Source organism: Oncorhynchus masou, chromosome 28, assembly GCF_036934945.1.
Source record: "Oncorhynchus masou masou isolate Uvic2021 chromosome 28, UVic_Omas_1.1, whole genome shotgun sequence".
Classification (NCBI taxonomy): domain Eukaryota; kingdom Metazoa; phylum Chordata; class Actinopteri; order Salmoniformes; family Salmonidae; genus Oncorhynchus; species Oncorhynchus masou.
The window spans coordinates 38,684,253-38,790,449 of record NC_088239.1 but is presented as its reverse complement, the minus strand read 5'-3'; the positions used below and the strand labels follow the sequence as shown (position 1 = coordinate 38,790,449).

Sequence of the window (106,197 nt, the reverse complement as noted above, 5' to 3'; positions counted from 1 at the left end):
TCTGACCCCTTGACTTTTTACACATTCCGTTACAGCCTTATTCTAAAATGGATTACATAGATTTTTTCCCTCAATGACAAAGCATAAACTTTCTGTTTTATTTTAGCAAATGTATTTAACTTATGCCATTTACATAAGTATTCAGACCCTTTACCACTTTGTTGAAGCACCTTTTGCAACGATACAGCCTTGAGTCTTGAGTATGACGCGACAAGCTTGGCACACCTGTATTTGGGGAGTTTCTCCCATTCTCTGAAGATCCTCTCAAGCTGTCAGGTTGGATGGAGAGTGTCGCTGCACAGCTATTTTCAGGTCTCCAGAGATGTTCGATCGGGTTCAAGTCCGGCCTCTGGTGGGCCACTCAAGGACATTGAGATTTGTCCCGAAGCCACTCCCTCCTTCACCCCAGTCTGAGGTCCTGAGTGCTCTGGAACAGATTTTCATCAATTGCCTCTGTACTTTGCTCTGTTCATCTTCAACCCATTCTTGACTAGTCTTCAAGGCCCTGCCACTGAAAAACATCCCCACCGCATGATGCTACCACCACCATGCTTTATCTTGTTAAGCCTATGGGTTCACCTACAGGAACTACACCCCCCTTTCAGCTGAAACGGTGGCGCAGAGAATGCAAAAATATTCTTAGAAATATTTAAGTCGCTCTGGATAAGAGCGTCTGCTAAATGACGTAAATGTAAATTTAACCTCCACACATTAACAAGTCCAATACCTCAAATGAAAGATAAACACCTTGTTCATCTACCCAGCGTGTCAGATTCTTAAAATGTTTTACGTCAAACACAGCATATATATATGTTAGACCACCACCAAAACAAAGAACAAACGTAGCCATTTTGTACCACAAAAGATAAAGTGACAAAAGCAGGATTAAAAAAATAATCAATCACTAACCTCTTGAAAATCTTCAGCAGATGACCGTCATATGACATGTCACACAGTACATTCATGTTTTGTTCGATAATATGCATTTTATATCCATAAATCTCGGTTTACATTGACGCCATGTTCAGAAAATTCTCCAAAATGTCCGGAGAAATTATAGAAAGCTACGCCAGATAACAGAAATATTCATCATAAACTTTGACTAAAGATACATGTTCTACATATAATTAAAAAGATACACTGGTTCTTAATGCAACCGCTGTGTCACGTTTTTTTTAACGTTACGGAAAAAGCCTAACATGGCAATAATCTGAGACGGCGCTCAAACGTAACAATATTTCTCCGCTATGTTGGAGTCAACAGAAATACAAAATTACAACATAAATATTCCCTTACCTTTGATCTTCCATCAGAATGTAGTGCAAGGAGTCCGAGTTCAACAATAAATCGTTTTGTTTCATAATGTTCAATTCTAGTGTCCATGTAGCAGCATTTGCTACCACTTTCAGCTCAAATGCCCGAAAAATTACTTCTGGTCCAGGATAATTTTGCATCAAAACTTCCAAATTACATATTACAGGTCGACGAAACTGGTCAAACTAAGTGCAGAATCAATCTTCAGGATGTTATAATCATACAAATCGAATAGCATTCCAACCGGGCCATCCATGTTCATCTGGGGCTGATTGGAACAGACGAAGCACTCCAACGCATACGCGCCTTCAAGCATCTGAATCTTTTGCGACACTTTTGCGGCACTTTCCTTCCCATTAGATCAAAGTTCACAGCAAATGCTCCATTACACTTTCTACTGAATGAGGACATCTAGTGGAAGACATAGGAAGTGTTTTCAGATCCATAACTTGTTGGGAAGGGAGGGGGCGATGACGTCAAAGTTGCCCCAACTTTCAGGATTTCAAAACTAGTTTGCAAGATTGCCTGCTCTGTGAGTTCTGTTATACTCACAGACATAATTCAAACGGTTTTAGAAACTTCAGAGTGTTTTCTATCCAATATTAATTATAATATGCATATATTAGCAATTTAGGACAGATTTTGATGCAGTTCACTATGGGCACGCAATTCATCCAATGGGGAAATACTGCCCCCTATCTCTATCTTAGGGATGGTGCCTTGTTTCCTCCAGATGTGACGCTTGGCATTCAGGCCAAAGAGTTCAATCTTGGTTTCGTCAGACTAGATGAATGGTCTGAGAGTCTTTACGTGCCTTTTGGCAAACTCCAAGCGGGCTTTCATGTATTTTTACTGAGTAGTGGCTTCCGTCTGACCACTCTGCCATAAAGGCCTGGTTTGGTGGAGTGCAGCAGAGATGGTTGTCCTTCTGGAAGGTTCTACCATCTCCACAGAGGACCTCTGGAGCTCTGTCAGAGTGACCATCGAGTTATTGGTCACCCTGACCAAGGCCCTTCTCACCCAATTGCTTAGTTTGGCCGGGAGGCCAGCTCTAGGAACAATCTTGGTGGTTCCAAACTTCTTCCATTTAAGAATGATGGAGGCCAATGTGTTTTTGGGGACCTTCCCCAGATCTGTACCTCGACACAATCTGGTCTACGGACAATTCCTTCGACCTCATGGCTTGGTTTTTTCTCTGACATGCACTGTCATCTGTGGGACGTTATATAGACAACTGTGTGCATTTCCAAATCATGTCCAATCAATTACATTTACCACAGGTGGACTCCAAGTTGTGAAAACATCTCAAGGATGATTAATGGAAACAGGATGCATCTGAGATCAATTTCTAAAAATCTGTTTTCATTATGGGGTATTTTGTGTAGATTGAGGATTATAAAACAATTTCCCCACAGGATGAAGCCAACCCTCTCCGCCCTTCTGGCGCGGAACGCCTTGACAAAGTCGTCAATAATTTACCAACCTTTGACCCCTTCCCGGGTCAGCCAAGTGACACAGACGTTCCTAGCTGACATAGAGGACGCATTGGATGGCTACCCGAACACTACAGGTTCTGACAGGGTTTACCTGTTGAAGCAAACGTCGAACAGACACGTGATGAGGTTAATTAAGAATAACAGTTACATGTAGTGGAGTTACAATCATTTTCTTTGGCAGAATCCATATATGTCACAGGAACACATGCTAAACGATTACGCTAAACTTGTCACAGCTTTGAAATTAGAATTCAATGGTACTGCGACTCAGAAACACGATAGCTCACTGGCTAACATTGTCAAACAAGCTTGGAATGAACACCCTCAAGCCGACTATCATAGGCTTCGTTCAACTTACTTTGGCCTACTCACTGAAACAGGAATGGAAGAGCTGTTACTAGTCAAACAAATGTTTGTCGAACATGTATCCCACCTTCATTACCTACTTGGGCCGTACAGCCCACGTTGGCTTGCCTATCTTACAACTCAGAGCTTGCAAGCACAGCTTTTGAGGCATCAAAATCTTGCAATGCTAAGAGCCCTGGCAATTCGATTTTGAAGTTTGACCAGCCCTGACCACTCACTCCAGTTAGAGGGTGTATTATCAGGTATTGGAGCGTTGAGAGATGACTCAGAAAAGGTTTCTTCCATGAAACCACGATTCCAATAACAACCGCGGTCGAAATAACTAAAGTATGTAGCCATTGAAACGACTATGGCTACAATCGACCTGTTCCATATGTTCCTTCACCCAACCCACACAGTGTCAGAGTAGGGTAACAAAGGACGATCAAAACGTAGACCAGTGTTCTCTAGAAGTTCCACTATGTCAAGAACTAAAGCAAGAAACATTTGAGAAAAGGGTAAAAGATAAGGACTAGACGGGGAATTGCCGGACACCAGGTCCGCAGGAATTAACACCCTTAGAAAGGACGTTGAAAATCAAATTTCTCTCACTCGAGACCCTATCCAGGCCCACTCGATCAAGAAACACGCCCATGGGCTTTGAATATAGACTGTTACAAAGGTTGCGAAGAAAAAGGTAAAAAGCTTCGCTAAAGCCCACTCAAAATCCGAAAAGTCTCTGCTTTCACCTTGAACAGAAATGGCACGTCCCATCATTGCGAATGACTACTCCACTTTGTGCGGAATATGTCCACTAAACGCTACTCTAAACGGCCATACCTGGAAATAGTCCTGGAGGACTGCTTAATTTGTCCTGTGCTAATTGATTCGTGCGCGACAATATCGCACATCTCTCAAACGTTGTTAGATGAACTCAAAAGGTTTTTGAAGCCAACTAAACGTTGGTTAAAAGTGGAACGATGCGACACTACACTTCAGGGGTTTCACTCAGACGACATTGTCTCTCACATTGAGAGTGATGCTGAAACTACACTTCCAGGACGTATCGCTTGTTCACCCTGTGTATGTTAACAGCCTCGAATCTGAGCCCCTGCTACTCGGAGCCGACTTGATGTACCGGTTATTCCCACTGAAGGATTGGAAAACCAACCATGTATTGTCACAGTGCCTTCTCCACTGGCCACACTGTCTACCCCTAACGCTAGCTGCAATGCAATCATTCTCAAGGGGTATTTGTCAAAAGCACCCCTTGGGAAAAAGAGGTTTCGAAACCTCTTGGTGCAGAATCCGATCCAAGGAGATATTACGATATCTTGACACATTCAATCAGCAAACCTGATTTGACCATTCTTTTCATGATTTTGAGCCAGCAGTCTGAATGAGCGACTTCCCTCCTCCTTGAAGTCGTGCAATACTGTAGTTGAGATGAACTTCTCTTGCCCTTCAGACACTTCCGCAAGCACTCTGCTTCCGATGATACATCTTCCTCTTTGTGGGGGACTGTCACCCCTTACAATGATGCTAATGGCATTAGTCCAGCAACTGACCCAATGACTGGTGAAACACCTTGCGATACCACAGACAGATATCCTTGTCTCAGTTCACAGGTACTGAAGAGGTTGCCACACGCGGACACTGTGGTGACTGACAGGCCTCGACATCCACTGAGCATTTTAAAGCACAAACACCAGGAGATTTGGTTGAAAGGTTACAGCCATTCTCATAACAATGTGGCCGCTGACAACTCGTACATGGGGTCCAACCTTTTCCTTGGTGCTTCGGATTCTGAACAGGTTGCAGCCTACCTGGATACTGGTTTCTTTCCCTTGGTATGTGCATTTGTGTAAGCACAAACACACACGTACAACAGAACTCAATGAGAATTTATTTATTGGATCACCTGAAGGGTCCGAACAAAATTCCAGCCTTAAAGTTGAAAATTGACTCTGAGACCTTTGACTCAACAGCTACATTACTCACAAGTCTCTCCACGTGGTCATCCCTGTAGACTGCCTGAAACTGGCTTAGAGCTGTAGATTATCATGTCGTTATCAATTTTTTGATAGTGCCCTAGGCAACACACCTCAATTTAGGAATGCCCTAGATATGACATTAGACAATGCCATGATAGGATCATTTTGCCAAGACCATGAACGTATATAGAATACAGTCCAATTAGATGATTATGGTGTGATAGCTATATTTTGTATATGTTTTTGTTTTCATTCCTTTTTGTTTAATTTCCCTTGACAAGTTCCCCATACAACCATCACTTAGTGCCACAACACCGCTCATTTGGGAAGAAATGTAATTATGTATTTCATGAGTGTGCGTTGTTAATATCTGCCTAAGTTACTGCCTAGATCCACCAGCCTGGATGACCAGACGACGGGTCCGGAAAGTCGATCCCAATCGGCATGCTCCATTTTCAGAAATCCTACCCGGGTTGACCACCAGAGGGGGACTGTAACGACGTTCATCAACTGGACATCCACTGGCCATCCTTGTGGTGGACGACTTCACTTTCAGAGAGCTTACCAAAGGAAACCACCAGAGGGGGACCGCAATGGCGATCATTAATCGTACATCCACTGCCCATTCTTGTGGTAAACTGCTCCACTCTGAGAGCCTACCAAGGTCGACCACCAGAGGCGGACTGCAACGCTGATCCACAACCAGGACTTCACATGGTCGTTATTTTTGTCGGTTTGCAACTTGCAGGATAATCACAAGATTGAACTCACCAGAGGGGGACTGTCACGATGTGGCCCTTTTGTGTGTATATTGTGGCTCCCCCCTCTCCCACCACAGGTTTTACAACGGTCATAAATTATTGGTAGAAACTCTCTTCGCTGCCATGGAATATGGAGCGAGAGAGCCTATGGAGAACAAATACATTTTTCTTGCCCAAAACTCTTAATCCCCAAAATTGGAGAATTAAACAATATTTCTATTTTTGAGAATGTGGGAATTGTCCGGGGGTATTTAAAGAACAATCCTGTTGAATTGGTTTCATTGTGTGACATACGGTAAGACAGTAGAACAATATATAACTGTGTCTTTGGTTGTGTACACTTCTCAATTATGGGGTTTGAATGTGATGGTTGTATAAAATACATGATTGAATATGAAACTATGTGTGAGAAGATGTAATGTGATGCTGGCCTTCTAAACAAGATACTTGTTTAGATATAACGTTTACTACTAGTCAGTGGCCACACCCCCGTGAGGCCAGACATTACATCAGGGGTCATAGAACTGCCCCTTCTTCCACAGAGTATAAAACCACCCTTGACAAAGTTCACATTAGACAAGAAAACATGGAGCTGTCACTACATGTTGAAATGGTTAAGCACTACAACTCTACCAAAGGACAAGACCAGAGAACGTGGAGATCATTCCCATGTTGAAATGGCTTAGAAATCTACAAAATAAAGAACAATTATTCAGACTTCAGCTGTTTAAATACTTTACTCTGGTAAACGCAACCATCCTAAGAACATTTCTGAATGGTACTCTGAAGTATCCATCCTAACAATCTATGGCTTTGATCTCTGGTGGACAAACCAGAGGCTCTCTGTTGACTGACTATCCAGCAGATGGACCGGCAATAGCAGAGGGACAACAAAGACACATACTTGTAAATATGTAAATTGCAATTTCAACTGAGTGGCTGTTCATGTTAAAAGTATTAGCAATTTCTATGAGTGTAGTTATCAACTGTATTACAGTACTGAGTTTCCCGCTCTTGAACTGTCCACACCCGTCTTATCAGCTTAGCCTACTAGGGACTTTATTTTTTATTTTTTTACCCCCTTTTCTCCCCAATTTCGTGGTATCCAATTGTTAGTAGTTACTATCTTGTCCCATTGCTACAACTCCCGTACGGGCTCGGGAGAGACGAAGGTCAAAAGCCATGCGTCCTCCGAAACACAACCCAACCAAGCCGCACTGCTTCTTAACACAGTGCACATCCAACCCGGATGCCAATGTGTCGGAGGAAACACTGCACCTGGCGACCTGGTTAGCGTGCACTGCGCCCAGCCCGCCACAGGAGTTGCTAGTGCATGATGCTAGTGCATAATTAGTGTAATCACGTAATTACACACAGATAATTGATTTGATAATATACACGCATTTAACAAACTCTACTTTAACAAATGCTACGACACAAGTTTTAAACGCGGCAACAGTTATTCTTGCTTTCATCAACCAATGGTTGTGTGCCACATCGACTGTCATCGCCTGACAAATTTCTATAACGTGGTTAGCTGATGCGTAAAATACTTTGTGTATTTACTTTGCATTGTAAGATCTGGCATGCGTCAGCAACTCCTGGGCAGAGGCACGCACCCTTTATGTGTAGGCCTAATTTTCCACCTGTATACTACCTTTAGATCTTGATGACATCTAGATTAGACAAGCCACTATTATAATACCACTGTAGCTTTTTATTTTCATATCTGATATGGCAACTGATTTAGACTATTTATCACATTAAAAAAAGTTTATAAACCACTCAGCAGCTCCATCCTCCACAGTGCTGTCCAGAATGAACGGAGGGTGGATGCTCACCCAATACCACGTCCACCGCCGAATAAAATGGGCATTGAATTCTCCCCTTCCCACTCCTGTTATTACAGTCCTTGACCTTTCAGTACAATGTTTCAAATATTTTATTTTGCGCTGGCATTGGCCAATTGTGCACCGCCCTATGGGACTCCCAATTACGGCCGGTTGTGATACAGCCTGGAATCGAACCAGGGCGTTTGTAGTGACGCCTTAAGCACTGAGATGCAGTGCCTTAGACCGCTGCGCTACTCCGGAGCCCCAAATATCTGTCTTAAATATCTTTATTTATATATGCGTTATCTAATTTAGATTGCACTGTGGCATCTGACCACAGTACCCGTAGGCATACCCATAAAACATAGCGGTCAAAACATGGAAATGGTTCCAATTGTTTTTCCACCATTAATTTACGCCATAGGGGATTTTAGAAAAACTTCAAATAAGGGGTGTTCAGTGTAGGCTTTCTCTGGCGTGCTAATTTGATAACCATGTAAATCTCTCTTGGACAAGGTGATTTTTATCCATATATTTGGCTCTATTTACTCTCTAATTTTAAAATGCTAATTAGCATCAAATAAGTTATCATGCAAAACTACAAATCACTGCATGCTCCTGCACGTCATCTCGAGCTGACACCTTTGCTAACAGGTATTGTCATTTTAAAACTTACACAAGACAGTTCACAGAATTGCCCATTTAAATAAATGTTGCCAATTTATTCATTACTACATTTAACTAACATTAGATAGTTAATCCAGAGATTCTTTGCCTCAATTCGTCAGTCTCGTCCAGATCATGACATTTGTAGTTATATTAGTAGCTAATTAGCATTTCCTTTTTGGGGGCGTCAATATAGGAAACTATATTGATAAGTCACCTTGTCCGAGAGTGGCTATTCCCTAACTGGGGTATGTGTACCCCCGTCGGGTGTATGCCAAATAAATGTGATTCACATTTTCAAACAGTCCATTTAGATTTTCCAACGGGGCTATACATTTGGCTGATGTTTTTCTCGCCTGAGTAGCCTTGTTTCACTGCCGAACAAAACATTAAACCATCTAGTGTAGAGCGAAATAACAACACAATGTCTAATACAGGTAGCCTAGTCAAATAATTAACATCCAACCGTTACCCTCTCGTGGGAATTTCACTAATGTAGCCAAACATAGCTGCTGCTAATTCCGTTTGCTCGAAAATGGATAAATCGTTTAAAAAAATGAGACACATACCAGCTGTACTGGTAGTACTGCTACTACCAGTAGTACGACACCGATCAACGACACAAGTTGTTTTGCCTCCATGAGCACGTCCAATGCTAGCATCAGTAATTCTACATTTGTTGCTAGCCCAGCTAGCATGGACACTGACAGTTGTGAATCTGATGCAGCCGAAGAGCTACTGCCCCCTTACCCGGGAAAGCACCGAACAGACCGGGACGTTGGACCATCGAAGAGGTGCAAATATGATGAGAACTACATTGATTTGGGGTTCAATTATATTCCTCAGCCACAGTGTTATATGTGCAAAAGTACTATCTCACAACTCGATGAAACCTTCACTCTTACGCAGACATTTAGAAACGAAGCATGCCAATTTGAAAAATAAGCATTCACAGGAGTGAAAAGCATTGGATACTATTAATAAGAGGCTAGAAGCATCTTATATGGTGAGATACCAAGTGGCTAGGACAGGCAAGCCCCATACTATTGTGGAGGACTTAATTCTTCCTGCTGCCGTGGATATGGCTGGGGTGAAAAGGCCATCAAAACTGTACAGACAATGCCTCCATCAAACAACACTGTTTCACGACACGTCAGTGACATGGCAGGAGATGTTTTGAAATAATTAGTAACTGAAAGGTTGCAAGTTCAAATCCCCGAGCTGACAAGGTACAAATCTGTCATTCTGCCCCTGAACAGGCAGTTAACCCACTGTTCCTAGGCCGTCATTGAAAATAAGAATTTGTTCTTAACTGACTTGCCTAGTTAAATAAAAGTGATGCTTGAACAATCTTTCTCCTATTTTTAATACTAAGGCATGATTTATTTCAATATAAAACACCTATCTTGGATCTTAGCGTCTTAGATTTTTTTATATGCGTTACGAAGGATCACTTGTCATCAACCCAGACACCCAGGTACTTATATTGAGAAACAAGCTCAATTTGGGCTCCATTTATAGCGCAAATATGCAGGTCCTCAGGGTCAACATTTTGTAACCTAGAGAACAGCATGAGCTGTTACTTTTATTTAGCACTACTTTTCTCTGTATATATCAACAATGTCGCTCTTGCTGCGGGTGATTCCCTGATCCACCTCCGCAGACGACACCATTCTGTATACATCTGGCCCTTCTTTGGACACTAACCTCCAAATGAGCTGCAATGCCATACAACACTCCTTCCGTGGCCTCCAACTTCTCATAAACACTAGTAAAACCAAATGCATGCTTTTCAATATGTGGACAACTACAAATACCTAAGTGTCTGGCAAGACTGTAAACTCTCCTTCCAGACTCATATTAAAACATCTCCAATCCAAAATAAAATCTAGAATCACTTTCCTATTTCTCAACAAAGCCTCCTTCACTCACGCCACCAAACATACCCTTGTAAAACTGACTATCCTACCAACACTCGACCTCTGTGATGTCATTTACAAAATAGATTCCAATACTATACTCAGCAAACTGGATGCAGTCTATCAAAGTGCGATCCATTTTGTCACCAAAGCCCCTTATACCACCCACGACTGCGACCTGTGTGCTCGTTGGCTGGCCCTCGCTACATATTCATCGCCAGACCCACTGGCTCCGGGTCATCTATAAGTCTATGCTAGGTAAAGCTCCGCCTTATCTCAGCTCACTGGTCACCATAGCAACACCCACCCATAGCACGTGCTCCAGCAGGTATATCTCACTGGTCATCCCCAAAGCCAACTCCTCCTTTGGCTGTCTTTTCTTCCAGTTCTCTGCTGCCAAAGACTGGAACGAATTGCAAAAATCACTGAAGCTGGAGACTTATATTTCCCTCACTAACTTTAAACATCAGCTATCTGAGCAACTAACGATCGCTGCAGCTGTACATAGCCCACCCAATCTACCTACCTCATCTCCATTTTGTTTTATTTACTTTTCTGCTCTTTTGCACACCAGTATTTCTACTTGCACATCACCACCACCATTAATTCACTACTATGGCCTATTTATTGCCTTACCTTCTCACACCGTTTGCACATACTGCATATAGACTTTTTTTCCTATTGTGTTATTGACTGTATGCTTGTTTATTCCATTTTTTTTTTTTTTATTTTACCTTTATTTAACCAGGCAAGTCAGTTAAGAACAAATTCAAAACCTTGTCAGCTCAGGGGTTTGAACTCACAACCTTCCAGTTACTAGTCCAACGCTCTAACCACTAGGCTACCCTGCCGCCCGAGACTTGTGGCGGCAGCCTCCATGTGTAACTCTGTGTTGTTGTTTGTGTCGCACTGCTTTATCTTGGCCAGGTTGCAGTTGTAAATGAGAACTTGTTCTCAACTAGCTTACCTGGTTAAATAAAGATGAACTAAAAAATTAAATAAAAATGGTATGATCTGTAAGTGATTTCTGAATTGAATCAAAGTCATGCTGAAGTTCACAAATGGCCTGCTGCACTGAGGTGGCACAGGAATACAAAATGATGTTATATGCATAGAGATGAATGCTGCAAGAATTAACAATGTTTCCTAGGTCATTAATATACAAAGTGAACAATAATGGACCCAAAATCGAACACTGAGGAACACCTTTTTAAATCTCAAGAAATTCTGATTTAGCCCCATTTATCAAGATGGCCTGAGGTCTGTCGCTAATATAATTTTGAAACCTTATACAGGCTGTATATCTCAGGCCTACTCTTGATAATGTCTTTAGCAAAAACAGAATGATTAACAGTGTCGAATGCCTTTGACAGATCAATAAACAAGGCAGCACAGCTCTTTTTAGCATCCAAGGCATTGACAAGATCATTAATAACAACTAGCATGGTTGCTGTGGTAGTACCATGCCCGGGCCTAAACCCTGATTGGTTTATATTAAGAATACAATTATCAGATAAAAAGGAACAAAGTTGTACATTAACCAAGGATTAAAGAATTTTAGCTAAACAGTAGTCTTGAAATGGGGCAATAGTTGTCAAGATCATTTGTTGCCCCACCCTTATGGAGTGGCAATCATTGGAAAATAAACTTGATGACCTACGATTACCCTACCAACGAGACATTAAGAACTGTAATATCTTTTGTTTCACCGAGTCGTGGCTGAACAACGACACGGATAATATAGAGCTGGAGGGATTTTCAATGCACCAGCAGAACAGAAATGCTCTGTCTGGTAAGATGAGGGGTGGGGGTGTCTGTCCTTTTGTCAATTACAGCTGGCATGTAATGTCTAATATTAAAGAAGTCTCGAGGTATTGATCGCCTGAGTTAGAGAACTTTATGATAAGCTGTAGACCACACTATCTACCAAGAGAGTTCTCATCTATATTATTCGTAGCTGTCTATTTACCACCACAGACCGATGCTTGCACTAAGACCGCACTCAACCAATTCAAAAAAGGCCATACGCAAACAAGAAAATGCTCACCCAGAAGCTGCGCTCCTAGTGGCCGGGGACTTCAATGCAGGCAAAGTTAAATCAGTTTTTACGTCACGTGCAACCAGAGGAAAAAAACCTCTGGACCACCTTTACTCCACACACAGAGATGCAAACAAAGCTCTCCACCACCATGGTTTACAGGCAACATGGGGCTAAATCAGAATTTCTTGAGATTTAAAAAGGTGTTCCTCAGTGTTCGATTTTAGCATGAGAAGAACTTACCAGTCCAAAACGATGTCCTCTCCGTTAAAAAAATATTCCTCCATTTGGGAATCAAAGCTATGCTAGCTAAATGAATCGTCCTCCAACAATCTGTCTCACTTTCCCGATCAATTTCTTCTAAAATTGTGTGTACATCTGTATATCTAGACTTAGATTTAGCTTTACCTGACTTAGTCGCTATACTGATTGATATATAAACAGCTGAAGATGCACTTTACCAAAAAAGTGTGTAACATGCGCGGCTCCTTCCAGTATGAATCCTCAATGGTGAATGACCCTCTTTACGCCAGAGTTTACTACATGGGTTGGTCTTCCAACACATAACCATTACATATTGCTGTTTGCCTCAGCTCATTGGCTATCGACCAAGCTAGATTTCAAGACGATCAGTGGTCAGTGGGTTAAAATACAGTCAATCAACGAAACAGTGGTCATATCATTGGTGCGCAATGATGTCATTACTTGTTGTCTTCAAATCGGTTTCTTTCAGTCAATACGTCCCGTGAAATGACCCATCACGTTTGGTTGTGTTACAAACAACCAGTTGATTGCAATGAAACCAAACATGACTGGAAAAGTCACGTTTAGTGTGTGCATTTACATCAAATGTGTTGGCGCAAATTGAATGAGACTGAATTCACGACACAAGCGGTTCACAAAATGTTTTGTGTTAGGCTATAAAAATGGATTTTATCAAACAAAACACCATTCATTGTGTAACAATGAGCATTGGGATTGCAAACAGAGGAAGAAACAATTTATTTTATTGCAAACCCTATTCTAGGCTTTCGAAACATGTGAGATACTTGTATTTCCATGAATGTTTAATATTATTATTTATGTAGCGATCACCGTATGTTGTCGAATTTAATGGAGAGTGTGATCACACAGTCATCCGGAAAAGCTGGTGCTCTCATGCATGGTTCAGTGTCACTTGCCTCGAAGCGAGCATAGAAGGCATTTATCTTGTCTGGTTGGCTCGTGTCACTGGGCAGCTCCGGCTGGGTTTCCATTTGTAATCCGTGCTAGTTTGCAAGCCTTGCCACATCCGACGAGCATCAGAGCCCATGTAGTAGGATTTGATCTTAGTCCTGTATTGATGCTTTGCTTGTTTGATGGTTCGTCGGAGGATGTTGGTCTATTTTCCAAATGTGCCCTGTATGATGCATTATAAAATACACATTAAACACAATACAGAGTACCAGTCAAAAGTTTGGACACACCTACTCATTGAAGGGTTTTTCTTTATTTCTACTATTTTCTACTTTATAGAATAATAGAGAAGACATCAAAACTATGAAATAACACATGGAATCATGTAGTAACCAAAAAAAGTGTTAAAACAAATCAAATTATATTTTATATATGAGATTCTTCAAAAGTAGCAACCTTTGCCTTGATGACAGCTTTGCACTATATTTGTGTTCTCTCAACCAGCATCATGAGGTAGTCACCTGGAATGCATTTCAATTAACAGGTGTGCCTTGTTAAAAGGAATTTCTTTCCTTCTTATTGCGTTTGAGTCATCAGTTGTGTTGGACAAGGTAGGGGTGGTATACAGTTATTTGGTAAAAGACCAAGTCCATATTTATTATGGCAAGAACAGCTCAAATAAGCAAAGAAAAATTACAGTCTATCATTACTTTAAGACATGAAGGTCAGTCAAAGCGAAACATTTCAAGAACTTTGAAAGTTTCTTTAAGTGCAGTCGCAAAAACCATCAAGTGCTATGATGAAACTGGCTCATATGAGGACTGCCACAAGAAAGGAAGACCCAGAGTTACCTCTGCTGCCGAGGATACGTTCACTAGAGTTACCAGCCTCAGAAATTGCATCCAAAATAAGTGCTTCACAGAGTTCAAGTAACAGACACATCTCAATATTAACTGTTCAGAGGAGACTGCGTGAATCAGGCCACCATGGTTGAATTTCTGCAAAGAAACCATTACTAAAGGACACCAATAATAAGAAGAGACTTGCTTAGGCCAAGAAACATGAGCAAGGGACATTAGACCGGTAAAACTCTGTCCATTGGTCTGAAGAGTCTAAAATTGTGATTTTTGGTTTCAACCGCAGTGTCTTTTTGAGACACAGAGTAGGTGAAGGGATGATCTCCGCATTCCCACCACAAAGCATGGAGGAGGAGGTATGATGGTATGGGTATGCTTTGTTTGTGACACTGTCTGTGATTTATTTAGAATTTGTTTTGCCCATAGTGTTAAATCAGCAAGGGATTACCTGTCGGCATTTTCTTCCTACGACAACTGAGAAACTCAGGTTAGAATAAATTTCACAACTGAAATATGCAAAACAAAGACACAGGGTTTGTGTGCCAAATATTCTAGCACACAAACTCTTTATGGACAAACACTCCAGTCTTATATCCAAATCTGAACAATTATTATGTAAGCTTCAAAGCTGCATTAATGTGATCTTTATCACACCATCTATCAATATTGCTCTCCTAGTGGCAGGCGAGGAGATCTGTGGCTAAGTGGTGAATGCAAAAATCTCTGTCTCAGTGTTAACTGAGTTCTTTACCCTTAGCCTCCTCTCTTGTAAATGACAAGGTTTGATGTGAGACAAGCAACTTGTCAAAGGTGGTGGAGACATGTAGGCATTTTCTGCCATGTGGCAGTGACATACCACTGAATATTGGGCCCATTAGGGGCTTATTAGTGGATAAATAACCAGGGGGCTCAGCCATGCGTGGAGATGGACAGAACCGGAGACCACTAATCAAGCCTGTCTGATAGCCTTATGTCAAATTGTCAGCCAACCGGTAACCCATGACAACAGAATGAAAAATTGCAATTCAATTTGACATCAGTGTGCTGTAAACAGCCTTACTTGCCTTGTGGTGCTCCAGAAGGAAAAGTGAGGATATGTCTATATACCAACAACTATGATTTTATGTATTTTTTTTATGTTGTCGTGTTTCAAATACAATTGTGGAAGCTAGGACTGGTTTCCATCCACACTTGAGTTTGTACTTTCAAATGACCTTTTTTTTAAGAGGACTCTAATAACCTGAAGAGCTCAATTGGCCCCTTTTGGCTGTACAAAAGCATTGATAGTTGCATCTAAAGCTACATTCTGGAATTCGAAAAACAACAAAATGGTAGCGCTGACATTTTTTTCATTTACTGAGGGATAGTGCTCGTTATCCCCTCTCAAATTCATAGACAGTTCTCTAGATGCAACAACTGACAGTTCATGACATCTAATCCACATGCTGGTTTTAAAAAGGAATACGACCTTTTACTAGGAAATCCATTTACAAAAAAATAAGGGTTCCTCAATGATTCTTTGGGAAGGGTGAAGGTTCTATGTGGAACCATAATGATTAAAAAAAACATTTGAGTTCTTCAATGGTTCTTTACATTTTGCTCTTTTTGTGGTAAATAAAATGTAGGGGAGTAGGCTTGATACAATATTCCAATATTATAGGGTGTGGTTTGCTTACAGCTCTTTTTGTGCAACCGTAAGTGAGAGCGTCATTCCAATTTATCTAATGTGTTGTGTTATGGGGGAATATATTATATATGACTATGACCAGTGACATTGTCTTGTGAAAGAGTCGCGTATGGCTTTGTGTCAATTGAGAAAGGTTAATAAATCAGTCAGTGGTTCTCAATTCTCTCATCAGGGACCTCCAGCTTTTAGTTAACTCACTTGATTCAACTTGTCACTTAACACAATAAATATTGGAATTTTAGCAATATAATATATACAGAATAACAAATCCTGTATGGTTCTTCAAAAGGATCTACAAAGAACCTTTCAGATTGAAATGTTCTTTATAGAACCATTTTCTATAAAGATTCTATAAAGAACAATAATAAAGGGTTCTACGTATATACACCTGTTCTGAAAGGCCCCAGAGTCTGCAACACCACCAAGCAAGAGGCACCACCAAGCAAGCAGCACCATGAAGACCAATGAGCTCTCCAAACAGGTCAGGGACAAAGTTGTGGAGAAGTACAGATCAGGGTTGACTTGTAAAAAAATATGCAGAACATCCCACAGAGCACCATTAAAACAATGATTAAAAAATGGAAAGAATATGGCACCACAACAAACCTGCCAAAGGGGCCAGCCCACCAAACTCATGGACCAGGCAAGGAGGGCATTAATCAGAGAGGCAAAGATAACCATGAAGGAGTTGCAAAGCTCCACAGCGGAGTTTGGAGTATCTGTCAATAGGACCACTTTAAGCCATGCACCCCAAAGAGCTGGGCGTTATGGAAGAGTGGCCAGAAAAAAGCCATTGCTTAAAGAAACAAATAAGCAAACACGTTTGGCCAAAAGGCATGTGCGAGACTCCCCAAGCATATGGAAGAAGGTACTCTGGTCAGATAAAATTGAGCTTTTTGTCCATCTACATCAACATGTCCTTGAAGACAAAGGCAGAGACCGTGTCTATGAACCAATCATTGCATGTCCATCCACCCCTGTCATTCCCTCGCATACCCAAGTACAGGCATGGACCCAGACACACACACGCACAGCTTTAGAGCTGCCAATCATGTTGAGGACAGATCTTTGAGGGAGGTAGGGCATGAAAATAGTAGTTTATAATTATTTCTCTCTCATCTCTTGGTCCATTCATTTCATGGACATGGATTTTCATTATGATTATTACGGTCATGTCACTCTTGTTATATACTTAGGCTACTGTAACGCGTTCAACCAATTAGCAAGTCAGAAATGTCAGTTTCGTAGTACCGACAAGCACTTGAATACAGTATTATGCTGGCTTCACATTCTCGCGGGAAATGGCAAAATGGGAAGTTGTGACTCCGACATGATTGTGTTCAAGTGCTTTTGAAGTCTGAACAATTCTTAAACCAATAAGATTGGTCACATAATTTTCATAATTTCCCACTTAATTCCTATTTGGAGGTTCATTCAAATGAAACTTCCCAGTCGGAACTAGGTATTCCCGAGAACTCAAATAGTATCTGAACGAGACATTTGTAATAGCGTCCTACATACAGTGGGCAAAAAAGTATTTAGTCAGCCACCAATTGTGCAAGTTCTCCCACTTAAAAAGATGAGGGAGGCCTGTAATTTTCATCATACGTACACTTCAACTATGACAGACAAAATTAGAGAAAAAATCCAGAAAATCACATTGTAGGATTTTTTATGAATTTATTTGCAAATTATGGTGGAAAATAAGTATTTGGTCAATAACAAAAGTTTATCTCAATACTTTGTTATATACCCTTTGTTGGCAACGACAGAGGTCAAACGTTTTCTGTAAGTCTTCACAAGGTTTTCACACACTGTTGCTGGTATTTTGGCCCATTCCTCCATGCAGATATCCTCTAGAGCAGTGATGTTTTGGGGCTGTTGCTGGGCAACACGGACACTCAACTCCCCCCAAAGATTTTCTATGGGGTTGAGATCTGGAGACTGGCTAGGCCACTCCAGGACCTTGAAATGTTTCTTACGAAGCCACTCCTTCGTTGCTCGGGCGGTGTGTTTGGGATCATTGTCATGCTGAAAGACCCAGCCATGTTTCATATTCAATGCCCTTGCTGATGGAAGGAGGTTTTCACAAAATCTCACGATACATGGCCCCATTCATTCTTTCCTTTACACGGATCAGTCGTCCTGGTCCCTTTGCAGAAAAACAGCCCCAAAGCATGATGTTTCCACCCCATGCTTCACAGTAGGTATGGTGTTCTTTGGATGCAACTCAGCATTCTTTGTCCTCCAAACACGACGAGTTGAGTTTTTACCAAAAAGTTATATTTTGGTTTCATCTGACCATATGACATTCTCCCAATCCTCTTCTGGATCATCCAAATGCTCTCTAGCAAACTTCAGACAGGCCTGGACATGTACTGGCTTAAGCAGGGGGACACGTCTGGCACTGCAGGATTTGAGCCCCTGGCGGCGTAGTGTGTTGCTGATAGTAGGCTTTGTTACTTTGGTCCCAGCTCTCTGCATGTCATTCACTAGGTCCCCCTGTGTGGTTCTGGGATTTTTGCTCACTGTTCTTGTGATCATTTTGACCCCACAGGGTGAGATCTTGCGTGGAGCCCCAGATCGAGGGAGGTTATCAGTGGTCTTGTATGTCTTTCATTTCCTAATAATTGCTCCCACAGTTGATTTCTTCAAACCAAGCTGCTTACCTATTGCAGATTCAGTCTTCCCTGCCTGGTGCAGTCTACAATTTTGTTTCTGGTGTCCTTTGACAGCTCTTTGGTCTTGGCCATAGTGGAGTTTGGAGTGTGACTGTTTGAGGTTGTGAACGGGTGTCTTTTATACTGATAACAAGTTCAAACAGGTGCCATTAATACAGGTAACGAGTGGAGGACAGAGGAGCCTCTTAAAGAAGAAGTTACAGGTCTGTGAGAGCCAGAAATCTTGCTTGTTTGTAGGTGACCAAATACTTATTTTCCACCATAATTTGCAAATAAATTCATTAAATATCCTACAATGTGATTTTCTGGAGAAAAAAATAGCGTCATTTTGTCTGTCATAGTTGAAGTGTACCTATGATGAAAATTACAGGCCTCTCTCATCTTTTTAAGAAGGAGAACTTGCACAATTGGTGGCTGACTAAATACTTTTTTGCCCCACTGTACATAGCCTACATCTGTCTTCAGATTTATTTTATGGGTGATTTTTCCATTGAAAGAAATGTATTTAATCCTCAACTCCACTCTTCCGATACATGTATTTGCTGCAGACAAGATGATATTCAACAGGTAGACACTTTGAAACAGTTTAGAGATTACTCCAAGTAATGGCACTCTTTGGGATCATTGCCAGGGAAATTTAAAAACATTATCAATGGCAAATACTATTTTCTATGCTTGATTTCACTTAATATTTTTGGGTGTCGCGCTCATTGCAGTCAGAAAACATATGTTGGCCGATCAAAACCCTTGCGGGTGATGTTGCTTTCTCTCCCCAAATCGTACGAGAAAATAACGGAAAACTGACCCAAGATCAGTACTGTACATATGCAAGGTCAACCCAATGTAATGCGGAGCGCGTTCCAACTCGTCAACACAATCGGCTGCAAGGGGAGGTTACTTTCTGTGTTGTTCAGTTTATATATGAATATTCAATTAATCTAAGAAACGCTTTTCCAGGCAGTTTGAATGTATATTCTTATTCTGTGCAGAATCTGTGTAATTTCACCTACAACACAAATGCGCATCATGACTTCAACAAAGAAGGCAACTTGGAACGTACCCGATCCTCCCTTGCGATCATTCTCTTTCCCAGTAAGTGAAGTATGCAAATAAACCGTGTGGTTGTAATCGCTAGTATGTAATGTTATGGAAATTGATGTATTGCTTTTTACGACATTTCTCAAACCACTATGCATTTTCACTTATCTGTCAAGGTTTTCAATCAAAATCTTAGCTATAAGCCTACTCAACAGTTTAAGCTAACTAGCTTTAGGTAGCTAGCGAGCTAGGCTACAGCCTATAGAGTTTCATGGTGAGCGCAGTGTTTTGTTCTGGGCAACATCTACACACATTATTAAACTAGTTTGAGAGGTTAAATACTTTAATCCACCTGTCAAACTCATACCATGGGAGTTCCGAGTGTCTGCAGGTGTTAGCTCCACCCTTGATTGATACATGAAGGTCACAAATGACCAAGGAACTCCCCTCACCTAGTTAGGTTGTCCAGGTGTTCATTGAAATTAAAAACCAGCAGACACTCGGCCCTCTGTGGAGTGAGTTTGACACCCCTGCCTAATAGAGCTAGTTCAACTTGTTTTTGCAAAGTTTTTCTAAATTAGACAGTTTTATATATTGTGGAGAAAACAATTCCAAACAATGGATGAATTGGGACCACCAGACAGCAATGCTCCCATCCACAGTGAATGTGTATCTATCCAATGGTCATCTTGTTATCCATCATTCATTTACATTTTTGTACACCACCTGTATTTTTTGTGATGTAATCCACTTAAAAATTAAGTACATTTTAATGCTCAGTTAATTATTTAAATTAAAATAAGTATCCTACATATACAGTGGTGAAATACAATTCTAAACTTGTTCTATTCTCTTTACTTTGCAGCTCCAAATAAAGACCCTTCACACCTACCACCCTTCTCTTCAGACCACTCAGACCTACACCTACCACCCTTCTCTTCAGACCACTCAGACCTACACCTACCACCCTTCTCTTCAGACCTACACCTACCACCCTTCTCTTCAGACCTACACCTAACACCCTTCTCTTCAGACCACTCAGACCTACACCGAACACCCTTCTCTTCAGACCACTCAGACCTACACCGACCACCCTTCTCTTCAGACCACTCAGACCTACACCTACCACCCTTCTCTTCAGACCTACACCTACCACCCTTCTCTTCAGACCACTCAGACCTACACCTACCACCCTTCTCTTCAGACCACTCAGACCTACACCTACCACCCTTCTCTTCAGACCACTCAGACATACACCGGCCGCCCTTCTCTTCAGACCACTCAGACCTACACCTACCACCCTTCTCTTCAGACCACTCAGACATACACCGGCCGCCCTTCTCTTCAGACCACTCAGACCTACACCTACCACCCTTCTCTTCAGACCACTAAGATCTACACCTACCACCCTTCTCTTCAGACCACTCAGACCTACACCTACCACCCTTCTCTTCAGACCTACACCTACCACCCTTCTCTTCAGACCACTCAGACCTACGGCTGACACCTTTAGTCTCTCTATCTCTCTCTTTCTTTCTATACATCCTCTTGATACAGATCTCTTGATCTATCCCCTGGCTCCATTTTAAGTAAGTGGAAACTTTTTCTCTTTTAATTCAGCTTTCTTCCCATTTCTTGTGTTTTCAAAAACATCCAGGTTGTAGTTTTAAAATGCAAACCAACTGGAGGACATTATTCAAAAATGGTATCTTACATTTACATTTACATTTAAGTCATTTAGCAGACGCTCTTATCCAGAGCGACTTACAAATTGTTAAAATAAGTAACCAAATCACACTGGCCCAGGTATTGTTTCATCTGTCAACTAATGACACTCATTGCACTGTGCACCTGAGGCTATGGCAGGTAGCCTACATCTAGGTTACAATAGTAGTCAACAGTTAGTATGACACATTACGTTACAGTGTGGCATTTTAAAGCCTCAGGCTTAGTTTTATTACTTGGCGAGGTCCATTATCAGATCTGACCCATATGATTGAGTCATTGAAACCCATGTCACCTTCAAACACACACATAGCACTTCTTTAATGGGTTTGAGAAGGGTGAGTGCTTGATGTTTAATGCAAACTCAACGTCAGCTCCTTAGTTGGCCAAACTCTTTATTAATTGCTATTGTTAGTATAGTTTTTATCTCACAATCTCTAGTTCTACTTGTCAATTCAAGCCCCATGCCACAGTGGACCTCCCTGGTGCATTCCATCAGTCAAAGTTGTGTATAGGGCTATTCTTTCTAACACTTTCATATCCACCTTTCATGCAGAATGGCTCCTGGCTCCAGCTGTAAGCTGTGTCCGAGTTGTAACACATTAATAGGAGTCGCATCAAAGAAGTGCAAGTTCTGTGGTGCAATAATCCAGCTAAAGGTCAAGTTAGAGGCCCAAAAAATGAAGGCAACAGATTAATGGTCAAATAAGACCATGAAACATGGAAGATATGCAACCTTGGTTAATGCAGCAAACAAGCTGGTAAGCTTTATTATGTTTTCATCTAAAAAGATTTCTGCATTTCTTGCTTAGGGAAATGATAGGCCCTATGCACTTATTTGTTGTTGTCTCATTGTGTCATTTAAGACTGTAAATCTAAATGTCATTTGACTGATATTTGATGTGTTTCTGGAAGTTATTTGGTCATTAATGATTCCAGGTACATAAGTTCCACAAGGTAGGAGTGTACCCCCTGCTACTCCTCAGCAAACTCACCAAGTTAATAACCCCCCTAAACCGAAATATGAAATTACCTCTTCCCCTAAACCGAAATATGAAATTACCTCTTCCCCTATCATTAAAGCGTGAGATACATTTTTAAAACCAGTGATTTAATTCAAAATATTTAGTACATACATTTTAACACATGTTATAATTCAAAATGTTTACTATTTCTTACAGATAAAGGGTCCGGTTAGCCCTGACCATTTCCGTTTCGAATTCACCAATGCAAAGACGCTTGCCCGCTCCATCAAAACTCCATAAGTTTTCCCTCCATGTGTAGATCAACCATCCTGCATGTAAATCCAGGGTATGCCCACATCATTCATTAATAAGATGTGTAGAAAACTGTTTAGCCATAAGTAAAGGCCTTTCATAAAGAGGCTGTCATGATAAACCTGAATCTGAAATTACCTTTAGGATCTTTTCTTTGGGGTTCTAATCTCCCCAGGTGTACATGCACTGAAAATCCTTAGGCTGGAGCCATCTGGAAGCTCTGTGCCTGTACATATAAAGAGAACTAAATAGGAAACTAGGCTGAGAAACATTATTTTGATGGCTGTTTAATTGTTGTTTAAAGCTTGAAATGGACACAATGCCAAGGGACCTTGTTTCTAACACACACACCCTCTAACACGTGACCACAGGAACAGGATGGCCTGGCCGGAGGCCCATATTTGGACATGTACACGTCATCATGGACACAGGGTCATCAATCAAAATTTTGACCCGTGCCGTCTACTTTATTCTCTCTAACCACATTTGGCCACCTTGTCAACCCAAGGCCCAAGCTCCAGAGTTTCAGTGACAGGGCCTTCTCCAGGGTTGCTCCTAGGCTCTGGAAGTCCATCATCATCTTTCAGTCCCGCCTAAAAACCCACCCCTTCACCATGGCCTACCCTTACCTCCCCCTCCACCATTCCCACACACCTCTTCACCATGGCCTACCCTTACCTCCCCCTCCACCATTCCCACACACCTCTTCACCATGGCCTACCCTTACCTCCCCCTCCACCATTCCCACACACCTCTTCACCATGGCCTACCCTTACCTCCCCCTCCACCATTCCCACACACACCTCTTCACCATGGCCTACCCTTATCTTCCCCTCCACCATTCCCACACACACCTCTTCACCATGGCCTACCCTTACCTCCCCCTCCACCATTCCCACACACCTCTTCACCATGGCCTACCCTTACCTTCCCCTCCACCATTCTCACACACACCTCTTCACCATGGCCTACCCTTACCTTCCCCTCCACCATTCCCACACACACCTCTTCACCATGGCCTACCCTTATCTTCCCCTCCACCATTCCCACACACACCTCTTCACCATGGCCTACCCTTACCTCCCCCTCCACCATTCCCACACACACCTCTTCACCATGGCCTACCCTTACCTCCCCCTCCACCATTCCCACACACACCTCTTCACCATGGCCTACCCTTACCTCCCCTCCACACATTCCCACACACACCTCTTCACCATGGCCTACCCTCCACCATTCCCACCTTCACCATGGCCTCCACCATTTCCCCACTATTCCCACACCTCTTCACCATGGCCTACCCTTACCTCCCCCTCCACCATTCCCACACACCTCTTGTTTCACACACTTGTACACACACTCACACATATGCACAACACCTGCTCGCTCACTCACCTGCTATCTCACTCTCACATACTCACACCCTTTCCTTGAGCCCTTCTTACCTCTATTTAGCCCCGTTTATACCTGGTTCTAACATGCATTATATGTCCTGATCTTGTCCACAGTCTGATTGTTCCCACATTTTCAGACAGGTGTAGACGATTAAAAGAAGCATTGTGATCAGATCTTCCTGACCACGTCTGGAGTTGACAGTAAAACCATTTAAATTATCCTGTCTTCTAAAATCATTGACAGGTGGCACCATTGACTTATGGAATATATACGTGTCTTCAAATAAATAAAATATCTGTCAAAGAATTAGCTTACAAGGCGGGACCAGTAAATTTGTTCACAATGCGGACACAGTGGACTGATAAGACCATGTGTAGACGCATTTCTAAAAATGTGGGCACAATCCGAATGTGGACAAGATAAGGACAAAGGAGTCATGTTTGCGCCAAAGTATTTTGTTTAATGCTTTCCTTCCTTTTGTTTAGTCTGCTGCTGTTTAGTAAGATTATTGATTGTTTGTTAGTTTCTACAATTGTAAAGCTATGTATGTTTCACGTATAATTATTGTTATTATTAAAGTAGAGGAGTAAGTTCAGGCAAGCAACATTTCAACACATTCTTTTCACATATCCTGTGTAGAAGTGTATATATAAACTGGGTGGTTCCAGCCCTGAATGCTGATTGTCTGAAAGCCTTGGTATATCAGACCGTATGACAAAACATTTATTTTTACTGCTCTAATTACATTGGTAAGCAGTTTGTAATAGAAATAAGGCACCTCGGGGGTTTGTGGTATATGGCCAATATATCACGGTTAAGGGCTGTATCCAGGCACTCTGCATTGCATCATGCATAATAACAGCCCTTAGCCGTGGTATATCCTTGTGCCTTATTGCTTAAATATACATGTTCACCTCTGCCAATTGGAAACTGTTGTCCACTTCTCTGTCCCATTTCCTTAATATGTTCTATTTCGCAGTGGCAATCAACACCCATACCCCCACACTACAACCCTCCCCCTATTGCTGCCCAAGAACTGTCTGATATAGTTGCCCCCCAGGAGACCAGCTACACCCTCATCCTCAACCAGGTTGAACCTCTGATAACCCCCAACGCCCAGGAGACCAGCTTCACCCCCATCCTCAACCAAGTTTAACCCCCAATATCCCCCACCACCCAGGAGACCAGCTACACCCTCATCCTCAACCAGGTTGAACCTCTGATAACCCCCAACGCCCAGGAGACCAGCTTCACCCCCATCCTCATGCAGGTTGAACCCCTGATATCCCCCACCACCCAGGAGACCAGCTTCACCCCCATCCTCATGCAGGTTGAACACCTGATATCCCCCACCACCCAGGAGACCAGCTTCGCCCCATCCTCAACCAGGTTTAACCCCCAATATCCCCCACCACCCAGGAGACCAGCTTCACCCTCATCCTCAACCAGGTTGAACCCCCGATATCCCCCACCACCCAGGAGACCAGCTTCACCTGGATCCCCAACCAGGTTAAACCCCCAATAACCCCCACCACCCAGGAGACAAGCTACACCCACACCAAACCGAAGAAGACGGGGAGAAAGTCCTGTCACCGTGTCGCCCTCAACAAACCCAACTCCTGACTGCTGAGCAGTCAACCCCATCAACCGTATCCAACCCCATGATACTCCATCCTACCCGATCCAACCCCATCCTACCCCATCCAACCCCGACCAAGGAAGAGGAAATATGACTACATGCAAAAAGGTAAATTAGTATCGAACTTATATTGTTTATTCATAAATGTTAATGATGTCAATAACTTCAATTATGATTTTAATAAATGTATAAAACAATTCCAGTGATTGATGGTCCCCTACATTTCAGAAGGCAGGCATACTGTACACTCTTAGAAAGAAGCGTTCCAAAAGGGTTCTTCAGCTATCCCCAAATGAGAACCCTTTTTGGTTCTAGGTAGAACTCTATTGGGTTTTACATGGAACCAAAAGGGTTCTACCCAGAACCAAAAAGTTCTTCTATGGTGACAGCCAAAGAACCATTTCTAAGAGTGTAGTCTAAGGCTAGGCATAGATGTAAAATGAATAATGCAATTGACTGTCCTGCTAACTTTATTAATGTTTTGGTGGGTGGTGATTAAATATATTAATGCATTTATTGTTTCAGAGTGTCCAGTGGATCTGGGGGCAAACGATTTTCCCTATTCTCAAGATTCTTGCCAATAGAATTTAAGAGGAGGTAAATCTGCAGAACATTGACATTCCTGTGACTGTATTTACAGGCTAATCCTAGTGCAACACCAATTGTAGTTAAAGTGGCAATATGTAACTTTCTGGGTGGCCTGACCAAATTCACATAGAAATGTTAGTTACAGATCATCATTCTACTTGAAAGCAAGTCTAAGAAGCGGTAGATCTGTTCTACAGTGTGTGTAATTTCTATCCCGTTCTTAAGTTTTGTTTTTGAGTCTTTTACTTTGGTTTTGTACAACAGCTTCAAACAGCTGATATTAGCTACCATGACATTGTGGAGCCATTTCTGCATAGTGCAGCTTTAAAATAAAACAGACATTTTTATTTGTTGCATAATAAAGGGGCAGGAGCAGAAAGTGAGGTGGAAGCCATGCTCTGGATGGTATGTTTACTTCAACTAATCTCCTAGAATGAATTGAGGATATACTGTACACTCAACACCATATGTATTTGGACAGTGAATTTAAAATGTACAATTTGAATCTAAACTCCAGGATATTGGATTTGAAATCAAATGTTTCATATGAGGCGATAGTACAGGTCACCTTTTCACAATTTAGAAAGTAAATCACTTTATGTATATAGTCCCCCAATTTGAAGAAGCCATAAGTATTTGGACAAATTTACTTAAAGTGTATTAAAGTTATAGTAAATTAAACGTTTTATTTAAAATCTTAAATTCTGGAGTTTAAGATCCAAATTTCACATTTTATCTTCACTCTCCAAATACATATGGTTTTGGCTGTACCTTGGTATTGGATGTTACAGTGCCCTGCAAAAGTAGTCAGACCCCTTGGAAACACCTTTTAACAGTGATTACAGCTGTGAGTCTTCTTGGGTAAGTCTTTTAGAGCTTAACACACCAGGATTGTGCAAAATTAGCCCATTATTATTTTTATAGTTCTTCAAGCTCTGTCAATATGTTGGGGATCATGTCTAAACAACAATTTAAAAGTCTTGCAATAGATTTCCAATCAGATTTAAGTCCAAACTTGAACTTGGCAACTCAGGAACATTTAATACATAATCCACACCATAATAATTAACTTGACCATGCTTAAAGAGATATGCAATGTCTGATTTGTTATTGTGACCCATCTACCAATCACTGCCCTTCTTTATGAGGCTTTCGAAAAGATCCCTAGTCTTTGTTGCTTGAAATTCAATACCTGACTGAGGGACCTTTGTCACGCCCTGGCCTTAGTATTTCTGTGTTTTCGTTATTATTTTGGTTAGGCCAGGGTGTGACATGGGGATTTATGTGGTTTGTTTTGTCTGGGGTTGTGTGTAGTTATGGGATTGTGGTTAGAGTAGTACTCTAGGTAAGTCTATGGTTGCCTAGAGTGGTTCTCAATTAGAGGCAGGTGTATCGTTGTCTCTGATTGGGAACCATATTTAGGCAGCCATATTCTTTAGGTCTCTTGTGGGTGATTGTTCTTGTCTTTGTGGCACAATATAGGACTGTTTTTTTTTTCTTTTTTTCGCCACATTTCTTATTTTGTAGATTGTTGTATTTTCATCTTTATTGAAGATGGACACAACTAACCACGCTGCATTTTGTCCGCCTCTCTTTCACCAGAAGAAAACCGTTACAACCTCTACGTATGGGGTACAGATGTATGGGTAGTTATTCAAAAATAATGTTAACCCCTATTGAGTCCATATAACATATTATGTGATTTGTTAAACCAAATTTAACTTGTGAACTAACTTGGGCATGCCTTTATAAAAAGTCTAAATCTTCTTCCACTTTGACATTAGAGTATTAATTTTGAGTTGCTTGTTGACAAAATAATATAAATTAAATCAATTTCAATCCAACATTGTAACACAATAAAATGTGGTGAAATCCAAGGAGTATGAATACTTTTGAAAGGTACTTTATGTAGTTGAAATATTATATTTGAGAGGAAGGCACTTGACCAATGTCAGATGAGGTTTAACCAAAAATCATAAAACCCTTTTCAAAGGAATAGGTGCAACCCTTGCTCACAATTACATATTGAATGATTTATGATCTATTTATGCTTAAAAACATGACATTCCTTATGTTTTCTTGTCTTACAGTGGCAAGAAATGGGACGATGACTGGATCAAGGCCGAGGACCGCGTTTCTCCAGTTTAACCTACTTTATGCACAAATGTATTCCTCACTCTCCCTCACATGTATCACTGTCAATCATAAATGTTTGGCCAAATTCACCATGATTTACCATTGAAACATTTATGGGGCATCAGCATGCCAACCATTTGATCTTAATCAGTTTCATGAGAATATGCATTTAGATATTCTTCATATAAAGTGAGCTACAAACGTATCGCAAGATCACATCCGTACACATGAATTGTATGTTCCTGCTGCCAGACAATTCCTTCTGCAAGAACAGTGGGTACGCAAATATCTCTCCACGCATCATGTTGAGGCTCCTTAGAAGTATTCCTTGGCGGCAGACGGCAACTTCGAGTCCCTCTTCATCAAGTTTGTTGTTTGTTTTCCTTGACGGCTCTTTAGCTGCTGTCCACTGGGATGCTCCACATACCCCTTTTCCATAACCCTAGACAAGGGAAGTAGAAGAGTATAGGTAGAAATAACGTTTTCGGGGGGGAAGTGTTAACGGGACAGTGGTTAGGTTTTTAAAATCTAGATGGGGCGCTGAGCTACTCCCTGTGTTCGCTACAATGGAGATCAGAAGTTGACTGTCAAAAAGAAGTACTTGTAAAGTGTATTGTATTTCTGAACAGAGGGAGTGGAGTAACGACCCTGGACTTGAAGAGAGAGGATTACCATCTCTCCAAATGATGTGTTTTTATTGGAATAGTGTATAACGAGTCTGCCTTTGAGTCAGATGGCCCGAGGCCAGTCCTATTTCACAGATTAGACGATACACAGGAAACGTACATGTTTAGTCTTTGTATGGCCATAGTTCACAAAGTCAGACATCCTCATCCTTGCAGATAAATACGCCATCAAAGAATCCCTTGTCATCACTCCTTGAAAGGATATGTGAAATACATTAAATATATGACATATGAAATAGCAATCAACCTCAGTAACTGATTGTGGGACACTTGACAGTGTTGATAATTCATTTCATCACAAACTCAAAACATTTAAGTTAAAAATGACCTCAACTGCATTTGAAAACGTTCACACTAGACAAAGAAAAGGCAAACGTTGTTTGGATTGTTTAAATGATATAGAGTACGGTGTTATTTGATAAATTATGAATAGTTTTACATACCCTTTTTTGAATTGATACAGCTTCTTGTTCCCATCCACAGACACTGCAAGCATGCTGGGTGCACAGGCTGGGCAGTCAAAGTACTGTATATCACAGACCTGATCAATTTCAGAGCGGCAGTAAGTCCACTCAAAGAAGCTTTTTTGAAAAGTGTCGCCACAGATCATTCTGTTCTGGTGAGGGAAAAATACATAAAGAAAATACTGTATATTCAATAACTCACAACAATAGTATAAACAAAACATGCTATAATTCACTATGGCTGACTGGATTTAAGTTAAAGTAGGGCCAGTACATAGTGTTGACAGCAAAGCAGGTGAAAGTCAATGCAAAAGTAAGACGAGTACTTATGTTGTAAACAGCATGAAATATTGGATGCAAGAGGGGTACAGATAAGGTGCATGGCAGGACAGTGGTGCAGGAGGCTAACACATACTGTAGCAAGAAACCTGAAGTTTAAACATAGTTATAGTACTGGAAATAAAGTTATGTTACACAAAGTTTTGTAACATAGTTAACCTGAAGTCATACATTGGTAAAGCTGAGTATAATTGATTGTTACCCTGCCAAAGTAGTCAGTACGCTGCTCCAAAATCCGCATAAACGCCAGACGGGACATTCCTGGGGCTGACACCTTCAGCTCTTCAAAAGAGCTGAACAGATCTACATGGTATATGGTGTCACAGTTGACAGTTGCAGGCCAGTACCCAGTGCTAAGACAAGTTGTGCAGGTCAGCACAGGCACTGTGACATTGTAGTGACTTTGAGGAGAAAAATGTAGTCTGAATTAATGTTGTTTTACATTGCATTGCTACATCACTGGTTCTTGTAGATATTGCACATACCATTTATTCCTACGAGTATTATACGTTTCCCAGGCCCAACATGGATGGTGCTTGTCAGACAACCACATATCACCTCTGGTACATCCAATGGTAAGAAACAATCAAGGACAATATTTATATACAACAATAAACAAGAATAGATTTGAACTTTGATATAACACATTAAGCCACTTTTTTTTAAACACCCTGTTCATGAAGTGCATATTTGCCATCACTGTGGAGAGATATGGCTGAAGTAGTCAGCTAGGAGGATGTTAATTTCTCTATGAAGTATTGCTTTTTTGAAAACACGAAAATGATTCAATTAATCTATTAAAACACACATAGGGCTGTAAGTAGGTGACAGCAGCTATAACTCTGCACAATCTATGGTGTGACAAGCCAAAAACCTCAGCGTTGATTCTACAGTAAATTCAATTACATGGCAGACCAAAATGTTGAGTAAAGTCTAAATTGGAATATCAAACAATATAACTTGATCCCATCATCGAATAGAAATTCTGAATGTTCTTAAAACAGCAACAACACACTGAGTACAAAACATTCTCTTTCCCTGACAGACTGACCAGGTGAAAGCTATGATCCCTTATTGATGTCACCTGTTAAATCCACCAGTGTAGATAAAGGGGAGGAGACAAGTTTAAGAAGGATGTTTAAGCGTTGAGACAATCTAGACATGGATTGTGTATGTGTGCCATTCAGAGGGTGACTGGGCAAGACAAAATATTTAAGTGCCTTTGCAATGGGTATGGTAGTAGGTGCCAGGTCCAATGGTTTCTGTCAAGAACTGCAATGCTACTGGGTTTTTCACGATCCACATTTACCCGTGTGTATCAAGAATGGTCCACCACCCAAAGGACATACAGCCAAATTTACACAACTGTGAGAAGCATTTGAGTCAACATGGGCCAGCATCCCTGTGGAATGCTTTCGACACCTTGTAGAGTACATGCCCTGACGAATTGAGGCTGTTCTGAGGGCAAAAGGGAGTGCAACTCAATATTAGGAATATTTTGTACACTCAGTGTATTTTGACTACAGAGTAAACTCTCCTCAAAGGCAAATGCTTCCAAGCTTTCACAATTACAGACAGTGGTTACAAAAGGAACCACTGTCTGTAATTGTGGATTTGAATGAATTCAACTAAGACTAATTCTATAATGTGGAATGGCAGATTGCTTCATACTAAAGGAAATGTGGAGGAAAACGCTCTGCCAGGATGTTGTTATTGCACTCTGGACAGTGATGCTAAAATGTTGAAATTGTCTCTGAACTCCAGCATTTTTATTTGCTTTGTCGAGAAGCTACCTGCAAGTAAGTATTTCGTTGGATCGTGTTACCATCAGTATCCTGTACATACGCCTAATAAAACTTGCAACTAGACATATAAAGTGCCTTCGATTCGAAACGGTAAATCAGAAAAGTCTAAATATAACCTGAAATAAAAGGTGACATTCTGTACTGTAACCTCATATCAAACATTTGATCTCAAATCTGAAATTCTGTAAACACATTTTAAAATGTTGCATCACTGTCAAAATAAAGATGTAGTGCAGTATAATTCAGTAACACCAAGACCAATTTTGAAAGTAAAACAATTTAAACATACCTATTTCTTCATCAATGTTTAAAACTGGAGTGGATTCCAATCTACTGGTCCTCATCTCTAAAGTAAGATATGCAAAAAAGGAAAGGATTAGACTTCAAGGGACATTCAGAAGTTGATAAAGCCATTTTGGGATTTATATTAATGCTATATGGTTAAACCTATTATTTTAATAACATTGATGGTAAGTTATTGCAATAATAGCTCTGTCAATAAATTGAAAGTGGTTTCGCCAACCCTTTACTCAGCTTTTAACCAAAACAGGGGAAGGGAGTGTGCTTTGTTATTGTTTCAACTACCAATTACAGGTTTAATAAAAATACAATAAATTAATTACAAGGCCACTGAATAACAAGGAATGGTATAGATTAATATATTCAATCGCTCATCAATACCTGATTCTTCCTCAGTGACTGGCCCAAAATGTTGTACTAGTCTGGCTCTTAATATACTGGCCCTTGGAGCTGAAAGAAATTGGTAATAAAAAAAGTTTTTAATTCAAAAGATTTGCTGGAATTCTGAGTCTCCTTTCGTTAAATATGTATTTTCATCAGAGACAGACAACAGTTAGAGACAGGGAAAGGTGGGATCAGACCTGCATGTAATGTATTATGTGCTGTGGGTAGATGGTACTAGACCGGCCTATGGCACGGCAACAAACGTTTGATATGCTATGATACAGTATGTTTGAAAGGAAGAAGTCAGATCAGGGATCAATGCAATTAAACACCTAGACAGGATGAAACTTACCAACAGAAGTGGATGTAGTTACCTTCCTGGTTTGAGAAACAATCTGTCCTCTCTCATCCCTTTGTCTCCATCTGAACCTAATCCCTGGAGGCTTGTTTGTCTTTTTCTTCTTCTTTTCCTAAAAAGTGCATTTCAATTATCATGGCTGGCCCACTAATAAAAGTCTCCCACAAGCATGGCTTGCTTGTGCACATATGGAGCACAAGCAATACTTTTATTTTCACATAAGGTGAAGTGATTTGTCAGCTGAGGAAAGGCACCTGCAGTAGACCCGGGTTCTGGCTCACTCACACTGCTAACATGTGTAGAGATTCACAGGGATGCTAACAAGTGCACCCTTGTGCCTCATGCTCAATGGGCAATATCATTGATGCCCGTGTTCAGGTCATATCACAGAGTCTACGTTTATATTCACATTTGTGGCATGTGGGGTCTACTTTGACAAACATAAAGCAATAATAAATCATAACGCTGTAGTGCTGGGGTTGTGTTGGGAATATTTTTGCACGTATGGGAGCTGTAGGGGTTGCATTACCAGTAATGTACGACTTGTTACATTACCCGTTCTGGGTTGAGCTCCTCAGCCAGTCTTTTTGCCTCGTTAATGGCCTCATCCAGTTGGGCTTGTGGGTCCTTCTCTTGGTTGAGCTCCTCAGCAAGGCGTTCTGCCTTTTTAACAGCCTCATCCAGTTGGTCTTGGGGGTCCTGAGAGGCCATACCATCTCAAAAGAAACATAAAAGAGAAAACTTCCAATCCTAACACATTCCTTCACATAGTAACCTCCCCCGTCTATGAGAAAAGCTGCATGTCATTGATAGCATGTGTGTTTTACTATGTCCTGCAGATCACTAACGGTCTTCATCCTCCTCCACACAGACTGACTGATCTACAAATCACTTTGCATAACAAATACATATCTATTATTACTTGCAGATCAGTCAGTCTGTAACCATTTACCAACAATGCACTATTAGTCTGTCACTTCCTTGTTCATGTTGTTCTATGGCATGTGTGCAACTCCTGTCCTTAAAGTCTACAGTGTCTACATGTTTTGATCAATGTATATCATTGACTAGTTAGGACCTCCTCTCATCTGATTGTCTGTCTTAACAAGATTTCATCAACTCCTTTACGTACCTCCTAGGGTGCCTCTCTCCTTCTTCCAAGGAGAAGTCACAATATGAATACAGATTAAATGGCAATGTGTATTTCTTTGAAGATGCAAAGAGGAAAAGGGGGAATATATAGCCTAATGTATAGGTAGCTAAAATAATAAGTGAGAATGATATCCAAATATACGCAAATAATGCAGATCTCTGAAGTGTACAGGGCGTTAGGGTTGAAGTTTCACATTGGGATTGGGTCAGTACAGCAGGAATGATACCTTGCCTAGCTGCCGCTACATAACATAGGCCTTACACAACAGATCCCTCTGCTGGACATGGATCATGTTACAACTGATCTGCTCTGAATAGTGAAAACCAAACTATAAATAAATCTTGTGGTTTTATCAATTTTTGTCAAATTCTAATAGACAAGAGAACATTTGAAAAGGATGGCACTGGCCATATATGAATACAGCAAAAGGCTAAAGAGCAGGAAAACTAGAATTAAAAATGATTATTGGGTTAAAACAAATATGTGGGGCAAAACTGATACATGCATTCCCAGAGAATTAGAAAATAGCATTTCAACATCATTGGTGAACACACACAAGTAGAAAGAACCCCTTTTGAGTTTGTCCTACTACCACCTTGAGTTTGAGTTTATTATCACTAGTAGCATGAGTAAAACATGTCACATTTTCATTAAAACGAATACAATAGATATTTGATTGATATATAGAAACATATATGGTTGATAGAAACAAAATTGAAAAGGCTGTCATTGTACTTTTTTCTTTCCAATGTTCCAACAAAGGTGTCAGGGAATGACGTCTGATGTCGTAAATCCCAACTACCGGGAATCTGAGTAAACATGGCTTCTGGCATGCGAAGTTGTTCCTCGGCGCTTCGAACTCTGCAGCCGGTAAATGAAGGGGAGGCAAATGGAGGTCTGCGCGGAAACATTTTAACAATCAATCTTCTATCTAAAGTCGTTTTGGATCCACACCATTTATGTGAAGACAGTTGTTTTGCACATATAATAATGTATGGATTCGCGGTTTCTTAATTTTTTGGGGAGAAATTCTCATTGACCTCAAGTTCATTTTTTAGAGAGAGAGAACCAGGTGACTCGTCTTTAGTTGATGATCAGTCAACACATTAAACCAATATGTACGCCTGTGCGAAGTTCATCACTACTCATGCACTGGTGAGTTGTGAAAGTAATGATAGCGTTACATATAAGTTGTCATAGTATAATGTTGATTAGGTACGTGGGCCTGCTGAACTTGTACTTATTTTTGACTTAGGAACTGCTGTAACGCAATTGTGCACACTGAATGGCAAGTAACGTGGTTGAAGTGTTTTGTTTTTTTTATTTTTTAAACCAGCTCTTGGAAAATAACTTTACCTTGAAGGCAGAAGTCAGTGTGTCAGAGTGAGCAATGAGCTGTTGCCCACTCGTAGCTATGATGTGGGCGTGCCCCAAGGGTCAATACTGGGCCCCCCCCTGTTCAGCCTGTACATTAATGATCTGCCTTCTGTCTGTACTGGGTCTGAAGTTCAAATGTATGCAGATGATACAGTGATATATGTGCATGCAAAGAGCAAACAACAAGCTGCACAAGAACTCACTACTGTAATGGTCCAGTTGACAAAGTGGCTCAGTGACTCGTGTTTGCATCTCAATGTGAAAAAAACTGTTTGCATGTTCTTCACAAAGAGGGCAACAGATGCTACTGAGCCAGATGTCTATGTGTCAGGGGAGAAGCTCCAGGTGGTATCCGATTTTAAGTACCTTGGCATCATACTTGATTCCAACCTCTCTTTTAAAAAGCATGTGAAAAAGGTAATTCAAATAACTAAATTCAACCTAGCTAATTTCCGATTTATACGAAATTGTTTGACTACAGAGGTAGCAAAACTGTACTTCAACTCTATGATACTCCCCCACTTAACATACTGCTTGACTAGTTGGGCCCAAGCTTGCTGTACAACATTAAAACCTATTCAGTCTGTCTACAAACAGGCTCTCAAAGTGCTTGATAGGAAGCCCAATAGCCATCATCATTGTCAAATCCTTAGAAAGCATGAGCTCTTGAGTTGGGAAAATCTTGTGCAATACACCGACGCATGTCTTGTATTCAAGATCCTTAATGGCCTGGCTCCCCCTCCACTCAATATTTTTGTTAAACAGAAAACCCAGACATATGGCAGCAGATCCACAAGGTCTGCCATGAGAGGTGACTGTATTGTTCCCCTAAAGAAAAGCACCTTTAATAAATCTGCATTCTCTGTGAGAGCTTCCCATGTCTGGAATACACTGCCATCAGACACACATAACTGCACCACATATCACACTTTCACAAAATGCTTGAAGACATGGCTAAAGGTCAATCAGATTTGTGAACATGGTCCCTAGCTGTGTGTTGCCGCTTTCCATGTTGTCTGTTGTCTGTAGCTTGTGAGGTGTGGAAACACTTTGTTGCTTTTATGAATTTTGTCTTGCTGCTTTTTGCTCTGTTGCTCTGTCTGTATGCTACGTCTTGCTTGTCCTATGTTGCTCTGTCTGTATGCTATGTCTTGCTTGTCCTATGTTGCTATGTCTTGCTTGTTCTATGTTGCTATTGTCTATATTGTAATTGTTTTTAATAACCTGCCCAGGGACTGCGGTTGAAAATTAGCCGGCTGGCTAAAACCGGCACTTTTACTGAAACGTTGATTAATGTGCACTGTCCCTGTAAAAATAAAAATAAACTCAAACTTGTCACCTAAGCTATGTAGCTAGTTTTAGCTATGCCAGCGCTCGTTAGCTAGCTAATGAGCTTTCTTTGTAATTTCAAGGCCATGCAGAAATAAAGTACCAAAGACTGTTTCTGAAATACGAAGGGCTTCATTTGGCTATGTGCATTGTGGTGGGTATAATTTGTGTATCGTTCCAGCAGGATCTTTTCCAAAAACTTCATAAATAACAAGGTTGCCAACAAACAACGCATAAAAAGTTATATAGCGGCCGAATTATAGGTCGGGAGTGGGCTATTTCATTAGGTTTTTCACTTACCATGCTTATTAAAAAAAACTAGTAAAAACTAGCTCTGTAACTAGTAGCTTGCTATGTACCATGTGGTACTGCCCACATCTACCTTGTAAAGTTGGTCAGTTGTGATGTATTTGTGATTGTCGTCCCCCTGCGAATCAATTAGCAAATGTTTTTTGGGGGAGGTGGTGTGTTAATAATCAAGTTGATGTTACTGTTTTTCAATGTACAGGTCCGTTCTGGATCCACTGCCTTATACAGACCCCTCTCTGCGTCTGTGCTTTCCCAACCGGATGTCAGAACAGGAGAGGTGAGTGTCTACTTGCGCATTTACCCTTTAGTTCCCTTACCTCCAGGAACAACAACTTATATGGTGCTACCTTTCTAGATTTTTTTCCTTAGGTAAAATGTTGCAGATAGAAATGTTACATAAGAAAACAACCCTCTGCCTCTCTTCTAAATGATACTGAACCCCTCTGCAATGATCTGAATGTTGTCTTAGATATTACAAACATGTAAGATTATCTTCAAGCTGTTTATGGTCAATTTGGTAATTTTAGTCCCCCAAAAAATATATTAAAAAAATATGATTTAAATTCAAAAAATATATTTAAAAATGATTTAAATTAAAAAATATATATTTTTTGCTCCCTGGTTAGTACTGCCCTTGTGCCACAGAGCACCTTTTTCCAGGTAGCACTGAGGGGTTTCCAGACTAGCGCCGTGAGCAGAGACATTGACACAGCAGCCAAGTCCATTGGTGCGAGAGCTGCCACAGTTGGAGTGGCCGGTTCTGGTGCTGGAATCGGGACTGTGTTCGGCAGCCTTATCATCGGATATGCAAGGTAAATATTGCCATTAGTAGATATGGTGCCCTACTATATACCCTCAACAATGTGCATCTTTGCTGATTTTTCTCATATGCTTTTTTGACATGTTTAGGAAAATGGTTAACAATTGAATGGCTGCAAGTCTCTCCCACAGCTTTGATTCATGGATCGAACAAACTTGTTTTTCTCCCCAGGAACCCCTCCCTAAAACAGCAGCTTTTCTCTTAAGCTATCCTGGGATTTGCCCTCTGAAGCCATGGGTCTGTTCTGCTTGATGGTTGCTTTCCTGATCCTGTTTGCAATGTAAATATGTCTTCTGCAGATGGTGATCATGATTTTGAAACTACAGCTGTGACTACCTATTTTACTCGAGCAACCAAAATTGTTCCGTGTTGGTCATGAAATTGTACATTTTCCAAGTTTTTGTTGAAGGATGACGAAACAGAAGGCATGTATTGTAAAGATGTTACCAATTACAGAATTAAAATTGCATGTATTTCACTATTTAAAATGTGAGTTATTTTGTATATTTCCTTGCAAAACACTTTCAAAGGAACACCAGATTTTGGATTAAGATGTATTTCTCTATAGTGTGTGCCCTTGAGCTCAAAACAAAGCATATAGTTATGTTAACTGCAGGTTGGTTGCAATCAAGTGAGTTTAAGTAAATTACAATACTTTTGGGTCAGTTTTGCATTAGGATTGGGGAAGTTGATCTGAAATCTTTATCTAGGGGAAAATTTATTCCGACGCCATACATTCCTCTCGATCTTGGAAAATATTTTAGATTTGAGATGAGATTTAGTTCAACTGTTGGATTGCATATGAATAGACAATTCCAATCTCTTTGTAGTGAGGTAGATCACAAACTTGCATTTTGAGATTATAAACTTCTTGAGCGCTATATTAAGCGCTATACTAAGTAAATTTCGGTTAGACCCTGTGCAGAGACATGAGCACTAGGCTTACTCCTTGTGACACAAGTGCCTGGGCTTTTGAATTGACCCCGTGTAGACGGTGCTATACTGCACCGCTGTAACTCTGCGTTGTGTATGGTTGATTGAGACTATAAACGTGGACTTTGGAGATCAGGTAGTTTTAATCAAACAGAACTCACACTCTGCATCCAAAAGGAAATAAAACATTTGTAGAGCACGTATGTTCTGAGAATCATCGCCTCTTTCTCTCAGTGCATCAATTATTTTTGAATACAAAAAATAATACTCATTATACATAACATATTTTACATAGATAAAACCACATACCTGCATCCAAAAGGAAATAAAATATTTGTAGAGCATGTATGTTCTGAGAATCGTCGCCTCTTTCTACAACAGATGCACAATAGGAGGGACTGGGATCATTCGAGGATGCTAAATACCTTAGCTAGCTATTAACCACATGTTGAATTCAGAATGTTGATATCATCCTAAAAAGTACAAGTGCATCTTAACAATACCATCCACTTATAAGTAACCTCTAAATATACCACATTATTCATGAACAAAACACTGTGTGTATGACTTTGTACTTAAAAGCATGAAACTTTTCTGAAGACAGAAAAAGCGTGCCTACCTCTCTCAGTGCATCAAAATTATTTGAGGATGCTGTAAGACAGGGAAGGGGAGAATAATGCAACTGGCTGTATGTGAGTGGACGGCGAGCTGTGCTGATAAATAGCTTTGGACCTGTCTGATCATGACCCCCCCCCCGTCATGACCATTATTCTTCAACTGCTCAGCCCATTCACACTTCCAAAAACGAACTGCTTCGGCTCCCATCCTGATTTTTAACTGTTTTTGTTTAATTACTTATATGCTTTGTATGTATTTCAGCTCTTAGCTGCCAACTACGGCCTACATGTGTAATAAAATGACTGCTATTATGGTATTATGGCACAAGGCCTGGGCTTTATCTGGCTATCCTGCTCATGATCCCACAAGATCGAGTTGGTAGCACACACCTTCCATAGGTATTTTGCATTTCTGTTAATCTCCCTGGGGTCCAGCAAAATGAAGGCAGTTATACAACTTTTTTTAAACATTACAATGCACACAACAGATTTCACGACATATTAAGTGTGTGCACCTCAGCCCGCTACTCTACCACATATCTACAACACAAAATCAATGTGTACGTGTGTATGACCGGTGGCACAGGAAGTAGTGCTCTTGCCTCCGCATTGCAGGATCTATGATTCGATAGCTCAAACATTGCCTGTACTAGGCAACATTGCACGCATTAAGCTTATGGATCCTCTCCTTCTCACATGGTGGAATTAACTGGATTGCTGCTGATGGTCCATGCTTTCCGGGATCCTTGGGACTTCCCAAATCTGACGTTACTCCGTTGAAGTTGAAATTTAAAATGGGTAGGGACATCCGAAGGATACCAGATAGAACTAACCCAGCCCCATCCTATTCTGAGCAGCGTCACATGGTACCCATGGTAACACTTTGGCCTGAAATTGAGTGTGATGGTCGCGTGATATCACAAGATGGCGACTTCGTTATAGATGGATACGGTGATGTGGTGTAAGTACAATGTGTTGGGCTCAACTATATTGTCTATATGCATCGGATAGAGTACATATTGGCTTTATCCCCAATGCAGATGAATTAATGTTTGCGATCTTTGTATTTGTTTATTTTTGCCATGAAGTCGGCGGCTCTAGCGTAGCGGTGACTCACAGTGTGAGCAAACGCGTTAACGTTAAGTAGTTAACGCTAGCTAGCCTGGACTGGCTCTGTTATTGTAGTAGGAACGGTTTATACAGTTTAACATTTTCTTGTTGCTATATGTTTTCTCGCAAATTAATATGTATTCACTGTATTCCCATTATCAGCTTTCTAAACTGCGGTGGAAATTGTCATCTATTGGGCATCAGTTAAAGCACCAAGAATGGCTCTAAATGTCTTTGGTAAGTTAAGTTAAGCGAGCAAACTGTTCGCTTCTGTCAGTTTGATACATTTCTAGTTCCAATACCAGCTCTAACGTCATCTTCCAAGTAATGCATGTGACAGATATGCAAATGTTATGCTATCGAAATGTGGTCAGTGTTTGGCTATCCAGCTACCCTTTTTGGCCATGTCGGGAGGCCTGTATAGAGTTCTTTCGCGCGAGATGAAAACGTATTTTGCGTCAGCAGATTTGTAGATACGATGTTGGCTGGCTAGCTAACTAACAGTTTAGTCATTATAAGCGTTACAGCCTTTTAGGTCATGTCAAAACCTCTTGATCACCAGAGGGCATCACAAGGTGTTGAATGACACACTTTGTCAGCCTGTCTGTGATGATTGGCAAAGGACCCTTTTCAAGAGCTGGAATAGTAGACTACAGGCTATTGCCGTGTTTTTTTGTTGTTGTTGCATCAAACAAAAACTATTGGCAATTTAGCAACAATGATAGGGGGATGCTATACAGGGGTAGGCATCGACATGTCTGTCACTTTTGGTCCGACTGGGAAAGGGAGAGAAAATGCATAAATAAGTTAGGGGACAGGAAATGTATTCCATTTCAAGTTTAAGATAGAGCTGACATCCAGGCTGTGGGGGATGAAACGGGAAGCTCTGTGCTTCCGACAGATCCAGTGTATTCTGTTGGAACACGCATGCCATAGTCCTTTCAGGATGTGGGTTGTGGTTAAAAGCAGTCTGCAGCAGTCTGTAGTGCATTCGTTTTTTGAAGGTCAGAACATCTTTGAAGTAGCCTAATTCAAATCTTTGGCAGTAGTAAGTAGTAGCTATCTTTTGAAGGTATCCTAGGCAATGGTATTTACCCAAACTGCATGTGGTACGGTTTAGTATAGAACAGTGGTATTTTTTTGTAAGGATGTGTTGCTATGAGTGGAGACAGAGCGACCATATCAACAATGCCAGACGTGTTAGAAGAGTTTTGTGTTCTGCCTCTTTTTTATGTTTATGCTTCCTACACTGCAATGTGGCTGAGGCATTAAAGGAGAGCATAACTGTCTCTTGAACTCTGCTCTACGAGTTAAATGACAAAAAAATGGTGCATTTACTGCCAGTCCACCACCAACATGGATGGATGTGCGGAGGCTATGTCATAACTCCATGGCCAGATACTGCGTCTTGGGGCCAGCTGCACCTCCTTTTTAGTGAGATGAGCTGCGCTGAAAAAAAGTGTAATATGAAAAGTCAATTCCATGCCCCCATAAAACAGTTTGGTTTGGCACCATGATGTATACATTTTTTAATGTATGCATGCTCTTACTTCTCTTGTACAATAAGTGTAAGCTAATATTAATGCTAGATTTATTGTGAATGTGCATAAAATACACTGCATTAGTTTGGTATTGTTGATTAGGCTAGTCTCAAAGTATCTTGCGTGTAGCCTAAAATGAGTAACCTATATTATTCTCAAAGGCAATTCAGATGTGCTAAAGGCCCGCTAGTGTAATAACATTTTTTTGTAAAAAATATGATGTCTTTTGTTACTGAATCTGTTCACTTGCTGTCGATGGAGCAAATCAAATTTGTCAGGTGGCTTAATCAGCACAGTTTAAGTGTAGTGTGATACAATGGCCACCTGGAGGCACTGTAAATCAGGGAACAAAGATTTTTGTTCGTCTGTCAATGTTGATTTAAAAAAAAAAAGAAAAAAAATATATTATGTTCTTCCTTCCTCAGACCATGATGAATACAGACCACCAGTGTGGAAATCTTATCGTGAGTATAAATGTATTCTAATGATTAAAATATTGTAGGGAGCACTGTAATCATGATGTTTTACTGACTGTGTTCTGTTTTTGCACCAGTGTATCAGCTCCAGCAGGAGGCACCACATCCACGGCGATTGACCTGCACCTGTGAGGTAAGCAAACAGATAGACACAATGGAGACACATTTCAGCTATTCGTAATAGATTCTCAACCTTAATATAATATTATTAAACAAAATGCTTCCAATATGACAATTTTATATGAACTGGAAACAATTTACTGCAACACTTGATGAACTGTGACAATATAGGTCTGCACAGGACTAATTTCTTCATCCTGCTCCTGCAGCTTTTTTATACCGCACCCACCACTTTCTCCTGTTTTTTTTGGTGAACTCCCACCTGCTCCTGCAACAACTGGTCCCACCCAACAGCAGTTCCAAAATGTTATTTTAGGCTTAGCTAACTTGGGAGCCCTGGTCCCAGCAATTTTGCCACCCTAGGCAATATCAAAATGCACAACAGCCAAATAAATAGGTTAAATGATCAGATATTCTCACATGGCCAATTTTTCATGTTAGGCTACCGGTAGGCTATTATTGGGCTACATATCAGCCAATAGGCAAGGGGTAATTTGAAAGAGATCCAGAGTTTGAGAGAAGTAGAATAGATTGGGTACTTGACTTGAGCTACATTTTGCATAATTTTTAGGAGCGGGACGATTTTCAGGCGGAGACGTGTTAATGTAGTAAACTACACTCACAGGCCAGTTAGCAGGTACACCCACCTAGTACTGGGTCGGACCCCCACCCTACTAGGTGTCGGAAACATTTCACAGGGATGTTGGTCCATGCTGACACAATGGCATCATGCAGTTGCTGCAGAATGGATGCCAGTACATTCATGCAGCAAACAACCCGTTCCATCTCATCCCAAAGATGCTCTATTGGGTCTGTGGAGTGCGCTGGCTACTCAAATAAACTGAACATGCTGTCATGTTCTAGGCGATTTTATTTTATTTATTTTAATTTTATTTTTTTACTCCTCAATTATCCAGTGTTGGTGATCGTGTGCCCACGAGCTGCTTCTTCTTATTTTTAGCTGATAGGAGTGGAACACTGTTCACACACCTCTTGTTGGGGAAGGTAAAATGTTGCAATTTTAACCAAATTTCGTGCAATTCAACACATTTTGCATGGGGCAGAGATTTTTTGTTGTTGCTGTTTCTTAAAGATCATTTTCTATAATTCTAAGGGTTCTTCCACATCTTTTGGGTGTTTATATGATACCAGGTAAGCCCGGTACGTATTGACCCCGTTATGGATCCGGTCCACAGTCCGCCAGTTGATTATGGAGGTCCGAGATAGACACTGTCATGCTTGAAAAACTCGGGAGGGTGGCAGTTTGGCCGGCAGCGACGATCATACCATGCTCCAAGTTGCTTAGGTCACTAGTTTTGCCCATTCTAATGTTCAATCAACAGTAACTGGATGCTTGTCTGCCTACTTTATATAGCAAGCCACAGCCACGTGACTCACTGTCTGTAGGTGCGATCCATTTTCATGACCTGGGTGGTGTACCTAATAAACTGTTTGGTGAGTGTTTTTACATTTGTCATTTAGCAGACTCTTATCCAGGGTGACTTACAGTTATAGCTCATATTTAGGACGTTTCAGAATCGCAGAACTAAATCGTATGTAATTGTGGCAGATGCTCAAATGTTCTAGGAGGAGACTAGGGCTTGTCGTATTTAAAGTTATATCTGTATGGTTTCACATACCAGTATAGATTTTTACAATATTGTCTATAATGGTATTTTAAAGGTGCAATATGCAGAAATCGCTCCACCATTTTCTGGTTGCTAAAATTCGAATAGTTCTCCTATTTTCAATTTGTGTGACAAAACAAGTGGACATTGTAGATCTAAACCACTGTGAAATATAGTATTTTCCATAACCAAAAATATTGTGTTTTGAAGATGGTGTAAAAGACACACAAACTAAACTTAAAAACATGAAGCATAGAAATAGTGCACCGAGAACAGAAATGGTGCCGGAGAGGAAGGCAGACGTTTTACATGTCCCCAACCGATTGTGTTTTTTTGTTTGTTTATTTGCCTTGTTTGTAACTCATTTTTAAAACTTATTTTGTACATAATGTTGCCGCTACCGTCTCTTATGACCGAAAATAACTTCTAGACCACAGGACTGCGAATACTCACCACGGACTAGCAGAATCCTTTTTTCCCTTTCACAAGTCTGACGAGCTCGATGCGAAGGATATACTGCTTTCTCGGGAGTCCCTGATCCCCGTGATTTGCGGAGAAAAAGGGGCTGAAGGGCGGGCTGCCTTCTGAGAATTCGTAGGTGATCGAATAAACCACTTGCAAATGTGAAATCTTTGGGGAATAAAATCGATGACCTATGCGGAAGATTAAACTACCAATGGGACATTTAAAACTGTATCTTATGCTTCATGGAGTCGTGGCTGAACGACGACACTTAACATACAGCTAGCTGGCTGGTTATACGCTGTATCAGCAGGATAGAACAGTGGCGTCTAGTAAGACGAGGGGCAGCGGACTATGTAAATAACAGCTGGTGCACGATATCTAAGGAAGTCTCGAGCTATTGCTCGCCTGAGGTATAGTATCTCATAAGCTGTAGACCACACTACCTACCTAGAGTTTCTGTATATTTCGTAGCGGTTTTTACATACCATCACAGTCAGAGGCTGGCACTAAGACAGCTTTGAATGAGCTGTATTCCGCCATAAGCAAACGCACACCCAGAGTCGGCACTACTAGTAGCCTGGGACTTCAATGCAGGGAAACTGAAATCCGTGTTTACCAAATTTCTGTCAGCATGTTAAATGTGCAACCAGAGGAAAACAAATTCTGGGCCACCTCTACTCCACACACAGAGACGCATACAAAGCTCTCCCCCGCCCTCCATTTGGCAAATCTGATTCCTGCTTACAAGTAACAATTAAAGTGTGAAGCACCAGTGACTAGATCAATTAAAAAGTGGTGAGATGAAGCCGATGCTAAGCTACAGGACTGTTTTGCCAGCACAGACTGGAATATGTTCCGGGATTCTTCCAATGGCATTGAGGAGTACACCACATCAGTCATTGGCTTCATCAGTAAGTGCATCGATGACGTTGACATCTCAGTGACCGTATGTACCCCAACCAGAAGCCATGGATTACAAGCAGCATCCGCACTGAGCTAAAGGGTAGAGCTGCCTCTTTCAAGGAGTGGGACTCCAACCTGGAAGCTTATAAGAAATCCAGCTATGCCCTCCGACGAACCATCAAACTGGTAAAGCGTCAATACAGGACAAAGATCGAGTTGTACTACACCTGCTCTGACTCTCGTCGGATGTGGCAGGGCTTGCAAACCATTACAGACTACAAAGGGAAGCACAGCCACGAGCTGCCCAGTGACACGAGCCTACCAAATGAGCTAAACTACTTCTATGCTCGTTTCGAGGCAAATAACACTGAAACATGCATGGGAGCACCAGCTGTTCCAAGAGACTGTGTAATCACGCTCTCCTCAGCCGATGTGAGTAAGACCTGTTAAACAGGTCAACATTCACAAGGCCCCAGGGCCAGACGGATAACCAAGACGTGTACTGCGACCATGCGCTGACCAACCTGCAAGTGTCTTCGCTGACATTTTCAATCTCTTCCTGTCCGAGTCTAATACCAACATGTTTTAAGCAGATCACCATAGTGCCTACGCCCAAGAACACTAAGGTGACCTTCCTAAATGACTACCGACCTGTAGCACTCACGTCTGTAGTCATGAAGTGCTTTGAAAGGCTGGTCATGGCTCACATCAACGCCATTATCCCAGAAATCTTACCCCCGCTCCAATTTGCATACCACCCCAACAGATCCACAGATGACTCAATGTCTATTGCACTCCACACTGCCCTTTCCCACCTGGACAAAAGCAACACCTATGTGAGAATGTTATTCATTGACTACAGCTCACCGTAGTAGCTAAGGACCCTGGGACGAAACACCTTACCTCTGCAACTGGATCCTGGACTTCCTGACTGGCTGCCCCCAGGTGGTAAGGGTAGGTAACAACACATCCGCCACACTGATCCTCAACACTGGGCCCCTCAGGGGTGCGTGCTCAGTCCCCTCCTGCACTCCCTGTTCACTCATGACTGCACGACACCAACACCATCATTAAATTTGTGATTGACACAAGTGGTAGGCCTGATCACGATGAGACAGCCTATAGGGAGGAGGTCAGAGACCTGGTTGTGCGGTGCCAGGACAACAACCTCTCCCTCAACGTGATCAAGACAAAGGGGCTGCAGTGGAGCAGGTTGAGAGCTTCAAATTCCTTGGTTTCCACATCCCCAACAAACTAACATGGTTCAAGCACAACAAGGCAGTCGTGAAGAGGGCATGACACCCTATTCCCCCTCAGGAGACTGAAAATATTTGGCATGGGTCCTCAGATCCTCAAAAGGTTCTACAGCTGCATCACTGCCTGGTATGGCAACTGCTCCGCCTCTGACAGCAAGGCACAACAGATTAGTGCGAACGGCCCAGTACATCACTGGGGCCAAGCTTCCTGCCATCCAGGGCCTCTAACAGGCGGTGTCAGAGGAAGGCCTAAATAATGTAAAAGACTCCAGCTACCCTAGTCATAGACTGTTCTCTCCACTACCTCACGGCAAGCGGTAACGGTGTGCTAAGTCTTGGTCCAAGAGGCTTCTAAACAGCTTCTACCCCATAGCCATAAGACTCCTGAACATCTAATCAAATGGCTACCCAGATTATTTGCATTGCCCCTTCTCCCCCTCTTTTACACTGCTGCTACTCTCATTTTTTTTATTTTACCTTTGTTTAAAACCTGTTGTGACTCTAGGGGCAGTATTTTAATTTTTGGGAAAAAACGTTCCCGTTTTAAATGGGATATTTTGTCAGGACAAGATGCTAGAATATGCATATAATTGAAAGGATAGAAAACACTCTAACGTTTCCAAAACTGTAAAGATATTGTCTGTGAGTATAACAGAACTGGTGTTGCAGGCGAAAGCCTGAGAAAAATCCAATCCGGAAGTGCCCCATATTTTGAAAGCGCTGCGTACCAATGAGTCCCCATTGAGCTGTGAATGTGCCATCAACCAGCTTACGCTTTGTACGTATTCCCCAAGGTGTCTACAGCATTGTGACGTAGTTTTACGCATTTATGTTGAAGAATACCCGTAGGGGGCTACATTGCTCAAGTGGTCACATGATGCTCCCGGAGAAAATCTTGCGTAAAGTACAGAGGTAGCCATTATTCCAATCGCTTTTACTGAGAAACCAATTGTCCCGGTTGATATATTATCGAATAGATATTTGAAAAACACCTTGAGGATTGATTCTAAACAACGCTTGCCATGTTTCTGTCGATATTATGGAGCTAATTTGGAATATTTCCGGTCGATTTCTCAGCCAAACGTGACTAACAAACGGAGCTATTTCACCTTCAAAAATAATATTTTGGGAAAAAATGAACTTTGGCTATCTACCTGGGAGTCTCGTGAGTGAAAACAACATCCGAAGTTCATCAAAGGTAAACGATTTAATTTGATTGCTTTTCTGATTTTCGTGACAAGGTTGCCTGCTGCTTGTGGTGAAGTAAATACAATATAGCAATTAAAAACACTGGAATTGTAGATTTGCAGTAGGTGAATGTGCAAAGTAGAAATACTGGGGTGCGAGGGAACTAAATAAATAAATACAGTTGGGTAGGAGGTAATTGTTTGGGCTATTTATAGATGGGCTATGTGCAGTGATCTGTGAGCTGCTCAGATAGCTGGTGAGGGAGATAAGCGCTTCCAGTTTCAGAGATTTTTGTAGGTCGTTCCAGTCATTGGCAGCAGAGAACTGGAAGGAGAAGCGGCCAAAGGAGGAATTGGCCCTGGGGGTGACCAGTGAAAATGGTGGGTGCTGCTATGGTGACCAGCGAGCTGAGATAAGGCGGGACTGCAGAAGTCAGGGCATTCTTATTTCTTGCCCTTTGCGGAGCAGCACAGAGCTGTCAAGCATAGCTGTTGTGAAGGTAGTGAGTTTGTGATTATACAGGACCTCCTGCCCCAAACTACCGTCAAACATTCATGTCAATGGGGAGCTATATGGTGCCCTCTGCATTGTTAAAAAATTTGAAAGGCGCACAGCGATGCTAAAGAGATCAATTTGGCCTATGTATGGATAAATTGGTTTTTAGTTCCCTCTACACCGACACAAACAGTATTCCACAGACACTAACACACACCGTTGTTCTCAGCCATATTTGTCTTGAATACTTTGGCCTTTAATTTTATTAGATAAAGAAGCCCAGATGGGATGATTTCTAAATAATTGAATTGCATGTGTATTATTTGGAATTGAAGGGGCTCAGTCACACAGGCCATTCTCTGACACAATTGTGCCATGACCCTCTATTGACATTCTGAGGAGATGGGGAGCCCATTTGCATGAGTTGTATCTCAGAAGCCAGTTTACTGGGTTTGGCGTGGGGGTTAATTATAAATAATGCAGTCTGAACAGTAGCTTTAGAATATAAAGTTGAGAGAGTGTTGATTTCAGGGGTTGCCATTTTATGCTTAGTCCACAAATCTTTAGGCTATTCCCTGGAGATGATGCCTTCCTCTGTCTGCTTTTTAACCTTCATAACCTTCAACTAACATTTATATAAGGTTACATGAGGTGAAACCAGGCAATTTAATAAGTAGAGCTGGGACTATAAACCCCAAATTATCATCATCAACCATACTGATCAGGCATTTTGCTGATATCGTTGGTTACGATAAGTAGCCTATATAGCAATGTGAAGTTTGAAATTAAATACATTTCCTAATATGGGTGATTGTTAATGGGACAATTTATGGCCACAACTATTCGACTAGTAGTTTTAAAGGATAAAAAAAACTTGCAGATTAATGTTCTAAACTTATTGTTCTATTTGTTATCATCTCAATTCAGGCAATTTATCACAATATAGATTTTTGTCCATATTGCCAAGCTCTAATAAGTAGTCTGCTCTTTTGCGCATACTGTATATAGCACTTTCTCTTGTCTAACACTACTGTATTTTAGTTTGTAATATGCTAAATGTTTTAATCGCAAATTATCATACATATGCCTATTGTAGTTTTGTCTATGTTGCTTGCTTCCAGATTGGAAGTGATGGAAAGATTCAGACTTTGTCTGGTTGTTTTCTGCTCATTGCTGTATGTCTGCCCGAAGGTAAATTGTTAGCTGACCTCTCCTGTGGTGTTTTGGAAATTTCCTTAATTACCAAATGATGAGAGAGCAAATCACACACCAGTCAGAGTTATGCTTAATATTCACCTTTTAATAATAATGAAGCTTTTTGACTTTGACAACCCATTCGTTTCTTCCTAGTTGGAATGGTGTTCATTAACTTCAATTACTCCTTGTCCGTGTCTCACAATCCCACCTTATGAACTCGCATTGTTAATCAGATATAATAAAACAGAGTATAAGTTTACTTAGTTACAATTCTATTTAAAATGGGGATATTGTTTATAAATTTATTCATAATAATTTTAACAGTTCCCCCTCAATCATCCCTTCACATGGTTTAAAAGATACGTTTACATATGAAGACAAACCTGACCTCTCCCCTCTCTGGGGCCCAAGTAACTGAGCCCTGACAGAGAAAGGATAACTGCAAACGGCTAACACTATAGTACAAAAAAATAGTATCTCACAAGCATATTATGAAAATAAGATGTTTTATCTATGTTACCCAACTAATTCTGATTCATCCCGAACAGTGGACATGCACTCTACTGGGAATGTAAACACTTGCTGGTGTAAGTGGAGGATTCAAGGCTGATTACCCTGCCTGTATCTAATAGCTTGTTCTGCCTGCACCAATAGAAATCATATGCCCTGGCAGCCAGCCATCAGCCCTGATCTCTGATGCAAACTACAACGTCCGTCTCTCCGCCCGCCCAGTACCGGTCAAAAGTTTGGACACATACTCATTCCAGGGTTTTTCTTTATTTTTGACTATTTTCTACCTTGCGTAATAGTGAAGACATCAAAACTATAAAATAACACACATTGATTCATGTAGTAACACAAAAAGTGTTTGAAGAATCTAAAATATATTTAGATTTTTTAAAGTAGCCACCCTTTGCCTTGACAGCTTTGCACACTCTTGGCATTCTCTCAACCAGCTTCACCTGGAATGATTTTCCAACAGTCTTGAAGGAGTTCCCACATATGCTGAGCACTTGTTGGCTCAATTGGGTTGAGGTCGAGTGATTGTGGAGGCCAGGTCATCTGATACAGCACTCCATCACTCTCCTTCTTGGTCAAGTAGCCCTTCCACAACTTGGAGGTGTGTTGTGTCATTGTCCTGTTGAAAAACAAATTATATTCTCACTAAGCGCAAACCAGATGGGGTGGCATATCGCTGCAGAATTCTGTGGTAGCCATGCTGGTTAAGTGAAGCTTGAATTCTAAATAAGTCAACAAAGCACCATCTCACCACCTCCATGCATCATGGTGGGAACCACACATGCAGAGATCATCCATTCACCTACTCTGCATCTCACAAAGACACGGCGGTTGGAACCAAAAATCTAATTTGGACTCATCAGACCAAAGGACAGATTTCCACCGATCTAATGTCCATTGCTCATGTTTCTTGGCCCAAGCAAGTCTCTTCTTATTGGTGTCCCTTAGCAGTGGTTTCTTTGCAGGCATTTCAACCATGAAGGCCTAATTAAACTCAGTCTCCTCTGAACAGTTGATGTTGATGTGTCTGTTACTTGAGCTCTGAAGCATTTATTTGGCTGCAATTTTGGAGACTGGTACCTCTAATGAACTTACCGTCTGCAGCAGCAGTTACTCTGGGTCTTCCTTTCCTGTAGCGGTCCACATGAGAGCCAGTTCCATCACAGTGCTTGATGGTTTTCGCGACTGCTCTTGAAGAAACTTTCAAAGTTCTTAATGTTCCTCATTGACTGACCTTCATGTCTTAAAGTAATGAAGGACTATTGTTTCTCTGCTTATTTGAGCTGTTCTTGCCATAATATGGACTTGGTTTTTTAACAAATAGGGCTATCTTCTGTATACCACCTCTACCTTCTCACAACTGATTGGCTCATGAAGTTGGTTGAGAGAACGTGCAAAGATGTCAGCAAGGCAAAGGTGCTACTAAAATTGTGTAACGCTTTTGGTTACTACATGATTCCATATGTGTTATTTTAAATAATTGATGTCTTTACTATTATTCTACAATGTAGAAAATAGTAAAAAAAAAAAAAAAAAAAAAACTTCAATGAGTAGGAAAGTATTCAGACCTATTTACGTTTTCCAGATTTTGTTACATAACAGCCTTATTCTAAAAATGGATTTAAAAAAAATCTAATTTTGCTATGAGACACAAAATTGAGCTCAGGTGCATCCTGTTTCCATTGCTCATCCTTGATGTTTCTGAAACTTGATTGGAGTCCACCTGTGGTAAATTCAATTGATTGGACGTCATTTGGAACTGCACACACCTGTCTAATATAAGGTCCCACAGTTGACAGTGCATGTCAGAGCAAAAACCAAACCATGAGGTCGAAGGGTAACAACAAATGTCTGCAGCATTGAACATTTCCAAGAACACAGTGGCCTCCATAATTCTTAAATGGAAGAACTTTGGAACAGCCAAGACTCTTCCTCAAGCTGGCGGCCCGGCCGAACTGAGCAATCGGGGAGAAGGGCCTTACAATTTTTAAAACATTACAATACATTCACACATTTCACAACACTGTGCACCCTCAGGCCCCTACTCCACCTCTACCACATATCTACAGTACAAAATCTGTGCGCAGAGTGCGTATGTTATCGTGTGTGTATGCATGCGTCTGTGTTGCTTCACAGTCCCCGCAGTTCAGTAAGGTGTATTTTAGTTTTTTAAATCTAATTTTACTGCTTTCATGATTTACTTGATGTTCAGTAGAGTTACATGTAGTCATGGCTCTATGTAGTACTTTGCGCCTGCCATAGATTTTTCTGGACTTGGGGACTGTGAAGAGACCTCTTGTGGGGTATGCATGAATGTGCGCCAGTAGTTCAAACAGACAGCTCTGTGCATTCAACATGTCAATACCGTTCATAAATACAAGTAGAGATTCAGTTAATCTCTCCTCCACTTTGAGCCAAGAGAGATTGACATGCATTTTAATAATATTAGCTCTGTGTACATCCAAGGGCCAGCTGTGCTGCCCTGTTCTGAGCCAATTGCAATTTTCCCAAGACCCTTTTTGTGGTACCTGACCACACGACTGAACAGTAGTCCAGGTGCGACACAACTAGGGTCTGTAGGACCTGCCTTATTGATAGTGCTGTTAAGCAGGTAGAGCTTTGCTTTATTATGGACAGACTTCTCCCCATCAAAGCTACTGTTGTATCAATATGTTTTGACCATGATCATATACAATCCAGGGTTACTCCAAGCAATTTAGTCATCTCAACTTGCTTGAAGTTGAAGTTTAGGGTTTAGTGAATGAGTTTTCCCAAATGTAATGCTTTTAGTTTGAGAAATATTTAGGACTAACTTATTCCTTGCCACTCACTCTGAAACTAACTGCATCTCTTTGTTAAGTGTTGCAGTAATTTCAGTTGCTGTAGTAGTCATGTATAATGTTGAGTTATCCGCATACATAGACACACTGGCTTTACTCAAAGCCAGTGGCATGTCATTAGTAAAGATTGAAAAAGTAATGAGTCTAGACAGCTGCCCTGGGGAATTCTCTATTCTACTTGGATTATGTTGTAGAGGCTTCCATTTATAGAACACCCTCTGTATTCTGTTAGACAGGTAACTCTTTATCCACAATATAGCAGGGGGGGGGGGGGGTGTAAAGCCATAACACACAAGCTTTTCCAGCCGCGAACTATGATCGATAATGTCAAAAGCCGCACGGAAGTCTAACAAGACAGCCCCCACAATCTTTTATCAGCAATTTCTCTCAGCCAGTCATTTGTGTAAGTGCTGTGCTTGTTGAATGTCCTGCCCTATAAGCATGCAGAAAGTTTGTCAATTTGTTTACTGTAAAATAGCATTGTATCTGGTCAAACACAATTTTTTCCAAATGTTTACCAAGGTTTGGTAACAGGCAGATTGTTCGGCTATTTGAGCCAGTAAAGGGGGCTTTACTATTCTTAGGTAGCATAATGACTTTTGCTTGCCGCCAGGCTTGGGGGCAAACACTTTCTAGTAGGCTGAAATTGAAAATTTGGTTATATCGTCCACTATTATCCTCAGTAATTTTCCATCCAAGTTGTGACCAGACAGAAGCCACTCCTCAGTTTTATTTATTTGATTTATTTTACCTTTATTTAACTAGGCAAGTCAGTTAAGAACTAATTCTTATTTTCAATGTTGGCCTAGAAACATTTGGTAACTGCCTTGTTCAGGGGCAGAATGACAGATTTGTACCTTGTCAGCTCGGGGATTAGAACTTGCAATTTTTTTGGTTACGAGTCCATTAGGATACCCTTCTGTAAAAGGCACACTAAAGACTCTGACCATGAGAAACAAGATTTTCTGGTCTGATGAAATCAAGATTGAACTCTTTGGCCTGAATGCCAAGCATCACATCTGGAGAAAATCTGGCACCATCCCTACGGGGTGCTATGGTGGTACCCACAGCATGATGCTGCTATGTTTTTCAGTGGCATGGACTGAGAGACTAGTCAGGATCAAGGGGAAAGATCAACAGAGCAAAGTACAGATATATCCTTGATAACCTGTTCCAGAGCACTCGGCACCACAGACTGGGGCCAAGGTTCACCTTCCAACAGAACAACGACCCTAAGCACATAGCCACGACAACGTAGGAGTGGCTTTGGGACAAGTCTCTGAATGTCCTTGAGTGCCACAGCCAGAGCCCGGACTTGAACCTGATCAAACATCTCTGGAGAGACCTGAAAATAGCTGTGCAGCAATGCTCCCCATCCAACCTGACAGTGCTTGAGAGGATCTGCAGAGAAGAATGGGAGAACTCTCCAAATCCAGGTGTGCCAAGCTTATAGTGTCATACCCAAGAAGACGTGAGGCTGTCATCGCTGCCAAATGTGCTTCAACAAAGTACTTAGTAAAGGGTCTGACTACTTATGTAAAGGTATTTAATAAGGTAAAATATATAAATTAGCAAAATGTCTGAACCTGTTTTTAGTTTGTCGTTATGGGGTATTGTGTAGATTGAAGGAAGAAAATAAAAATCTTAGAATAAGGCTGTAACCTAACAAAGTGTAAATAATAATAATATAATAATAATATATCCCATTTAGCAGACGCTTTTGTCCAAAGCGACTTACAAGTCGGCTGGGGCCAACTTTTACATATGGGTGGCCCCAGCGGGAATCGAACACGACGCTTGGCGTTGCAAGCGCCATGCTCTTGAGCCACACAGGCAAGGGGTCTGAATACTTTCCGAAGCACTGCAGTTTTATTTTTTTAATGTCCTGCCTTGTGTGCACATTCGGTAGTACTGTATATCCTGGTATGGTACAGAAACGTTCCGAAAATATGTATACCACCCAACTCTAATTGCAACACAATAGTAATACATTTTCAACACATTTTGATATGTGAATTTCAAGTAGGATAGGCCTAGACAACTGCACTCAATTCTCTGTGACGTTGAACAGAATGATAGTCACCTCAGACACTTCTCGCAAACACTATCATTAATGTGATGATGGCTGTTCATCAAATAATTACATACCAAATTCAATTACGCAATTAAATTAATCATAACAATTAAGTAATCATCTGTGGCACCATGGGAAATGTATTTAACGAGTTTCCGTTTCTCGAATTAACTCAAGAATATCAGAATATCTCTATACTATCCGTCATCATCAATCATTTGCTCCTATTTCCGTCTCATTCTGAACGTCGTGATATTCTATAAATCTACACAAACCCTGGTCTACATAATGACTCAGCGATACACAAATTGGCTTCGTTAATTTATTTACTAAATAATCACACAGAAATACTTTAACACACACACAGGAGATATTATACGTTGATTACTAACATAATGCAATGCAAAGTCCCTGGTGGACTTTCCCGAAATGACAGCTGGTTACACAATGAAAGGGGGGGGTGTAAGAAAGGGCGAGAGGAGAGACAAAGGAATTCAACTATCGTACATTGGATATTTTGCACCCTGACAATCGCTCATTCGGATTTAGAAATGCAATGTACATATTTACGTGTATGTCTTTGTCGTCTCTCTTTGTTGAAATCGCCAGGCCTATGTTATGGGGAGTCAGTCGACAGTCTTTGGTTGTCCACCAGAGGTCACCATGCTGTTTGTAGTCGTAACTTCTTGGTCTCGGAGTGTCTGTTAGAACCAATCCTCCAAAGGTGTACCACGCGGTGTTCAGAGATGCTTGTTAGAATAGATCCTTTTGAGGTATCTATGGTGGTGAAAGGAATTATATTACATATACAGCTGCTGACTGAATGTGTAGTTTAGTTTTCACTGCCACTCGTTGAGAGTTTGAGGGCTGTTGTGGAAATTTCCTGTATTTACCAAATCATGAGAGCAAACCACACACAAGTCAAGAGTTATCACAAAATCCATCTTTAATTATATGAGCTCCATCACAACCCTGTGACTCAGATCAATTCAGTGTCTATAAATGAATTCTCTGAGAGTCCCTTACACATTGCAACTGAGATCCTTTATAGCAAAGACACACATAGCCAGACAGCATTAGGCACAATTTATCGTTTAGCTTTGTCTCCTAAACTATGTTCTTTTCTCAAACTCAGAACCTAAACAAATCCTCCATATCAACAGGCATATATCAAATCCACCCTATCTTGACAAGATCACAGAGACACATTGACTGGCACACAGACATTGTGGAGCCAAGAGATACACGCTTGACCTCTCCCCTCTCTGCGGCCCAAATAACTTAGTCTTGACAAAGACCAGATAACTGCAAACACCGCCACAGTATTATACAAAAATAAACATTCTGATGAGAAGTAACTTACAAACATATGATGAATATAAAACATCTTACCTATGTTACCAACTAATTCTGATTATTCCCCAACAGGGCCTTACCATTTTCTGGTCTAGTAGTTTTAAACCATTTTACACACCAGTAGCAACCCGGCATGTTTTGGTCTGGTGGAGTCTAACCATTCATGACGTTTGGCTCCTCACCTTCCACCTGCTTGGTCTCTAGAGAGAGAACCATTTGTAACGTAACTGGTCCAAATGGTTGATTATTCAGGGTACAGCTAGAACCACTACACACCGGTAACAACCCGGCAGTTTTTGGTCTCTATTTAAATGGCAAGCATTTCAATGTGTAGCCACCGCTCCACGTTTTCTGGTGTCATGTAAATTTCATTAGGAGTCCTTTTTATAACCACTCTGGAAAAAGGGGTGTTCCATCCTTTTGGCATAATGTCCATGTCCGTGTGGTTACTGACATGGCTAAAATCCCATTTCATCTTCTCACATATAGTTTCATATTTAATCATAAATTTTACAACATTTAGATGTAACTCTGACATACATTGTGAAAGCTTGTAAAGTTACAATGTTTCCGTTATAACGTCTTTAATGATATCCCAAATGATATGACATAATCATTGTTTGGATCACCATTGACCATTCCCCACATTCTTTATGTTAGGAATATTGTTTCATTATCCATTTTTGGATGTTGAAGTTCTTTGGGCAAGAACCTCTGTAACCTCTGTAGAACCTCTCACATTCCATTCTTGGATACTGGGAGGCGGAGGGAGAAAGTTAGAAACCATTTGCGTCTCGTTAAGTCGTTATTCCTCGGGGGGGGCTACTGCGATCTTTGATCCTCACCCATGAGGGAAAGTCATGACAGTCTTGTCACTTTTCCATAGAAGCGCTGAAACCCCTCACAGATATTTATTTTACTTCATAGCCAGTTGAATATATATAAAAGCAAAGGCTTGCATGAGTGTGAGAAGCGATGCAAAATGTGTTCTGTTCTCGCCGCCACATTGAGTATTACATTCCGGCTTGGCCAGTCCCTAGATGGACACCTGTGCCTGCTAGCATTGTCTCTGACTATGGTGCTTGGCCAGTGACCTTCCTCTGAAACACTAGATGGGCTAGTGGGCATTAGATCCTGTTAAAGTTTGCTATACGTCTTCACAGTAGTCAAGTCGCACAGCATACGGTGGATAATTCTTTACTTTATCCTCCATGACGTTAAATAGTGCCCTACGGGAATGCTTCCCAGTGTTATAGCTGATGCAAGTAGAGTACTATTGGAATGACTTAGTTCTCATCTGGTTGTCTAACTTTGACTAGTTTTCGGATTGTCAGTCTATTTTTTACTTAACAATGGAATATTTATTTGCTTTCAGGTGGATAACCGGCCCAAATACTATGGGAGAGAGTAAGTTGGCTTATTTCCATTTGGAATGTGTATATACAAAACTAGTTTATCCAGTCAGTATCAGTATTTCCAATGTTCTGTCTTCTCCCCAGGTACCATGGGATGGTCTCCAGAGAGGAGGCTGACCAGCTGCTGAGTGTGGCAGAGGGCAGTTACCTCATCAGGGAGAGCCAGAGGCAGCCTGGGACCTACACACTGGCCCTACGGTTAGGCACACGCACATCCTTTCTACAGATTAACTTTCCAAAAAAGTGTGATTCATGACTTGTTTTTGGTTAGTTTTTAAACTTTTTTTTTGGGGGGGGGGGGGAGTTTCACCACTTTTTTCTCCCCAATTTTAAGGAGGTCCGCAGGGCCAATTTTGCAACGCCTCATGGGTGTCACGCCCACCTGTGAGAGAGCCTCGAATCCAGGTCTGAAGTAAATGCTTCAAGCACTGTGATGCAGTGCCTTAGACTTTTTTTTAACTCCCCAATTTTAAGGGAGGTTTTTGGCTCGGGTCAGGATGCAACCTTTCCAATGAGTCGAAGTGGTAGTGAACGTCCGTGACCGGCCAGTGCTGAAAGCGCGTAGTGCTTAAAAATAGTCTGTCCTCGGTTGCAACACTCACTACTGAGTTCCAAACTGCCTCTGGAAGCAACGTCCACATAATAACTGTTCGTCGGGAGCTTCATGAAATGGTTTTCCATGGCTGAGCAGCCGCACACAAGCCTAAGATCATCATGCGCAATGCCAAGCGTCGGCTGGAGTGCTGTGAAGTTCACCGCCATTGGACACCGGTGCAGTTGAAACGCGTTCTATGACGTGATGAATCACGATTCACCATCTGGCAGTCCAACAGACAAACACATAGTGCCAACTGTAAAGTTTGGTGGAGGAGGAATAATGGTCTGGGGCTTTATTTATTTATTTTTCGGTCTGATGCTTCTCTCAAACACTTTCCATCCCATATCTCCTTTGGTCACGCTAAAGCAGAGGTAATGAGTGTTTTGGGCTCTAAGTGTTTTTATATACTAGGGCAGTGTTTCAAATTCTCAAGCAATGAGGTTTTGAAATGCAAATAAACCGCTTTTCTTCCTCCTGGATATCTGATAGAAGAACAAGAAGGCGTTCTTTTCTCTCTGCTTAAGTGCCTCACCCTTGCTGATTCTCTGCTATAGTTGATTTCCATATATATATAATCACCTCCTGTGTAAGGGTGGGTGGAAAATGGTGCCCCACTATGGGCTGCCTTGGTTCTGAATTTGGAAAGGTTGTATTTTGGGTTAGGTAATAAACTTTGGGTCTGGTAAGGATTCTTAGCTAGTTCGTTTAGTCCCCTGAGTTATTTGAAGCATCTCCCCTTATTTCCCATTGACAGATGAGATTGAAATATTGGTCTCTGGCATCTACCCAATGATGAAGAATTCCTTGCATTGTTCTGGCTCATGTTGTGCACAGTGATGGGATTTACTGATTTGTTGTTTGGCTTTTGCGGCATGAGAGGCCTTTTTCCTGTGAGATGAGGATGTACTTATTTATTATTATTATATATTTTTTTGCATTCGCTATACACTTGCTGTATTGACCAGCTCTAATAAAGGTCTCCATTATTTATAACCACTAAATTCAGGGAAGAAATTATTTGATCTAGCTGTCATTAATGGATATAAAAACCTCTTAGAGCTTTTGTGAAAATTATTTCATTTTGTTTTCCACTGATCTAGGGTATGAGGAAACGGAGGCAGGCAAAGGGATTTTATTCCTTTAGGGTCGGCTCTTCTCAGGTGTGTGTGTGTGTGTGTGTGTAATCATCCAAAGATTTTCCTTTTTCCACCCAGCTGTACGGCCTCCTTATTCTCCCCGGCTAAGACAGCGTGTAAAAACGCTCTCCTACCCATGGAAACTGATTGTCACAGATTTTTTTCCTTTCTTTTTTGTCTTCCTCTTCCCCCCTTCTATCATGGATCCAGCTTTGGAAATCAAACCAAGAACTTCCGCCTCTACCATGATGGGAAGCACTTTGTCGGGGAGAAGCGCTTTGAGTCCATCCACGACCTTGTGACAGATGGGCTGATCACACTCTACATCGAGACCAAGGCAGCAGAGTACATCGCTAAGATGACCATTAACCCAATCTATGAGCACATTGGCTACACAACACTCAACAAGGAGCCCACGCTGAAGAAACACCTGCCCGTGTGCAAGGAGGTTCCCGATAGGCCTGCTCCACAGGGAGAGCGGGTTGACGAGGAGAAAGGGGTAAGGAACAATCTCACACTGTCCTGAAAATGTCAGTCTTTTACTGTACTAGAATAGGAAACAAATGGAGACGGACGATGCTGAAATGAATCCAATGTGAAAACCAGGCAGAAGTAAAAAATGTTCCATGTCAAGTAATTCCCAGCTCTACTATTCTAAAGTGCAGAAAGTTGGTAGCACTGCTCTTGTTGCTTACCGAAAAAAAGTAGACCCAACATTTGCTGGTGTGTGGTTGTGTGTATACAGTGCATTCTGAAAGTATTCATACACCTTGACTTTTTCCTCATTTTGTTATGTGACAGCCTTATTCAAAAATGTATTAAATAGTTTTTTTCCATCATCAATCTACACACAATACCCCATTATGATGAAGAAAAAACAAATGTATTAAAAATATAAGACTGAAATATACTATTTGCATAAGTTTTCAGGCCCTTTACTCAGTACTTTATTGAAGCATGTTTTGGCAGCAATTACAGCCTCAAGTCTTCTTGGGTATGACGCTTCAAGTTTAGCACACCTGTATTTGGGGAACCTCTCCCATACAGATCCTCTCAAGCTCTGTCGGCTTGGATGGGGAGTGACGCTGCAGAGTTATTTTCAGGTCTCTCCAGAGATGTTTGATTGGGTTCACGTCCAGTCTCTGGCTGGGCCACTCACGGACATTCAGAGACTTGTCCCGAAGCCACTCCTGCATTTTCTTGGCTGTGTGCTTAGGGTTGTTGTCCTGATAGAAGGTGAATCTTCACCCCAGTCTGAGGTCCTGAGCGCTCTGGAGCAGGTTTTTGTCAAGGATCTATCTGTACTTTGCTCCATTAATCTTTCCCTCGATCCTGACTAATCTCCCAGTCCCTGCCGCTGAAAATTATCCTCACAGCGTGATGCTGCCACCACCATCATTCACCGTAGGGATGGTGCCAGGTTTCCTCCAGATTTGGCATTCAGGCCAAATAGTTCAAACTTGGTTTCATCAAACCAGATAATCTTGTTTCTCATGGTCTGAGAGTCCTCTAGGTGCCTTTTGGCAAACTCTAAGTGGGCTGTCATGTGCCTTATTCAGATCCTTTGCTATGAGACTCGAAATTGAGCTCCGGTGCATCCTTTTTCCATTAAGCATCCTTGATGTTTCTACAACTTGATTGGAGTACACCTGTGGTAAATTCAATTGATTGGAAATTATTTGGAAAGACACACAGCTGTCTATATAAGGTCGCACAGTTGACCGTGCATGTCAGAGAAAAAACCAAGCCATGAGGTCAAAGGAATTGTCCTTAGAGCGCCGAGAAAGGATTGTGTCGAGGCACAGATCTGGGGAAGTGTACAAAAAATATTCTGCATAATTTGAAGGTCCCCAAGAACACAGTGGCCTCATTCTTAAATGGAAGTTTAGAACCACCAAAAGACTCTTCCTAGACCTGGCTACCTGGCCAAACTGAGCAATTGGGGGAGAAGGGCCTAGGTCAGGTGACCAAGAACCCGATGGTCACTCCGACAGAGCTCCAGAGTTCTTCTGTGGAGTTGGGAGAACCTTCAAGAAGGACAAACATCTCTGCAGCACTCCACCAATCAGGCCTTTATGGTAGAGTGGCCAGACGGACAGCTGCTTGGAGTTTGCCAAAAGGCACCTAAAGGACTCTCAGGCCATGAGAAACAAGTAATGGGACTGAATATTTATGTAAATGTAATAAGTCAGTTTATTTTTTTAAATTAGCAAACCGTAAGAACAGTGAGAACCTTATCAACGGTCAAGCATGGTGATGGTTTGGGGTTGCTTTGCTGCCTCAGGATTTGGACAACTTGCCTTAATAGAACAGAGCATAATTCATGATTATATATTGAGAATTCTACAGGAGAATGTCAGACCATCAGTCTGAACTGAAGCGCAGCAGGGTCAAAACACTATCAAGTCTACATGAAAATGGTTAGTTGCAGCACAAGCTGCAACTATATAATGATGATGCTTTTAATCAGCTTCTTGATATGCTAACCCATCCACGTGACGGGTTTATCTTGGCAAAAGAAAAAAATGCTCACTAACGAAGACGTAAACAAATCTGTGCACAAGATTTAAGAGAAATAAGCTTTTTGTGTTGAAAATTTTAACATTTAATGGAAGCATATCCAACAGAATCCAGGTAAGGAAGGTGGGTATCTGGCTTCACAGTCCAGAACAGACTATGGGAGGTAGACAGTACGACATAGAGCCATGACTACATGGAACTCTATTCTACAGCAAGTAACTCATGCAACTAGTCAAATTAGATTTTTAAAAAATGATAGAAATACACCTTATGGAACAGCAGGGACTGTGACGCAACACACGCATAGGCACAGACGCATGCATACAAACACAAGATAACATACTCGCTATACACATGGCTTTTGTGTTGTAATTATGTAGAGAAGGGGCCTGAGGGCACACACTTAATGTGTTGTGGAATGTATTGTATTGTTTTTAAATTGTATAACTGCCTTGATTTTGCTTGACCCCAGGAAGAGTGCAGCAGCTAATGGGAATTTATTATAAATACAAGTTCCTCCGCCCCAGAGGTGTGTGCTCAGCCCCCTGCTGTACTCCCTTGTCACCCATGACTGTGTGGCAACTCGATCATGAAGTTTGCTGAAGACACAACAGTTTGTAGGCCTGATTACTAACAATGACGACAGGGAGGAGGTTAGAGCCCTGGTGGAGTGGTGCTATGAAAATAACCTCTCCCTCAACAAAACAAAGGAGCTTATTGTGGAATACAGAAGACGAAAGAGGGAGCATGCCCCCAACAATGCCTCTAAAACCTCAGGTAGCTGAAGAAACTCTGCATGACCCTCACAAACTTCTAGAGGCTCAGCATTGAGAGCATTCTGTCAGGCGGCATCACCGCCTTGTCCAGCAACTGCTCCGCCCTCAACCGCATGGCTCTCCAAAGAGTAGGTGCGGACAGCCCAATGCGTCACCGGCGCCATGCTGCCTCCCCTCTAGGACTACAGCACCCGGTGTCAATGGAAGTACTTTTTGGAGTCGGAAAAAGTATGGGAGTAAAAAGTCCATATTTTCTTTCGGAATGTAGTAGAGTAAAAGTTCTCAAATATAAACATGAAGTACAAATGCCCTAAAAACGACTGAAGTAGGACTTTAAAGAATTTTTTACTTAAGTACTTTCCACCACTGTTCCAATATTAACAGAGATATTGAACCACTAGTCACTTCCCGTTTCACACTTAAAATACTGTATACCCAAACATAGCTTGTTCTAATATTACTACTAATGTACAGTTGTATTTTAGTTACACTGTTTAATTAAAACCTCTTACAGCTACCCCCCTACTTTTTTCAATTTCCGCCTGAAGACATAACCAAATCGAACAGCCTGTAGCTCAGGCACAGAACCAAGGATATGCATATTCTTGGTACCATTTGAAAGAAAACACTCTGAAGTGTGTAAATGTGAATTGAATGTAGGAGAATATAACACAATAGATCTGGTTTAGATAATACAATGAAAAAAACGTATGATTTTTAAAAATATATCATCTATACTTATTAATACTTATTTTCCACCATAATTTGCAAATAAATTCATTTTGTCTGTCATAGTTGAAGTGTACCTATGATGAAAATTACAGGCCTCATCTTTTTAAGTGGGAGAACTTGCACAATTGGTGGCTGACTAAATACTTTTTTGCCCCACTGTATATATAGAGTACAGGGAACATAAGGTTGAATATATTATTATGACCTGCTAGATCTACTGTCTCCTTTTTATATTATGACATTTCAGCTAGATCTACTGTCTCTATTATATTATGACAGACCAACTAGATCTACTGTATTATATTACAACAGACCAGCTGTATCTACTGTCTCCATTTCACTTTGGCCATTGTTGTGGGCCTGCCCTCCCCTCAACAGCCTCAAATAGGCTATTTCATTTAGGGGTGGGGTGGGGTGGGGCGGCAGACACGCATCTCACATTTCATGACATTACATGTTTATATATTGCTTCTAAAATGTAAAAAAAAATCACAAAAAAATGTTATAATATTAATTTCAAACAAGGGCATTGGCATGATAAGAACTTACCAGTCCAAAATGATGTCCTCTCCCGTTCAGAAAATATTCCTCCACAATCACTAAATGAATCATCCTACAACAATCTTTGTCTCACTTTCCCAATCAATTTATTCTAAAATTGTGTGTACATCTGTATATTTAGACTTAGATTTAGCTTTCCCTGACTTGGTTGCCATAATGATTGATAAACAATGCAGTGCGTAATATGTGTTTCTCCTTCCGGTATGAAACTTCAATTGCGAATGACTCTCTTTACGCTGGAGCTTACAACATGGGTTGGTCTTGCAACACATAAACATGACCTACTGCCGTTTACCTCAGCTCATTGGCAATCTACCCAGCTAGATTTCAAGACGATCAGTGGTAATTGGGTTAAAAGACAGTCAATCAACGAAATAGCGGGCAAATCATTGGTGCACAATGATGTCATGACTTGTTGTCTTCAAATCGGTTTCTTTCAGTCAATACGTCCCGCGAAATGTCCCATCAGGTTTGATTGTGTTACAAACAAACCAGTTGATTGCAGTGAAACCAAACATGACTAGGAAAGTCACGTTCTGTGTGGGTTATTTACCTGGAATGTGTCGTCGTCAAATGGAATGAGATGGAATTCACGACACAAGCGGTTCACAAAATGTTTTGTGTTAGGCTATAAAACAGATTTTATCAAACAAAAGATCATTCATTGTGTAACAATGAGCATTGGAATTGCAAACAGACAAAGATCGTCAAATGTAAACAATTTATTTTAATGCAGTTTGATTATGTTACGCCTGTGCTGGTTAAAATATATTTTTTTATGGGACTCTATGCTCAGATAATCGCATCGTATTCTTTCGCAGTAAATCCTTTTTTTAAATCTGACAACGCACTGGATTAGCAAGATTCTAGGCTTTCGATACATGTGAGACACTTGTATTTTCATGAATGTTTAATATGACTATTTATGTAGCGATCACCGTATGTTGTGGAATTTCAGCCCGCTAGCGGGTACCGTGCGCAGAGAGGTTAAACACAACACACATTTATTTATATACTGGACTCACTCTAGTGTATCTACTGCTGTGTATATATAATTCTTAGTTTATATTGTGTAAATTCCCCTGGTGTTCATACACTATATATGCAAAAGTATGTGGACACCCCTTCAAATTAGTAGGTTCGGCTATTTCCGCCACACCTGTTGCTGACCGGTGTATAAAATCGAGATGTACAGAGGAACTACATTTAAAAATATCAGTTGAACAGCAATGCAATCTCCATAGATGGAACATTGGCAGTAGAATGGCCTTACTGAAGAGCTCGGACTTTCCAACGTGGCACCGTTGTAGGATGCCACCTTTTCAACAAGTCAGTTCGTCAAATTTCTGCCATGCAAGAGCTGCCCTAGTCAACTAAGTGCTCTTATTTTGAAGTGGAAATGTCTATGAGTATCAACGGCTTAGCCGCAAAGTGGTAGGCTACACAAGCTCAGGGAATGGAATTTGCCGAAGTGTGTAGCGCGTAAAAATTGTCTGTCTTCATTTGCAACACTCACTACGCAGTTCCAAACTGACTCTGGAAGCAACGTCAGCACAATAACTGTTCGTTGAGTGCTTCATGAAATGGGTTTCCATGGCAGAGCATCCGCACACAAGCCTAAGATCGCAATGCCAAGTGTCGGCTGGAGTGGTGTAAAGCTCGCCGCCATTGGACTCTGGAGCAGTGAAAAATGCATTATCTGGAGTGATGAAAACACTCTTCGCCATCTGATGACAGGAGAACGCTACTTGCCCCAATGCATAATGCCAACTGTACAGTTTGGTGGAGGAGGAATAATGTTCCAGTTAAGGGAAATCTTAACGTTACAGTGTACAATGACATTCTAGACGATTTTGTATTATGGATCCCCATTAGCTGCTGCCAAAGCAGTAGTCCAGGTGCCACAAAACTAGAGCCTGTAGGACCTGCCTTGTTGATATTGTTGTTAAGAAGGCAGAGCATCACTTTATTATAGACAGCCTTCTCCCCATCTTAGCTACTTATGCATCAATATGTTTTGACCATGACAGTTTACAATCTAGTGCTACTCCAAGCAGTTTAGTCATCTACATTTCCACATGATTTATTACAAGTTTAAGTTGCGGTTTCGGGTTTAGTGAATGATTTGTCCCAAATACAATACTTTTAGTTTTAGAACTACTTAGAGCAAACTTTTTCATTTGCGTCCCACTCTGAAGCTAACTGCAGCTCTGAGTGTTGCAGTCATTTCAGTTGTTGTAGCTGACGTGTTTAGTCATCTGCATACATAGAAACTCTGGCTTTACTCAAAGTCAGTGACATGTCATTAGTAAAAACGTAAAAAAGCAAGGGTCCTGATTCTGACTTGATTATATTTGATAGGCTTCCATTCAAGAACACCCTCTGTGTTCCGTTAGACAAGTAACTCTTTATCCACATTATAGCAGGGGGGTGTAAAGCCACAACACATACGTTTTTCCAGCAGCAGACTATGATCATTACTGTCAAAAGCTGCACTGAAGTCTAAGAAGATGGCCCCCACAATAATTTTGTAATCAATTTCTCTCAGCCATTCATCATTAATTTGTGTAAGTGCTGTGCTTATTGAATGTCCTTCCCTATAAGCATGCTGAAATGCTGTTGCCAGTCTGTCTACTGTGAAATAGCATTGAATCTGGTCAAACACAATTTTTTTCAAAAGTTTACTAAGGGTTGGTAACAGGCTAATTGGTCGGCTATCTGAGCCAGTAAAGGGGGCTTTACTATTCTTGGGTAGCGGAATGACTTTATCCTCCCTCCAGGCCTGAGGGCACACGCTCTCTAGTAGGCTTAAATTCAAGATGTGGCAGTATAGTCTGCTATTATACTCAGTAATTTTCCATCATGATTGTCAGACTCTGGTGGCTTGTCATTGTTGATGGACAAAAAAAATAAAAAGTCGCCTCCTCCACACTGACTTTACATAATTCAAAAGTACAGTTCTTGTCTTTTCATAATTTGGTCCGATATACTTGGATGTGTGGTGTCAGCGTTTGTTGCTGGCATGTCATCCCTAAGTTTGCTCATAAGTAATTAAAGTAGTTTGCAATATCAGTAGGCTTTGTGATGAGCCATCTGATTCAATAAATGATGGAGCGGAGTTGGCTTCCCCCCCCCCAACATTTAATTTAAGGTAATTTCAGTTGTTGTAGCTTTTTACTATCATTCTTTATATAATTATTTGTTTCATAGTGTAGTTTTTTGTTTAGTCACATGATTCCTTAATTTGCAGTACGTTTGCCAATCAGTTGGGCTGCCAGAACTTAATTGCCATACCTTTTGCCTCATCCCTCTCAACCATACAATTTTTAAATTCCTTATCAATCCAAGGGGATTTAAGTTTTTACTGTCATTGTCTTAATGGGTGCGTGCTTTATTAGTAACTGGAATAAGTTCTTTCATAAATGCGTCATGTGCAGCGTCTGGTTGCTCCTCACTACACACCACATACCAGAAAATATTTTTTGCCTCCACATATGAATCACTTCAAAACTTATTGTATGACCTCTTATACTATATCAGGCCCAGCCTATGGAACTTTTTTCCTAGATATGGCGATTTTATATTGTGATCATTACGTGCTTTGGATTTGGATACTGCTTTAAAGCAAATATCTGCATCGTTTTTAAAAATGTGTTCAATACATGTTGTTGATTGAATTCCTGTGCTGTTTGTAACTACCTTGGTAGGTTGACTGACAACCTGATGCAGGTTGCAGGCACTGGTTACAGTTTGACATTTTTTTTCCTTAGTGGGCAGCTTTGGTAGCCAGTCAATATTTAAATCACCCAGAAAATATACTTCTGTTTATCACAAATTATCAAGCCTTTCACTATCCAGATACTGACTGTTAGCAGTTGGTGGTCTATAGCAGCTTCCCACAAGAATGGACTTTAGGTGAGGAAGATGAACCTGTAGCCATATTACTTCAGCAGTATTTTAACATTAGATCGTCTAAGCTTTACAGGAATGTGGTTCTGAATGTTGACCGCAACACCACCTTCGTTGGCATTTCTGTCTTTTCGGTAGATGTTATAACCATATATTGCTACCACTGTATCGTCAAAGGTATTATCTAAGTGAGTTTCAGAGATCAGAATGTGAGTCCTCTCACATTCATCATGGACCTTGTTTCTTAGGCTACATATGTTAATTATGGTCAATTGTTTTTAGCACTTTTCTGGGTTGCTTGATTGTTTTTAATGCTTTACTGGGAAGATTATCAGAGGTAGACTTTCTTATGTTATTTACATTGGAGCTGATAGTGCAGCTGCATAAAGTGGTCTTCCTACGATTGCACACCACCTCAGTGCTAACAGTGTAACTCTGGTTTATAGGCTCATGATTTCTGCTTACAATAGCTGTAGGACAAAATGATGTTTTGGCTGCAATTAGGTGTACATACTAAATCCTGTGCTTGCAAAAGTTTGGGGAAGGCCCTTTCCTGTTTCAACATGACAATGCCCCCGTGCACATAGCGAGGTCCATACAGAAATGGTTTGTTGAGATCGGTGTGGAATAACTTGACTGGCCTGCACAGAGCCCTGACCTCAACCCCGTTGAACACTTTTGGAATAAATTGAAACACTGACTGCAAGCCAGGCCAAATCGCCCTAAATCAGTGCCCAACCTCACTAATGCTCTTGTGGTGAATGGAAGCAAGTCCCCACATCTAGTGGAAAGCCTTCCCGGAAGAGTGGAGGCTATTATAGCAACAGAGGGGACCAAATCCATGATTTTGGAATGAGATGTTTGACGAGCAGGTGTCTACACACTTTTGTATTCTAAGTCATTCAAAGTTTTGTATCATTCACAACTAAAGTAGCCAAATAACTCAAATGATCACTTTTACGCTCAGTATTACCACTCTCGCTCCAGAAAGGGGGAAGTATGCTTTTTTTTCAGATAAAAACAAGATTCTCTGGTCTGATGAAACCAAGATTGAACTCTTTGGCCTTAATGCCAAGTGTCACGTCTGGAGGAAACCTGGCACCATCCCTACGGTGAAGCATGGTGGTGGCAGCAACATGCTGTGGGGATGTTCTTCAGTGGCAGACACTAGGAGACTAGTCAGGATTGAGGGAAAGATGAACGGAGAAAAGTACAGAGATCCTTGATGAAAACCTGCTCTGGACCTCAGTCTAGGGTGAAGGTTCACCTTCCAACAGGACAACGATGCTAAGCACCCAGCCATGACAACGCATGAGTGGCTTCGGGACAAGTCTCAATGTCCTTGAGTGGCCCAGCCAGAGCCCGGACTTGAACCCGATCGAAGATCTCTGGAGAGACCTGAAAATACTTGTGCAGCGATGCGCCTCATCCAGCCTGACAGAGCTTGAGAGGATCTGCAGAGAATAGGAGACTCTCCAAATACAGGTGTGCCAAGCTTGTAGCGTCACACCCAAGAAGACACGAGGCTGTAATCACTGCCAAAGGTGCTTCAATAAAGTAAATGGTCTGAATACTTATGTAAATGTGATAATTATTTTTATTTTGAAAACATTTTTAAAAACCTGTTTTTTTCTTTGTCATGTTGTATTGTGGGTAGATTGATGGGGGGGGGAACAATTGGATACATTTTATAAGGCTCTAACGCAACAAAGTCAAGAGGTCTGAATACTTTCAGAATGCACTGTATATCATTTATATTGGATCATTGTGTATTCATACCAACCCACCTTCTAAAATCAAACTATTATATGTGGGAACTGAGTTTTCCACATTGTAGTGGATGCAACAATCCAGTCTAGCACTCAATTTCATCATGATGACTTTATATTCCCATTGAGACTAATGCTGTTCTGCCACATTGGACTGGAGTGGAGCAGCACTGTCTGATTTGAGTAGATGGCTGCTCAGTCATTGAGGCATTTTAAACAGCACCACGTTGCATTATAGCCCTAGATCAACTGTAATAATAATATAATAATTAGGGGGTGCTTATATAGTCCTGTTTCACTTATTTACAAATGGGTAACCTGTACAGGTGTGAAATGTAAATGTTTTTCCATTTTACACCTCACACAGAATGGGTTCGTTCACAGCCAGGGGATCAGCCATTATTGAGCAATTACGTGGATAACACTAACACATTTGTTTAAAATTATATTCAGGGGAAGCATGGTGTTCTTTAACTAATAGAAAGGAAGCTCTGTTGTGTAACATGACATATTTTTTGGTAAATAGCTGTTTTGAATACATGCAGATCCGATATTGTTGTTTTTCACTCTGAAAGTTACAACCATGTAGGACTTAGTGGATTGCACCATATCCTAACATTTTGGGATTTGTAATGATTTTTTTCTGTATGTTGTAGATGTGTTTTTGTAGCATTCAGATTGTTAATGCTCAGTCTCAACCCTGGAACGACAGTGGCAGCGTCAAGCAACATTGAGCTGTATTGTAGGCTTGAGGATTGAGCATTCAGTCCTCTCATATCCCATTCACTCTACCTGTGGGGTAATAGGAATATACTATAGCACTGTTGATAAAGCCGAGCCTGTTCTTTTCTCTGATTGGACTGTTCTTAATGTGAGACAAATTCCACAGTGACACAATGCTCCACCCGCGCTCACTCTCTTGCTTTCCCCCCCATGGCCTGTATTCACTCTGGGTTTTGTCTGAGCACCAGTGACGGTATCAGTGTGACATAGGGAGGAGCGGGTTAACTCTGCCACACCTCATCTGCATAGATACGCACACAGTCAAGCTGGATTTTTTTTAGGAATAATCTCGTTTCAAGCATAACCCTGTGCTGGTCAGGGTAAGGGCAAAACTATGTGGCACTGTTATTTAAAGGAATATTCCAACTACTTTGAAACTAATTTTTTTCCTTTCAGATCTTTGCATTCTTAGTGGATTCTACCTGCTGCTGTTGTGATAATGAGTGTGTTGGCTTGTTTTGGTTTACCTGCTGCATTGATTTTAATGATGCCAGCAGCGGTGCTGAGTACAGGCTCGCTCTGAGCTGCTCCGAGTTGACTTCTCTGAGCTTGCGCTCCAGTTCTATCAGTCCTCCAAGTAGGCATCACTTCAGCTGTTCTCTGAGAAAACGGGGGGGATTTCTCTTTTAGTATCCACCCACCATGTTGTACATAGTCAGGGAGGGGAAGAAGTGTCTGGTACACAAGGCTAAGAAGGGGGCGCAGAATGACCTTCTGGCCCCAGCATGGGTTTGAGGATGGGGTCAGGGACCCAGAAGTCCCCTGCCACCTTCTGGAAACCTCTCAAACTGTTTGCCTATTCACAGCTCACCTTGCTGGTACGTCGAGCCACCCTGAAGGACAATGTCCACACGACCAAGTATGAGAAAGTCCACAATTTCAAGGTAAGACCTGAACCTACCTGTTCAGCGCTTCTTACTTTTCCTCTTCCGCTCTTCCTTTTTCACTGCCTTTACGGTGGTTGTATCACATTTGAGGTTTGTTTGATTGGCATATTCTATGTTTTTGGAATGACGGAGTAGAATTGCCAGGAACTTAATAAAAAAATATATCTGATCGGCTTTCCGACCAGCGAGCAGGATTTTGAATAGTCGTGAAGGAGGAGGGTTTGTATTAGTCCTCAGCAACTCTCCTCAGTCTGACTTGCTACCGGACCTGTCGTGGGTAGCTCATATATGTGTGGAGAGGGCGAGGTAGCAAAGCTACCTGACAGAACACAACACAGCCCTTATTTCCATTCTGCCTAGGCAGACGCTTGGGAACCCTCACAGAATTCAGCCTCATCTTGCTATTCATGTCTCTTACCAGTCAAACGCAACAACCATCTTCTCCTAAAATAATCTCAGCCATCAGCCAGATATAATTTCACTCGAGCAGTGGTTCCCAAACTTTTATAGTCCCGTACCCCTTCAAACATTCAACCTCAAGCACTCTCAAATGTTGTTTGTTGCCTCCCACACACACTATACGATACATTTATTAAACATAATGAGTGCCTTTTTGTCACAAACTGGCTCGTGGGAAGTGACAGAGCGTTTAGAGGACCAGGGCGCACATAATAATCAATAGTTTTGCTCTTTATTTAGCTATCTTACATAACAAATACAAGTTAATTGTGAATAACTCACCACCGGTGAGAAGAGTGTGCTTGGAATCATGCACATAACTCTGCAATGTTGGGTTGTATTGAAGATTCTGTCTTAAATCTTTTCCCCCACACAATCTTTGCCTGTATTTAGTTTTCATGCCAGTGAGGGCCGAGAACCCACTGTCACACAGGTACGTGGTTGCAAAGGGCATCAGTGTTTTAACTTCTTGAAACTCCCCAACCCGGATCCGGGTTTGTGACTAAAGCCTCAGGCTCATTAGCATAACGCAACGTTAACGATTTCTGAAAATCGCAAATAAAATTAAAATAATGCGTTTGCTCTCAAGCTTAGCCTTTTCTTAACAACACTGTCATCTCAGATTTTCAAAATATGCTTTTGAACCATAGAAATTGACTAATTTGTATAAGAGTATGCAAAGCTAGCATAGCATTTTGTGTAGCATGTAGCACGCAACATTTTCACAAAAACCAGATAACCAAATAAATAAAATCTTTACCTTTGAAGAGCTTCTGATGTTTTCAATGAGGAGAGTCTCAGTCACATACCAAATGCGCAGTGTTTCCTGAAAGCGTCTGTGTGTAGGAGAAATCGTTCCGTTTTCTACATTGCGTCTGGCTAACGAACCGAAAATGCAGTCACCTACAACGTGAAACTTTTTCCGGATTAACTACATAATATCGACCGAAACATGGCAAACGTTGTTTGGAATCAATCCTCAAGGTGTTTTTTCACATATCTCTTCATTGACATGCAGTTCGTGGAAGCTTGCTTTCCTCTCTGTGTCCCATGGAAAAATACTGGCAGGTGACTTTTGCGCACCAATTTCGGCGCAGGACACCGGGCGGACACGTGGTAAATGTGGTCTGTTATGGTCAATCTTCCAATGATCTGCCCACAAATACGTCACAATGCTGCAGACACCTTGGGGAAACGACAGAAAGGGCAGGCTCGTTCCTCTTGCGTTCACAGCCATATAAGGAGATAATGAAAAACAGAGCCTCAAAAATCCTTGTCATTTCCTGGATGCCATCTCATCTTGGTTTTGCCTGAAGCTCACGTTTTAGGGCACGCACAGAGAAGATCTTTGTATTTCTGGACACGTCAGAGTGTTTTCTTTCGAACGGTAGCAATTATATGCATAGTCGAGCATCTTTTTGTGACAAAATATCTTGTTTAAAACGGGAACGTTTTTCATCCAAAAATGAAATTGCGCCCCCAGAGCATCAACAGGTTAACAGCTTGATTTGCCAAGGCAGGATACTCTGAGCGCAGCCCAATCCAGAAATCTGGCAGTGGCTTCTGCTTTTAAATTCAATTTTCAGGGAACCACTTGTTGCAATTTCGATGAGTCTCTCTTGCTCAGATATCAGTAAGTGGACTGGAGGCAGGGCATGAAAAGGATAAAAAATCCAGTTCTTTGTGTCATCCATTTCGGGAAAGTAATTGCACAGTCAACTCACTCAAGTGCTTCGCTATGTCACATTTGACATTGTCCGTAAGCTTGAGTTCATTTGCACACAAAAAACTATTCAATTATGGAAAGAACTGTGTGTTGTCCTTGTTAATGCAGACAAAAAGAGCTCCAACTTCTTAATCATAGCCTCAATTTTGTCCCGCACATTGAATATAGTTGTGAAGAGTTCCTGTAATCCTAGATTCAGATCATTCAGGGTTAGAAAAAACATCACCCAGATAGGCCTGTAGTGAGAAACTCCTTATCATGCAAGTGGTCAGAGTTGCAAGTGGTCAGACAAGTGAGAATTCATGATCAGTAAAAACTTTAAGCTCGTCTCTCAATTTAAAAAAACGTGTCAATACTTTGCACCTTGATAACGAGCACACTTCTGTATGTTGTTAAAGCTCTACATGGTCGCTGCCCATATCATTGCATAGTGCAGAAAATACACGAGAGTTCAGGGGCCTTGCTTTGACAAAGTTAACTATTTTCACTATTGTGTCCAAAACGTCTTTCAAACTATAAGGCATTCCCTTGGCAGCAAGAGCCTCTCGGTGGATGCTGCAATGTACCCAAGTGGCGTCGGGAGCAATTGCGGGAGCAATTGCTTACACATGCTTTCACTCCACTATGTCTCCCAGTCATGGCTTTTGTGCCATCAGTACAGATACCAACATGAGCAGCAGCTACATTTGGCTACATACGGACCGTTAGTGGAATTCCTGCAAGAGACTAACAGTTAATGTGATTGGATGTTAATTATTTGACAAGGCTACCTGTATTTGACATTGTTATTTCACTGAAGACTAGATGGTTTAATTTTGTTTGGCAGTGAAACAAGGCTACTCAGTCGAGCAAACATAAAAAATATGTATAATTTAAAAGGTATAGCATTTTCACAATAATTAATTTTGTTTTGTGAGATTTAAAAAAACAAGACTGCATTAACACCAATCCATTAGGTTTTCTCATTTGTTGTTTATCTTGTCATTTGCACAATAGGCCTATCCTCCACGTTCCCATTCCCAAAATAACAATCTAAAACCAGGCGTGATTTTATTATTTATATTTTTGGGTAATCTTATGAGTCCACCGTGCTTTTCACTGGAGATAAATGTTGAACATTTCTGATTGGTCTCGCCATTACCTGGCAGAACTAGGCATTTGTTTGTGATGTGGTCCCGTTTTAGATTTCAATTGATAATCCTTTCATTGTCAACCATGGTATTCACAAACACTCCTGCCACACTCCAACCATTAAGACTTGCCAGTCTGCTTTCTTGCGCTGCTTATCTCTCACAGGGATAATTACCAATTGGCTCCTTCAGTGTGTGTAGGCTGTGGAGAGCCAGGGGAAGGCCAAGTATGTCCATCTATCCTTCCATCCAGTAAGAAAGTGACCAAGTTTTCCATCCTTTCTTCCTCTCCCCTGCAGGTGCACACCTTCCGGGGACCCCACTGGTGTGAATATTGTGCCAACTTCATGTGGGGCCTCATCGCTCAGGGAGTGAAATGTGCAGGTAAAGGGAGGGTGGGAAGCGAACTGTGATCTTTGTGTTTTGTCTTTTTACACACAGCTAATTTGAACCTGGTTTTGAGGAGATGTCACATGCAGCACCATACAAGTGTCTACAGGGCATTTGTAACTTCACTCTGGTCATCTATTTCGAGAACAGAGCTCTCTGGTGTGAGAGTGGCAGAGCGCAGAATAATTGATGAATTGAAATGTTGCCAGTAATTGACTATCACTAACCCTCTTGATAACATGAAAATAGTCTAACCAGCTCTGGAAAGGTGAGTAAAATGGTCAGTGTGAACTGTTCTCTCATTTTTGTATTTAAAGTAGCTCGCAAGCTAATCAATGTTAGCCAGTTCGCTTGGGTGCTTGACTGCCGTTGTTTTATTTTTGTTTAACCTTTTATTTTAGGGAAAACAAATTCAAACCAACAGCGCATTCTGAAAGTATTCAGAACCCTTGACATTTTCCACATTTTGTTATGTTACAGCCTTATTGTAAAATGGATGCAATTGTTTACCCCTTAATGGCAAAGCAAAAACAGGTGATTAGAGATTTTGGCAAATGTATTAAATAAAAAGCTGATATCAAATTTACATGGGTAAGGGTAGGCATCAACACATCTGCCACACAGATCCTCAACACTGGGGCCCCTCAGGGGGTGTGCTTAATCCCTTACTGTACACCCTGTTCACCCATGACTGCGTGGCCAAACACGACTCCAACACCATCATTAAGTTTGCTGACGACACAGCAGTGGTCGGTAGGCCCTTAATGTGAAAGAGACAAAGGAGTTGATTGTGGAATACAGGAAAAGTGAGGCCGAACATGTTCCTTGGTGTCCACATCACCAGCGATCTATCATGATCCAAACACACAAAGCCAGTTGTGAAGAGGACACGACACATTTTCCCCTTCAGGAGACTGAAAATATTTGCCGAAGGTCCCCAGATCCTCAAAAAGTTACACATCTGCACCATCAAGAGTATCCTGACCGGTTGCTTCACCTCCTGGTATGGCAACTGCTCGGCATCTGACCGCAAGGCGCTACAGAGGGTAGTGCGCTACAGAGGGTAGTGCATATGGCCCAGTACATCACTGGGTCAAAGCTTCCTGCCAACCAGGACCTCTATACTAGGCGGTGGAAGAGAGCACAAAAAATTGTCCGACTCTAGTCACCCAAGTCATAGACTGTTCTCTCTGCTACCGCATGACAAGTGGTACCTGAGCGCCAAGTCTAGGACCAAAAGGCTCCTTAATAGCTTTTACCCCCAAGCCATAAGACTGCTGAACAATTAATCAAATGGACACCAGGACTATTTACATTGACCCCCTCCACCCCTAATTTGTTTTTACACTGCTGCTACTTGCTTTTTATTATCTATTATCTTTACCCCTACCTACATGTACGACTAACCTGTACCCCGCACATTGACTCAGTACAGTATATAGCCTTCATTATTGTTATTTTATTTAATCAAGTGGTAAATTGCATTGTTATGAAGGGCAAAGCTTTTGTATGATGCCTTTCTCAACCAAAATTACTACAACTGCTAGTATCTGCTTGGCTGGGTAATTAAACTACTTGTTTATAAAAACGTGAAAAAAATTTTTTTTATACAACTTTTCACATAACACAACTGTTGATGAAGCAGTCTGTCATCAGGGCAGTAATTCAAGTCAAGCTAATTCTAAATCGTCAATAGTTACCACAACCACAAAGTCGTAAAGCACACCTATTTCTATAATTTGTCTTCTTAAAATGTGATTTTAACCCCAACCTTAACCACACCGCTAACCATATTCCTAAACATAAATTAAGGTGGTGATCTTGTCTTAGAATAATGTTATACTATGCTATTACAGTGATTCTTGGGGACCTTCAATGCTGCTGACATTCTTTGGTACCCTTCCCCAGATGTGTGCCTCGACACAATCCTGTCTAGGAGCTCTACGGACAATTTCTTTGACCTCATGGCTTGGTTTTTGCTCTGACATGCACTATCAACTGTGCAAACTTATATAGACATGTGTGCGTGCGTGCCATCCCATAACATCATAAGATGATCAATGAAAACAGCATGCACCTGAACTCAATTTCGAGTCTCATAGCAAAGGGTCTGAATACTTACAATACCAGTCAAAGGTTTGGACACCGACTCATTCAAGGGTTTTCCTTTATTTTTCCTATTTTCTACGTTGTAGAATAATAGTGAAGACTTCAACTATGAAATAACACATGGAATCATGTATTAACCAAAAAATTGTTAAACAAATCAGATAATGTTAGTTTCTTCGAAGTAGCCACCCTTTTGCTTTTTTATTTGTAATATTTATTTAGGGTGTAGATTAGCTTTAATATTGCAGATTGTTGCTTCCATCAATGTAATTGTCTGCATAACTTCCAATCCCCCATATTCTTTTTACATACATAAATACATATCTATAAAAAATATTTCCTTTATTACCCTTCCACCCCTCCCCCAATTGGAGCAAACTAGTGAACAACTCTTAGGCCTGTATTTCAAGCTTTCATGGACAGTATTTTACAATAGTTTTATTTTGTTTGTTTTTAACTATTGTCCTTCCTCTAACCTCAACCTCCCATATATTTTTGATGTCCATCTGGTTTGCCATATCTTGAAAACTGTACTCTTTCAGAAAGGTTCTTAACCTATAAATGTTTAACGGGCACAGTATGTTTTACATTAGTTATCTTGTGATTAGTCCCAACCTTCAGCTCCATTCAACCCCTCCCAAATATCTCTTAACACCATCCATATTGGATTTCTATTTGCCATATGTTTTTCAACTGTGCTGTGATGTTTCACAAAAGTTATGAACCTTTCTATTCTCATTGTTTCTACAGATTGAAAATAAACGTTTTTACTAAAAGTATTATTATATTATTGATCGATTGACTATGACTTTTCAGATCGCCCAGTAGTGCTATCTGCAAGGTTAGCTCCAGGTAAATATTGCAATTCTTCAGTCATTCCTGGACCTGTGACCAAAAACAGGCTACATATGGACAGTACCAAAACAAATGATCGAATGATTCTGTCTCTTCGCAGCAGAATGTGCAGAGCTGGGAATGTTGTATCTTCCATATAAATAACATTCTGTTAGTTGCAAGAATTGTATATAATTTTAATTGTGTTTTGAATCTGGCGTCGTATTACCATAAACCATGTGTCATGAAATCGGTGAGTCAAAAATCTCTTCCCAACTATTTAGTTATCTATATGGCATGGCTGTCAATTTTTTTGGTCCTTACAGTAAATTAAACTGGTATACTTTTTTTTTATTTATCACAATTTTCTTGAATCAATTATGGTCTTTAATGCAGGGCCGCCAGACTTTTCCCCACTTCCACTTTCCCCTTACATGTTTGCGGTAATGCCGCAATTAGTTGGTTGTAATTATGGGTAGAGCAGACATTTTCATATGTTTTAGTTAGCTGCATGTATGACAACTCCACCACTTATACCTTATTTTTTTTGTTTTTTTTCTGGACGATTTAAATTTAAATTGCAACCAACTTTCTATGGCTTGTTTTAAAAATAGCAATATTCGGGAGATTTCCTTTTCAAATTACTGAAGGTGAGAGGTTAATAATCAGAATAAAGGGGAAAAATGTGTTTCTTGAACAAAGGGTGAGACATTCTTAATAATTTGCTAGAGAACCATTTAAGTGTAACTTTTGTATGACAGAAGCCTTTAGTGAGAGGTCTAATGCTTTAACGTTTAATAATTTCTTCCCTCCAAATTCATATTAATTTTATAAATAGGCGTGTTTTAATTTTGTCAGGCTTGCTATTCCAAATAAAATTTGAATGTTTTTCCTCATATACTTAAAACTGTTTGCTAGGTGTAGGCAAGACCATAAGCAAATAGGTAAACTGAGACATGACTATAGAGTTAATCAGGGTGAGGTTAGTAAAATTATCTAGATCCTCTGAGGCATACAATTTGTGGATTTAAAAGAAAACATGAATCAGCATATAATGACACAATTGTATTTAAGACTTGTATTTCTAATCCATTGATATTATTGTTGGATCTGATTTTAATAGCTAACATATCGATGGCCATAATAAATAGATATGCCAAACCTCCAAACGAGCTTCAATGCCATAACACTCCTTCCGTGGCTTCTAAATGCTCTTAAATGCTAGTAAAACTAAATGCATGCTCTTCAACCGATCTCTACCCGCCCGCCCTCCTAGCATCACTACTCTGGACGGTTCTGACTTAGAATATGTGGTCAACTATAAATACCTAGACTGTGAACTCTTCTTCCAAACTCATATTAAGCATCTCCAATCCAAAATGTAATCTAGAATCGGCTTCCTATTTCGCAACAAAGCCTCCTTCACTCAAGCTGCCAAACATACCTTCGTAAAACTGACTATCCTGCCGATCCTCGACTTCGATGTCATTTACAAAATAGCCTCCAGCACTCTACTCAACAAATTGGATGCAGTCTATCACAGTGCCATCCTTTTTGTCACCAAAGCCCCTTATACTACCCACCATTGCGACCTGTATGCTCTCGTTGGCTGGTCCTCGCTACATATTTGTCGCCAAACCCACTGCCTCCAGGTTATCTATAAGTCTTTGCTAGGTAAAGCCCCACCTTATTTCAGGTCACTGGTCACCATAGCAACGCCCACCCCAGCAGGTATATTTCACTGGTCATCCCCAAAGCCAACACCTTCTTTGGCTGCCTTTTCTTCCAGTTCTCTGCTGCCAATGACTGGAACGAATTGCAAAAATACTGAAGTTGGAGACTTATCTCCCCCACTAACTTTAAGCGTTTGCTGTCAGAGCAGCTTATCGATCGCTGCAGCTGTACACAGCCCATCTGTAAATAGCCTATCCAACCAGCTACCGACCTCATCCCCATGTTTTTTTTTCTGCTCTTTTGCACAGCAGTATTTCTACTTGCACATCTATCACTCTAGTGTTAATTGCTAAATTGTAATTACTTTGCCACTATATGGCCTATTTATTGCCTTACATCTTTCATTTGCACACACTGTATACATATTTTCTATTGTGTTATTGACTGTACGTTTGTTTATCCCATGTAACTCTTGTTGTTTTTGCTTTATCTTGGTCAGGTCGCAGTAAATGAGAACTTGTTCTCAACTGGCCTACCTGGTTAAATAAAGGTAAAATAAAAAAATGGTGGAAATCTTGTTTTACTCTTGACCGTTTAAAACTTTGAGATGTAGCCATTATTTACTATTTTACACCTAGGGTTACGATACATGATTTTAACCCATTTTATAAGAGATTATTTTAAATTGAAATGTTTCAGGCATTTATATAAAAAGCCTTTTCAAGGTCCGCTATGAATAGCAGGCCTGGTTTACCAGATTTTTCATAGTGTTCTATTGTTTCCAATACTTGCCTTATATTATCTCCAATGTATCATCCATGTAAAAAAAAAAAATGATTTAGAATTAATAATATCCAACGTGCTATAAATTTTGAGAAGTAGTGCTGGGGCTCCCGAGTGGCACAGTGGTCTAAGGCACTGCATCTCAGTGCTCGAGGTGTCACTACAGACCCTGGTTCGATTCCAGGCTGTATCACAACCGACTGTTATTGGGAGTCTCATAAGGCGGCGCACAATTGGTCCAACATCGTCTGGGTTTGGCTGGGGTAGGCCGTCATTGTAAATAAGAATTTGTCCTTGACTGACTTGCCTTGTTAATAGGGATAGGCGTCCCGCTACCTGTCGACAACATCTGGTGAAATTTGAGGGCGCGCAATTCAAATAAATAATGGTAATATTCAACATTCATGAACATACAAGTATCTTATATAATTTAAAAGCTTACATTCTTGTTAATCTTACTGTTGTCCGATTTACAATAGGCTTTACAGCGAAAGCATACCATGTGATGGTTTGAGGAGAGCGCCCCACATGAACATATTTTTCAACCAGCACAGGCTTCATAAAATCACAAAGCGATTTAAATAAATCACTTACTTTTGAAAATCTTCCTCTGTTTGCAATCCCAACGGTCCCAGCTACAACATGAATGGTCGTTTTGTTAGATAAAATCCTTCTTTATATCCCAAAAAGTCTGTTTAGATTGCACCATCGATTTCAGTAATCCACTCGTTCAACATGCAGACAAAGGAGTCCAAAAAGCTAAACGTTGTTCAACAAATCAAACTATGTTTCTATTTAATCCTTGGGTATCCTAAAATGTAAATAAACTGTAATATTACATACGGAAAGAAGTATGTTCAATAGAAATTAAAATGAGTAAGCATGCATCCTCTTCACCACGTGCCAACCGACTGATTTTGAACCTGGAGTCTTTGTACAAAAACTCAAACTTCTTGTTCATTTTTTAAGAAACAAGCCTGAAACAATGAACAAAGACTGTTGACATTTAGTGGAAGCCATAGGAATTGCAACGGGAGCTCAAAAAAAAAAAATCTGTTTTTTTGGGGGGGGGGATTTCACCTGCCATATCAATTGTGTTATAGTCTCAGACATTATTGTAACATTTCTAGAAACTTCAAAGTGTTTTCTATCCAATGCTACCAATATATGCATATCCTGGCTTCTGAGTAACAGGCAGTTTTCTTTGGGCACATCAGTCAGGCAGAAATTCAGGAAAATAGACCCTAGCTCTAAGAAGTTTTAAATACAGGTCAAATATTTTTTGTTGTTGTAAAAGACAAAGTACATATTGTGGCAAGAAAAGCTGAAATAAGCAGAGAAACGACAGTCCATCTTTACTTTAAGACATGAACCTTCAGTCAATTTGGAAATGTTCAAGAACATTGAAAGTTTCTTCAAGTGCAGTCGCAAAAACCATCTAGCGCTATGATGAATCGGGCTCTCATGAGGACCGCCACAGGAACGGAAGACCCAGAGTTACCTCTGCTGCAGAGGATAAGTTCATTGGAGTTACCAGCCTCAATTGCAGCCCAAATAAATGCTTCAGTGTTCAAGTAACAGAGAGCTCAACAACAACTGTTCAGAGGAGACTGTGTGAATCAGGCCTTAATTTTGCAACCGCCGTGTCTTTGTGAGACACAGAGTTCGTGAAAAGATTATCTCCTCATATGTGTGGTTCCCACCATGAAACATGGAGGAGGATGTGTGAAGGTTTGGGGTGTGCTTTCCTGGTGACACTGTCTATGATTTATTTAGAATTCAAGGTACACTTAACCAGCATGGCTACCACAGAATTCTGCAGCGATACGCCATCTTATCTGGTTTGCGCTTAGTGGGACTCTCCATTTGTTTTTCAACAGGACATTGACCCAACACACCTCCAGCATGCGCAAGGGCTATTTGACCAAGAAGGAGAGTGATGGATTGCTGCATCAGATGACCTGGCCCCCACAATCCCCCAACTTCAACCCAATAGAGATACTTTGGCATGAGTTGGACCGCAGAGTTAAGGAAAAGGAGCCAAGAAGTGCTCGGCACATGTGGGAACTCCAAGACCATTGGAAAAGCATTCCAGGTGAAGCAGATGGAGAGAATGCCAAGAGTGAGCAAAGCTGTCACCAAGGCAAAGGGTAGCTATTTGAAGTATATTAAATACATTTAGATTTGTTCAATACTTTTTGGGGGGTTACTACATGATTCCAGGTGTCATTTCATAGTTTTGATGTCTTCACTATTATTCTACAATGTAAAAATAAAGAAAAACCCTTGAATGAGTGTGTCCAAACTTTTGACTGGTGCTTTATCTAAATAAGGTATCTGTTTTCAATTTAAAAAGTCAACTTTATTTCAGTCAACTGAAATAAATTCATTAAGTCCTAATCTATGGATTTCACATGACTGGGAAAAAAGATTGTTGGATATTGGCGGGAACTGGAACACGCTGTTGTACTCATCAATCCAGAGCATCCTAAACATGCTCAATGGGTGACATGTCTGAGTATGCAGGCCATGGAATTGTGTACAGATCCTTGCGACGTGGCTGTGCATTATCGTGATGTTGGCGGATGAATTGCATGACAATGGGCCTCAGGATCTCGTCACCATATCTCTGTGAATTCAAATTGCCATCGATAAAATGCAATTGTCGGTTGTCTGTAGCTTATGCCTGCCCATACCATAACTTCCCCACCACCATGGGGCACTGTTCACAACATTGACATCAGCAAACCGCTTGCCCACACGACGCCATACACGCTGTCAACAATCTGCCTAGTACAGTTGAAACCGGAATTAATCTATAAAGAGCACACTTCTCCAGCGTGCCAGTGACCATCGAAGGTGAGCATTTGCACACTGAAGTTGGTTACAATGCCGAACTGCAGTCTGACCCTAGTGAGGAAGACGAGCACACAGATGAGCTTCCCTGAGATGGTTTCTGACAGTTTGTGCAGAAATCCTTTGGTTGCGCAAACCCACTAGTTTCATCACCTATCCGGGTGGTTGGTCTCTGACAAGTGAATGTTAGTGATGGAGTGATGAATCACTCTTCACCATCTGGCAGTCTGACGGATGAATCTGGGTTTGGCGGATGCCAGGAGAATGCTATCTGCCACACGGCATAGTGCAAACTGTAAAGCTTGGTGTGGTCTGGGACTGTTTATCAAGGTTTGGGCTAGGCCCTTTAGTTCCAGTGAATGGAAATATTAACGCTACAGCATACAATGACATTCTAGACTGTTCTGTGCTTCCAACTTTGTGGTAACAGTTTGGGGAAGGTCCCATGACTGCACAAAGCAAGGTCCATACAGAAATGGTTTGTCAATCGGTGTGGAAGAATTTGACTGGCCTGCACAGAGCCCATTGAACATCTTCGTGATGAATTGAAATGCCGACTGCGAGCCAGGCCTAATCGCCTAACATCAACAGTAATTGTGTGATGGCGGGGGTGCAGGGCTTTGTTCCAAACACAAAACGACAAGTGTTCTTGCTTTATTTCTTCAAAGTTAATGCTAGGAGAGGGAAAAAAAGTTGAAGGCTCTTTCCTTTTAGTAATAAAAGTGCTTTGGAATTAGATTGGAGAGGTGTCTATGGCCACTTTGAGACAGTTAGACCTCTCACTCAAACCGTTGTAATCATTTTTTATCTTGCACCTCTGTCCTAACTGATGCCGGAACTTCTACAGATGTGTAAGCTGGAGCATTGGTACATTGTGGGAGGCAAAAAGTCTGTCTGGAGAGACTAATTTCAAGGAGTAATATAACTGTTTATTACGGCTTTTCCTGGCACGGAGGCTTGCTACACTCACACATGCAACTTTCACTCCGTTGACGGAAGTCTCCCTCTGTGATTTCGGCTTAAGGATATGAGTGATTTGATCTGGAAACTCTTTTTGGGCTGGTGCTCAGTGGGCTAGCCTCTACCAGTATGTACCAGTTTGCTGTGCCCTACTCCTTCTTCAAGACCACACACCTTTAGCCCCTACTGCATAGCAGCCTGTGAGGAACAACACCAAAACTTGTCAAATGAAATGAAAAAAGCTTGTCATATAAACGTGTGTGTCTCAAGATCACATGGTGGTCATTAGTTCATTGCCTACTAGCCGTTTCATCATTGACCTTAAGATGCCAAATCATATTAGAGCATCATCTCACTACTGACCTTGCACCGAGAAAGAAGTTGACGTCACAGGATTTAGACTGCTGTCTGTGGGTGCATGTGTGTGCTGTATTCTAGGTTCTTTATCGGCCAACACAAAATACCACTCCTATAGTAATTTTTCTCAAAGTTGGCAGAATGTCAAGTGCATTCACTGACGCCAGTACATTGGTGCTGGCATAAGTGACTGTAACAACCTAAGCATTATGAAACTTTAATTCGTTCAAATAGGCCTAACGTAGCAAGTTAGCAATAAATGTATGTTTGACACTTTCCCATTTGCCCTCCATACTACAACAACAACAACTACCACTGCTTAATGCTTTATTTTCGCTAGGAAATAATTAAGGGTGGAGTTAGATCTTGCTTTTTCTATTCTTCTCTTGAGTTGCTCAAGGTGACATCAGCATCCTTGGCAACCCACCCGGAACTGACGACATGCTCTAGTTTTCAATGCCACTTTTAAGGGCAAATTGATCAGAGACCTTAAGAAATCATGTCCATGATAGTGTGGGTTCTTACTCTTGTACTTTTCTTGATTAGAAGTATTTGTCTCTCTTTCTAATGTGTAATTGCTTGATGCTCTTGTAATACAGGGCTCCCTTGCAAAGGAGACTGGTCTCAATGGGACCGCTTGCATGAATAAAGGTTCAAATAAAAAAATACACAATCTCCAATTGGAAATAACATTGAGGACAGTCTTTATGCATTGTTAAATTAAATGATACAGCATTTTTGCTAATCCCATCTTTTTTTCTCCCCAGATTGCGGTTTGAATGTCCACAAGCAGTGTTCCAAAATGGTGCCAAATGACTGCAAGCCTGACCTCAAGCATGTCAAAAAAGTATACAGTTGTGACCTTACGACACTGGTAAAAGCCCACAATTCCAAGCGACCCATGGTGGTGGACATGTGCATACAAGAGATTGAGTCTCGAGGTGAGCAGTGGAAAATGACCCACTTGGGATGTTTTTTTGCTATAGGGTAATGGTTTGACAACCTCCAGTAACAATGTTCATGTTACTTTGTTCAAATTTCCTGATGAGTAATGGAGAAAGGTTAATTTGATGCAAATATAAAGCCGTTTCATTCGTCATTGTCTTTCTCTCCCCTCCTCTAACTGAAGGTGTTCAGTCTGAGGGCCTGTACAGAATCTCAGGCTTCAGTGATCTGATTGAAGATGTGAAGCTGGCTTTCGACAGAGGCAAGGTCCTTTTTTCTTTGCCACCGTATCTCATTCAGTTGCCTGCTTTCTGGGTGGGGCAGTAAGTGGGTATCAATTGGACTTAGGCCTGGACAGCATTTTTCAAGCACTATTGTTGCAAGATTCGGGAGAACTAGGTTGGACAAAAACTGATTTCATTGTTCATTAATTACAGTTATTTCATTGTTGATTGGCCTTACCTGATAACTGCCATTGAGTGCCTACTGAGTTTATAATCTCTAGACCGACTGCACAACCACAGAACTATGTCATTCTACATTATCCTTTTGGATGCCCCATCTATAGCCAAGTTAAAATCCTCCCTCTTGTCTCCCAATAGATGGTGAAAAGGCGGACATTTCTGTGAATGTGTATGAAGACATCAACATAATCACTGGCGCACTGAAACTGTATTTCAGGGATTTACCCATTCCTCTTATCACGTACGACGCCTACCCAAGGTTTATGGAGGCAGCAAGTTAGTCCTAAACTTAGCACGTTTTATGCATTTTTGTTATTGGGTGTGTGTATTATGGTTCCTGTACTGCAGACGCTGACTGTGTGCGTTTGTCGGGTTCTAGAGATAACGGATCCAGACAAGCGGTTGGAGGCCCATCATGAAGGTCTGAAGCTGCTGCCACCTGCACACTGTGAAACACTGTGTTATCTCATGGCCCACTTAAAGAGGTGAGACCAGATATCATTGTATATTATGGTAAAACAGGCATACAGTTCCTAGTCATTGAGAAGAGACAATGATTAGATGTACAAGTCTATTAACAACAATAAAAACAAAAACATCTGGAGATGTCTGGATTGCATAAATATTTGCGCCCTTGAAGCAATACTTGGTGGATGCACATTTGACAGCCATTAGGATGTTAGTTTTTTGGCCACAATTTAAAAAGAGCTAATATTTGTAATTTTCACACCACTTTGCACTGAGTGGCTACTTCGTAGTTTGAAACCTGAGCATTTTATTACATAATATGATGGATGTTTTACCTTGCTTCAATGTAGCCAAGACAATCTCACCATCAGTGGACGCAATAATTTTATTACTGACATTAAAACTAGTAGCTTATTTCTCGCGTTCTATTGGTTTTCAACTTTGTTTCATTGTCCGGTAGCCAAATACAAACTTGTGCGTAGCCTACTGCCTTGTGCGTATTGCTGCCGTAATAATGTAAAGAAATAGTTTATCAATGTTTTAAGCTAAACGTTCTGATCTGTTGCATCAGATTCATTGCTTAAAAAAATGTATGGCACCTGGGCCTACTGGTTTTATGAATTTGAAATATATCGTCCCACAACTCTCCCAGAGTCTGTTTGGGCTATTTCTTTCTCGACAAGCTGACCAATAGAGTAACTTTTCTACTATGGGGGATAGTAGATTTCCTTAAGTAATTTGAATTAAATTGATAAAATAATATTGCCTAAATAGCCTACTCCTTGTCGACAATAATTCAAAATGGACTACTAAAGCATGATTTGGCCACAGAGGATCATTAACTTCAGTCGGAAGGAAAGGCAGGAAGCACTGCAAATACAAAATAGATGATTGTTGAGTTGCAACTGTCACTGAAAAGCAGAGGCCCAGCCAGGCATATTACAGTATTTCTAAATTCAATCACAGGAAAACATAGTTTGGAAAGCAAATGGCTATTCCTGTAAAGAGAAGCAATGAAAGACAGTAGTATTTTAGCTATCAAAATGTTCAATTTAATTCAGAAACAACAGTAGGCCTATAGTCGATCTTATTGGCACCAGCGGAGAGCATCGACCACCAGCTGAGAGCATCGGCCATATGAATATACACACTGCGCATATTCACACTCATTGTTGTGTCAGTACCACTTAAGTTTGTTTGGACAATAATTTCCTCCTCCAGTTTAGATGGACGTCGTATTCTATTTGTCTCACCTTATCGTTGGCCTATTTTAATGGACAAAGTCGTTTTTATTGTTTGTGAGTCTCAGCAGAGTAGGCTAAATAGATTCTGCTAACGTCTCCAGATATAAAGTGTAGTCAAATTGCATTAAATGTGTTTTTCATATGCAAAGAAAGAAATGTATCTGATATAGCCCAGTCCCTTACACTATATGCTCAGCCATGCATTGATTGGTCTTTTTTTGCAAACAGTGATTGCGTTATGATTGAGTCATCACATTTCAAATAGTAGGCTATCTTACATACGTCTGCAAATGTGATGATGCATGCTATTTTATATTATAAAGGTGCATTTTTACGCCTATGCATGAATTTTGCTGTTCATTACTGGTATTGTTGGCTGAGAAAGTAAATGTGGACAGTTATTCTAAGTGTGCTGTTCGGACACATGTCATCCTCGACTTGCATGTTCTGTTAAGATGAATTACCATAATCTAAATGTGATTTAAGTTGTTCTGTGTGTTGACACCGCAATCAAGTTACGCACCCAATGCATATGGGTCTGGTACATTCTCAAATGTACGGTAAATTAAAATGCTTCCAGTCAAATGGCTGGTACCACATTTTCATAACGGAGTCCCTGGCATGCACATATTTTGCCACTTTTCCAGTGGAATCTTACATCATCTTTCTCTCATATTGAATGGTTGATTCCTGCCATGTCAATTGATTTCTGCTGTTATAGTATTTTATAATAATACAATGCAATATAATACAATAAAATAGACATATTTAAAATATAATGTTTTTCCATATGAATAACTTGTGAGATGTTCCAAATTCTAATGCATCTCCAATACAGTCTGCGCATCCATTCACTTTGTTTTTCTTGTCATTGTGAACTACTCGTACATTGTAATTTCAGTCACCCCCTTCATCGTCATGATCCTTATTCAGATAATTCAATCATGAAGTGAGGAAAGACACATCAGCGTGTTGGTACCAATGCTGTTTGTCTTGGCAATTAGGTGTTACAACAAACAAACATCCTAAAAACAATTTTGTTTGTCTTCTAAGAGCATTGTAAAATACAAATACTTAGGAAAGGTCAGGGAAGGAGGACGATGTTGCAGATTTATTTTAATGGAGTGGCTGCAGTCCCATCTTCTCTGCACCCCTCTTCACGAAAGCTGAAGGTCTGAAGCGTCTGCGCATGTGCTGGATTCTCTACTTTGCACAGTCTCTGGTCTATTCGTTCAGCTGCCCAGAGAACAGGCTACTCTGGCGAATGATGCTTGTTTAATAAAGTTAGATCAAAGCTGAATCAATGTCTACAAGGTCACATAATGATAGCATTTTATATTACAGAACCTAATATTATTTTTTATTTTACCTTTATTTAACTAGGCAAGTCAGTTAAGAACACATTCTTATGTTCAATGACGGCCTAGGAACAGTGGGTTAACTGCGTTGTTCATGGGGCAGAGCGACATATTTTTACCTTGTCAGCTTGGGGATTCAATCTTGCAACCTTCCGGTTACTAGTCCAACGCACTAACCACTAGTCTACCTGCCGCCCCAATAATAGTATAACGTACTGAACTAATTTCTTATGAGATTTTAGGATGATTGTGTGACTGGTCACATTTTTCTCATGTGGCCAAAACTCCGCAGCATGTGCCAATAGACAAAATATGTGCATTTATTGAAACAAAACACAGGTATGCTACAGTTAACACCATCTGCTCTAACATTTGCTCACTGTACATGATTCAAAGCAACACTGTAGGCCTACATAATTGAAGATCTAAATATATTTTCCCATGAAACTGATGGAGATCAAATGGTTGGCATGCAGATGCTGCATGGATGTTTCAATGGTAAAACTTGAAGAATTATCATTCACGATTGACAATGAGAAATGTGGGTGACCACAAAAATGTGTGCGTAAAGTAGATGTAAAGAATCACATGCACAACGTGATTCGGATCTTCGGAGACCATCTGCCAATGGCGGTTCTAGTGTTAAAATGAGTAAATGTTTGTTTAGCAACTTATTGTGTGACCTAGGGAAATTCTTAGCACAAATACTTATGCAATAAAGACCAAGGCCTTTTTTATTATTATTAAATGTTCATATTTTTTACTAGGCGTGTTATGTTTAACAGTAGGCAATAATTGTTTTATGGTGAAAACTCTATGGTTTTGAATGAGCATGTCAATGACACTTTTTTTTGTTGCTGTTACCCTTTCCTGCTCCTCTTCAAAGGGTAACCCAAAATGATAAAGACAACCTGATGAATGCAGAAAACCTTGGCATTGTTTTTGGGCCCACCCTCATGCGTGCCCCAGACTTGGATGCGATGACGGCACTCAATGACATCCGCTACCAGAGACAGGTGGTGGAGACGCTCATAAAGAACGAAGACATTCTGTTCTGAAAGGGGATGACAAACAATGAAGGAAACTTAAATCATGAATAAGTGATCTACTCATCATTTAGAATGGGGGAAGTGACAATTGTGTATTTGAATATTTTCCCTTTGTTAAACCAAGACTTTAATAATAATGGAGTATTTGAGCCATTGTACATTCTCCCAGTGAACCCTGTCTGAAGAGATGTCTGTTGGGTTTGGATCACGTACCTTAGACTTGTCTTTTGCATGTTCACCCCCCCCCCCCATTTCTGTCGGGGGTAACTGATGGAACACACATTCCTTCTGGATAGCTTGTATGTGGGGTTTTTTCAGAGATTGGGACACACCAAAGAGATAGAGGACTCATCTTTATCTCTGACATTATAGTGTCTGTGACAGCGTGGGAAGTGCCATTGAAGCTACAAGCCATAGGAATCCCCACCCTGTTGGCTACTTTTACTACTTTAAAATGGTGTAAGCCCTCAATGTCCATGCCAAAACGGGTTATGTCCATGAGTCCTATCTATTTTCACAGATCACACTCACTCATTAACTGCTCTCTTTGATGTTGTACTGTAGATGTGGCTCATTGTTTCATGATGGGTTTATTCTTCTTGTGAATCACTAATGTACCTGGGTATAACATCGGTTGAAAACCTTTTTAATTTTGTTTAATGTTGTTTGTATGTTCTTTTACATTCAAACACCTTTTTGAGGTGACTTATTTTTTAAGAGATGCAGTGGGATATTTATATAATTTCAGCCAGTAGTCCTAGCACTCAAGCCATAATGGGCGCCTTAAGTGTACTATGTCATATTAGCAGTGTGTCCCGTGTACATCTCTACTGCATTTACATTATAATGACATGCCACACAATTGGCACTCACTGCCCCTACTGTCAAAGAGCAGCCAATGTGCTCAAGCCTCCCACTTTTACCTTGCAGCATCATTGTATGTGATGGTGCCTTTCAACCTTCCTATCAACATTGTCTATCTGTTTTGGTTGTTTTAAGTTTATTTAACTAAGCAAGACAGTTAAGAACAAACTCTTATTTTCAATGAAGGCCTAGGAACAGTGGGTTAACTGCCTTGTTCTGGTGCAGGATGACAGATTTGTACCTTGTCAGCTCGTCAGACTTGAAACCTTTTGGTTACTAGTCCAACGCTCTAACCACTAGGCTACCTGCCGCCCCAGTGTCTGTGTCCCTTTATTCCCCGGGTCAGACTATAGCAAAATAAATTAAACTGTATATTTCCTAAAGAACGTGTGCTTTCTTTAGCTGTCTAAAAGTAGTAGTAGAGACCGTAGTAGTGGTAGTTTGGATTGATTGTATTAATATCAATAGCATTAGTGACTGGTAAAAGTAGTGTTTTCATTTTAACTTTCTGAAAGTTTCAACAGTGGGAAGTTTATGTTGAGTTAAATCTGCCTATCAAAGTTTGGTCATATGCGCATCCTTAAAAACATAGGCATTGGGCTAATAAAGAATACTAGTATAGAACAAGAAGGCCTGCACACTGTTAAAGCTCCCAATTCACCACTTTATTGACAATGTTTCGATCTGAAACGGATCTTCGTCAGGTCAAACAAACTGAGTGTTCACATCCCAAAATCTACAGTCGTGGCCAAAAGTTTTGAGAATGAGACATTCATTTCCACAAAGTTTGCTGCTTCAGTGTCTTTAAATATTTTTGTCAGATGTTACTATGGAATACTGAAGTATAATTACAAGCATTTCATAAGTTTCAAAGGTTTTTATTGACAATTACATGAAGTTGATGCAAAGAGTAAATATTTGCAGTGTTGACCCTTCTTTTTCAAGACCTCTGCAATCCACCCTGGCATGCTGTCAATTAACTTCTGGGCCACATCCTGACTGATGGCAGACCATTCTTGCATAATCAATTCTTGGAGTTTGTCAGAATAAGTGGGTTTTTGTTTGTCCACCTGCCTCTTGAGGATTGACCACAAGTTCTCAATGGGATTAAGTTCTCAGGAGTTTCCTGGCCAAGGACCCAAAATATCAGTGTTTTGTTCCCCGAGCCACTTATCACTTTTGCCTTATGGCAAGGTGTTCCATCATGCTGGAAAAGGAATTGTTTGTCACCAAACTGTTCCTGGATGGTTGGGAGAAATTGCTCTCTGAGGATGTGTTGGTACCATTCTTTATTCATGGCTGTGTTCCTAGGCAGAATTGTGAGTGAGCCCACTCCCTTGGCTGAGAAGCAACCCCACACATGAATGGTCTCAGGATGCTTTATTGTTGGCATGACACTGGACTGATGGTAGTGCGCACTCACCTTGTCTTCTCCGGACAAGCTTTTTTTCCGGATGCCCCAAACAATCAGAAAAGGGATTCATCGAAGAAAATGACTTTACCCCAGTCCTCAGAAGTCTAATCCCTGTACCTTTTGCAGAATATCAGTCTGTCCCTGATGTTTTTCCTGGAGAGAAGTGGCTTCTTTGCTGTCCTTCTTGACACCCGGCCATCCTCAAAGTCTTCGCCTCATTGTGCGTGCAGATACACTCACACCTGCCTGCTGCCATTCCTGAGCAAGCTCTGTACTGGTGGTGCCCTGATCCTGCAGCTGAAACAACTTTAGGAGACGGTCCTGGCGCTTGCTGGACTTTCTTGGGCGCCCTGAAGCCTTCACCACAATTAAACCGCTCTCCTTGAAGTTCTTGATGATCCGATAAATAGTTGATTTAGGTGCAATCTTACTGGCAGCAATATCCTTGTCTGTGAAGCCCTTTTTGTGCAAAGCAATGATGACGGCACGTGTTTCCTTGCAGTTAGCCATGATTGACAGAGGAAGAACAATGATTCCAAGCACCACCCTCCTTTTGAAGTTTCCAGTCTGTTATTCGAACTCCGAGTGATCTTCAGCCTTGTCCTCGTCAACCTGTGTTAACGAGAGAATCACTGACATGATGTCAGCTGGTCCTTTTGTGGCAGGGCAGAAATGCAGTGGAAATGTTTTTGGGGGATTCCGTTAATTTGCATGGAAAAGAGGGACTTTGCAATTAATTTTAATTAATCTGATCACTCTTCATAACATTCTGGAGTATATGCAAATTGCCATCATACAAACTGATGCAGCAGACTTTGTGAAAATTAATATTTGTGCCATGACTGTACACATTTCACCTCACATGACCATTGCCGACATGACGCATGGTGGGTACAATAATTAAATAGCAATGAGATGGGTGCATGTAATTGTTCCATAAAATATATATTTACAAAATAACCAAGTGGGTAACCTGGAAGGCAAAGTAAAGTAACATTCACGTAAGAAGTGGTCTGATATCGAACCTCTAGGAGAGACAGTACACAAACGGTGAAGAAATACAATTCCCTTCTCAATAATAGTTATCGGTATCTCCGCCCATCCTAAGAGTCTTAACACGTTCAATGCCAATATATCTCAGAGTTAATGTTGTGACGAGCCTCCATGAAATGCGCAGCAACAGGGTTTCTCTGGTCAAGGGTTCTGATATTACTCCTGTGTTCTGCCATCCTTGTTTTCAGAGGTCATTTTGTTTTTTTCTACATAGCATAGACCACAAATACATTTGATCGGGTATATCACATTTTTTGAGGAACATGTAATGATGATAATCTTAATGGCCTTGCCCGTGATAGGGTGATTGAACATTATGCATTTGTGGTTTAGTAAGGTACTCTGTCACCACTTCTTTGCTCTAGACCAGTGCAAGGGGGAGTTAGGGCACTGATTGTGCTTTTGGGTCCTACTGTGTCTCTAACTGAAAATGAATGGGTGACATAAACCTAAATAGAAACTGATAATTGTGCACGACTTCAGTATGACTTATGAAAACTGTTGTTACACTAAGGTTTTTATAATTTTATTTTGTTAGAATTATTTTGTTCTTACTGTAGGCCACTCCCGACCAATCACATTGTACAGCGCCTAAGTAGTGCAACGGTCTAAGATGCTGCATAGCTGTGTCGCTACAGATGCTGGTTCAATACATGTGCTGGCCTCGACTGGGAGACCCATGAGATGACTGAAGGTTTTTGGTTTCTCTCCCTCTAAAAACTTAAATAAATCATTCTAAATAACAAACTGGCTGTATTTACAAATTATTAACTGTCTCACCCCATGTTGAAGAATTGCATTTTTCTCACTCATTTTATGTTATTTGAAGACGAAATCAAATAAAAATTGTTTTCTGAACAAAGTGATTTTTATTAATTTAGAATGAAATAAAAGCCCATTGGATATTCTCACAGATGTATTATTAACCCTGTTATTAGCAGGACAATATATTGGTCATATTGGTCATGGCTCCCGAGTGGCGCACAATGGGCTGCCTTGCAGTTCTCCAGCTGTATCCACTGAAAGCGCGCAGGGTTCAAGGCACGAGGGAACGGGATGAGCCGCAGAGCCCCACACAGAAGACTGACCTAGCCCATAGGGGAGGGGGTGGACCCACTGGCACCACTTCAGGGGGCATTGCACTAATTATAGCGCTGACTAAGGACATGTTCCCGCTGTTCTGTTCTTAGTGCCAGTCTGCACATTCAAACTAAAACAATGTAACTAATAATGACATCTTTATCATTATTTTATTAATGAAAGCATAAAAATACTCTTTCAAACAGCCAATGTTTATTTTGTTATGGATCCATAACGAATTACTATGGGAATAAATATGACAATTACAGAAATCTTCTGTCATTTTTGGCGGAGAGTCATGTCATATTTTTTAATATACTGTAAGCCTACAGTAGTGTTGAGTAATGTGCTGTTAAAAGTGGTGTAGGTCTTATTTATTTAAAGAGCATATTGAAGTTAGAAGCAATAGGATTTGAAGCAATAGCCTACAACTATTTTAGCACCGTTTCGGAATGCTCTGAGACAAGCATGGGGACTAGTCTTGATAAATCAATGAGATTTTTATTTTCACTGAATTTCCGTTTGGGTGTTGGTTAGACTAGAATTAGATAATGAGGGTGTAGAAATGTTACGCTCTTAGTGTAACCTTTATTTAACTTGGCAAGTCAGTTAAGAACAAATTCTTATTTACAAGGACAGCCTACTCTTTACTTCCCGTCGGGGAATTGAACCCCGGGTCTCCCACGTGCCCGCAGGAGATTTTTTTTATTTTTTTAGCTCAATAGCCAGGCACTGTACTCCCGACCGTCACGTTGTACATATTTTCTGTTCCATCCTAACGGAAACACAGGGTTTTTCATTTTCCTTGGAATAGAAACACCATAATATTAATCTAAGTAATTAAGAAAGTACCAGTCAAACGTTTGGACACATCTACTCATTCCAAGGTTTATCTTTATTTTTACTATTTTCTACATTGTAGAATAATAGTGAAGACATCACAACTATGAAATAACACATATGGAATCAGTTAAGGACAAATTCTTATTTACAAGGACAGCCTACTTCTTCATCCGTGTTGGGGAATTGAACCCCGATCTCCCGCGTGCCTGCATTCTCAAGTACAGCCATTATTGAAGGCTATCAAATGCTTCTCAAAGATGCCCTCTGGTGGTCAAGCTAGCACTTGCCCTCTGGTGGTCAAACAAGCATGAACTACCATTAATAGTACCATTGGTTCATACTTAAATAACATGCCATAGAATTCTGCGGCACGGAGGAACGACTGTATGCTAAGCCTGTAACAAGGTCTGTGAGAGGGTTTTAGTCATGTATGCTTAGTCATGTATGCCATGTATGTTTTTTTTGGCAAGAATTAACCAATATGCCTTGCTCATATTTCTATCAAAATATTTGATTCTTATCGAATTGTCAATATTGGTGCCCACTATCCAAAATGTAGGGCCCTATAAAATCAACTTTTTTTTTTCTCTTCTCATTTTTTTCCCAAATTTGTTTTGGTTTCAGTTTTTCACCCTTTTTTATTATTATTATTTTTTTATTTTTTTCGCTCTCAAAATGTCTGTAGCACTCGTGATTGTAGAGTTTGCTAAACAAGTGGCCACTGGATTGATGCAAATAATCATATAATTCTGCCAGGTAGGCATACTGTAGGCTACTTTGTAGTAACATTTAATTGAGAAGGTTTTTGGGAAAGCCTTCCCATCTCTACCAGGAGACGGTTATCATTAGCATCATCGATAACGGCTACACAAAGTGTGGACATAACCTCGCACCACACACATCCGGGGGCATTCCTGTGCTATTTCAGAAAGTTGCAGGAAAATACGAATCACTGATGAATTTTGTTCACGTCTTATTAATTTAGTATAAAAGTTATTCATTTGCCCAAGTCCAATACATTTTTGAACACTGTTGAATTCTGTTTTAATGTTTGTATTCCGTTTCCTTCCACAATCTCCGGAACACAGATTTGATAGAGCCCTAAAGATTATACCAAACCACTGCAAAACTGCCTTCCTCAAGTGAAGAAGTGGGACTTGTGGCGGGATAGTGTAATTAAAATGTTTGAGAACAAACACTAACGGATCAGTTATACTAGGCACTATCTCTAGCAATCAAACTACTGGAAACCAGTCATTTTCTATGGGGGGAGGAGACACGAGGATACATTCAGCTACTTAAGTCAGAAGCTATGATCTCAGAGGAGGGATGGTTTTGCTAGCTTTAACACCGTGCTGGACAGGCTAATCACAAATGTGACGTTGTGCAAAGGAAGATCTTGGTGATTACAAGTCTTGAAGGGACAATCTGCAGTTGCTACATCCATTTATCGACTTTTAAATGAATGATATGCTCATTGATTCTTCAAGAATATAACTTGTAGATGCCTCATGAACCTAGTTCAACTGTTGAGTTTGTTTTGCTAGTTTGTAAGCAATGTAAATGTAAACAAACTGTGTAGCCTCAATATGATCAAATCAATCAAATCAAATTGTATTTGTCACATGCAGTGTTGCCAACTCAGTAAGGAAAGTAGCTATTGGCTGTCCTAAAAGTCGAGAGAAGTCGCTAAATGACATTATCACCTAATTTGCATAATTTGCCATGTAATTGTGATGGACGCTGTAGGAGAGAGGAATAATGTCATGGGAGAGACAAAAAGTGAGTAAAGAACACCCTAAATATGTTTAGAACTACAAATTAACTTTCTTCTGTCGATTCTTGTTATGTCACAATAACAACTCTCCTTTATCCGGGCTTGGGACCGGCAAAAGTGACCCAAAAGAAACACTGGTGGAGTTACTTAGTTTTATAATTTCATTTTTTATTTCATTTTTTTGTGTTGTTTTCTTAATTTGGTTTGGTTTTTACAATTATGGTCCGCTTAGGAGCCTACAACAAGTCACAGTAGAACATGAACATTTTTAACCATAACATTGTTTACATTTTTTTGTATACACTCTAAATGGACCAAAAAGAGACAATAGAAAAAACTGTCAATGGCAATGTGAGAAAATTATGGTAACTAGTCTGGCCCTTAATTCAGGTTAATTGTTGTTTTTTCCAGACCCCCCTCCACACACAGGCTGTGCTGGCTCACAGAAAGAGTGGGTCATCGTCATTTTGGTCAAGGCTCTCTATGGCAGGTTCAGCAACTGAGGGATCTGACTTAAATGAGTAAGCAGCTGATGTTCCAAAAAGCTGCAAAACATTATCAGGCAGCTGGTGCTCATGGCAAGCCTTTACCAGACACCTTCAGTCCATATCGAATGTACTGTACACATCAATGATGTCGCTCTCGCAGCAGGTGATTCTTTGATTCACTTCTACGCAGACGACACCATTCTGTATATATCACTAGCCACTTTAAACAATGCTACCTAATATAATGTTTACATACCCTACATTATTCATCTCATATGTATACGTATATACTGTACTCTATATCATCTACTGCATCTTTATGTAATACATGTATCACTAGCCACTTTAACTATGCCACATTGTTTACATACTCATCTCATATGTATATACTGTACTCAATACCATCTACTGTATCTTGCCTATGCCGCTCTGTACCATCACTCATTCATATATCTTTATGTACATATTCTTTATCCCCTTACACTTGTGTCTATAAGGTAGTAGTTTTGGAATTGTTAGCTAGATTACTTGCTGGTTATTACTGCATTGTCGAAACTAGAAGCACAAGCATTTCGCTACACTCGCATTAACATCTGCTAACCATGTGTATGTGACAAATAAAATTTGATTTGATTTGTATATCTCTGGCCTTCGTGGCCTCCAATTGCTCTTAAATGCAAGTAAAACTAAATGCATGCTCTTCAACCGATCGTCGCTAACCGCACCTGCCCGCCCGTCCAGCATCACTACTCTGGACGGTTCTGACTTAGAATATGTGGACAAATACAAATACCTAGGTGTCTGGTTAGACTGTAAACTCTCGTTCCAGACTCACATTATACAGCTCCAATCCAAAATTAAATCTAGAATTGGCTTCCTATTTTGCAACAAAGCATCCTTCACTAGTGCTGCCAAACATACCCTCATAAAACTTACCAACCTACCGATCCTCGTCTTCGGCGATGTCATTTACAAAATAGCCTCCAACACTCTACTAAACAAATTGTATTCAGTCTATCACAGTGCCATCCGTTTTGTCACCAAAGCCCCATATACTACCCACCACTGCGACCTGTATGATCTCGTTGGCTGGTCCTCGCTTCATACTCGTCGCCAAACCCACTGGCTCCAGGTCATCTACAAGACCCTGCTAGCTAAAGCCCCGCCTTATCTCACCTCACTGGTCACCATAGCAGCACCCACCCGTAGCACGCGCTCCAGCAGGTATATCTCACTGGTCACCCCCAAAGCCAATTCCTCCTTTGGCCGCCTCGCCTTCCAGTTCTCTGCTGCCAATGACTGGAAAGAACTGCAAAAATCTCTGAAGCTGGAGACTCTTACCTCCCTCACTAGTTTAAGTACCAGCTGCCCGAGCAGCTCACAGATCACTGCACCTGTATATAGCTCATCTGTAAATAGCCCATCCAATCTACCTCATCCCAATACTGTATTTATTTATTTATCTTGCTCCTTTGCACCCCAATATCTCAACTTGCACATTCATCTTCTGCACACCCTACCATTCCAGTGTTTAATTGCTATATTGTAATTACTTTGCCACCGTGGCCTATTTATTGCCTTACCTCTTTATCCTACCTCATTTGCACATGCTGTATATAGATTTATCTACTGTAAAATGTTGCAAAAGGGGTCAAAATGGCAGTTTTTTGGTAATGTTTGAAAAACACGTGGTATTGCAATTAGTAAAACTGATGTAGAGCATGTTCCATCCTGAATAAACCGGCTCCGCTTTTGACAATCAGCGAAGTAGAGGAAGACCCAATTTTTAAAGCGTTTCCGCCCTTGAGAAGCAGAGAAGTAGAGGAAGATTTTATGCCAAACTATGTTTGTGTAACTGTTTGTTTAGTGGTTAAAACGATAGTTGTTTGGTAAAGTAATAAATTGCTTTGCTGCTGAAGATCGGAGAAGCAGGGGAAGATTTTAGCTTGCGGAACTTTTTTCCTCAAAAATGCTCCGAAAGTGGTCAAAACGACCATTGTTTGGGAAGGTTGAAAAACACGTGGTAATGCAGTTACAAAAACAGCTGTACCGTAAGTTCCGTATGGAATATTTTGATTCTGCTCACAGCTATGAATAGCAGAGAAGTAGACGAATATCCCATTCACTCTAACTTCTTGTCTAACTTGTTGCAGTATTGGTCAAAATAGACACTGCTTGCCAAAATGTTACAGAAACTGATGTTGGTGCTGTTACTTAAACTCCTGTCACTTTTGATGCGAATATCATTTTTGTCTCCAAACTCCAGATTTGAGTAACAGAGAAGTTGACGAAGCTGGAACACTTGACATTTCTTGTCTAAGTGGTTGCAAAGTGGATTTATTAGCTGATTTGTGTCAAAAAATTGCTTGATTTCACTTACAAAGAACGTCACTTGGAAGTGATGATGTCACAATGGGGCACTTGAGAGATCCAATGAAAGCGGAAGGAGGACATAAAGAGGACAAGAAAGTGAAAAACGGAAACAGTATAACAGATATTTAAAAATTCTAAACAAACAACTTGATCGAGACCGTTGCGAATATGTTGATATTGGAACGGCATTTCTAGCTTAAACGGTGTAGGAGGAGTGTCTCCTCATGATTTTGGCCCTGCAGCGTCTGCGAGTATCCTAGCCAACGGTTCCGTTTTGGAATATCAGTATTGACACAGAGAGCTGTTAGTGAAGAGCAGGTGAGGGGTTTCTTAAATCGCTCTCCCTCGAGAACGGTAGATCCAATTTAAAAAGTGTTTCCGCCCTTGAGAAGTAGAGGAAGATTTTATGCCAAACTATGTTTGTGAAACTGTTTGTTTAGTGGTCAAAACGATAGTTGTTTGGGAAAGTAATAAATTGCCTTGCTGCTGGCATGATTTACAGACACTTGAAAGTGAGGCGATGGGTTACGAAAACGGCTCTAGTTACAGATTGCTAGCCCCGAATTGAAATCCGACATATTTGAAAAGCAGAGACGTTGGGGAAGATTTTTAATTTCATCCTTTTTTTCAAAATTTTTGCGAAAGGAGTCAAAACGGCAGTTGTTTGGGAAAGTTTGAAAAACACGTGTTATTGCAGTTAGTAAGTCTACTGTAAAGCAAGTTCCATACTGAATAAACTTTCTCCGCTTTTGACACGCAGAGAAGTAGAGGAAGGTGATGAATCAAAATCCTTTTGTCTAACTCTTTGGTTTAGCGGTCAAAATGAAAATTTTTGGGAAGTGAATGAATCTGCTAACTTCTGACATGATTTACAGATGTTTGAAAGACTGGCGATTAGTTATGAAAATGTCTCTCGTTACAGAATGGTAGCCCCGATTTGAATTCCGACATCATATTTGAAAAGCAGAGAAGTAGGGGAGGATATTTTATAGGCAAGCTTTTTTCTCTAAAATGTTTGCGAAAGGGGTCAAAACAGTTGTTTGGGAAAGTTTGAAAAACACGTGGTATTGCAGTTAGTAAAACTGCTGTAAAGCATGTTCCATACTGAATAAACAGTCTCCATCTTTTGACAAGCAGAAAAGTAAAGGAAGGTGTTAAAGCAACCACTATGTCAGATTTCAAAAAAGCTTAAGGAAAAAGCAAATCATGTAATAATCTGAGAACGGCGCTCAGAAAATAAATAGATATATCCGCCATGTTGGAGTCAACAGAAATCAGAAATAACATTATAAATATTCACTTACCTTTGATGATCTTCATCAGAATGCACTCCCAGGAATCCCAGTTCCACATTAAATGTTTGATTTGTTCGATAATGTCCATCATTTATGTCCAAGTAGCTACTTTTGTTAGCGCGTTAGGTATACAAATCCAAACGTTCATGCCGGTCCCGCATAACTTCAGACAAGAAATTCAAAGAATTATATTACAGGTCTTAGAAACATTTCAAACTATGTATAGAATCAATCTTTAGGGTGTTGTAATCATAAATCTTCAATACATTTCCAACCTGAGAATTCCTTTGTGTCTAGAGAAGCAATGGAACGCAGGCCGATATCATGTGAATTGCGCGTGACCAGGAAATGGCTCTCTGCCAGTAACCTGACTCATTCCCCTCTCATTCAGCCCCACAACACAGTAGAAGCCTCATTCAAGTTTCTAAAGACGGTTGACATCTAGTGAAAGCCCTAAGAAGTGCAACTTCATCCATATCCCACTGTGAATTCAATAGGGCCTGGGTTGAAAATCGACCAACCTCAGATTTCTCACTTCCTGTTTGGATTTCTTCTCATGTTTTTGCCTTTCATATGCGTTCTGTTATACTCACAGACATCATTCAATCAGTTTTAGAAACTTCAGAGTGTTTTCTATCCAATACTAATATGCATATATTAGCAACTGGGAATGAGGAGCAGACTGTTTACTCTGGGCATCTCTGGGCTCCTTTCATCCAAGCTACTCAATACTGCCCCTGCAGCCATAAGAAGTTTTAAACAATGGATTACATTTTAGCCAATCAGGTCGACCATATAGAATGCCAGCGTTAGGGAGACCAGAACAGGTAGACATAGAAGTTGAAGATATACTAGCAGAACACATGAGAAGACTGTTAACCAAACCCGTATGTCCAAGATTTTGTGTCCAACAGGTGAATTACAGGAGAAGGTGATTCACTCAATCCAACCAGGAGACTGGGTGTGGATCCAGTCCCTGAGGAGAAAAGACTGGAAGCAGTCCCATTGGGAAGGTCCATACCAGGTTCTGTTAACCACCGTCTTTGCCATTAGAATAGCTGAGAGTCACTTGGGTCCACGTTACCCACTGCAAAAAGGTATGTACACATGGGGTGGTACCTAGCAGACCAATTAAGGGCAGGAGAGGGTTGGCGGTTTTTGGGAAGATTAGGGATTCTGAGCTGCATCATAGTCTTGGTAATCTTAAAGAGAGACTTTAAATAAAATGAACATTTATTGAATAAATGAATGTCTTCTGAGTGCCACCATATGAAGATCATCAAAGGTAAGGGATTAATTTTCTCTCTATTTCTGACTTAACTATTTGTGTAACTCTTCTACTAAGTTAATCTTTAAACCAATGTAAAATAGTTGTATATTTTCTGAATTTTTATAATGAGTATTTCTGTATTTGATTTGGCGCTCTGCAATCTCACTGGATGTTGGCCAGATGAGACAATAGCGTCCCACATACCCTAGAGAGGTTAATTAAAACCTCTTTGGGATAGGGGGCAGCATTTTCACTTTTGGATAAATAGAGTGCCATATTTCAACTTCCTGCTACTCATGCCAAGAATATAAGATATGCATATTATTAGTAGATTTGGATAGAAAACACTCTGAATGTTCTAAAACTGTTTGAATCATGTCTGTGAGTATAACAGAACCTATGTAGCAGGCAAAACCCTGAGGACTAACCGTTCAGATATTATTTTTTTTAGGTCAATGTCAATTCAATGAGTTTTCATTGGGGAACTAGATTTCTAAGGCACTTGTTTGCGGTTCCGACCGCTTCCACTGGATGTCACCAATATTTGGAAATAGGTTGAGGTTATTCCTTTGTGAAATGAAGAAGTATGACCATAGCACACGCTGACATTGGCTTCATTCCGTAGTTATTATCTGAACCATTCTGACATAGGACCGTCGTCCTACATCCCCGGAACAGGAAGTTCTATTATATCGTCAAGGGCTTATATAGGAAGGGAGAGGAGGGCGTGTTTGAAAAGTTTTATAGCCCATGTCCCTTCACAGGGCGGGCCCCTGATTGAGCAGTCCTATCTTATGAAAACCCACATCTCACATTTTAGAAGCTAAAATCACATTTCATACCATCACAAATAATTTCATATTCAAACATTTAAATTGAACAACAATTCCATGTGAATCTGGTAACTCTGATGTGTAGACTTTCCACTGTAGAGTTTGTCATCTTATCATTGATGAGAATGTCTCAGATGACAACCGAACTGACATCATATTCATTAAGTACCACCGCATATGTTCAATTGTTCGGATTACCAGAATATAGTTCATTTCCCCCCACCTACTGATGTTCCCAGAATCTCTATGTTAACCAAGTGTTTTGCAAATGTAACCTCAGTAGGGTAGAGAGAGGAAAAAGGGGGGAAGAGGTATTTATGACTGTCATAAACCTACCCCCCAGGCCAAAGTCATGACACAAGCCACTCAATCAAATCAAAAGTATTGAATCCATCTGCTGATGTCACAAAGCGCTGTACAGAAACCCAGCCTAAAACTCCAAACAGCAAGCAATGCAGGTGTAGAAGCACAGCGGCTAGGAAAAACTCCCTAGAAAGGCCGGAACCTAGGAAGAAACCTAGAGAGGAACTAGGCTATTAGGTGTGGCCAGTCTTCTTCTGGCTGTATAGACTGTTGTCTTTGCTACCGCACGGTAAGCGGTACCGGAGCACCAAGTCTAGGACCAAAAGGCTCCTCAACAGCTTCTACACCCAAGCCATAAGACTGCTGAACAATTAATGAAATCGCAACCAGACAATTTACATTGACCCCCTCTCCCTTTTGTACACTGCCTCTACTCGCTGTTTATTATCTATTATTATTCACCCCCACCTACAAATTACCTCAACTAACCTGTACCCCTGCACACTGACTCGGTACCGGTGCCCCCTGCATATAGCCTCGTTATTGTTATTCTTATTGTGTTACTTTTTATTATTACTTTTTATTTCAGTCTACATGGTAAATATTTTCTTAACTCTTCTTGAACTGCCCTGTTGGTTAAGAGCTTGTAAGTAAGCATTTCATGTTGAAGTCTACACTTCGGCGCATGTGACAAATAAAGTTTGATTTGAGATGTGAATAAATGTTTTATAAGTCCTACAGTTGCCTAGGCCTGCATGACGCAAACATGCACAAAGCAAGCTCAGCCCTGTGAGTTCTATTATCTATCAGTTGTTGTCTCTGTGTTTGGGTACAGGAAATCCCCTTCCTAATCTAGTCTAAATATAATTCATATGAACAAGTATAAGGTTGCTGCAGTTTGACAGTGTTGTCATCCTTCCCAGGGCCAGGAGTTTTTTCTTTCATTTAAAAAAAACGTGACTGGATTAGGAAAAACTGGTGCCATCATAGCCCATATAAAACCTTTTTACAACTGATAAATCACTGTCATACCTTATAGGGTCCAGAGTTTTCCTGGTTTAGTTAAAAGATAAGGAAGAACTCCACGCCCATGGTGTTAAAAATCCCCCTCACTCTTGGACCAATGGTGTCACCAGTCAACTTGCAGTTATCGTTGGGTATTTGGATGATCAGGGCATTATTCATGAAAATGTATTGGGCTACTTTGATGAGTCAAGTGGGTGAGATGCGCAGTCTTTGTTTAACTTTATGGAGAAACTTGTTGTTTAAATCTTCAATGGCGCAGCTGTAATGGAACGTTTCTGCTATTTGTATTTCCTGCTAAGTCCCCTCCTGTTCCCTGATTATGAGCTGATGACCACTGCCATTGTCAACTCTCTCCTGACATGAACTGAAGGCACGTCTCATGTGCCCTCTCATTCCCCATAATATTGTACTATAAATGTCTTTATTAAATGTTTTAGGTTAAAATAATTACTCTGACGATTTTTGAAATACATTTTGACGTCTCTGTGCATTCCACGCCTATACCGTGGATCTTCCATCCTCCTCAATTTTTGAAGTCACCAGCTTCCACTGGTGTATACACACGCTCTGTTCAATCTGGAAATAGCAGTGACAGCCCTAAACCTGCAGAGCTCTCCAAATGTCTGCTCATTACTGCCCACCTCAGGGCAGAAAGAGGAAGTGCATCTGTGCATCTGACTTGCCATGGTAAGGGAATTCTTCAGCTCAGTTGTCTTTAGTGTGGCCAGTGCTTAAAAATAGTTTTTAGACAATTTTGTGAAAATGGCCTCAGAAAACATACCTTTTCAGTCATAAGAATAACCGGTACTTTCAGCCTATAAAATTATCACATGAAGTTAACTAAGGCTCCCGAGTAGTGCAGTGGTCAAGGGTACTGTATCTCAGTGCTAGAGGTGTCACTACAGACACCCTGGTTTGAATCCAGACTGTATCACAACTGGCCGTCATTGGGAGTCCTATAGGGTGGTACGCAATTGGCTCACAATCGTTCGGGTTTGGCCGGTGTAGCCCGTCATTGTAAATAAGAAATTGTTCTTAACTGACTTGCCTAGTTAAATTAAAAACTATTTTAAAGTTATT

General features: G+C 40.8%; 2 protein-coding genes across 2 annotated transcripts; both read left to right on the top strand.

Moving 5' to 3' along the window:
• Window positions 1-35,169: 35,169 nt before the first annotated feature.
• LOC135518582 (ATP synthase F(0) complex subunit C3, mitochondrial-like) lies at window positions 35,170-38,254 on the top strand. The gene is made up of 4 exons (XM_064943744.1): window positions 35,170-35,208; window positions 37,268-37,359; window positions 37,695-37,880; window positions 38,060-38,254. The coding sequence occupies exons 1-4, from the start codon at window positions 35,170-35,172 to the stop codon at window positions 38,091-38,093; spliced, it is 351 nt and encodes a 116-aa protein (XP_064799816.1). The 3' UTR covers window positions 38,094-38,254.
• Window positions 38,255-40,312: 2,058 nt separating this feature from the next.
• Window positions 40,313-93,670, top strand: LOC135517557 (N-chimaerin). Its single transcript, XM_064941970.1, has 14 exons — window positions 40,313-40,399; window positions 40,711-40,785; window positions 42,515-42,553; window positions 42,643-42,698; window positions 57,982-58,013; window positions 58,106-58,219; window positions 59,966-60,254; window positions 71,612-71,689; window positions 75,307-75,391; window positions 85,738-85,911; window positions 86,100-86,177; window positions 86,518-86,655; window positions 86,759-86,864; window positions 90,336-93,670. Exons 2-14 carry the CDS (start codon window positions 40,767-40,769, stop codon window positions 90,505-90,507), a joined length of 1,380 nt encoding a protein of 459 aa, XP_064798042.1. The 5' UTR covers window positions 40,313-40,399; window positions 40,711-40,766; the 3' UTR covers window positions 90,508-93,670.
• Window positions 93,671-106,197: the final 12,527 nt, after the last annotated feature.

Bases quoted from the DNA above. Each gene is read 5' to 3' on its own strand.
- LOC135518582 (XM_064943744.1), top strand. From the start codon at position 35,170: ATGTACGCCTGTGCGAAGTTCATCACTACTCATGCACTG. The intron at 35,209-37,267 runs GTGAGTTGTGAA...TTCAATGTACAG, and splicing joins TCATCACTACTCATGCACTG to GTCCGTTCTGGATCCACTGC. The intron at 37,360-37,694 runs GCGCATTTACCC...CTCCCTGGTTAG, and splicing joins GGAGAGGTGAGTGTCTACTT to TACTGCCCTTGTGCCACAGA.
- LOC135517557 (XM_064941970.1), top strand. The intron at 71,690-75,306 runs GTAAGACCTGAA...TCTCCCCTGCAG, and splicing joins AGAAAGTCCACAATTTCAAG to GTGCACACCTTCCGGGGACC. The intron at 86,178-86,517 runs GCAAGGTCCTTT...GTCTCCCAATAG, and splicing joins GAAGCTGGCTTTCGACAGAG to ATGGTGAAAAGGCGGACATT.